The 144,179-nt window shown below is 38.3% G+C and overlaps 2 protein-coding genes and 9 non-coding genes across 14 annotated transcripts; 10 read left to right on the forward strand and 1 right to left on the reverse strand.

Annotated features, from left to right (window-relative positions):
* Nucleotides 1–37,328: 37,328 nt before the first annotated feature.
* trnat-agu lies at nucleotides 37,329–37,402 on the forward strand. The gene has a single exon. It is a non-coding gene; the product is annotated as a tRNA-Thr (tRNA).
* Nucleotides 37,403–37,515: 113 nt separating this feature from the next.
* On the forward strand, nucleotides 37,516–37,589 carry trnat-cgu. The gene has a single exon. It is a non-coding gene; the product is annotated as a tRNA-Thr (tRNA).
* Nucleotides 37,590–38,740: 1,151 nt separating this feature from the next.
* trnat-agu lies at nucleotides 38,741–38,814 on the forward strand. Its single transcript has one exon. It is a non-coding gene; the product is annotated as a tRNA-Thr (tRNA).
* A 113-nt stretch (nucleotides 38,815–38,927) lies between these two features.
* On the forward strand, nucleotides 38,928–39,001 carry trnat-ugu. Its single transcript has one exon. It is a non-coding gene; the product is annotated as a tRNA-Thr (tRNA).
* Nucleotides 39,002–40,152: 1,151 nt separating this feature from the next.
* trnat-agu lies at nucleotides 40,153–40,226 on the forward strand. The gene has a single exon. It is a non-coding gene; the product is annotated as a tRNA-Thr (tRNA).
* Nucleotides 40,227–40,339: 113 nt separating this feature from the next.
* trnat-ugu lies at nucleotides 40,340–40,413 on the forward strand. The gene has a single exon. It is a non-coding gene; the product is annotated as a tRNA-Thr (tRNA).
* Nucleotides 40,414–40,527: 114 nt separating this feature from the next.
* trnat-cgu lies at nucleotides 40,528–40,601 on the forward strand. Its single transcript has one exon. It is a non-coding gene; the product is annotated as a tRNA-Thr (tRNA).
* Nucleotides 40,602–41,752: 1,151 nt separating this feature from the next.
* On the forward strand, nucleotides 41,753–41,826 carry trnat-agu. The gene has a single exon. It is a non-coding gene; the product is annotated as a tRNA-Thr (tRNA).
* Nucleotides 41,827–41,939: 113 nt separating this feature from the next.
* Nucleotides 41,940–42,013, forward strand: trnat-ugu. The gene has a single exon. It is a non-coding gene; the product is annotated as a tRNA-Thr (tRNA).
* A 12,709-nt stretch (nucleotides 42,014–54,722) lies between these two features.
* Nucleotides 54,723–61,745, reverse strand: mettl27 (methyltransferase like 27). Of its 4 annotated transcripts, none has more exons than XM_038288468.1 (7): nucleotides 61,599–61,685; nucleotides 61,429–61,475; nucleotides 59,761–59,889; nucleotides 58,501–58,629; nucleotides 56,365–56,500; nucleotides 56,081–56,176; nucleotides 54,723–55,945 (listed from the first exon to the last, which is right to left on the reverse strand). In XM_038288468.1, exons 3-7 carry the CDS (start codon nucleotides 59,878–59,880, stop codon nucleotides 55,737–55,739), a joined length of 690 nt encoding a protein of 229 aa, XP_038144396.1. In that variant the 5' UTR covers nucleotides 59,881–59,889; nucleotides 61,429–61,475; nucleotides 61,599–61,685; the 3' UTR covers nucleotides 54,723–55,736. The 4 variants fall into 4 exon arrangements, with proteins under 4 accessions (XP_038144396.1, XP_038144397.1, XP_038144399.1 ...); XM_038288469.1 differs by having other exon boundaries at nucleotides 61,417–61,475; nucleotides 61,599–61,650; XM_038288471.1 differs by lacking the exon at nucleotides 61,429–61,475 and having other exon boundaries at nucleotides 56,081–56,173; nucleotides 61,599–61,745.
* Nucleotides 61,746–62,566: 821 nt separating this feature from the next.
* nf2b (neurofibromin 2b (merlin)) lies at nucleotides 62,567–85,619 on the forward strand. Its single transcript, XM_038288457.1, has 17 exons — nucleotides 62,567–62,905; nucleotides 63,103–63,217; nucleotides 65,407–65,532; nucleotides 65,662–65,784; nucleotides 65,914–65,997; nucleotides 66,141–66,209; nucleotides 66,304–66,386; nucleotides 66,474–66,549; nucleotides 66,647–66,784; nucleotides 69,776–69,850; nucleotides 69,937–70,050; nucleotides 74,382–74,504; nucleotides 75,159–75,376; nucleotides 77,760–77,862; nucleotides 78,474–78,604; nucleotides 78,689–78,863; nucleotides 82,553–85,619. Exons 2-17 carry the CDS (start codon nucleotides 63,128–63,130, stop codon nucleotides 82,598–82,600), a joined length of 1,776 nt encoding a protein of 591 aa, XP_038144385.1. The 5' UTR covers nucleotides 62,567–62,905; nucleotides 63,103–63,127; the 3' UTR covers nucleotides 82,601–85,619.
* The last annotated feature ends 58,560 nt before the right edge of the window (nucleotides 85,620–144,179 follow it).

Genomic DNA, 144,179 nt, shown 5'->3' on the forward strand with positions numbered 1-144,179 from the left:
TTATCGCATTTTAGGACAGAATATTAACAAAGTCACATAGCTTTCAGAGTTTAATGAACAATGATAAATTACAAAATTGTGAGACATACAATCAAAGCTAAGGGAAATAAGGGAAAGAACATAGAACTATGCATAAGTAAAATATTTTATTAGTAATTTCTTTCTGCAGGTCTATTTTGTTATAGGAAAGTATTACAATATTCAAACCTGCAATTTAGCCAAAGATGTAAATCAGAGCTGGACCAGCAGACATATTTTGTCTTTACAGAATTAAACTGTTGCATACAAGGGCACAATGCAACCTTTTAGTGTACTGTAATCTATAAAAAAGAATGTCTGCCTGGTTTGCTGTACTGACAGTGGAGATGGAGACGGTCCATTCAGAAAAGCAGAGCTGCTGCATCAAACTTTAACGTGGAACTGCAGAAAAAAAAGAACAAAACAAACATTTTATTAATGCATGTCACCATGAGAAAAGCCTACTCTGTTTGTGTCTTAGTGTATTTTGTAAGTACCTATATACATTTTCTTCAATCTTTCCTCTTCGTTTTTTCTTGTCAGTTTCTCTTTTCTTTTTTTCCTCATTGTCCAACCCAGTCTCATGGGAAAATGTGCATTGTCTCATCTTTTCTGTGTTGAGTGAAGGTCAATGTCTTATTTATTTCAGTCTCTTGCCTTTCTTTTTCCCCCAAACTAAATCCAAGATTATGATGCAAAAACTTATTTTCCGTCATGGTGATTTAACTGTTTAAAAACAAATTTCCAACTTTTAAGCATTTTTGCTATTTTTGTTCTCTTTTGTTCACAGCAGCAGTTTTCTGTTAGCCATGTCTTTAAAAATGTTAATAACCTCACTGTGAATGATTGGCACATCCTTCTCGATTGCCAACAAAAGAAGTTCTGACAACCAATCCTCCTTGCATAAGCTGCGCAGTTTTGTTTTCACCAGCTTCATACATTATATCTATCATATATCTATCATGGTAGTTCTGGATGAGTTCTTTTTCAAGATACATTTACCTAACGCTAGAATAAATGCAATGTACATCATGCAGCAAAGGAAATTAGAAAATCAGACATATATCCATTATGGAGATGATAGGTTTTTGATGGGCGATGTGCCCCTATTGCATAAGTAATACTGAAGAATGTCCTACTATCATTAACGACACAGGGAAGCTTTTTAGTTATCTTGCTTTGCTAGCAAAGTCATTAGCTAGCAGCTAGCTCATAGCACAAGAACAACAGCCTAATGTCTGTATGATAAAAATACTGAATCGATAGATAAGAACAGCTTTTCCTCACCTGGCTCTCTCCTCCCGCTCAGTAGTTCTTCAGAGAAAGGCGCGCCGCGTCCTATACTTTCCTCTGTGTAAACCGCTACTCTTTGCTAAAGTAGAGAAATTATACAACGTTCAAAGTTTTCCGTTGTCTGACAAGTAGGAAACCTGCTCCAGTATTTTCACCAAAAATTATGTTTTTTAATTCACAAAAAAACTGTTCTGTAATCATTACAGAACAGTTTTTTGTGAATTAAAAAACATAATTTTCAATGTAAAAGACTAAAAGCACAGAGTAAACAGTGTTTTAGATCAAACAATACTGCATCATCCATGGGGCTCATTTGGTTTCACTTACATGTCTATTCAGGTTGACATTGGAGAGGCGGTGCAGACTGAAGACATAGCCATCCGTCCGATCATGGTTGATCTTGCTTAGGGCCAAATGAGCAGCGGCCACAGTGTAATGTGGAATGTTCGCTACCTTTAGCTCCGCAGTTAGCCGCCTTATCTGACTGTGCGAGAGGCAAGTGCGTCGTCACTGGCAAAAGGTCAAAGGTAACAATGTGACTGGAGGGCTTATTGTATTGTTTTTCTTGCCAAAAAAAAAGATAATAATAATAATTTCAGTACATGTGTCAAATAAAAAAAAAAAAAAAAAAAGGGGCCAAAAGGGCAAATTGGGATCATGGAGCAAAAGGGGCAGGTGCTCAAGCCCCCTTAGCCCCCCCCCCCCCCTCTGCACGTGCCTGCTGGAGATACAGCAATGCTTTAGGATCAATAAAACATATTTGAATCGGTTAAAACTGATTGTTGTAATACATTGATCAATCTCTGTAACATCAGTGCTGTACCCACTATCCAATGCTACAGCCACATGCCACTGCAGTTTCACATTATTTAGGTTAGTGCCATTATCACAGCTTTTATTCTTCAACTTGCTCTAAGAGAAATACAATTGTAGCTCAGCTTTAAAACCAAAACCTTTTTTTTTTTTTTTTTTTTTTACAGTATTTTGTGCATGATAAAGACATATCAGTGTGTAATTTTAAACAGCATAAAGAAGCTACAGTTAAACATAAAGTGGAATTCTGCTACTGTTTAATATCTGTTAAATATACTGTATTTAATATCAATCCATCTATATACTATCATCTCAAAAAATAAACTGCGCATATTTCAACAACCCGGCATAGACCTTTTTTAACCATAGTTTTTAGGCATTAAAATATGCTATAATGTACAAAGACATATTGAGAATCACAAAAATATCAAACTATGAAAAAAAGCTGCAATAAAGAAAATTTAAGATAAATTAATTTCATCAATATATATGAACTATTTTTTGCTGGCTGCAGGGAGAGGGGAGCTGTATATATAAATAATGCTGAAAATAAATAAACTAGTTCAGCAGGTTTAGGGATTATAGTCTAATTATTTACTTTCTGTGATCTGTGAAGATTTATTTCAACAAACAGAACTATGAAAAAGAAATAATGGGGATGTTGATCAGGGAACATGATAGTTTCAGTTGCTTCAGACGGGATTGCCTCCACTGGACCTTCTGGAAATGTGGAGTTATAAATCAGCACAGACAGCGATGGGTTAATTCAAAACAATCAGTTTATTTTCAATAGTCACATTGGTCTGACAAATCCAAGTCTGAATGATAAGAGCTCCATCTGCAAAATGTTTTCATCTCAGAGCAACAAGTCATGATGTGTTTTCGTTCACATATAAGAGAAAGAGGCGCCACCTTGTGCTTCTCCCTGACCTTGCAGGACCCCAGGTATTACATATTACATTAAGGAACATCTCAAAACTAGAATATCTTCAAATAACTACAATCTTTTTTTTCTTACTATTTTCAGAAATTTACATTAACAACTTATTACGAAGAACTTAATATTTCAAGCTTTTATTTCTTGTCAGTCTTGATGATTTAAGCTTATAATGAAATCCATACAGTCAATGTCCTAGTAATATTGTGAAAAAAAATGTAAACTCATGACAGACCTTAAGCAAATTAACTCTAAAAACCTGCAAATGTTCCCTGAGCCCCTAAATTTTTGAAGTTGATGTTTTTTGTTTTATTTGGCCATTTTATGAGGATGTCTGTGTGTACAGGTGAATATTACTGTGCAGAATTATTATGCAACATAATAAAAAACAAATATATACCCATCTCACTTGTTTATTTTCACCAGGTAAACCAATATAACAACTCAAATTTCAGAAATAAACATTTGCGACATTCATAAACAAACAAAAACCAAATCAGTGACCAATATAGCCACCTTTCTTCACCATGATGCTCAAAAGTCTTCCATCCATAGATTCTGTCAGTGTCTTGATTTGTTTGTGATCCACATTGCGTGCAGCAGCCACCCCAGCCTCCCAGACACTGTTCGGAGAGGTGGACTGTTTTCTCTCCTTGTAGATCTCACATTTCATGAAGGACTACAGGTTCTCCATGAGGTTGAGATCAGGTGAACAAGGGGGCCATGTCATTTTTTTTTCTTCTTTTAGACTTCTTCTGGCCAGCCCTGCTGTGGTGTATTTTGATGCGTGTGATGGAGCATTGTCCTGCATGAATATCATGTTTTTCTTGAATGATGGGGAGTTCTTCTTGTACCACTGTTTGAAAAAGGTGTCTTCTAGAAACTGGCAGTAGGTCTGGGAGTTGATCTTGACTCCATCATCAACCCGAAAAGGTCCCACAAGCTCATCTTTAATGATACCAGCCCATACCAGTACCCCACCTCCACCTTGCTGGCGTCTGAGTTGATAAGGATCTTGCTGCCCTTTACTGATCCAGCCGGGTGCCCATCCATCTGAGTTATTTTGTGTCTTCTTTTTTCAACACGCGTCTTGCGCCCCTGATGGCTATTTGCCATTAACCGCTTGGTTGTTCGATGATCCCGCTTCAAAAGGTTGCCAATATCCAAACTGCTGCACCCATCTAAAAGACATCTGACAATTTTTGACTTTTTAGAGTCTGTCAAATCTCTTTTCTGACCCATTTTGCCAAAGGAAAGGATTTTGCCTAATAATTAATGACACCTTATATAGGGAATTTGATGTCATTAGGCCACACCCCTTCTCATTACAGAGATTCACACCACCCGATTTACTTAACTGGTAGTTGGCTTTCAAGCCTATACAGCTTGGAGTAGGACAACATGTATGAAAAGGATAATGTGGTCGAAATACTCATTTGCCTAATAAATCTGCACACAGTGTGTAGCAGAACGGATAAAACATGGATGAGTGCCCGCTTCCACAGAAACTCCTCTGTCTTTGGTCATGATGTTGTGACTGTGTTGCATTCACCAGAGAAGGGAAATTACAAAACCTCTTATCATTTGATATCAAAGGGCTGAGTGAATTTCCTGAGTGAAAAAAAAGATCCAGAGCTTGATGAGAATCATTCAGGGCTGGAAACAGGAGTGGCCAGGCGATGCCACTCACCTGAACCCTGCAGGAAATCTATGGACTTCTTGAACATCTCAGCAGAACTAAAGGCAGATCCCCTCCATGTCACAACACATGATGAAGTAGTTTATACAAAAAGGAGCCACACAGGTACTGGGAAACTACCCTGTTCAGGACGTGGAGATACTGTTAGAAATCAGTAACTAAAATCAGACTAATCTATTTTCCTACCATCATTTCATTTCAACCTTCAAATAAAATTAAAAATAAAAAAAACTCAGAAGGCCTGAGTCACTAAATAGCTAATTTGAGTTAAAACTTCTGTGAAACATAAAAGGCCATTTGATCTTATCTTCTTTGTTTGAATGGACAAAAGCACTGCTGTTCATTGAGATGCTGTGGTTGCTTTGTCACCTTCACCTTCAACCTGTTTCTCTAATTGACAGTGCCCACTGTGTTGTGCAGCCAAAAGCATCATTAATGCTGATGTAAACCAGGACAATGCTGTGATTTTTTATGAATGTTAGAAAAAAGAGGTAACACTGAAGTAGCTCTTCCTCAAATTGCTGAAACAAAGTGACTCTTTCATCACCAGCTTTCCAAAACTGCCTGAAGCACTGAAAGGTTTATTAAGCAGCTCAGGAATCTGCTCTAACTTAAAAAACATAATGTACAACAAAGAAAACACAATGAAATAACTATTCAAACTAGGTTAGTTGCCTAAAGACTCCTTACTGTACCTTTCATGTTCAACAGGACCAATGGAGAGGGAGACATGGGGAATACTTCGAGTCTAGCAGCTGTGTTGAGTTCTTATTGGGGAAGTGTAAGAAGCTGCAGTTTTAATAGTCTTCTTCAGGAAGTGGGGAAAATTGTTTCAATGTTATGATCAGAGACCGACCCATCTCTTATCAGAGAATCTATGATCAGATTTTCACCTGGGGTACAGCCTCATATGCAGGCAGCAGACCGGACTTCACTTTGAATCCAAGATTTGTTTTGGAAGATGCAGTCTTTCCCTCAGTGGGTTATATGATGCTCACATGCATTTTCTCAAATTTGTGTTTCAGAGCTCCCTCCTTTCTAGAAGCTGTGCACTCGAGGATTCAGAGTTCTTTAACGGTGTTTATCATCTTTGGCGTTTGATTGAATAAATGCTTTAAAGCAAATACCTTAATCTACTGAGGAAGATCTGAGAAACAGGGAGATGATGAGGGATATTTTTCCTAATGAGATGAGGAAAAAAAGATAAATAATATTATTAAACAGGAATGTAAAAATCTATCAGTTATTCAATATTACTAAAATCAATGTTGGATAGAAAAACAATTTCTCTAAGGTACAGCCCTTTTGTGTTTGGGTTTACATGTTTGTGAAAAAAATAGGGTAGGAAGGAAATTTAACCAACATTTACAGTGTTCAGGAACAGAAACTGTGATAAAATCATGAATTACAGCAGAAATGAACCACCAATTTATAAACAATTCAAACTGATTGGAGGATTTGTTTTCAGTCAGATTAAGAAACTCTAAGACACTCACACTTTAAGTTGCCTTAATCTTGTTGCTGCAAAGAAATAAAAAACATCAGAAACTACATTAAAGAAAAAACAAAAACGCTTAATTCATCATCAGGTAAGAAAGTACACTGAATGTCAGCTGGATAATCTTACCTCAAATTTATGTGTAAAACACAAATATGAGCACTAAATCTATAAATATCTATAAGCAAATAAATCCAAATGAGGATCCAAAAGTCTGTAGAATCACCTTAACCAGAAATAAGATCTCAGTAGCTGTTTTCATCTGATGGCCAAATGGTTTCACATTAGACTCTAGAACATGTTGATAAACAGCAGTGGTCATGGTCGACTCAATGACTGGAAAAGGCTCAGGTCCTGTAAATGGAGAACAACCCCATATCATCAATCCTCCACCTCCATACTTCACAGTTAAAATCGTTAAAAATAAAAGTGTCCAATTTGGTGAAACAGATTAACTTCAACAAAAATACAAAACCAAAGCATTAGAAAGAATGGATGATGACAAAAAAAAACATCTCAAAAGACAATTTAATCAGATAATGCAATCATATCGGTTAAAAGTTTCTAAAGGACACCAGCTGATTTCTTTTATCATCACCTCATTCATCAAATTGATAATTTCCAACAGCCTCTGAACAAACATTTTGGCTGCTGCTAAATCAGTCAGAGCAAACTCACCATAAATGTAGAATCCGGCTGCAGTGACCAGAGCCACTATGAAGAACAGAACACACGCCTGTGACTCCGACAGCATGCTGCCTACGTCCTTAAGCCACAAATAGAAACAGAAATTGTTGATCAACTCAGTTGATGGTCATCCATTTCAAAATTCTTTGAAGGAGGCTTTGACATGTTCATTGTGTTTTATATTCATCAGACATCCATCTTTGAACTTTAACTCTTTGCAAGTTTTACTTCAGATGAACATAAAATGAGACCTTTAAACAATCTATAGTTTGATTGTCTCATTTAATGTTCATCTAAGTAAGAAAAACAATCTAGGTCAGACAAAGCAGGGTCCACTGGTTATTCTAATAACTTCATAGTTTTCTCACCTTAGCTCTGATGCTGTTGGTGCTGTGATAAGTCAGGAGGGTGTCTGTGGTCATGAGATCTGCTGGATGAGGAAATGAGAGTGGACGATTTTAGAACAGCATCATTAACAGGATGATAACAGAAAGTAGCTAATGAGTGGTACATGCAAAAGTAAAAAAAAAAAAAAGGAACAATAGGGCAAAAATGACACCAATACTATGTTTTCTTCTCAGCATCAGCTGCTCATTTTTAAACCAATCAAAGATTTACATTTTTCACACTTTGATCAGACTGAGTCGTGCTGGCTGTTGGGTCTTCAAGTAGTTTTAGATGTTTGTTGTTTAGTAGATATTGGTGGTATTCATTGTTTTTTCTTTATTTTATTTTTTTACCTGTAGTCTTGGCAACATCTTGTCTCTCTGTGAGCATCTTTGTGTCTGATGGAGATGATGTGGTCAGATCTGGAGCTGAAGATAAACAAAGAACATTTTTAACCTCAGTGAATCATCTTGCCCCAGTTTCAACTAAAAACCGTCTTTCCACATGCTGTTCATGTAAATAGATTTCAAATTTTTAGTGAACAACCCCAGAGTTAATAAAATAAATGAACTTCTGGTTCCCAGAGAGTTGTTCACTATAAACATGGGAGGTATTTCTTTGTGGTTAAAGATCTAAATTATAACTCTGCACACCTTATATTATATTCCATATTTTTTGACTGATACATGCATCATTTTCTACTTACCTCTTGACAGAATGAAAGCCACTCTAATCTGGATCTGCCTGTGCTATCAATACTTTATTTATTTAATCACATTCTGGATCTATTAAATGTAAGGAAACCCTCTAACCTGAGGAAAGAGTAAAAATCCTACAATTAAAATAGTATCATTTACTTAGAAAAAGTAACTCTTCCCACATCACTGCATGAAAAGTGGGATTTTCGTCAATATGCGGCACTGTAGATTGTCGTGGAACTTCAGGTTAGCGGCAGTTTACGGCAATTTGCAGGCTTCGCCGAAAACTCCCGTAAATTGTCAGAAATTGACGTGGACTTTCTTAGGCAGTGTTCCCCCCATGCCTCCCCCCCATGGAATTCTAGGGGAGGCTTTAACATGTAAATGAACATGCTGTGAGCTATACAAATGCAAATCAGGGTTGCAGGGGGGGTTTTACTCCAAGTGACATTTTTCTAAAAGGTAAGAAAATCTCTGATACAAAGAGATCAGGCTCAGTATAGCCTCTTACATTTTAGCTTGAATTGATTTATTTAATTAAAGTATAGAGACCAAAACAGATCTTTAGCTGACAGAGCAATACATTTAGAGCAGTAATTATAAAAAAAAAAATTGCATTTAAAATAAAAAATAAAATGTTGTCTGTCAATATGCTCAATTCACAATTACTTAAGTGGAGAAGTTTCAAGAAATGAGTCTGAGATTATTCATTTTATATCATGGCGCATTTTCCTGTTGGAAGTAGCCATCAGAAGATTGGTACACTGTGGTCATAAGGTCCGGCCAGGTCAAGATCCGCAAATGCAATCGCACCAAACAGGAAACAGAACATCGACAAATTCCGGTTCGTCAAATTAAAATATAGCAGCAACAGATCGGTGACTAGAAATTATAGCACAATTCTTATATATATATAAAAAAAAAAATCTAACACCGTTTATTTAAATGATTGGATCCAAACTATTATTCACCAACGAGGAAGCAGATTTCTCATCTCCATCAAAATATTTATTTTATACCGAGGGACTTAAACTTTAATCAAATCCATTCAAAAGAAACGTCTTATTACAGGAATGAAAAGAGATGCTGAGTTTGGGAGTAGAGAACAAGTTCATTCAAAAAAAGCAGTTTTGAATTATCCTTATCCCCGTTACAAAAATCTACAAAAATATATATATATATATATATTTGGGCAGAATCTGAACATATGCTGGATGATGGTGGGATTTTTTTTAATATGTCATATTAAATTAAGCGCTCACAGGGTTCATACAGGAATGAGTGACTCTAATTTAATGCTATTTTAATGCTATTAGAAATGATTTTAATGCCATCAACAAGAACCATGTACACAAGTTATTAGTGTACATGAAATATGAAGGAGCTGTAAGCACAGTTCCATGACTCCTGTATGTATGTAAACACACACACACACATATATACGTATATATATATATCCTCTAGCTTCTTCTCCGCCTGGAGCGATATAATATATCTGACGAAATTGTTTTTATAAGCATTTTTTATTAAAGAATTATAAATACTTTGACAAACATATTTAAATAATTTTAGTGCCAATTAAGGCCTTGATTAAAAAAAAAAACGAATGATTTTTTAATTATTTTTATTGATCCGCGGAAACCCTGGTTCATCTCGCGCATGCTCTCTACGATCTCCAAGAAACTCCGAGCAGAGGGGTCTGGAGCCACAGTGGAGGATGTATGCTTTGCTTTGTGCAGGCGGTCTGGAGCGGAGTATGTGGGATTTCGGGGTAAAACTCCTCTTGGACGCGATGGCGACTCTGCATCGAACAAGACGAACTCAAAGAAGAAATGCTAGCGGTAAATATATGTTCGATTACTGCCTGCTAAGCTAAAAGCAGCCTAGCCCAAGCTACGGCTAATAGCAGCCTAGCCTAAAGCTACGGCTAATAGCAGCCTAGCCTAAAGCTACGGCTAATAGTAGCCTTGCAAGAACAAGCTTTATTAAAGTGTATTTTTTTGTGATTCACAAGAAGCAGTACGCTGTCTTCACAACTCGGAGACTAATTGCAGGCGCTATGAACCGGAGCAAGGGTAAGATTTAAAGAATATGCTTTCATTCTGCGGTAAAAGGAAATGGATACGGATGGATACCGATCATAGCTGTACATTTTGTTTTCACAGACCTCCTATTTGCTCGGAGCCATATCAGCAAGTCCAGATTTGCACGATGTTGATAAAGACGACATTGTGTGTAAGTGACTTGTTTTAATGTTTTATCCTTCCTTGTTACTGTGACTTGCGTTTGATTTTTTATTCATACCACTCTCATTTAATTGTTTTCCAGCTGCCTGTAAGACGTATTATGAGACGGTACGCAGGAGCTTCAGATATACGCAGCCAGCCAACACGTTGCGTGCGGAGGCTGCCAAGCAATCTGCTCGGAGTCGGGCCAGAAGAAAGAGGGTAAGACTTTATTTGGTGACTATTTTTCAGGTGCATTGATAGATGTGTTGTGTCCATAAGCAGTGCGCTGATAAATTGTTTTTTGCTGCTGAAAGCGAGGCAGAGTGTGCTAGCAGATGAGGAAGTGGAACTCTGGAAGTCCGCCACCGTCGGCCTCATGTCCGACGAAGAAGATGGCGTCGTTGGCGGTGTCTCTGGATGGATTGTACGGTCGCCGCCATTTCGTAGGCCGGATCTCACTGAACTCTGTGTTAAGCTGCAGTCCCGGTTAGAAGCGATGCCGAAGTACAGGGCCACGCACAGTAGGCGTCTGCACATCGGACCTGCCACGGAGGGAATGCTGCCAGTTACCTCCAACCCCGAGGAAGGAAACGGACCGTTCACGGAATTGTAATTTTTAGATACGCATGTGTTTGGATACGCGTTGTATATAGTTGTGTTTGTTTTAATAAAGCTCTTTCTTTGCATAAACAGCTTCCTGGCAAATCTTCATTTCCTGTATAAATTCATTCATGTCCTTGATGGTAGCATAATTGTGTAGTAGTGTAGGATAACATAAATACACAGCATATGAATGAATAAATATATGAATGAATAAATATATGAATGAATAAATATATATTCATAAAAATATATATATATGTAAATTTTTTTATGTAAATATATATATATGCCAACCAATCACGAGCGACTTTACTTGTTTAAAAAGAAGTGGTTCCGTCCAATACTCAGTAAGAAAATTAAAGCCTGGCGTGGCCACGTGTGGTTTTGCTGTCAATCACGAGCGATTTCACTTGTTTGAGAATAGTGGTTTCAGCCAATACTGAGTAGGTTATTCAGGCCAGACCTGGCCAGCCGTGCGGGTTTGCTGCATTCATATGCTAATTAGGGCCATTAGTACAGCTGATCGATCTCCACATACGTCAGAGTCCGTTCCACGACAAACGTGGACAAGCGCGGGTTGCAAATTGTCGGAAACTGACGAAAATCAGGGAGATCTGCGGGAGTTTACGGGGACGAAAATCTCACTTTTCATGCAGTGCATATTATAGAACTCAAGGAAAACGTGCAAAGTACAGCAGGCAGCGTATCATATATCAATTGAGAAATCATAGGAGTAAAACATTTGTAGTAAAGGTAACATTGTCATACTGAAAGTGGTAAATTGCTTATTTATAACCCACAAAAAAAGAAAAATATTTTGGATTGTTAAACCTGCTTCTGCTAAGTTTAACAGTGTCACAAGTACAAAGCAACAAAATTCACTCTCTTCATGTGACCCATCCCCTTGGGGAGCAGTGGGCTGCCACTGTGCGGCGCCCGGGGAGCAGTGTGGGGTTAGGGGTCTTTGCTCAGAGAGCCAGAGTGGCAGTCCCTTAGAGTAAGGCTTGATGTAAGAATCTTGTATCAAAGATCTATGCCCTAGCCCCCCCCCCCCATGAAAATTTATAGTTTAAGCTTTCGACAAAGGTTTTCTTAAAATACCTCTTTAAAGCCACAGCTATGTACTTTCCCTGTGTTTCTCTTACCTTTGTCTTGTTACCGAAACGAGCTATAAAGATAAATCTGCCTTGCTCACATTAAAACATTTGAATATTTATTTGGGCAATTTACGCCAATGCTTTTAGCAACTATCTTTTGAAAATAAAAATTGTTATAAATATCTATATTTTCTAACCTTTTTCAACAAACAACACAAACTGATTTTTCAGATCATTGAACCACCCAGGTATCTCCACTCTGCATCCATAAAGTCCAGCATCTTCCTCAGTGAGGTTCAGGATCATCAGAGAAACGTCTCCTTTATCCAGTCGTCCCAGTAGCTGATACCTGCTGGAAACTCTGGTTTCCTTTCTAACTTTATATCCATCTGTAGAGATCAGCTTATTGTTGCAGCCTCCCCAATTCGGTATCTGTCCTTTATTCCAGCAAGCATGCGACGCTCCTTCCTTTTTGATATCATATCTACAGTTCAGAGTCACATTCTGACCTGTTTGACCAACAACTCTGATGCTTTCACATCCTGACACTGAAAAACAAAAAATAAAGAGTTTAGTTTCACAGATGTCAGTTCTAGAAACTAAAATCTGAATATGATATCTGTTATGTATCAGTTATCTGCCACTCTATAAAAAACATAATTTGCTTATTAATACATTCTTAAAAAATGTTGGGATCTGGAGGTTTGTCCACTTTCTCCACCAGAGGGCGCACAAGATCTCCTGGAGCATGAGCCGACCGCACCACCTGTCTCTCTTCTGCTCATCAGGAGATCCGTACTTAAGGAGGCGGAGGGCTTCACTCCAGTGCCAGAGTGTTTGCCAGTAACGGTTAGCAAGCCTGAGCCAACCTGCCTGTCTGTGAAATCTGACTTTCTGTGAACCAAACCTGATCCCGTTTTTCTCTTCTCTGCCTCCCAGGTTGATCCTGTCTGAATACCTGAAACTCTGGAGAGTTTCTCTGCCGGTGATCTGTCTGCTCGTTCTCAGTAGGACTCTGGAGAGTAGCCTCAGTCAAGTACCTGCCTGCCCGCTCTCAGAAGATTACTGACGGAAAACTCAATCAGTGATCTGCCTGCACTCAGTAAGCTCTGCCTCCGCCTCTGCCCTCAGCCAGCCGATAACCTCTGGACCCTCAAGGTTCCCCCCCTCTGCAGTTCTGCTCCATTTCCGAACAGGTACAGACCTGAACACTCACAACCAGCAAAAGACCTGGACCTCCACTAATCTCTCTGTCCTCCTCACCAGTCAAGCCCCCTCTTGGATCTGAACATACTTTGTACATTTATAATTAATAAATCTTTGAACTTTTTCATCTGCCTCCGAGTGTTCTGCATGTGGGTTAGACACATTAATACGAACATGACAAAAAAGAAGGTTAATCATACTTAGTTACCTGTTTGATGTTGTTTTACAGTCACTGTTATTGAGATAATTGACCTCAGTAACAAATAAAGTCTCAAGTAAAAGATAAATACATCAAACTGAAGCATCTCAGTCTGACTGGTAGAGCTTCTCTGCTCAGGTCAGATATTTATGTCCTGCTTCAGCTGCTTTACTTCTATCAAAATGTTTAATGATTCAGATTTTACAGACAGATAGCATTACTTTATTGGAAACTAAATATAAATAAAATGAGCGAAGCACAAACATAAAACAAATCTGTAGAAACACATACGTCTAACTCTTACCTCTAAATACCCCTAACAGGCACCAGAATATTTAAAAGTTATGGTAATGAGCCAATTATTGTTTATCTTAGCTTAAAAAATAACAGAACATAAAAGTACCTGTGAGGAGGATGAGCAGCAGCACGACCTTCATGATGAACCAACCATCATCACCCAGCAACATGTTTTTATTCTCAGCGGCTGAAACTCTGACCGTCACCACAGCTGCAAACTCACTGCATTAAGAAAGGCGTTCACCAGAGCTACAGCCTGAGAGGAAGCACCAAACTGAGGACATAAAGAGGAAGCCTTCAACAGCGTCTCGGTCAGAGAGTCTGTTGCTGTTAAAACCACAGATAATGTTTCACATTCTTCACATCCTTTAAAAAAACCCTGAGGACAGAATCAGGTGGTCTTCTTAGTTTCTGTATTTCTCTACAGTTAGCAGTTTTATTATCAGATTTAATCTTTTACTGAAATGCTCAAGATTAACATAAACACAACTTCTAAAATATGGCACAAGTTGCAAATATTGATGAAAATGTTCCTAATAAAGACCCTTTTTTTTCTTTATGAGAATTACAAGCAGTTGTTGGTTATTAGATCAGGAAAAGTATTGTTTCAGGACCAGTTTTCCTTGTTTCTTTTTTTAGATCAAGTAAATTAATAGATGTGTCCTTATCGCATCTGTGAAACAGCATCTTTGGAGCCTCAAAAATTAAACGACAGAGTTCATATTAATGTATCTGATGAAATAGCTTAATTCAGAAATTAACAATGACGTTTTAACCCAGCAGAGTTCATAAATTAATGATCTTAATTAGGTCAGAGTGCCAAAGCCTCTGTTTCTGTGGGTTCATGGGTTGATGGAATCTGTCAGGATTTTCTGTTCTGATGCTTCCTGTATCTGAGCTTTACATCGTTTTAAATCTTTTTATTAATGTTAAAGCAGAACTCTTTTCTGCAAAAAACACCTGCTGAAACTGAAAGCAAACATTATGTGATCCAGTGGTGCAACTTTGTTATTGATAAATTATTCTGATTATCAACTGAGCAACTAAAATAAAGTGTTTGCTATTTGATTACAGTTTATTGAACTGATTAAGCCAATTCTATGAGTAATAGACACATGTGCAAAAGGTGACAATCTAATGAAGAGGTAGAAGTGATGTGGAGTATAAACCTCTTTGTCCACCTGACAAAAAGGACTAGAGTACAACTGTGGGGCCGGGAAAGAGCAGACTGTACTTCTTTACAAAACCTAGGTTCTTCTGTGCTTGTAGCAGTATGCTGCATATCTTCTATAAGTCTGTGGTTTAGAGTGTAATCTCTTCTGCAATCATCTGATGGGGTAACATCATCAGAGCAAATGACTGAAAGAAGCTCAACAAGATGATGAAGAAGGTGGGCTTTGTTCTATGACCTCATCTAGAACCTCTGGAGAGAATTTTATCTTTATCTAACTTCTTCAGAAAACTAAATATAAAAATATAAAATATACTATATAACATACCGGTATAAATATAAAATCACTTTTAACAATTATAAAAGAGAATTTAACACTATCTGATCTGTTTTGTAATAGTAACGAAAATAAACAGCCAGATTAAAGCATTGTTTACCAGACATTTATGTTTGTACTAATTTACTTATGGACCGTTTGGAAATCTAGAAAAAATAGAATCACTGTAAATAGTGTTTTTCTGTTTGTCTTTATCCTATGTCTAGAAGTAGAAGTTAATTAAATAGAACTATTTTTACGTGGAAAACAAAGAATTGCAGATATTTAGCATCCATGTAGTTATGTTCTACAAAATAAATAAATCCTGTTATTAATACCTGAACTGTGGTCAAAAATGAAAACAGTAATAGCAAAGAAATATTGGTGAAAGGGAATCGGAAATCTTGATAGCTTACAGTCTTTGTTCATTTTAACAACAGTTTTCAGTTTACTTGCATTTAAGTTCATCAAATCCAAACCCTCTCCTGCTTCTTTACAGAACTGCAATCAGAAGCTTTTGCCTGTTTTAGCATAAATAATATTTAGTTTTTTAACTGGGACTAGTTTCGTAGCCTAATATTAATTTTGGTATCCGCTGTATTCTAGCGTCATTCTTTTTTTTCGCGCTCCATGCACGCACGCACACACATACAGACTAGAAAACAAGCAATCAAAGAGAGAGAAGATGGAACTTAAGGCAGAAAAAGCAGAGAGTTAAACAGTGCAGCACAGTTGATGCGCTGCTACATGAAAGATACAGGAAAGATCAGGCAGCTGCAGCTACCAGGTAGAGGAGCTACGAGAGGAAAAGACGCCAATGCTGCAACAATGCTGTATAGTAAATTATAAACATGTTGTTCACATCCGATTATTGGTAGGGACAAATGAGTCGGTCCAAATTTTTGGTAGGGACATGTCCCTATGGTCCCTATGCAAACCTACGCCCATGGTGCCCGCTTCCACACAAACTCCTCTTTCATTGGTCATGGTGACTTGACTATGTTGCATTCAGCAGAGCTGGGAAATTACAAACTTCTTATTTGATATCAAAGGGCAACTCAGTTAATTTTTGAATGTGAAAAAAAAAAAAAAAAGATCCAGAGCTTGATGAGAATCATTCAGGGCTAGAAACAGGAATGGCCAGGCGATGCCACTCACCTGAACCCTGTAGGAAATCTATGGACTTCTTCACCATCTCAGCAGAACCAACAGCAGATCACCTCCATGTCACACCACATGATGCAATAATTTATACAAAAGGAGCCACACAGGGACTGAGGAACATGTGGTATTCAGAACGTGGAGATATTGTTAAATAGAAAAGCTCTTTAAATCCAGTATTATTTATTTTTTGATGAATCCTGTGCTTGAGCTACACTTTAAAACTTTATCTAAAGTAAATCAGTATTTAAATATACAGAGATAATTCTGATACTAAGTTTGGCTATCTGAACATTGCTTTAGGACACATTTTTTGTGCTTTTACAACAAACACAATGTGACTAATCTATTTTCCTACCATCATTTCATTTCAACCTTCAAATAAAAATGAAAACAAAAACAAAACACTCAGAAGGTCTGAGTCACTAAATAGCTGATTTCAGTTAAATCATCAGTGAAACATTTAAGGTCATCTGATCTTATCTTTGTTTGAAAAGACAAACACTGCTCTTCATTGAGATGCTATGGTTACTTTGTTACCTCATGGTCTGCACAAAAAAAAAAAAAAAGAGAGAGAGATACTAGTTTAGAACTAAAAATAAATGAATTTTTAATATTCAATGAAATATATATTATTACTGTTTAGAATGTTTAAGATGATAAAACATTTAAAAACTACATCAGAGACATAATTCTAAAGAAAACGTTGGAGTGCTTTATCAATTAAGCCATATTTTGATAAACCAATCAGATATTATTTCTTTACGCAGCCACCTTCTCCCCTAAAAATAATTGTTTTAATTAACTTTGCATCAAATAAAGGAATTTATTACACTTTACTTGTTTTAGTCCTCAATTTTCAGACATTACTGCTCTCTGAGCTACAGACAAAGCACCATCAGGTCCTGTTGTTCACTGAGGGAGTGACACAATACTGCCCTCTGTAGTCAACTTAGAGAACTGCGTGTGACTTAAACTGCACCACTGATAAATATTCAGAAAGGCAGGAATGTTTTGGTTTATTTAAACGTTGCTTAAATGCATCAAATTTGTGCATCAACCTATTTCTCTAACCGACAGTGCCCACTGTGTTGCAGAGCTAAAAGCACCATAAATGCTGATGTAAACCAGGACTATGCAGTAACACTGGAGTAGCCCTTGTTTAAACAAAGTGACTCTTTCATCACCAGCTTTCCGAAACTGCCTGAAGCACTGAAAGGTTTATTAAGCAGCTCAGGAATCTGCTATGGCTTTAAAAACTTAATGTACAACAAAGAAAAACACAATGGAATAAGCATTATTTAAACTAGGTTATTTGCCTAAACACTCCTTACTGTACCTTTCATGTTCAACAGGACCAATGGAGAGGGAGACATGGGGAATACTTCGAGTCTAGCAGCTGGGGTGAGTTCTTATTGGGGAAGTGTAAGGAGCTGCAGTTTTAATAGTCTTCTTCAGGAAGTGGGTAAAATTGTTTCAGTGATCAAATCAGAGCCCGACCCATCTCTTATCAGAGAATCTATGATCAGATATTCACCTGGGGTACAGCCTCATATGCAGGCAGCAGACAAGATTTTGGCTCATTTGTTTTGGAAAATGCAGTCTTTCCCTCAGTGGGTTACATGATACTCACATGCATCTTCTCAAAGTTTCGTTTTTATACCTCTATGATATCACAAAGGATCTCTTGTGTTGCAGAGCTCCGTCCTTTGTAAAAACATATCACACAGAGTAGATGACACCACAACATGATAAAATCAAATCAAGATTATTCAGTGTCACTAAAATCTATGTTGGACAGAAAAAGTATTGTACAGAGTGCAGCCCTTCTGTGTTTTGGTTTACAAGTTATTGGGAAAAAATAAGGTAGGAAAGAAATTTAACCAACATGTATAGTGTCCAGGAACAAAAACTGTGATAAAATCAATTACAGTAGAAATGAACCACCAATTTATAAACGCCTCAAACTGATTGGAGAATTTTTTTTTCAGAGAGATGAAGAAACTCTAAGACACTCACACTTTATGTTTGCTTAATCTTGTTGCTGCAAATTCATAAAAAACATCAGTAACTAGATTAAAGAAAAAAAAAATAATGCCTCATTCATCATCAGGTAAGAATGTACACTGAATGTTAGTTGGATAATCTTACCCCAAATTGAATGGGTCAAATTTATGTATAAAACACAAATAAGAGCACTAAATCTATAAACAGCTATAAGAAAATCCTGTAGAATCACCTTAACCAGAAATAAGATCTCAGTAGCTGTTTTCATCTGATGGCCAAATGGTTTCACATTAGACTCTAGAACATGTTGATAAACAGCGGTGGTCATGGTTGACTGGAAAAGGCTCAGGTCCTGTAAATGCAGAACAAAGCCAAATCATCAATTCTCCACCTCCATACTTCACAGTTAAAGTCTTGTCTTTGTGTGGATATGAAGGTTTGGGTTTCTTTAAACCTGGTTCTGTCTTGCTCAATTATTAACCCTGAAGACTTTTAACAAGTGTCGTTTTTGAGATACACAGATAAACTCCAACAAAAATACAAAAAGGAAAGCATTAGAAAGGCTGGATGATGACAAAAAACCCATCTCAAGAGACAATTTAATCAGATAATACAATCATATTGGTTTAAAGTTTATAAAGGAAACCAGCTGATTTCTTTTATCATCACATCATTCATCAAAGAGATAATTTCTAACAGCCTCTGAACAAACATTTTGGCTGCTGCTAAATCAGTCAGAGCAAAATCACCATAAATGAAGAATCCGGCTGCAGTGACCAGAGCCACAACGAAGAACAGAACAGACGCCTGTAACTCCGACAGCATGCTGCCTACGTCCTGAAGCCACAAACAGAAACAGAAAGCTTTGATCAACTCAGTTGATGGTCATCAAGGTCATCCATTTCAAAATCCTTTGAAGGAGGCTTTCATGCTTCTAACCAAGTTGCTAATTTTGTTATCTTCAGAAATACTTCTGGTTTTACAGGTCTTTATACACAGAAGATGCAAATCAAGGGTCTAACCAAATATGACAGACGGTTACGGAAAATTGCTTTTGGACACATATTGCTCTTCCCCTCATGGCTGGTGTCCTGGGGAACTAGAGAGTCATACCTTTCCAACAACCTCTTGTGCTTTTTTGAGACATTTTCGGGTGTAATTTCTGTGAGTAACCTAGTTATACGGTGATAGTCACTTTTATAACCTCGCTGTTTTACTTACTGCTTTAAAGACAGTTTTTATACTTTATTGAGAGCAAAGGCTCTGTTATACACAGATGCTTTGAAAAGGAAAATCAATACTTATATTCGACCAGATTCGCTATTGTGAGGTTAAAAAAAAAAAAGAAAACGCATTGAGCCCATATTTAGTCTACAATGGTCCAATAAAACCATTGTGGATCAGATAAGCTTCAAAAGATTTTGTCATGATTTGCTGCAGTTTTAGTAAAGATGTTAAAATACAATCCCAAGCCTCTCTAAAATGTTTATGGTTGTTTTTCACTCTTTAATTTTAAGTATGCCTTGTTTTGTTCTGTTTTTCTTTAGATTAACATATTTTTTTTTCTTTCTCAGTATTGCTGCCCCTCAGTGTCCTTTGCTTTCCCTATAGCTTCTTCTAGTTACTTCTGTCTACATCTGCTCCCTATCAGCTAATTAGTCCTCTCATTGTTTCTGTCTCCCATATATACACCTCCTGTTCAGTTACTCTTTGCTAGATCCCTGTCATTCTTTAGGTTTATTTTTCCCTAGAGTCTTGGTTCTTAAGTTTCTTGTCAATCGGTTCTGGAATATGGATTCTCTATTTTTACTTCTTCATTAAATTTCGCAAGCAATTGCAAAAAAAAAAAAAAAAAAAAAAAATGGTTTTGAAAGTCAGCATTTATTGCCCAAATTTAACAAAGTGATTTATATGATTTTTAATAAATGTATATTTTTACACTAATAAAAGAGAAAAACTGGAACCTGATGAACCTTTTTGTTTGTGACGATTTTAACTAGGCAGCCATAATTGTATTAAGGTTGTCACCTAGAACTGGCTGAGTGTTTAACATACTGATCTAAAGTTTTTAAGATGCAGATGACATCTTTTCATTTGATCCTTAAAATAAATGTATTTTATTTAATGAATTTCTGATTTAAAAAAGCTTCATTATTTAAGTAAAAAACTGCAGAATGTGACATTTGAAAAAATCTAAATACTGACTTGTCACAATATTCAGCAGATCGTTAGCTATAGCCCTAAAACCTCATTGCATGAAGCAACAGATCACTGTCACCACACACTGAACAGGTCAGGAGAGCAATGGATTATGACCATTGTGTGTGTTTTATATTCATCTGTCATCCATCAACTCTAACTGTTGGCAAGTTTTACTTCAGACGAACATTAAATGAGACCTTTAAACAATCTATAGCTTGAATGTCTCATTTAATGTTCATCTAAGTAAGATAAACAATCTAGGTCAGATAAACCAGGGTCAACGGGTTATTCTAATAACTTCATAGTTTTCTCACCTTTGCTCTGATGCTGTTGGTGCTGTGATTAGTCAGGAGGGTGTCTGTGGTCATGAGATCTGCTGGATGAGGAAATGATAGTGGATGATTTTAGAACAGCTTCGTCAACAGGATGATAACAGAAAGGAGCCAATTTTTTTACATGCAAAAGTAAAAAGATAGGGAACAATAGGTCAAAAATTACACCAATATGATGTTTTCTTCTCAGCATCAGCTTCTGCTTATAAAACCAATCAAAAATTTAAATTTTTCACACTTTGATATGACTGAGTCTTGCTGGCTGTTGAGTCTTCAAGTAGTTTTAGATGTTTCTTGTTTAGTAGATGTTTGAGGTCTTCATTGTTTTTTTTTTTTGTTTTTTTTAAACCTACAGTCTTTGCAACATCTTGTCTCTGTGAGCGTCTTTGTGTCTGATGGAGGTGATGTGGTCAGATCTCGAGCTGAAGATAAAATGATCTTGCCCCAGTTTCAACTAAAGACTGTCTTTCCAAATGCTGCTCATGTGAACAGTTTTCATATTTTCACTGAACAACCCCAAAGTTAATAAAAGAAATGAACTTCTGGTTCTCAGAGAGGTGTTGACTATAAAAATGGGAGGTATTTCTTTGTGATTACTTTTATTACATTCCTTATTTTTTGACTGATACATGCAAAGTTATCTACTTACCTCTTGACAGAATTAAAACCACTCTAATCTGGAGCTGCCTGTGCTATCAATACATTATTTGATCACATCCTGGATCTATTACATGTGATGAACCTCCCTAACTTGTAGAAAAAGTAACTAGTATCTAACGAGAGTATTTGGAGTATCATTTACTTAGAAAAGGCTCGGTAACTTTTTCCACATATTAAAGAACTTGAGAGAATGATGTGCAAAGTACAGAAGGCAGTGTATCATATATCAATTGAGAAATCAAAGGAGTAAAAAAATTTGTAGAAAAGGAAAAATTATCAAACTGGCTGTGGTAGAGAGCTTATTTATAACCCACAAAAAAAGAAAAACAAGAAATACATTTTGGATTGTTAAAACTGTTGCTGTTAAGTGTAACCTAATGCATCAATAATATATTTCAACTTTATTGTCATTACAGTGTCACAAGTAGAAAGCAACAAAATTAACTTTCTGCATTTGACCCATCCCCTTGGGGAACAGTGGGCTGGCATTGCACGGGCCCTGGGGAGCAGTGTGGGGTTAGGGGTCTTGCTCAGATACCCAGAGTGGAAGTGATGCTCAGCATTACAAGCTCTATGCCCTAACCACTAGGCCACCACCCCTCCTATGAAAAATTATAGTTTAAGTTTTTGGCACAAGTTTTCCTAATATACCTCTTTGATGCCACTGCTATGTGCTTTCTTCTGTGTTTTTCTTACTTTTGTCTTGTTACCGAAACGAGCTATAAAAATTAATCTGCCTTGCTCACATTAAAACATTTGAATATTTATTTTGACAGTTTATGCCAGTGTTCTTAGCAAACTATCTTTGGAAAATAACAATTGTTATAAATATCTGTATTTTCTCACCTTTTTCAACAAACAACACAAAGTGATGTTTCTGATCATTGAACCCCCAGGGTATCTCCACTCTGCATCCATAAAGTCCAGCATCTTCCTCCGTGAGGTTCAGGATCATCAGAAAAACGTCTCCTTCATCCAGTCGTCCCAGTAGCTGATACCTGCTGGAAACTCTGGTTTCCTTTATAACTTTATATCTATCAGTAGAGGTCAGCTTCTTGTTGCAGCCTCCCGCTGGTGGTATCTGTCCTTTATTCCAGCACGCATGTAACGCTCCTTCCTTTATGATATCATATCTACAGTTCAGAGTCACATTCTGACCTGTTTGACCAACAACTCTGATGCTTTCACATCCTGACACTGAAAAACAAAATATAAAGTTTTTTTTTTCCAGATTTCAGTTCTAGAAACTAAAATCTGAATATAAAATCTGCTATGTATCAGTTATCTACCACTTTATAACACCAACTTTGGCTCGGTGATGATTGACCCAAGCCAACTTATGGGGTCTCAAGCAAAAGATAAATACATCAAACTAAAGCATCTCACTGATTGGTAGAGCTTCTCTGCTCATGTCAGATATTTATGTCCTGCTTCAGCTGCTTTACTTCTATCAAAATGTTTCATGATTCAGATTTTACAGACAGATAGCATTTCTTTATTGGAAACTACATATAAATAAAATGAGGGAACCACACCAATAAAAAAATCTGTAGAAACACATACGTCTAACTCTTACGTCTAAATACCCCTAACAGGCAGCAGAATATATAAAAGTTATGGCAATGAGCCAATTGTTGTTTATCTTAGCTTAAAAAATAACAGAACATAAAAGTACCTGTGAGGAGGATGAGCAGCAGCAGGACCTTCATGATGAACCAACCATCATCACCCAGCAACATGTTTTTATTCACAGCTGCTGAAACTCTGACCGTTACCACAGCTGCAAACTCACTGCATTAAGAAAGGCGTTCACCAGAGCTACAGCCTGAGAGGAAGCACCAAACTGAGGAAATAAAGAGGAAGCCTTCAACAGCGTCTCTGTCAGAGAGTCTGTTGCTGTTAAAACCACAGATAATGTTTAACATTCTTCACATCCTTTAATAAAACCCTGAGGACAGAATCAGGTGGTCTTCTTAGTTTCTGTATTTCTCTACAGTTAGAGGTTTTAATATCAGCTTTAATCTTTTACTGAAATGCTCAAGATGAACATAAACACAGCTTCTAAAATATGGCACAAGTTGCAAATATTGATGAAAATGTTCCCAATAAAGACGCTTTTTTTCTTTGAGAATTAATACAACAAGCAGTTGTTGGTTATTAGATCAGGAAAAGTATTGTTTCAGAACCAGTTTTCCTTGTTTCTTTTTTAGATCAAATAAATTAATAGATGTGTCCTTATCGCATCTGTGAAACAGCATCTTTGGAGCCTTTAAAATGAAACGACAGAGTTCATATTTAAGTATCTGATAAAATAGCTTCATTCAGAAATTAACAATGACGTTTGAACCCAGCAGAGTTCAAAATATAAAGTTTTTTTTTTTTTTCCAGATTTCAGTTCTAGAAACTAAAATCCGAATATAAAATCTGCTATGTATCAGTTATCTACCACTTTATAACACCAACTTTGGCTCGGTGATGATTGACCCAAGCCAACTTATGGGGTCTCAAGCAAAAGATAAATACATCAAACTGAAGTATCTCACTGATTGGTAGAGCTTCCGAACTCAGGTCAGATATTTATGTCCTGCTTCTCTTAAAACAATTCATGATTAAGATCTTACAGACAGAGAGCATTACTTGATTAGATAATACATGTGTCATGATTTTATCTAAGGCACACACTTTTGCACCGCGCAGCCAGAGCAGCAAAGCTGCTTCAGCCGCGCGTCAGAACTAACTGGTACAATCTAAACTGCAGGCACCAGGATAATAAAAGCGAACATATTCTGCCGGCAGATTTCTGCATTTTAAGTTAATTTATGCGTCAATAAACTATTTCAGAGGAGTGATCACAGCGATGTATCTCACGGCCAGCTCCCAGGTTTGATTAATACTTTGTATTAAATACACCTTGCAGCTATATTTGCTGTGATAAGTGGAAATCAAGTAGTTTTAATATGTTTTAAAGTGAAAAAATCCACCTGAAAACTTAATCATTGCAGTCAGTTCATCCAGATTATCATCCTGCCTTCTAATAGTATTTCTGTCGGAGGCGCTCAGACCCCCACATACCAGTGGTGCGCCGATAGTAGGAATCCCTTCAACAGCAGCCTCTGGCCCGGTCGCCTACTCGCGGTTCACCACGGCGGCTGGTAGGTGTTTTTCATCTAAATAATCTAAACGGCAGGCACCAGGATAATAAAAGCGAATATATTCTGTCGGCAGGTTTCAGGATTTAAAGTTAATTTATGCGTCAATAAACTGTTTCAGAGGAGTGATCACAGCGCTCTGTCATCAGCGATGTGTCTGTCTCACGGCCAGCTCCCAGGTTTGATTAATACTTTGTAATAAATACATGAATGAAGCACAGTCATACACAGTTTTGCTCCCGCTCTATTTTTAAATACGTAGTATTTAAACGTAGTAGAGGGCATGTACCTGTATGTAAAAAAACGCGCCCTATAGTCCAGTCCAGTGCGCCTTATGTGAGTGTTAAATACAGAAATGACACACATAACTGAGACTGCGCCTTTTAGTCTGGTGCGCCTTATGGTCGTGGAAATACGGTGGCGATTTCTTATATCTATGGATAGATCTAGCGCTCTGGGTTCTATTTATTTAATGTTACCCACAAAGAAATTGGTTTCACAAACTGAACTCCCTGTCATGTTTGGCTTCAGGTGCCTAACCCACATGCAGAACACTCCGAGACAGGATGAAAGTTCAGAGGTTTATTTAGAAGATGGAATACAATAAATAAACAGATAGCAAGGGGAACTCGTCTGGTCACGAGTGGATTCTGAAATGCACACAGAGTTAACAGGTCCAGGACTGGTCACGAGTGGGTTCACTGCAGAGGGGGACAGAGGAGTTAGTGGAGGTCCAGGTAATTAGCAGGATGAGAGTGTGCAGGGCTGTACCTGTACAGGAGTTGAGCTGAGCGGCTGAGGGGGGAACCTTGAGGGTCCAGAGGCTGTTGGCAGGCTGAGGGCTAGACGGAGGCAGAGCTTGGTTTGAGTGTTGGCAGATTACCAATTAGAGTTTCCCTTCCGGTTTCTTCAGAGAGCGGGCAGGCAGGTCTTTGACAGGAATAGTCAAGGGGCTGGTCAGGACAGGCTTAATCTGCGAGACGTGGAATGTTGGATGGATCCGGAGAGGGGATGGCAGATGCAGGCGGACGGCAGACGGGTTGATGACAGACTCGATTTTGTACGGACCGATTAACCTGGGCGAGAGTTTGCGGGACATGGATTTGAGAGGGATGTAACGTTTGGAGAGCCAAACCTTTTTTCCGGGTGTATAGGTGGGAGCAGGACGTCGTTTGCGGTCAGCGTATTTTTTGTTTTGAGCAGATGTCCGGTTCAGAGCGGCAATGGTGTCTTTCCAGATCTTATGACAATGGCGGATGTGGTGCTGAACTGATGGAACGGAAATTTCCTTTTCGTCGGCGGGGAACAGGGGTGGCTGATAACCTAGAGAGATTTCAAAAGGGGACAGACCGGTTGCAGAAGATGTGTGAGAATTATGTGCGTTTTCTACCCAGTGTAGATATTGGCTCCAGTGGATCAGGTTGGTTGAAGTGAAGCATCGGAGGGTTGATTCAAGTTCCTGATTTAGACGTTCCGTTTGACCGTTGGATTGTGGATGATAACCTGATGTCAGAGAGATATTTGTGTCAAGAGCAGAACAGAAGTGTTTCCAGACCTGTGCGGTGAATTGAGGCCCTCTGTCCGACAAAATCTCCTGGGGAATTCCATGGAGCTTGAAAACATGTTTGACCAGGAGCTGAGCAGTTTGGAAGGCAGTCGGAAGTTTCCTGAGGGGAACAAGATGGCAGGCTTTTGAGAATCGATCTATTATGGTGAGGATGGTGGTCATACCTCTGCATGCGGGCAAACCGGTCACAAAATCCACGGCGATGTGGGACCAGGGGTTAGATGGAACAGGTAGCGGATGAAGAAGACCAGAGGGAGGTTGGTGTGAAGGTTTTTTTCGAGCGCAGATGGAACAGGCTAGGACATACACTTTCGTATCCTTGTGAAGGGATGGCCACCAGAAACGGCTAGAGATCAGGGCAATGGTTCTGCTTACACCGGGGTGAGCAGAAAACTTGGCTGAATGCATCCAGTGGATGAGATGGGACCTGACACTGCATGAAAAGTGAGATTTTCGTACCCGTAAACTCCCGCAGATCTCCCTGATTTTCGTCAGTTTCCGACAATTTGCAACCCGCGCTTGTCCGCGTTTGTCGTGCCACAAATTGTCGGAAATGGACTCTGACGTATGTGGAGAGCGATCAGCCGTACTAATGGCCCTAATTAGCATATGAATGCAGCAAACCCGCGCGGCTGGCCAGGTCTGACTTGAATAACCTACTCAGTATTGGCTGAAACCACTATTCTCAAACAAGTGAAATCGCTCGTGATTGGCAGCAAAACCACATGTGGCCACACCAGGCTTTAATTTCTTACTGAGTATTGGACGGAACTTCTTTTTAAACAAGTAAAGTCGCTCGTGATTGGTTGGCATATATATATATTTACATATAAATTTACACATATACACTCACCGGCCACTTTATTAGGTACCCCATGCTAGTAACGGGTTGGACCCCCTTTTTTCCTTCAGAACTGCCTCAATTCTTCGTGTCATAGATTCAACAAGGTGCTGGAAGCATTCCTCAGGGAGTTTGGTCCATATTGACATGATGGCATCACACAGTTGCCGCAGATTTGTCGGCTGCACATCCATGATGCGAATCTACCATTCCACCACATCCCAAAGATGCTCTATTGGATTGAGATCTGGTGACTGTGGAGGCCATTTGAGTACAGTGAACTCATTGTCATGTTCAAGAAACCAGTCTGAGATGATTGCAGCTTTATGACATGGCGCATTATCCTGCTGAAAGTAGCCATCAGAAGTTGGGTACATTGTGGTCATAAAGGGATGGACATGGTCAGCAACAATACTCAGGTAGGCTGTGGCGTTGCAACGATGCTCAATTGGTACCAAGGGGCCCAAAGAGTGCCAAGAAAATATTCCCCACACCATGACACCACCACCACCAGCCTGAACCGTTGATGCAAGGCAGGATGGATCCATGCTTTCATGTTGTAGACGCCAAATTTTGACCCTACCATCCGAATGTTGCAGCAGAAATCGAGACTCATCAGACTAGGCAACGTTTTTCCAATCTTCTATTGTCCAATTTCACAATCTCCGGCTCCAGGAGATCTAGTACGCCCTCTGGTGGAGAAAGTGGACAGACCTCCAGATCCCAAAACCCCCAGGTGATGATTTGTCATAAAGAATTAAACTGTAACGAACTGCCTACGTCTGACCCAAGTATTTATTGACCAACTTCAGAATGCAAATTACAGCAGACCACATGTGAACTTTTAGAATTTCCCCTTGTCTAACTGATTAATTATAAATGAAAACAGATATTGTCTGCTTGCTTTTTTTTTTCTTCAGCAAGCTAGAAAAATAAAACAAAATACAAATAAAATACCACAGGCTTTGTCAAACACCTGGTTTATAAACAGGGACTTTCCCTTCTGTTAAATGCTTTTGGAGTTCTAAATAAAATAATTCTTAACAGTCCTGACCACAGATGAGTCCTTGAATACTAACTTCATTCAATAAAAAATAAATGACAGTTTTTAATTAGTGGGCCCACCCAAAAAAAATATAACAAATGAAAGCCGGCACTATAGTCAATAACCCCGTTGCAGACCTGCTACTGACGCCACTCACCACTGGTCCTCAATCCACAGTGACGAATTTATATTAACTCCTGATGCCTCGTCTTTTCAGATGGTCAGTTAATCCACGCCTTTCTCGGTAAAGGCGGAGGGAAACGCAGCCAAATCCAACCAGCCATCTCAGCGCAGGTGCAGCTCGTCTATCCCTCTCTCCATCAACCCCGGTGCAGACCTTCAGCATCCAGCTCACCGCGGCTCCTTTCTCGGCCCGTCAGTTGTTGCTTGGTGTTAGTGCAACAGCTCAGTGTTTGCACAGTTTTAACCGATTTTCCAACAAAAACAGCTCATAAAAGTTCCAGCACAACTTCACCAAGTCTCTTCTCTCTCCGTTCTCCTCTTCGTCCCGCCCCCCAGTCAATCAGAATTCAGGAAAAGTGTAATCACCCAATAGCAACTGACCTTAGGCAGAACCAAAAAAACACATATACACAGCAATCTAGTCTTTCGCACCTTGTGTTTAACTGTACTTTGCATAAAAACTATATAATATTTTCCCTTCTTAAAGTGAAAGAACACAATATTTTTATAGATTATGTTCTATTCATTGAACTCTTGCTCATTTCAAGCTGTTACTAAAATACCTGGAAATTATTATATCTTATTTTAAGATATTAACTTGCATAAATTAAATTTGTTAATTTTTAAAACAACAACATATACATATATTCCAGGGCGTTACACAAAAAACTCAGATTAGACTCAGTATAAACAAAGCTTGGCTAGAGCACCCCAAACTGGCAAACACTGTGGCGTAGTGGCAACCAGCAGCTTAACCCCCAGATTCCCGTACTCCGTCAGCGCTCAGCTCCGCCCCGCCGACGTATGTTGTGCGGCGTTCTTGTCTTTCACGTCTCCGCACGTCTCCGTCCATGTACGTCTTCTCCGTCCTTCACCGACAAAATATGGAGCCGAGCTATATTTTGCTCCACTCCGTTCCGGCCAGGTTAAGATCGGCAATTGCAATCACACCAAACAGGAAAAAGAACATCGAGAAATTCCGGTTCGTCAAATTAAAATATAGTAGCAACAGATCGGTAACTAGAAATTATAGCATTATTTTTATATATTCAAAAAATACTAACACTGTTTATTTAAATGATACAATGCAAACTATTGATTATTCACCAACGAGGAAGCAGATTTCTCATCTCCATCAAAATATTAATTTTATACCGAGGGACTTAAAGTTTAATCAAATCCATTCAAAAGATACTTCTTATTACAGGAAGGGATGAAGAGATGCTGACTTTGGGAGTAGAGAACAAACAAAGTTCTTTTAAAAAAAGCAGTTTTGAATTATCCTAGTTATCCCAAAAAATCTACAAATCTACAAAAAAATATATACATATTTGGGCAGAAACTGAACATATGTTGAAAGCTGATGGGGAATTTTTTAATATGCCATATTAAATTAAGCGCTCACAGGGTTCATACTGGAATGAGTGACTCTAATTTAATGCTATTAAAAATTATTTTAATGCCATCAACAAGAACCATGTACACAAGTTATTAGTGTACATGAAATATGAAGGAGCTGTAAGCACAGTTCCATGACTCCTGTATGTATGTAAACACACACACACACACACACACACACACACACACATACGTATATATATATTCTCTAGCTTTTTCTCCGCCTCGAGCTTCCTTTCCGAACATACGGCTTTATGATCAGTTTCACGCAAATTAATAGCGATATAATATATCTGACGAAATTGTTTTTATAAACATTTTTATTAAAGAATTCTACATGCCACGATAAACATATTTAATTAATTTTAGTGCCAATTGATTTAGAAAAAAATGTATGAATTGTAATTATTTTTAATGATCCGTGGAAACCCTGGTTCATCTCATGCATGCCCTCTACGATCTCCAAGGAACTCGGAGGGGAGCGTACGGGAGCCACAGCAGAGGCCGTAGGTTTTGCTTTGCGCTAGGGCTGCAACTAACGATTATTTTAAAAATCGATGAATCGGCTGATTATTTTTTCGATTAATCGATGAATCGGACAAAAAAATGCTTTTATATTAACCTCTTTATTCCAAAATAAACATTTTAGACAGAACAAACAAGCACACAAGTACAGGTTGCTCATTAACTGTACTGGTGCAATATGAAAAATAAATGTTTTTGTTAAAACTGCGCAAACTTACATGAGAAATGTAGCTGTACATCCACAAAATATAGGGTACTTTGTTTCATAAAGTGCAAAAAAAGACAGGCATTTTTGTTTTTAAAAGCCCCTAAGGGGTTCAAACAATAGGTCCCCCATTTCAACAAATGAGGTCTTTTTTAGACTAGAAGAGTTCTGCCTTTTAAGACAGGAAAGTATAGCAGTTAAAGTTGCTACTTGAGAAAATACTTAACCATAGAGATAAAAGTAACCTACTAACAAGGTAAGGAAAGCATCAGACGAGCTACCTGAGAAACTAAAGTTACGTTTCCCCACGTTAAAATGAAACAAACATGGTCGCTCATCCTGCTGATCAGCTCTCTTCACTGCCATCGAAGGCTCCAACGTGTTTTCTTTTCAGGTGCTGCATCATAACAGTGGTGCTTCCGTGCCATGTTAATTTGTTTTTACAAAAGTTGCATGTTACGACTTTTTTCGCTTTACAAAGCGCAGGCTGTCTGCGAATTGAGATGCAGCTTGCGTTTGCCGTATCGGTCATTAGAACAGTTGACATTACTGCCTTTTGCCAACGCTTTTAAAAGTCAATTTTTATCGATTTTATTGATTCGTTGTTGCAGCCCTACTTTGCGCAGGAGCGCTGACGGAGTATGTGGGATTTCGGGGTAAGAGCAGTCCAGTAATGAGGTAACAGTCCGCAGGTGTGTGAGGAGGCGGACCGGAACCAGGCGTCTCCTGGTGGTGGAAGGGACAATGACACAAAGACAAAACAAACAGACAAACACAAAGACTGGAGTCCTGACAACATGTAAGTAAAATAAGGCAGCTACAAACATAAAAAATCTGTTCAAACACTAAGACCTGTAATATACCTCTAACTGGCAGCAGAGTCTATGAAAGATATGTTAATGAGCCAATTATTGTGCATTTTTGCTTAAAAAATAACAGAAAATAAAAGTACCTGTGACGAGGATGAGCAGCAGCACGACCTTCATGATGAACCAATCATCATTACCGAGCAACATGTTTTTATTCTCAGCTGCTGAACCTCTGACCATCACCACAGCTGCAAACTCACTGCATTAAGAAAGGCATTCACCAGAGCTACAGCCTGAGAGGAAGCACCAAACTGAGGACATAAAGAGGAAGCCTTCAACAGCGAGTCTGTCAGAGAGTCTGTTGCTGTTAAAACTACAGATAATGTTTCACACTCTTCACATCCTTTAATAAAACCCTGAGGACAGAATCAGGTGGTCTTCTTAGTTTCTGTATTTCTCTACAGTTAGCAGTTTTATTATCAAATTCAATCTTTTAACAAAATGCTCAATATTATAATAAACACAGATTTTAAAATTTGGTACAATTTTAAAATATTGATTAAAATTTTACTAATATAGACCCTTTTTATTCTTTATAAGAATCAAAAGCAGTTGTTGGCATTTGATCAGGAAAAGTATTGTTTCAGGACCAGTTTTCATTGTTTTTCTTGTTTTTGTTTTTTAACTAAAGCAGTAGCTGTATCTTTATCGCATCTGTAAAACAACAGCTTTCCATCCAGCTATCCATCTATTTTTTAACACGCTTATCCCAAGTGGGGTTACGAGGGGTGCTGGTCCCTATTTCCAGCTATCTATGGGCGAGAGGCGGGGTACAACAGCTTTCAAAATTTAAAAGTAAACTACAGAGTTCACATGGAAGCGTCTGATAAAGCAGCTTCATTCAGAAAAGAACACTGAAGTTACAACATATAAGAGTTCATAAATTAGTGATCTGTTTGGAATAAGGTTCAGCTGCATAATTAGGTCAGAGTGCCAAAGCCTCTGTTTCTGTGGGTTCATGGGTTGATGGAATCTGTCAGGTTCTTCTGTTCTGATGCTTCCTGTATCTGAGCTTTACTGTACATAATTTTAAATATTTGTATTAATGTTAAAGCAGATCTCTTTCCTGCAGAAAACACCTGCTGGGTAGACTGGTATAAAAAGACAAATATGGAGACCACAGAAAAATATCTGTGGTTATTATTTCCTTTTCTTCTGCAGTTCTGGCATCAAGCAAATTCCAGGGGTGCAGCTTTCTTACATCAATCAGTTCTGATTATCAACTGACCAACTGAATGAAATTTGTGCAAGTTGATGACAGTTCACGGACCCGATCCAGCTTATTCTTTAAGAGATACAAATATATGCAAAAGGTGATGATCTAATAATGAAGCGAAAGTTATGGTGGAGTTTAAATACTTTGGTGTCCACCTGGAAAACAGACTGGAGATACAACAATGGAGTTGTCTATAAGAAGGGACAGAGCAGAATGTACTTCTTGACAAAGCCTAGATTCTTCAGTGTTTGTAGCAATATGCTGCATATCTTCTATAAGTCTGTTGTGGAGAGTGTAATCTCTTCTGCAATCAACTGATGGGGTAACATCATCAGAGCAAATGACTGAAATAAGCTCAACAAGCTGACGAAGAAGGTGGGCTTTGTTCTATGAATTCATTTAGAACCTCTGGAGATAATTTTATCATGACTTCTTCAGAAAACTAAAGATCATTATGAACAACTCTGAACATCTTTACATGCTTGTTGAAGAACAACAGAGAGTCTTCAGTCAAAGGCTTTTCAACATTTGCTGCAAGACAGACCACTACAGAAGATCCTTCCTGTCTGCAGCTACCACCATCTACAGCAACTGTTGATAAAAACATGGGTTATAACAGTTTATTTCACTTTAGGATCAATAAAGCATCTTTGAATTGGTTATAATTGATTTTGGAAATCCATTGATCAGTCTCTGTCACAAAAGTGCTGTACCCACTCTCCACCTGAGTGGCAGACTGCTGTGGCCTCTTTGGTTATTCTCATTAAGATTATTTCTGCTATGAGACCACATACCACTGCAGTTTCACATTATTTAGATTAGGGTAATTACCACAGTTTTTTTTTCTTGAACTCGCTTAAAGAAAATGCAATTGCAGCTTACCTTTGAAACCAAAGCCTTTTTTATTTTTACCGTATTTTGTCTGTGATAAACAACACATATCGGTGCTTAATTTTGAACAGCACAAAGAAGTTACAGTTAAAAATAAGGAGGAATTTTGCTACTGTGTCATGATCTGCCCTGATAGCTCACCTTAATTACTCATGCCTTTCACGTGCTTAAATCTGTCCAGGTCCTAATCATCATTCATGTCATCCACCGGGTAGTTTCCCTTATATTGGGCTAAGTTCCAGCTATCATGGCCAGATCATTAATGGACTTCTGTTAGGTCACTGATTGACTTCTGTCAGTACTGTGTCTGTCAATTATAGTGATTTTTAGGGTTCATGTGCCCATTTCCAGTAGGAGATCATTTTTCAGCCCATGTCTTCAGGTTAGTTTTAATCTTTAAGAACCTCATGGAGAAATATCATCTAGCCATCATGTTTCTGAGTTGGTCCATCTCAGCCATCTACAACTAACCAACTAACAACTAACTACAACTGTTTGTTCATATTGCAACACAACACAACTTATCAACGCTAATTTATTTGCCCTGCTTTTTACCAAATGCGACAGAGCCACAAAATGTCATGTGTAAAGTGCACTGTACTTTAACTCTTGAGTACAGCTGGTAGCAATTTATTTTTGTCTCATATTGCTGAGCTAACTTTTCATAGGTAAACAAGTAAAGACATCTAATTTTTTGATGCTTTGGCTCGGTATCGACCTGAGATGTGGCTGGATCATTAAAGTACATCTCTTTAAGGGAATGACAAGTCAAAATGGTCGCTATATCCAGACATGTTCACAAGTCATTTTTTGCAAGTCCAAGTCAAGTCTCAAGTCTTGAGAGCTCAAGTCCAAGTCAAGTCTCAAGTCTTGAGAGCTCAAGTCCAAGTCAAGTCTCAAGTCTTGAGAAGGCCTGTTGCAATAATCAATTCATCGCAGAAAAAATTCTAATCACTTGATTAATTAAAAAAAATGCAATAATTTTCGTGCTTGCTTGTTTCTCCTTGTGTTTTCATCTCTGTCACTGAGACAGTATAGCTTAAAGGTTGCTATTATATCTATGGAATTATCATTATGAACTGCTAAATGAAAAATGCAATTAAAAAAAGCACACACGCAAAAAATTTCCAGATAAATTTTGCATTTTTAGTTTTTTTTCTTTAAAAAAAATATTTTCTTACAGTATTTACCTGACATTTGTGGTTACAACTTTTTCTAGTTTTAGCAGTTGTCATGATGGGTTTCAGAAAAGCCCAGTATGCAGAACACCACGGAAACAGATGAAAAGTTTAACAAGTTTATTTGAACACAAGCACATGGAAATCATACAGGAACTGGTTCAGGCCTGGGGGCAGGTTCACTGGAGTCTGTGAGGATGACAGTTCAGTTAGCTTGGGAGCAGATGAGTTTGAATATGAGAGTTTCAGATTTATACCTTGAGGAGTCCGGGTTTGGCTTTGAGAGAGGAACTGTTGGGTCCAGAGACTGTTTAGTTCAGCAGAGTTCTGTAACCGCTTCAGCATCTTGCATCTAGCGTGAGGGCAGACCTTGACTTTGGGTTTCCAGCTCTTAGTCCAGAGCAGCATGTGAATCCAGAGAAGAGTCTTCGAGTTTGGCTCAGAGGGCAGGCTCGGCAGGTTAAGCTCATCCAGAGCTTACAAGGGAAACTGGATTCCTGTAAGCAGAGACAAAGAGGGATTAGAAACCAACCAGGGAACAGAAGCAACAAAGGTTCTCAGAAGATGCTAGGCTCAGGTGCTAACCAAACTGGATAAACACTGCGGCGTTGAGGCAAGGTCTGAAGGCCGGTTATATACTGGAGGATCCTCCTGATGATGAGATGCGCCTCAGGTGTGTCGAAGGCTCAGCTCAGGAGGATCCACGGCGAACTCTGCTGGAGAAAGGTGGAACTTCTCCAGATCCCAACAGCAGTAAATGTCTGCTCTTTTATTTTTAAGTGAAAATGAGGACTGTGGGAAAAAAAAAACAATCACAATCCTGCCTTTTATTAATACATATGAGGTTAGCAACTACAAGAGATAAAGAAAAACCCTAAACAAATAGCAGGACAATAACAATACTTTTATAAAAGAAAGATTGTGGCAATAACTTTTTGTAACTTAATGACTTGGCGGGCAGTATTTTCAATTCAATTCAGTTTATTTATTTAGTGCCAATTTACAACATTATTCAAAACATATTTCTCCTCTACCACTGCCATGAAGCTTTTAAAGATGGGCTTGTCAATCAAAGACAAGGGGAGGTTGCATGAAATAATAAGGTCCTGAATTATTGCCTTATGTCTGTGATGTCCCTGGCTGTACACCTGCACTGCACTGTGGCTGATAAAATTAGATGTGGTGGACCAAGCATTGTGTATTTTTTTCTAAAGAAGCTGCAGTTTGCTGCTCTTTTATTCCCGGCTTATGTAAAGTTTTTGTAGCCAAAGGTTATTATGAACGGTGGCACCGAAACAAGGGGGGTAATCATCGCTTCCATATCTGTATGGGTTGCATGCATGCATGCGCACGGGCATATATGTCACGTACTGTTGCGTCAGTGACGTCAGTGTGTTGCACAGGGAAAAATATGATTTATGTTTTTCTTTAATTTAAATGTTAGTTTTATGCTTTGCATGTTTGGAGAGGAAGATATGATTTGTTTTTCTTTGTATTTTCTTCTTGAGCTTTGCATGTTTTGATGTTTCTTTTTAAATGATTGTTTTCCTTTATTTTAGACTTTTGAATTTTTCCTGCATGTTGGGTTGTTTTGGTTTGTTTTTCCCTTGTGACAATCCATGCGCACTGGACTGAAGTAGTTGTCTGAGGAGGCAGAGTGCATTAATTGCGCTGCGTAATTGTTGCGCTCAGGTGTGAGCAAGAGCTGATTAAAGCCGACATAAAAGGCGTCTGAAGGAAAGGAGAAGGAGAACGGAATCTGCAGGTGACAGAGACGGACGCGCTGCCGGGGGAGATGCAGGCGGGATCCGTGCGCCAGGAGGGTGCACAGATGGCCCAGTAAGGAGTATTTGGGCAGAGGAGGAACCTCGCCTGTAAGTAGCGCTCCCCCTCGCTTAAAGCATAAACAGGAATATATCTTCCGACCGGGTTTTGGCGCGTGGATGCTGGCATTCTCCTTGCTTCTCTTTTTAGCTGGATCGGTCTGGAAAGGGGTGTGGCACGCCAGGAAGTGGAACAGTGCCGGAGGGCCGCTGAGTCAGCTGTGGATCAGTCAGTGGGTGCTGCAGGCCGATCACTCGCACCAGAAGCAGCATAACAAGCGGAGCCCAACTTCCAGCCCTTTGATTTTTAAGGAAAACTCTTGAATTTTAGGTTTTATCAGGAGAAGAAAATGACTGTTTTATTATGCCACTTTTGCTGTGGCTTTTTGTATAAATAAAACACTTGAACTTGAGTGCTTCCTGGTTTGGGTCTTTGAGTTGTTTGCTCCCCCTTGTGTCAACGACTGAGTGTGGGGCCATACTGGCCACAAGTGCTACTTTTTTTTTTACCTCTTCTGTGTGCGGGTAAGGCAAGTGGCGATCAGTCAAGTTAGTAAAACAAAAAACACTTGAATAAGTGTTTTTACACTGGAATAAAATATTGTTAACAAGTCGGAAATCACGAGTCTCAGTCGAGTCTGAAGTCCTTCAAATGCAAGTCTAAGTCGAGTCTGAAGTCATTAAATATGCGACTTAAGTGCGACTGGAGTACGAGTCACAAACTCGAGTCCCCGTCTCTGGCTATATTACACAGTTATGTCAGGATGTATAAGCATCTGACTGTTCAAGGGAAAAGATCGTATCTAAAAATTCATCTGTGCCTCGTAGCGGAAAATATGAATTTGACCGCTAGCATTGTTACTATACAAGACATTTCCAAGTGTCTTGTATGAATTTTTTGAGGGGTCAGCACATTCATTGCAAGTTTAGGCGCTGTGGCTTAGTTGGTCAAAGTGCCTGTCTAGTAAACAGGAGATCCTGGGTTCAAATCCCAGCAGTGCCTGCCATTTTGTCATGTAAATCTGGCTGACAAATTTACTAGCAATCTAATTTTTGGCATCTTTTATTGCTATGCAATTTTTTGGTCCTAAAACATTTTGGTTTCTATATGCAAATGGCGCTGTTGCTTAGTTGGTCAAAGTGTCTGTCTCGTAAACAGGAGATCCTGGGTTCAAATCCCAGCAGTGCCTCACCTTTTGTCATGTAAATCTGGCTGACAAGTTTACTAAGCATCTAATTTGTTTGCATCTTTTTTCGCTAAACGATTTTTTTGATTCAAAAACACTTCTGCTTCTATATGCAAATGGCGCTTTTGCTTAGTTGGTAAAAGTGCCTTTCATGTAAACAGCAGATCCATCGTTAAAATCCCAGCAGTCCCTTTTAACTAAGCATCCACACTTAGCTTTTCATGATGTTCAGTCTTCTTGTGAAACATCTTTAAGAACCTCATGGAGAAATATCATCTAGCCTTCATGTTTCTGAGTTGGTCCATCTCAGCCATCTACAACTAACCAACTAACAACTAACTACAACTGTTTGTTCATATTGCAGCAAAACACAACTTATCAACGCTAATTTATTTGCCCTGCTTTTTACCAAATGCGACAGAGCCACAAAATGTCATGTGTAAAGTGCACTGTACTTTGGGAACTCAAACACTTGAATTGTAGCTGATATCTCATCTGCGGAGCTGTGCTTGTTCTCTGGATCATGGCTCTAAAGCAGCTGCTATTGTTACTTACCTTGAGTTTTTCTCTCATTTCCAGTGTAGTTCTGGACCAGTGCTTGTGTATCCATTTCTATGTAAGTGCTGTGTCTGTTCCAACACTGAGTCGGTTGTGGCAGAATGTTATTAACCCTGGTCGTCGCAGAATCTCTGGCTCAAATCATGCAAAAACACCACCATCAAATGATTTTGGCTTTACAGTTTCTTTAAAGATGAATACCTTATGAAATTCTTTGAAATTTGATTCAACTAACTCTTGAGTACAGCTGGTAGCAATTTATTTTTGTCTCATATTGCTGAGCTAACTTTTCATAGGTAAACAAGTAAAGACATCTAATTTTTTGATGCTTTGGCTCGGTATCGACCTGAGCTGTGGCTGGATCATTAAAGTACATTTCTTTAAGAGAATGACAAGTCAAAATGGTCGCTATATTACACAGTTATGTCAGGATGTATAAGCATCTGACTGTTCAAGGGAAAAGATCGTATCTAAAAATTCATCTGTGCCTCGTAGCGGAAAATATGAATTTGACCGCTAGCATTGTTACTATACAAGACATTTCCAAGTGTCTTGTATGAATTTTTTGAGGGGTCAGCACATTCATTGCAAGTTTAGGCGCTGTGGCTTAGTTGGTCAAAGTGCCTGTCTAGTAAACAGGAGATCCTGGGTTCAAATCCCAGCAGTGCCTGCCATTTTGTCATGTAAATCTGGCTGACAAATTTACTAGCAATCTAATTTTTGGCATCTTTTATTGCTATGCAATTTTTTGGTCCTAAAACATTTTGGTTTCTATATGCAAATGGCGCTGTTGCTTAGTTGGTCAAAGTGCCTGTCTTGTAAACAGGAGATCCTGGGTTCAAATCCCAGCAGTGCCTCACCTTTTGTCATGTAAATCTGGCTGACAAGTTTACTAAGCATCTAATTTGTTTGCATCTTTTTTCGCTAAACGATTTTTTTGATTCAAAAACATTTCTGCTTCTATATGCAAATGGCGCTTTTGCTTAGTTGGTAAAAGTGCCTTTCATGTAAACAGCAGATCCATCGTTAAAATCCCAGCAGTCCCTTTTAACTAAGCATCCACACTTAGCTTTTCATGATGTTCAGTCTTCTTGTGAAACATCTTTAAGAACCTCATGGAGAAATATCATCTAGCCTTCATGTTTCTGAGTTGGTCCATCTCAGCCATCTACAACTAACCAACTAACAACTAACTACAACTGTTTGTTCATATTGCAGCAAAACACAACTTATCAACGCTAATTTATTTGCCCTGCTTTTTACCAAATGCGACAGAGCCACAAAATGTCATGTGTAAAGTGCACTGTACTTTGTGAACTCAAACACTTGAATTGTAGCTGATATCTCATCTGCGGAGCTGTGCTTGTTCTCTGGATCATGGCTCTAAAGCAGCTGCTATTGTTACTTACCTTGAGTTTTTCTCTCATTTCCAGTGTAGTTCTGGACCAGTGCTTGTGTATCCATTTCTATGTAAGTGCTGTGTCTGTTCCAACACTGAGTCGGTTGTGGCAGAATGTTATTAACCCTGGTCGTCGCAGAATCTCTGGCTCAAATCATGCAAAAACACCACCATCAAATGATTTTGGCTTTACAGTTTCTTTAAAGATGAATACCTTATGAAATTCTTTGAAATTTGATTCAACTAACTCTTGAGTACAGCTGGTAGCAATTTATTTTTGTCTCATATTGCTGAGCTAACTTTTCATAGGTAAACAAGTAAAGACATCTAATTTTTTGATGCTTTGGCTCGGTATCGACCTGAGCTGTGGCTGGATCATTAAAGTACATTTCTTTAAGAGAATGACAAGTCAAAATGGTCGCTATATTACACAGTTATGTCAGGATGTATAAGCATCTGACTGTTCAAGGGAAAAGATCGTATCTAAAAATTCATCTGTGCCTCGTAGCGGAAAATATGAATTTGACCGCTAGCATTGTTACTATACAAGACATTTCCAAGTGTCTTGTATGAATTTTTTGAGGGGTCAGCACATTCATTGCAAGTTTAGGCGCTGTGGCTTAGTTGGTCAAAGTGCCTGTCTAGTAAACAGGAGATCCTGGGTTCAAATCCCAGCAGTGCCTGCCATTTTGTCATGTAAATCTGGCTGACAAATTTACTAGCAATCTAATTTTTGGCATCTTTTATTGCTATGCAATTTTTTGCTCCTAAAACATTTTGGTTTCTATATGCAAATGGCGCTGTTGCTTAGTTGGTCAAAGTGCCTGTCTTGTAAACAGGAGATCCTGGGTTCAAATCCCAGCAGTGCCTGCTATTTTGTCATGTACGTCTGGCTGATAACTTTAATAATCATTGATTATTTTCTCATCTTTTTTTGCTACACGATTTTTCGGTTTGAAAACATTTCAATTTCTCAATGCGAAAGGCACTGTTGCTTAGTTGGTCAAAGTGTCTGTCTCGTAAACAGGAGATCCTGGGTTCAAATCCCAGCAATGCCTCACCTTTTCTCATGTAAATCTGGCTGACAAGTTTACTAAGCATCTAATTTGTTTGCATCTTTTTTTGCTAAACGATTTTTTTGATTCAAAAACACTTCTGCTTCTATATGCAAATGGCGCTTTTGCTTAGTTGGTAAAAGTGCCTTTCATGTAAACAGCAGATCCATCGTTAAAATCCCAGCAGTCCCTTTTAACTAAGCATCCACACTTAGCTTTTCATGATGTTCAGTCTTCTTGTGAAACATCTTTAAGAACCTCATGGAGAAATATCATCTAGCCTTCATGTTTCTGAGTTGGTCCATCTCAGCCATCTACAACTAACCAACTAACAACTAACTACAACTGTTTGTTCATATTGCAGCAAAACACAACTTATCAACGCTAATTTATTTGCCCTGCTTTTTACCAAATGCGACAGAGCCACAAAATGTCATGTGTAAAGTGCACTGTACTTTGGGAACTCAAACACTTGAATTGTAGCTGATATCTCATCTGCGGAGCTGTGCTTGTTCTCTGGATCATGGCTCTAAAGCAGCTGCTATTGTTACTTACCTTGAGTTTTTCTCTCATTTCCAGTGTAGTTCTGGACCAGTGCTTGTGTATCCATTTCTATGTAAGTGCTGTGTCTGTTCCAACACTGAGTCGGTTGTGGCAGAATGTTATTAACCCTGGTCGTCGCAGAATCTCTGGCTCAAATCATGCAAAAACACCACCATCAAATGATTTTGGCTTTACAGTTTCTTTAAAGATGAATACCTTATGAAATTCTTTGAAATTTGATTCAACTAACTCTTGAGTACAGCTGGTAGCAATTTATTTTTGTCTCATATTGCTGAGCTAACTTTTCATAGGTAAACAAGTAAAGACATCTAATTTTTTGATGCTTTGGCTCGGTATCGACCTGAGCTGTGGCTGGATCATTAAAGTACATTTCTTTAAGAGAATGACAAGTCAAAATGGTCGCTATATTACACAGTTATGTCAGGATGTATAAGCATCTGACTGTTCAAGGGAAAAGATCGTATCTAAAAATTCATCTGTGCCTCGTAGCGGAAAATATGAATTTGACCGCTAGCATTGTTACTATACAAGACATTTCCAAGTGTCTTGTATGAATTTTTTGAGGGGTCAGCACATTCATTGCAAGTTTAGGCGCTGTGGCTTAGTTGGTCAAAGTGCCTGTCTAGTAAACAGGAGATCCTGGGTTCAAATCCCAGCAGTGCCTGCCATTTTGTCATGTAAATCTGGCTGACAAATTTACTAGCAATCTAATTTTTGGCATCTTTTATTGCTATGCAATTTTTTGCTCCTAAAACATTTTGGTTTCTATATGCAAATGGCGCTGTTGCTTAGTTGGTCAAAGTGCCTGTCTTGTAAACAGGAGATCCTGGGTTCAAATCCCAGCAGTGCCTCACCTTTTGTCATGTAAATCTGGCTGACAAGTTTACTAAGCATCTAATTTGTTTGCATCTTTTTTCGCTAAACGATTTTTTTGATTCAAAAACATTTCTGCTTCTATATGCAAATGGCGCTTTTGCTTAGTTGGTAAAAGTGCCTTTCATGTAAACAGCAGATCCATCGTTAAAATCCCAGCAGTCCCTTTTAACTAAGCATCCACACTTAGCTTTTCATGATGTTCAGTCTTCTTGTGAAACATCTTTAAGAACCTCATGGAGAAATATCATCTAGCCTTCATGTTTCTGAGTTGGTCCATCTCAGCCATCTACAACTAACCAACTAACAACTAACTACAACTGTTTGTTCATATTGCAGCAAAACACAACTTATCAACGCTAATTTATTTGCCCTGCTTTTTACCAAATGCGACAGAGCCACAAAATGTCATGTGTAAAGTGCACTGTACTTTGTGAACTCAAACACTTGAATTGTAGCTGATATCTCATCTGCGGAGCTGTGCTTGTTCTCTGGATCATGGCTCTAAAGCAGCTGCTATTGTTACTTACCTTGAGTTTTTCTCTCATTTCCAGTGTAGTTCTGGACCAGTGCTTGTGTATCCATTTCTATGTAAGTGCTGTGTCTGTTCCAACACTGAGTCGGTTGTGGCAGAATGTTATTAACCCTGGTCGTCGCAGAATCTCTGGCTCAAATCATGCAAAAACACCACCATCAAATGATTTTGGCTTTACAGTTTCTTTAAAGATGAATACCTTATGAAATTCTTTGAAATTTGATTCAACTGCAGGATATTCAGTTGTACAACTGACCAGCACCAACAACTGTTGGTGGAATATTTCGGTGGATTATCCAACCTATGTGATGAAATGGCAAATCTGACCAATAATTGACAATCCTTTTATCTTTAATCAACCATTCCTAAGACATGGAAAGTTATCCACAGACTGATGGCTGGATAGCATCAGAAAACACATTATAGTCCCAAAAGGGTAATATGTATTTGTTTTCAACAACAAGTAATAAGCTAGCTTACAACAGTAGCAGCCTGTACTGTACACATTCAAAGTGGCATAGTCAATTCCAGTGCAATGTGCAGGTGAGCATCATAAAATAAAAAGTACAGTTAAATGGCATTGATCAAGTGGCATTTCAAAGTATGGTTGAAAATTGGCTTGTCGTCCCAGCTTGATTTATCATTGTTAACATTTCATCCATCACAAAAATTTAACCAGAGCTGGAATAAACCATCCTTTGTCTAACCATTATAATTTCAGGTCCAATGTCCACACACTGAAGAAGGCCCAAATACCATCAACCAAGATAAAGCTCCTGTTTTAAAGATATTTTCTCCAAAGTGTTTTCCACCATCCGTCGATTCAGCTGCTAATATGCCTAAAAATTGTGGAATCTCTTGGCTAGTTTTTTCGCTAAAAGTGGCCATAGTTCAATCTGTTGCATTTCATGTAATATAACTTGTTGGGAGCTGGAGAAGTACCACCTTCCTCCAGCAGAGTCCGCTGAGCCGAGCCTTCGACGTACCTGTGGCTCGTTTCATCATCAGAGGATCCACAGTCTGTCTTCAGACCTTGCCTCGATGCCGCAGTGTTGAATCTAGTTGGTTAGCACCTGGGCCTAAGAACCTTCTGAGAAATCTTTTATTGCCCTCTAAGTCCTGCTAGGATTCTAATCCTTTTGTGTCTCTGTTTCCAGGAAACCTGTTTTTCTCTGTGAGCTCTGGATGAGCTTAGACTGCCGAGCCTGCCCTCTGAGCCAAACCCGAAGACTCTTCTCTGGATTTCCCATGCAGCTCTGGATTAAGAGCTGGAAACCCAAAGCCAAGGTCTGCGCCCTCATCAGAAGTAAGACGCTGAAGCAGTTACTGGACTCTGCTGAAACAAACCTTCTCTGGACCCAACAGCTCCTCTCTCTGAGCTCAAACCGGAACCCTCAAGGTATTAATCTGAACATCACAAACCCAAACCCAATTGCTCTCAAAGCTAACTGCTCTGGAAAGAAATAAAAATATCTTGCATACTTGCATATTAGCTTTTCATGTTTACATGACAATGCCTTGCAAGGTCATACTTTTTGTACAAGAAATCCCAAGTGTGAATCCTCTGTCTGATTTTTCATCAAACCATGGCCATACTCGTGCTAACATTCATCACTTGTTGAAAAGTGAACTTGCGAAAGAATAAAACCAGGTTGTCATGATGGGTCTAATACTTCTTGCCCACATACAGAAACCCTCACAGATAGATAGTAAAAGTTTGAAAGTTTATTTTTCACTTAAAAAAAAACAGAAACAGGGTTATCTCAGCTTGATGGGTCCTGCAGCCAGGAATCCAGGTGCGACTGCACGTAAGGAGAGTAAGGTGAGATCATAGTTGGTGGGGAAAAATGCAGAAGACTGGTGCACTGTTCTTACTTGAACTAGCAGCCTTAGTTGGAGGGTGGTCAGAGGTTCCAGTTTGTGGAGGCCTTGGCCGGTAGAGGTGGAAGAGTCATTGGAGGGTGGAAAGGTTATTATAAAGGGGAACATACTTATTACATAGGCGCCTTGATTTTACATTATTACATCATGTTCTACTCAACCATATTAGTTTTGTCATTTGGAGCTCTTCCGAAGATATTCGGTTTTGTATTATCCAAGTAATGTCTTCCTAGTCTTCCTATGGGCAACGAGTTGAAGGCACAAATTAAACTGTTCATAATTTATTCTTTACAGTACCCCGGCATTCATAACATGTAGGTCAGGGGTGCCAAACCAGTCGATCTACCAGTCGATTGTGGGCTGACTTTCAGTTGATCGCACAATGTAGTTGTATAGTTTCACAATGTAGATCTATTTATGGCTATGACAAAAAAAGTTTTAAAAAACACTAATCAAATCATTGATCACGAGAGGCCAATGTGTATTTTCATAATAATAAAATGAAAAGTAAAAAGTATGCAGGGAACCTTTTTTTATGCATGGTGATTGCTGGGCATTTTTTGCCACAGTTGCTAGGTCGTTACCAGGGACTCTAAAGTGCAAAGAGGAATCTGCAGAGATGATGAGATAATGACATCTATCACAACTGATGGGGCTCCGTCTATGGTTGGGCGCACTGCTGGATTCGTTGCTCTGTTCAAGCTGTCTGAAACTTTCCTGGATTTTTGGAGCTATCACTGCATCATTCATCAACCACAGCTGTGTGGCAATATTTTAAATATGAAGCACATCATGGACGTTGTGATGAAGATCGCTTGCTCTGTTCGGGCCAGGAGTTTTCAGAGGCGTTTATTCCATGCACAGCTCGAGGAGACAGGTGCAGACCACACTAATCTGCTACTGCACACCGACGACATGTGGCTGAGCCTTGGCAGATTCTTTGAAAGATTTTTGGAACTTTTGCCCGAAAATAAAGAGTTCCTGAAACAGTCAACAACCCATTCTGCATAAATAGTTTGTACTTAGTATTTTCCTATTTTTATCTGTTTTCCTGGTGAATTTTAATCCATCTGCCAGTTTCTCTGCCAATGCCAATACCCAGTGAAGTTTATCATTCTGAAATAGTGGACTTCCCTAAATATATATATATATATATATATATATATATATATATATATATATATATATATATATATATATATATATAAAAATATATAAATATATATAAATATGTATATTTTCAGGACTCCAGTTTTTGTGTTTGTCTGTTTGTCTTGTCTTCGTGTTGTTCTCCCTTCCACCACCAGGAAGCGCCTGGTTCTGGTCCGCCTCCTCACACACCTGCGGACGGTTACCTCATCACCGGACTGCTCTTAAGCTGCTGGTTGCCACTACCTCGACGCCAGAGTGTTTGCCAGTTTGGGGTACTCTAGCCAAGCTTTGTTTATACCGAGTCTAATCTGGGTTTTTGTATTGCGAGTTTTTGTACTCTAGCCAAGCTGAGATCTCATTGAGTTTGACTGACAGCTTGTCTCCCTGAGATTTAACTTTGTTTTTTCTTTGCCTTTTGGCAGGAAGCCTTCTGGCAAACTGAACCTTTTCGGACCGCCTCTCCCAGGAGGGATCAACTGAGGTTTAGATTCAGCCAACTTTGAGATCGTTGATATCACTCACTGAGTAAGGACATCATCTTCACCACAAACCGTTCAAGTACCACAGGAAAACTGAGTGGCAACCAGCGTCTGCATCAATCTTCACCGTCCGAGTTCTGGGTGAACCCTGCTCTGCCCTCCACCGAATCAGACAAACTCTGGATGACCAACACACAGATTGGAGTCAAGGATTCTCCACTTCTCTGGAAACGTGAGTCGCAACACAATCTAATAGTCTGTCTTCCCCCCGTCTTCCAGTTCCGGCTGACCAGAGTTCGGAGAAACTCTGCACCGAGCTCAAAGATTGATTCAAATATATGACTGTAATTTTACAGTTCTAACGTTTTTTTTTTTTTCATCTCTACTGGACTGTGTGTGTGTATCAATTGGTTTATTTAGATTTTTTGACTGCACAGCCTTTGTCAGGAGATCTTGACTGCTCTTTTCTGTAGTTTTGTTGTGTCTGATGAGTGTGTGAGAGAGAGATATGGTGTGAAGTTCTTATCAGAGTGTTAGGTTCTGTTTTTGCAACCTATTTTATGACACAATTGATAATTTCCTCGTTTGTTGGACTTACTGTTTATTCTCCACCTGTGCAAATAAAAAACATGCTGCCCATCCCTTGTGTTTGGCTTGGTAGATCTCGGCATGCCATCAACTTCAACAGTAGATCTTGGTTTAAAGGTACACTATGCAACCGGTGTTGATTTTCCAGCGAGGCTCCCCCCAGAGGGCGAAAGTAAAAGTGCACTGTCGTAAATATGCACAGCTGTTCTCCTGGTTTCTCCGTCAAGCCAGGCGCGGTTGTTTTGAGTTTAGCAGACATGCGAACGCAACAAATGACTAATGCTGCGTTCACACTTGACGTAGCTGGCGCGACAGAAGCAGCGAGTTTACATGCAAAGTCAATGGTTGACGCGCGTCAAGGCGCAGCAAAAGGTCCCGCGGCGCGTTTTGAGCAGCAGGCGCAGCACGTCTGAGCAGCTGAAGCAGCGCATCGGGCGCGTTTAAGCATCTGACGCAGGGGCTGCTGCACACCGACGACATGTGGCTGAGCCTTGGCAGATTCTTTGAAAGATTTTTGGAACTTTTGCCCGAAAATAAAGAGTTCCTGAAACAGTCAACAACCCATTCTGTATACATAGTTTGTACTTAGTATTTTCCTATTTTTATCTGTTTTCCTGGTGATGCCAATGCCAATACCCAGTGAAGTTTATCATTCTGAAATAGTGGACTTCCCTAAATATATATATATATATATATATATATCTATATTTATATAGATATATATATATATATCTGACGCAGGGAGAGAGACACAGCGCTGATGATCACTCCTCTTAAACAGTTTATTGACGCCTAAATTAACTTAAAATGCAGAAATCTGCCGGCAGAATATGCAGCTTGGATTATTTAGATGAAAAACACCTACCAGCTGCCACGGTGAACCGTGAGGAGGCGACCCGGCCAGAGGCTGCTGATGAAGGGATCCCTACTGTCGGCGCACCGCTGGTATGTGGGGGTCTGAGCGGCTCCGACAGAAAAATATTGAAGGCAGGATAATAATCTGAATGAACTGACGGCACTGATTACGTTTTCAGGTGTATTTTCTCACTTAAACACATATTAAAACTACTTTATTCCCACTGATCACAGCAAATATAGCTGCAAGGCAGAGAAAGGATAGTGAAGCTCCGCCCAACGCGCGTCAGACACACTTTTGCACCGCGCAGCCAGAGCAGCAAAGCTGCTTCAGCCGCGCGTCAGAACTAACTGGTACAAGCAGCAAAAATGAAGCAGCAGACGCGATTTTGCTGCGTCCGATGTGAACGTAGCATAACTGCACAAAGATCGCCACTGTGCTAGCAACGAGAATGCTTTTAACTGGGGGGCGTGTAGCAGTTCTCGCCTTAAAGCAAGACTGACTCTCGCGAGACTTCTGAGCCTGTGGGTGCGGGTCGGTGCTCCTGCAATTGCAAGTGCGGTATTTCCCCCACAGACCACCAGGGCGGCCGAGAATACCTTTGTTCAACCTGAAATGAATCATTTAATCATCCATAACGTTATGGAACACATTAATTAACTGAAAAATGTTGCATAGTGTGCCTTTAAAAAAGGTTGGGCCCCCCTGATGAATGTGAATCACTGTCCCCCAGACGTCCACGTTTATTTTTTTTATATTTCTATATTTTGTAAACAAAGCGCAGTGTGTATAACGTCATCCGCACGCGCTACCATTTATTTATCCTGTCCGCTGAAATGCTGCGACTACATCCCCGGATGTTTCCCCAAGAGGCACGGATCTTGTTTCTGAGCTAATCTGAGTAAAATATGCCATACTGGAATTAACCACATAGTGGCAGCATCGGCAGGAAAGCAGCCTGTAGCATTCACGTACAGAAGAGGAAGTTGTCACCACTAGCTGTTGCTAAACAGAAAACTGATGTCCGAGGGATGTGAAGCTCTGACTGACTTCCAGACGTTCTTTGTCCTGGTGTTGTATTAAATTCTGTTCCCCTTGGGTCGGCCTAGCGCATTTGAAGCCAGAGAGGCGGACATGGCGGATGGGACCATTTTCACAGCGGTTCTGATTGTTTTCTCACCAAAAACAACTCCTATAATCATGTCACGGTTTAACATCCAGTTTAATCAGCAGCTGTTGTTTACAAAATTGTAAAATAAATAAATAGACAATGGTCCTTTTAAGCCGTTTACGCCAAGAGAATTACTCTTTTTCCAACTTTTGTCAGTTAAGCCTGAATAAAAATAAAATAAAAGTCAGTCACTAAACACAGTTTTCCAAAACGTAGAGTGTATTTATAATTTTGCATTGCTGATATAAGATAATGGAAACTGGCTGATAGCAGGGCACCAAATATTAAGAGTTCCTGCAACGATGGGAGTGTAGACTTTCTGGTAAATCCCGTTCTAATGTAAAATATTATATTATATATATTAAGGACATGTATAGTATATTACATGCTATCACACATATACAGTTTTTGAGATTCTGGAAAAACTTGCTCTTTATTTCCCAAAGATATGGGAGGAGGAGAGGAGACAATGGATATTTTAGCTGCCTGGAATAATCAGTTCCCCCTCCATCACATGGGAAGAAATTAATTCACCTGCAAGTCTTTAGCTGTGTTTATTCCTCTCTTCATTAACAACAAATCCTGTGGATTTGGTGACATTTGATCATTTGCCAGAGTTATGAGAGGCGAATCATATATTTTAGCCGCCTGATACAATCTGTTCCCCCTTTGATGATCGTAATGAAATATATTTTCTGTTTAAATTTTTATCTAACAATTCAGAAATATTAAGAAAAAAAAATCAAAATAAAACCACTGGAATTTGTTTTCCAACTTTGAAAATGTTTTGATTTCCTTCCAGAAAGATTTCTTAATTCCAAATGTCTGGAGCAATGCTACTGCAGACATTTTGAATTGAGAATTGAAAATACATTAAATAGAGATCATCAAACCAACAGTCATATTTATTTTAACTATTTTGAATTTCAAAATATAAATGAAAAAATGTTTAAAACATAATATAGATAAATAATGACAGTTTCAAAATTCACAGGATTTATTTTTTCCCATGTTTATAGGGGGCATCCACTTATGAGAGACTTTATCTCCATGACCTCAGAGCGCATCTGAACATTTCAGCACCTGTTAGGCAGGGCACCCTGCCTGTAGCTGAAAGTAAGAGCGTGATGCTACCGCGCACTTTCATATCTATTTGTACAGTTTAATGCAACCATAGTATTTCAGAGTGTTATTTGATCTTGTATTCTTTGTTTAATGGATGTGGAGAACTGTTCAATAACATTTAAATAGTATAATAATACTATTTCTTTGTGGTTTGCGTAAAAGGATTTTAAAACTAACAGAGTCACGTGTGACATAAACAGAGCGAGTCAGGTTCAGGCAAGCTGACCAAATATACGTTGTTATAGTGTTATTGTGAAGTTTAGTTAATAGTACATATATTCAACTGAGATGTCTGTGTGATACGGACTCTGGTTGCGTGCACTGAAGTGTATATGACTGTTATGTATGTGATAAAACAATATATTCAATGGTACTATTTTGTGTTCTATGTGGAAGAACACGGAATATGGTACCAGCGCATTGATCTCACTATGTTCTGGGAAATATGTTGAATAAAAACAAAGTCACGTTCCACTGAGGTTCTGTTAATTCTATATAGTTACGTTTTGGAAAGAAAAAACTGGCAACGAGGTTTAAACGGATCCCCGATGTGCATGTAACGACAGAGAGGGGGAAAGCCTATTGGAAGTGACAGAAAGATAAGAAAAGGAGAAAAAAAATCATCCTTCTGGACACTAATGTGGCTTGCTAACTAACGACCTACAGAGAGAAAATGAGTAACGAGCACCACACGAAAAATGTTGTGATGCGTTGGACAAATGAACAGTTGTGAAAACGGCACAGAGGACTGGACAACATACGTGAAGCGAGTTAAACAGTACTGCCTGGCTAACAAAGTAGAGGATGAGAGGAAAGTTGTTGTGTTACTGAGCGTAATGGGGGCGAAAACGTATAACTTGCTGCGCTGCCTCATTACACCAGACAAAGCAGCAGGCAAAAGTTTTAAGGAGATCACAGAGGTTCACCAAAAACACTTCCAACCAAAGCCCCTTGTCATAGCCGAACGATTCAGGTTTTATAAACGGAATCAGTTAAAAACCAAGTCCACTTTGGAGTACATCGCGGAGCTTCTGCGGCTGTCGGAGCACTGTCAGTTCGGGGAGGGGCTGTCAGATTCGCTGAGAGACCGTTTTGTCTGCGGGCTGCATAATGAAAGCACACAGAAACGATTCCTCTATATCAATGGAAACTGCAGCAAAAGATGCAGGAGAGCTTCAGGGAAAATTCACGGAGCCGTGTTCTGTCAAAAAAATGCGTGCACAGCCTAAGGATAAATTACAGACCTGTTAAAGATGCGGCAAAAAATCACATAATGCTGCTAATTGCTGGTTTAAGGATAAAGAATGTCTCCAGTGCAACAAAAAGGGGCATATACAGAAAATGTGCAGATCAAAACAATTTAAGAAAAACAAAACATGGAACAAAGACAGGAAGCTGCATAAATTAAATGAGACAGAATCAGCTTCTTCTCAGGAGCATTTGGCATGCCTTGAGCTTTATACAATACAAGCAAGGAGAAATATAAAGATGCTATATCGCTCACTACTAAAGTACAAGGGGTTATTTTACAGATGGAACTGGATACTGGGTCAGCCCTTTCACTGATCTCATATGATGATTACAGAGAGAAGTTCCCAAATCTGAAATTAAAGCACACCTCAGTGAAACTAAAAACATACACAGGTGAAAGAATAAGTCCCTTGGGAAAAATAAAATTGAAAGTGGAATATGAGAAAAACAAATGCAACCTTGAACTTTATGTTCTGAAAAATGGAGGTGTCCCATTATTTGGACGAGACTGGTGGAAGCACTTCCAACTCAACTGGAAAGAAATAAAATCCATGAGAGTTCTGTGGAGGAAAGACTGAAACAAATAATTGAGGAACATGCTCCTGTGTTCAAAGAAGGAATTTGCAATCTGAAAAATATTAGAGCACAGATTATACTGGCTGATGATGCAAAAGCCAGATTTCACAAGGCTCGTCCTGTACCATATGCTATATGGCTTAAAGTTGAAGCAGAGCTGCAACACTTGGAAGAGCAAGGAATACTCACGAAGGTGGAATGGTCAGACTGGGCAATAGTGTCAGTGAGCAAGAAAACAGGTGACAGCGTGAGAATCTGTGGTGATTTTAAGGTTTCAATGAACCCAGTACTCTGCGTAGATCAGTACCCACTTCCGTGGACAGAAGACATATTCACTGCAGTGGCGGGTGGCAAACACTTTTCAAAAATCGACCTTGCCCAAGCTTACCTACAGATGGAAGTGGAAGAGGCAACCAAGAAATATCTAGTGATAAATACTCACAAAGGCCTATTTCAATACAACGGACTGGTATTTGGTATCGCCAGTGCTCCTGCAGTGTGGCATCAGGCCATGGATCAGGTTATAGAGGGCGTTCCAGGAACACAATGTTTTCTGGATGACATTATTGTCACAGGTGTTGATGAAGAAACACATTTAGCTAACCTAGCAGCTGTCCTGGCAAGGTTAGAAAAATATGGACTGAGAGCAAACAGGAAAAAGTGTGAGTTCTTTAAAGATGCCATTGAGTATGGTGGACATCGCATTGACAAGTATGGACTCCACAAAACCAAAGACAAAGTTGAAGCAGTCTTGAAGGCACCAGAGCCTAAAACTGTCAGTGAATTGTGCTCATTTTTAGGCTTAATTAATTATTATCACAAGTTTCTACCGAACCTGTCAACAGCTCTGTACCCGCTATATGCACTGTTGCAACAAAATGTCAAGTGGAACTGGACAAAAGACTGAAAAATAATTTAATAGTGCTAAGCAGCTCATTACATCAGATGAGGTGCTAACACACTTTGACTCAAATATTTCTCTTCGCCTTGCATGTGATGCATCTCCATGCGGCATCTATGCTGTGCTATCTCATGGAATGCCTGATGGAGTGGAACGACAAATTGCTTTTGCCTCAAGGTCCCTGAATGCAGCAGAGCGTAATTATGCTCAAATAGACAGAGAAGCACTAAATCTAGTGTGTGGAGTGAAGAAGTTCAATTAATATTTATACAGAAGACACTTCACCCTGGTCACAGACCACCGACCACTGGTGTCCATCTTTAACCCTCAGAGAGGTGTGCCAACCATGGCTGCAGTACGGTTACAGCGATGGGCTTTGTTCCTTGGCTCACACACCTACAACATTGAATTTAAAGGGACAAAACTGCACAGAAACGCAGATGGACTTTCACGCCTTCCACAAACTTTAAACCACTAAAGAAACTACTGATCCAGAAACTGTGTTTCACATTTCACAAATGGAACCTGTGACAAGTGCTTAGGTAAAAAGAGAAACAAGTCGGGACACAATCTTGTCCAAAGTGTACGATTTTACTGTGAATGGCTGGCCATGTTCCATTGACACTCAGTTCTCTGCATACTTCAGCCGCAAAGACCAGCTATCAGTTTGCCAATGATGTGTAATATGGGGAACCTGTGTCTTAATACCGCCCCTACTACGTAAAAGGGTGCTGAATTCACTTCATGATGGACATTTGGGGGTGGTTAAGATGAAAGGTCTTGCTAGGAGCTATGTTTGGTGGCCAGGCATTGACTGTGAAATAGAGGACATGGCTAAGTCCTGCATTGGTTGCCCGCAGACACTGCGCCAGCCCCAACCAGCACTTGTGCACAGGTGGGAGGGCCATCCACCCCCTGGCAACGCATCCACATAGACTATGCTGGACCATTTATGGACCAAATGTTCTTGATTGTGGTGGATGCTCACTAAAAGTGGCAAGAATTTTTTTCCTGTAAAGCATGAAACAACAGCCAGCACAATCAATGCCCTTAGGTCACTTTTGCCCGCACAGGCCTGCTTCATCAGCTTTTCAGTGACAATGGTCGTCAGTTCACTAGAGAAGAGTTCCAGTGTTTTCTTAAGAACAACGGTGTACGACATATCACTTCAGCCCTGTATCACCCTGCAACGCATGGACAAGCTGAACAGTTCATTCAGTCATTCAAGAGGTCCATTAAAGCCAGCCGGACAGAGGGGAGACCTCTGCAACTGAAATCGACAACTTTTTATTGGCTTACAGAAACACTGTTCATGCAACAACTGGACAAACGCCTGCAATGCTTTTCATGGGAAGAAATCGGAGATCTCGTTTGGATCTGTTGAAACCTGACATTCGGAAGAATGTTGAGGACCAACAGCCTTTTCCGGTGGAAACAAGAGGGAACAAAACCAGATCTTTTAACATTGGACAAAAAGTTCTCACCATGGCAGTCTGGCACAATTCTGTCACAGACAGGACCTCTGACATACAATCTAAATGTTGGAGATAACTCAATCTGGCATAGCTCAGATCCTAGATGAGGAGACTCACAAAAATCTGGAGCAACCTGAGGACACATCTACATTTCGAGATTCAGAAGAGTTTACTTTTGCCACATCTCCTGGGGTTCAGGGTTCGGGTCAATCCACCAGTGTGACAACAGCTGAACCTTCCACACAGAACACCATAGACTCTGGTCGAACAAGTAGACGTTATCCTGAGGGAAATCGCAGAGCACCTCAGAGACTGAATTTGTAGATCATCTGTTCCTTTATAACAGAAGCAATTTAAATGTTAAGAGTAGATAACTGTTTTTGTGCTGCAAATATCTAAAGAGATGTTATGTTTCTGTTTGAGCCAGGTTATTGGATTACCACATTTTGCTAAGTATATTTTTGGTTCGTCAAAGCTGGATGGGAGGAACTGTTATGTATGGGATAAAACAATATATTATTCAATGGTACTATTTTATGTGGAAACACCAAATATGGTATCAGCACATTGATCTTATTGTGTTCTGGGAAATATGTTGAATAAAAACAAAGTCATGTTCCACTGAGGTTCTGTTAATTCTATATAGTTAAGTTATGGAAAGAAACATAACAATGACAACAAAGTAGTGAATCTCTACCTATTTACTTATTTAATTTGATTGTATTTTAAATAGGCCAATGGGCTCATAGGTCTTTTGTCCCAAAAAAAAAAACAACCAAAAAATAAAACAGATTGTCACAGCACCCCCTGTTCAACAGTACTTTGGGCGCCACTGGTAGTGGATGTTCGTTTTCCGGGTGCATCATAAAATTAAGTGGTCCTCCTAATTGTCAATTATTCTGGTGATATTTTTACTTAAGGCCATCCTACATGCTCGTCCCCATTCTCACCTAACCCTCTGAGAAAACGGATTGAAATTAATTCTTAATGTTTAAATTTTTCTCATGCACGGATGCCCTAATATTTAGTTTTGGTGAATGGATAAAGTCAAATTAAAATGATTTTTATTAGATGTGCTACAGTCAGTATTCAATGAATATACTCTGTGCTCAGTGATAGCAGTTGCTGCTTCAGATATCAACAACATTCTATATAATTTCTGGCAAAACATTTAGAAAAGTTTGAAAGTTCCCCTTTTCATCTACGGTATATTTCAATCTGATTTCTCATCAGTGTGTAAGAGTTTAGGGTGATGCACTCTCCTGCAACAGGGGAGGTAATTCTCGACAGGCAGGAATCTCTTGGCATTTATCTGTCCACCAAAAACAATTCTAGGGCATCCATGCATAAGAAATATAAAAATATTAAGAATATGTTTAAAAGTTCCCTTTTCATTCTTATTTAAATCCATTTTCTCATCAGTTTGCGAGAAGGGAGGTAATTCTCGACAGGCAGGTAATTCTCTGCATAACACTGTGGTGAGTCTGACATAGTGGAAAAATTGCAATTGGAAAGTAAGCTTGAATGAGTGATGCAAACAGCAACTTTTAAACAGAGCTTTTACAAGGAGAAATGAGCTCGTACATGCTCTTGCACACGTTTAATAGGCGTTCCCTCTTGGGAGTGGGTCCAGGGTTGTGCATATGCATTTTTTTTCTAAGTGGAGAGGGCTGGTCTTTCCAAAAATTTGTGAAAATCCTCCACTATACCTTTAATGTTCTAGTTTTTTATAGAGGTACACAGCTCCAGATATGTAGCCCTCCTCTTGCTCAGATACAGCTCTCTCCCAGTTGTCGACATCCGTGATCTCTACACAAGTCCAGAGCTCTTCTTCCTCCATCTGCCTCATCTCTCTCTCCAGGGAAGCTTTGTATTTCAGGTTATGATGGTTACTTCTTGTTGTCATGCAAATACAGCCACCTAGTGGAAGAATGAAACGGTGCAGTAAAGTGCAGCATGGTTTGTCTTACCTAATGTAAACTGAGCAATAGCATGTTAACATTGGTATTTATATATAACCACTTGAATAAGAAAGAAAGAAAACAAAGCTCTGACCTGGTCTGGTTACATTGCAGAGGTCTCTTATGACATCAAAGGGGACCTGACCAACACTTAATGCTCCGACAATCACAACCACATCAAATCTATCTGCTGGAGGTGAGAAAAGAGACGGTTTTAGCTTAAAAGGACATTGTCCCTGTTTCAGACTTTCATGCTTACATTTAAGTGTTTTTAAACATCGGAAAATAATTAACATATAAATCAGCTGAAAGCAGTGGAAGTAGGGATCCTTCTATAGGTCACAGAGATTAACGATATGACCGGATTTAGGTTTATACCCCACTGTTTGGGTAGAGGCTCCTCTCCAAGCAGGCAACTCTTCAAGTCCTGGTACAACCCACTCTCTCTCGCCTTGTCCAGCATGGCCTTGCTTCCATCCACCCCCACAAAATTTCCAAAACCAAGATTTTTCATCTGATTAACAAAGACATATTTGTGTATTGGTCATACTGGTATAAGTAACTGTCCTAAAAAAGGAAAAATCTTCATTCTAAATGTTTTGATATTTGCTGAAAATATGTTCAAATAAAGGGATCTCCAACAAATAACTTCCTATCAAGAAGAACATTAATAAACAAATAATAAAATTGGATATACTTACTACATTTCAAAAGTGGTGGAGACACTTATGGAATTCATTGTATGAAAACTTGATAAACTACTGTTTACAAGGCAGGTTTTAAAGCTGTCATAAACGTTCATAAAATTAGTTATTCTCATTTATTTGGCATTATACCCCTGAAAAATAAAATAAAAAAATAAAAAGAGGAGAAAAAAAGAGGAAAATTTACTGGAGTGAAGAATGTAACCAAAAAGAGAAAGGTGTAATTATCCATTAACACCCAAATTATAGTGTATCCTTCTCTGTTCCGCTGCAAACTCCTCACGAAATGTAAAAAAAAAAAAAAAAAAAAAAAGAGCATTTTCAAAGGCTCTGCACAGTCTGCTAGTAAGGCATATGGTCAGCTAGTGCAATTGAACATAACAAAGCCTTCTACAGATATCAAGCCACACCAACAGAAGTCTATGCAATCACATTTTAATTTTTTAAACAAATCACTTAAGATTAACTATATCCAGTAGTCTAGTTGTTAAAAAGGGGGGCTGGTGGATTTCTTTCTTTTTTGAAAGCAAACAGCCTAATTAATATAGTCTCTTAACCTAAAGACATATGCATGGTGCGGTTGTTACATGTCAGGTACGCCGGTCATTGACCTTGTCCAAGGCATCTTACAGTAGAACTGCAGTCAGTCCCTGGACTGACATGGCTATAACTGCCCCTACATAGTTAGGGACAAATGCAGAGGACTAATTTCCCACTGGGATCAGCTTCATAGTCATGGTACGACACTTCTTTGATTTTATTTATTTTGCTCAGGCTACTCCTTAGCCAACACATTGCCAAATGTTGAAAAGGCAATATTATTGCTTTTACTGTTAAAATATGGTGGAAATATTACACATTCAGTAATATAATGTCACAGGGGATGGTATGGGGGATGGCTATTTAAGAAGGAGGACGATATTTAAGATTTTTTTTAAGAAGGGGGATGACATCCCCGCTCATTCCCCCTCAACTCGAGTACTTTCTAAATTATCTTACGGATTTCAACATATTTCTTAAGTTACAAATAAAATTCTGTGTATATTAGAAACACATTAGAATAATTTGCATATGTTGACCGAGGTAATCAAAACATGATAAAAAAGAAAACAAACTTAAATGCATTAAAATCAGAAACAACTAAAGCTTATCTGCACTCGCCGTGATTATCCATTGCAGAATATAACTCCTGAAGTGGTTTTTATACTAAAAAAGTTAAAGTGAAGCAGTTTCAATTGTTTTAAAATCTCCCATAATCAGTTGCTTTGGTTTAACTCCCAAATATATAGATAATCTATTTATTGTAATTGCTCTTTCCTTTTTCCAGCATGTTTGGTCTGCGTCCGCTGTTATAAAGAGTGCATCATAAATAAAGTCGATTTGGCTTTTATGGAGCTATCTGCACAGGATTGTTCGAGCACTGTTGAGCTTTGCACCAGAGGGGAGATAGACGCAATGTAAATTCAGTGTTACACACTTTAATCTAAAAGCTTTTGATTTAATTCAACATTCAGTGCTGTCGAAGGTGTTTCCCTTTAATGAGTTGATAAAATGGGCTATTTTTATCTTGCAAAAGATGAGAGCGTTCCTCTAACCTGCAGCTCTTTCCCTATCAACAGTTATTTAATGCAGATTTAATTTTGGTCTCCAAATAAGCAAATATTAATGTTCAGGTTGAGCTGATAATTGCCTCAACAACCAAGATACTCTAGTCTTTTTTTCAAACTTTTCCTTCTAACAAAATAGTTTACTAAAGTCTACTTAATTTCTTTATATCTCATTCTAACAGATCAGTGTTGCAACTACTTACTTGTTTGGCCACCAGTCCTGTACCACATGCCACATCCAACACAACTGCTGCTTCTCTTACACCGCTGAAATGGGTTGCAATGCACTTTGCTGCCACACTTGGTGCACTGTACTCCAAAACAGCCACATCCTTAAAAAAAAAAAAAAAAGATAGTAGCAACTAGTGTTGTGCTGATGCCATTTTTTGCCCCCGATACTGATACCCGATACCTGGCTGTGCAGTATTGGCCGATACCATCTGTTTGAAATTGATGTGTGTGTATATGAAGAACTGCATACTACTTGGATGTAAAATAATTGCCATCATGGCTTTGTCAAGCTGCCAAGCTGTCACCTTTGTGAAGCAGGAAAAAGACTAATACAAAGTGAATCCAGTAGAACTTTTTATTGCCTACCTGGAATGGATGGCAATAGCTGAATAAACTTTTGGCTCTCAAAATGGTATAGGTGCCCTATTTGTTGGTACTTGCCAATACCGATACAACCATTTTAGTGCAGTATCGGGGTCCTGCCTGATTCTGATATCATTGCAACATTGGTAGAAACACATAAAGCTTAGCGGAGAACAAAGTTCATTAACATGTCAGATTGTTGTCTAACTCCTAGTGGTAAACACTCTCAGGCCTTTTGTCCGCTCACGTCTAGTTTTGACTAAGCCAAGTTGGTTCCCTCTCCTAAACCTGCCTGTTCTCTCCCCCCCAGCTTCTCGTCTGATTATCTGGACCCTCACCCTCGTCTGTTGTCTTGGACTCCCTGGTGCCAACCTCCTGCCTGCCCGACCAGCAGTGTGTATAAATGATGAACACTGCTTGACATTGTAAAGCACTTTTGAAAAACTTTTAAAAAACTTGTTTTGAAAACAGACTATTCAGCAAATCTTACATAAATTACAATTTTCCTGAGTCATTTATGTTGTAAAGGTCTTCTCCTTTTAAAAGTCAAAAATAAAAAATACAGAATGCATCAGCAGACATTCCAAAAAAAGATTAAACAAAGGAGTATAGCTACAAATATAAAACATCTGCTTACAGAAATAAATTATAGCTTTCATTTATAACGGCCTGCAGAAAAATAACAAGACTACCACCAAGGGAAATTTGAAAAACAGTATGCATGACAATGTTTGGATGATTTGTTAACACTTGACATTTTGCATTGAATGTAGAATTTTAAAGAAGCTACAGATTTATTTAAGGAGTGCTGTTATTCTTGGAACATAAAAGAGAGAGAAAAAGCACCCGTCCAATGTCTGTTTTCTCACCCGATCATAGTTTTCTGCCCAGCAGTTGTAGAAGCTGACCTTCTCATCTGATGTGGTGCTTTTATGAGCTGACAAAAGGACAGATTTTACTCTTTCAAATGCTTCACTGTCGGCAGACATTATAAAGACCTGTTGAAGAAATTAATAATTAAAAAAGGAAACAAAGAAAATTTAGAAACTATATCAATTAAATTAGGATTATTTACAAAACATCAGATCAAACATAGCAAAGTTTTCCGGATAGTGAGAACTCTATAGTTTTAGTTGGCTATGGTTAGTTATCACTATTATGACATACCAAGTGTAAGTAAGTAAGTAATGTTTATTTATATAGCATCTTTCACAGACATAGACGTCACAAAGTACTTTACAAAATTACAATAAAAATAAAAATACATTTAAACTCACAAAAGACATGGTCATAAAACTAGGATGGAGAATTAGGACCAACTAGATTTTTTTTTTCTATTTCAAGAATAAAGTCGTAACATTATGAGAATTAATTCTTAAAATTATTAGAATAAAGTCGCAATATTACGAGAAAAAAGTCAAAACGACAATAGTCATAAAATTACGAGAATAAAGTCTTAATACTAAGAGAATAAAGTCGTAAAATTACTAGAATAAAGTCGTAAAATTAAGTTAATAAATTTGCAATGAGAATAAATCCAAAATTACAAGAATAAAGTCATAAAATGAAGAGAATAAAGTTGCAACGAGAATAAATTCATAAAATTACAAGAATAAAGTCGTAAAATTAAGAGAATAAAGTTGCAACGAGAATAAAGTAATACAATTACAAGAATAAGTCATAAAAATAAGAGAATAAAGTCATAAAATTAAGAGAAAAATGTCCTAAAATTACTAGAAACAAGTAGTATTTTATAAAAACTCCTATAAGAAACACTTTCTTGCCTAAAATGAGGAATGTCGAACATTATGTTAAGTTATAATTTTGCTCTTACTTTATTTTACAACTTTATTCTCAAAATAAAAGAAAAAATCTATAGCCTTGCCCTAATACTCCGTGTTATAAAAAACAGCTGTAATCTAGTAGAATTAAAATGCGTTCTTAAACAAATGGTTTTCATTTTGCTCTTAAAAACATAAACAGAATCAAGTAAACACAGTAATTGTAATGAAGTTTTACAGCTTCTGAACTAATATGTTCTGCTATAATAACATGAGAGAACTTGGTGAGTTTGCTTAACAACAAATGAGCAGTTTCATCAGTATTAATAATGAAGGAGTGTCTTCTTTAAATGGTATTATAAGCGATAAAGTGACACGTGTGCGACAGCAGATTGTTATGCTCCTATTGTGATGCTATGGAGAGTAAAACATGTGGTCTAATCTCCGGAAGTAAAAGTGGCAATACTTTGACTATAATGCCTTTCTGCATTCAATTTATGATCAGTACATCTGCAGTGTATAATGCATTAGCAAATAGATGCTTGATTATTTTGTTTGTTTTATTTTATTCTGGTTCATGCCATGCTGCAGGAAAATTGTGTAACCTCTCCTGTCTATTGCACCATAATAGATTTAGTGTGAAGTTAAAAGTAAGTCCGCTTTAGTAGAGTGAGGTTGGTGTGAATACATGCTTAGATATACATCAACACATGCTTTCTAAATTTTGCTTATTCATAAGATTTCCTTTTATTTTACTTGTCTCGTCGCAAATCTTCCTTTTGTTATTCTTTTTTTTTTAATGGCTGTTGAGAAAGAGCATACAGGTATATTACCGCCACCTTCTGTAATGGAGTATGAATCGGAAATCTTATTTTAGAAAGACATTTTGTTTAATTTTTTAATGGTATTTGAAGTAATTCTCTTACCCTTAAGTTTTCTTGACCTTTTACTGACAAAAATATTTTCTCTCGTAGCCGCACAAGCTATATGGGATTATGGGCTATTCCCTCAGTAAAAACTGTCAGGGTGAACGGCGTTCCAATACAACTTTTATTCATATGAGCAAACAGACCTCAGGTGTAAACTCTAGTATTAACTTCCATATACATCTTTGTGTTTTTAATAGATTATTAACCAGTTAGTTCTGCTTCGGAAAAATATCATTATTTAGCGTCGGTGTTTAACGCTACATCTATTGACACTTATATTTCCGACAGCCTTGAAGCAGACACTTTAGTAGAGGGAGGCTGGGGGGAACACACTTGCTTACACACACACCAACGCATGCTTTTTAAGAGCTTTATTTTCTTATCTCGTCGCAGATCTTCCTCTTCTTATTTATTTATTTATTTATTTATTTATTTATTTATTTATTTATTTATTTATTTATGTCGGTTGTTATGGAGTATTAATCAGAATTATGTCATTGTAAAAATTTCATTATATATATATATATATATATATATATATATATATATATATATATATATATATATATATATATATATATATATATATATATATATTTAAATTGTATTTGAAGTAGTTATCTTATCCTTTGGTTTTCTTGATCTTTTGAAGATTTCTGAAAAAATTACTTCCTCTCATAGCCGCACAAACTATATAGGATTTTGATTTTTCCCTCAGTAAAAACTGTCAGGTTGAGCGACGTTCCAATATTTGTCACTCACATTACCAAACAGCCTCCACTTGTCAACACTACTTTAAACTTCCTTATACATCTTTATGTTTTTAATAGATCATTAACCAGTTAGGTCCGCTTCGGAAAATACTATATTTCGCTTCAGTGTTTAACGCTACATTTATTGAGACTGATATTTCCGACAGCCTTGAAGCAGACACAGGCGCCATGGCGTTATTCCTGACTCTTCCTGCCCCCGCCTTTAGAGTAACTGGGAGTCAAAACAAAAATCTTCTGGAAAGTCCTTCTGATTTTGAATAGCCTGCTAACTAGCTAAAACACGACAGTTTGAAACTTTCCCCCAAACTTTATCAAAACTTCGGGTACATAATCATTATGGAGGCCTTTCTAAGGCTCCAATGCTGCTATAACTTGTTGTGGACTGTTTTCGTGTCTTAACCGTTGGGAGGGGGGAAAACGCAGTTTAGTGAGAAAAGTTAGCTTAGCATCGGAAGCTCCAACCAACACAAACACAAAAGCCCAGCCTCCTCTGATCCTTTTTGGACGGCAGAAGCTGAACTCTACTCCCCGGTAATAGGGCCTCCTCTTCTTTTATATCCTCACCTTTAAGCTGCTCTTTCTATTGATGTGTAAAACTAACTGAAACTTTGAATTCAGGATGCTTTATATGAAGAAAGTTAACACAATTAATTGTTTTCTTGATGCTGTTACTCTTCAGATGTGGTTTTTATGATGTCCCTCTTAGGAAACCTCTTTTATTTCCACAGCTGTCCAATCTAGAATCACATCAAAATGTCCATCCTGGGGTTGAAGAAGAAACAGCCAAAGACTTTTAAAGTTAAAGTCATCACTATGGATGCTGAGATGGAGTTCAGCTGTGAGGTTAGCTCTAAATATCTAATCATATATGTACTGGTTTATTCAAAACATAAAATAGCATGTTTATATTTATCACACAGTAGACAGATGAGCTGCAGTTCTGGAGGATAATATTAGCTTTAGGCATATGCTAACATTCATTAACTTTATTAAAACTTTATTTGATAGAAAAGCACAAAATAGCCTTGAAATTGTTTTTTCTTGTATTTATTACCCAGTAATTATCTCTATTCATTTCCCAAATAATTCTGATTAGTGTTCCTTTCTTCGCTAAAGTAAACCATCCCCCATCATGACTCCATTATGGTTCATCTTTCTACCTCTTACACATAAAGATCAGGGTTGTTGAGTGCAGAAGTAATATTTGTTCTGTCTTTGTTCTGGCGTAACTATCAGTAAGTAGAGACTGCAGTGGCTTAGGGGCCCCCAACCTCTTAGGGGCCCCGTCACTGACACCTGGTAGGCCCCCAACGCAATTGTGGACTAGGACGTCCCTTTGCAGATGTAATGGTGTGAAAAATTCCTCTAAAACCCACCTGATATTAAATTGACTGACTGAACCGTATTTATACCGCAGCACATGGCAGATTTCACCATGATGGTGAGCCGAAGCAGACAGTGGTACTTTTAATTACTATGTTAATAACTGTGTATAGTTCATTAGACGGCTGGTAAAAAAATACACTAATATAATATGTTTCAAATCGCAATAAAGTTCTTAAAAGAACAACGTATTTGAGTATTTTATTTTGTACAATACGTCTTGGAATTATGGGTAATCCAGAGCGTAGATTAAAACCATAACCGTTACGTACAATGTGTTAGCGACGATGGATACCAAAAAGAGGTACTTAAGCAGATTCTAGACCTTTTAGCTGACCCTGCTCTCCTCTAGTTTAAGGCATGACAGAGCTGCTTAATTCACAGCCAAACTAAAACAAACATGCAATTTCTACTACAAAATATTAAACAACAAAAATAAGGAAAATTGTTTCCTCTAGTGAAGCTGTGCACTTTTCATGAAAAAATAAATCTCTGTCCCGTTTTCAGTTAGTTTGATTTTGCGTATTTAGATAAAGAAATAATCAGAAAATTATAATGTCTAATAACATAGTCAGAACAACTTTAGTGCAGAACTAAACCTGAGAATCTAGCTCGCTATGTTACCTTTAAGCTGCTTCTCTGATCGATCATCTCCTTTGCAAGCCTGTCAGAGTAGCTATATTGACTTTGTTGATGTGCATGTTTCATTTGGGGGTGTTTGATAAATATGTTTAGTTTAACTGATCGTGATTTAATATAAAACTATACAAGCAATAAATTACAAACAGATGGAATCTATGTCCTGTATATGTGACTGCTGCAGGCAGTTGGATAAAACTACAAAAAGAAGTTAAATATAAATTGTACAACCTTAGAAACTATGTTTCATTTTCCTTCAGCTTCAGAGAGATCCATTATTTTGTGTCAGTCTGTTGTATAATATCCTAAATTATTACATTCAGGAACATTGTGGATGGCAGAGTTGAAGGTTGTGTAAATAGTTTTATGTTGCACAGAGGCGCTCATGATGTGCACAAGTTTTCTTAGTTATGACAACCAGTGAAACAAAATAACTCATACCTCCTAAAACATGACAGATTAGTCAGCTTTGCCCCCAGGGAAGTATTTAGCAGACTGGTGTCTACACAGGTTCTGACTCATTTAGCTTTATGATCAGTTAAAGGTGGAATTTTACAGTCTGAATAGCATTTAGAGTCATTAGTCTCTGTGGTTAAAGATACAATCCTCAGTCTGTCTATCCATCATAACCTTAAAATGTGAGAATTATTAGGAGTTGGTTAAAAAAATTGGATCTCCTTTAGTGTGCTGTCATCAGTTTAAAATAATTTTGCACAGGATAGATAGATTTTCCTTTTCTGTGTCTCTGATCAATCAAACTTGTACCAGCTTTTTGTTAAGGTTTATTTGACTTCATATACTTTTTTCTGTCCTTGTAAAGTTCTTAAGTTAAGTGCAAGATAGGTGTTTAAAACAAAAAGATCAGTGTTGCACCTAATCTTTCCTGCAGAGGGCAGGAGCGCCCCTGGTCGTAGGATACATGTATTTGCTGCTTAGTGTTGAGAATGTTGTCAGAAATGCTTTGTTCTTCAGATCTTTGCATGTTTATCCCCTTGCTCTGGTTGTCTCAGGTCAAATGGAAGGGTAAAGACCTGTTTGACCTGGTGTGTCGCACAGTTGGTTTGAGGGAGACCTGGTTCTTCGGACTCCGGTACACGGTGAAGGACACCTACGCCTGGCTCAAACCTGAGAAACGGGTGAGCAATGGGCATCCTCTGTTTGAATAAAGTCTCACCGATTGGGATTTTCCTCTAACTCTTCACTCCAATATATGAATGAACATTTTGTTTGTTTCTTTTTTTTTTTCATTTCTTTTTTCCTCCAAGGTGCTGGACCATGAGGTTCCTAAGGACTCCCCCATAACGTTCCACTTTTTAGCGAAATTCTTCCCTGAAAAAGTCGAAGAGGAACTGGTCCAAGAAATTACACAACACCTGTTTTTCTTACAGGTAGCAACACTTAACAATTTAGTTGAACATGTTTTGTCAGTGAAGTGATTACAATTTTTTTTTTACGTTTATTAAAATATGGTGATCTTTATGTGTAATTGAAAAAACTTTTTCAAACTTTTATTTTAGGTAAAGAAACAGATATTAGATGAAGAGATTTTCTGTTCCCCTGAGGCCTCAGTCCTTTTGGCATCATATGCTGTCCAGGCAAAGGTAGGACAAAGCTAAACTGCTTTCTGTTTTCTTTTGTTATCACACATTTAATCTTAATATATGTTTAATAACCATATATCTATATTGGTTAACAATAAAGCATATCTACATCAACATTAAAACATCATGTCTCTTCCTCCAAGTATGGAGACTATGACCCAAACTTTCACAAGCCCGGCTTTCTTGCACAAGATGAACTGTTGCCAAAAAGGGTAAGCAAACAAACTAGATCCAAGTTTTAGTGAAATTGGGCTAATTTGTAGGCCTGGCTTTGAGATTAGTCATTGTTTTCCTGCTTTATATCAGGTTCTAATGCAGTACCAAATGACAGCAGACATGTGGGAGGAGAAGATCACAGCTTGGTACGCCGAACACAGAGGAATCGCCAGGTAGGACCAACCGAACACAAACAACTTTGTAAGTCTTAGTTCCATTTGTCAGGCTTTGGTTGATTGACATCCTCTTCTTTTGTTCAGAGATGAAGCTGAGATGGAATACCTAAAGATTGCTCAGGACCTAGAAATGTACGGTGTTAGCTACTTTGCCATTACTGTGAGTGTTGGGGACTGTAACGTAATATCAATATTCCCAGCTGGTATAAAAAGCATTAAGCCTTTAATGTTTCTGTCATGACGATTCACATCAACAGCAAAATAAGAGGGACACAGACCTTTTACTGGGTGTTGACGCTCAGGGTCTTCATATCTATAACCCCAACAACAAACTCAACCCAAATAAGTCCTTCCCATGGAGCGGGATCCGGAATATCTCCTATAGTGAAAAGGAGGTAAGTCCAACAGGAATTATTAAACAACCTATATTTTCAAAATTTTACAGAATTTTGCAATTTTTTTAGAAGTTGGGCCCATGACTTTAATGCGTTCATTTAGCTCAGGCATCCCCAAAGTCGGTCCTCAAGGGCCGCTGTCCTGCAGGTTTTAGAGGTTTCCCTGCTTTAGCACAGCTGATTAAGATGATTGCAGTTGAGCAAAAGCCTGTTGATCAGCTTTCAATTAAAATCAGCTGCGCTGGAGTAGAGAAACCTCTAAAACCTGCAGGACAGCGGCCCTCAAGGACCGACTGGGGATGCCTGATTTAGCTTAAACCGGGCTTACACTGTGTAATTTTTTTTTTTTTTTTTTTTGCCCTTTCCAGGCTGACTTTCCAGTCATGCGAGGATTTTTTGATCGGGCTGACTTTCAGCCTGATTGTGGGTACATCGTGTAGTGTACAGGGGGTAAGGAGGGGCGATCAGCCTCTCATAACCACCTCCCGATCAGGAATAGTGAGGTCGGGAGAAAATCAAAAATGTTTGATTTTCAGTCGCCGGTCATGGGCAAATCGCTCAGTGGGCAAACAAGGGATTCTTCTTCTTCCTCTCAGATGAAAACACAGAAGCATGGTGGGGCTGCAATGAGTGAAATGGAGTTCTTCCTGTAAAAATGACAGACAATAGTAGCCACGTTTGCAAAGCCATGTCTTTGTCCAAATATGTCGTCGCCTTATGTTTTTTAGGGCTTTCGCACAAATTGCCAGGGCAGCGTTTTTCACTCTAGGGAGCTTCATATTCCTCTTCTTCTTGTTTGGCTTCCTGATAGACGAGTCCGAGTAGCGTCATCTCACTGCAGAGCTGAGTCCGACCTGTTTTTTAGACATAAAGTGTGAGCAGGTAGATCGCATCAAACGTTGGGCCGCACAGTGAGAGAACATACATCGTGAGCTGTGAACTCCCACTGTACGACGAAACCGCAGGGTGTCGTTGTACAGTGTGAGCTGTAGCTGCGTGCAGCAATTGAAAAAAATCGTAGTGTATGCCCGGCTTTAATTATCTAGATTTTGACGTGTTAGAATTTACATTATTGCCTTTTTTTTTTTTTTTTTTATTAATACATAAGTCCAGAGCAGGAACCGTTGTATTTGCATTTGCTTTATCACCCATAAATCTGGCTCACAAGCAGAATCAAAATTGTGGGTATTCAAGCTTTAAAACCCTTTCAGTGCTGTTCACGTTGCAGCATATGCTATGCTTATCTTAGCATCCAGAACTGCAGCACAATTTCTACAGCCAGGCTGCATCAAATCTGATGATGAACTTCAGAGCAATAAGTTAATCCACATCTAAATAAACCACCAACTCCCTGGTAAAACAGGGTACAGCATGGATTATTAGTCATACTGGCTTTAAGATAAAAAAAAGTAGCTTCAATGCATTAATTTTGCATGTCGAATAGAAAATGTTAAGCTCTTCTTAAAGGCAGTGCTTTCTGCATGATTCTACCATCATACTCATCTTGTCAGTTTTAGAAGTGGAACTTTAACTCCCGTTTACAGCACATTTTAATGGTAGTATTAGTTGCTCCTAAATTTTTTAACATTATCAATGGAAGAAATTTTGCTATAATAAATGTTCTTTACAGTTCTCACTTCTAAAGAAGTAGGTTTTCAAAGAAGTTGTATAAAATATTAAGGGTTTCTAAAACTAAACAAAAAAAATCTACACAATTAAAACATTTAACCCAATCTGACGGTTAAATAATTTAAATAAAGAATTAAAAACTATACATATTTGTATATCTGTGCTCATATGTGTATTTATTCAATCATTTAAGAGCAAAACGTTTTTTTTTTTTTATTGATAATGTTGTTTGATCTGTATATTATGTTAGATTAATTTCAATTAACTGATTAAAGACCCTATAAATAACTAAAATATTTTGATCAGGTCCCACCACTAGTTTTTTCCAACTGTAATGTCTTGATTCCCTTCAGTTTTTCTAACTTTTGTTACTTTGCCACCAAAAATGGACACAAATTGGTAGGAAAATGAAAGGTGGCTTTCAATTCAATTCACTTTATTTATATAAGGCCAATTCACAACACACATCACCTCAAGGCAGTTTACAATTCAACCAATTTCCTGACTAAGGAAAACCAGTTGATTGCATCGATTCGAAGGCAATCCCTTTCCTCATTTATTTCTTTTGTACCTTTTTTATTTACTTCTTCAGAGTATTTTTTTTAAAAACACATTTTTTTGCAACTACTGCTGCACGTCTTTTAAATCTATGTCACATTCTGTTTCAACCTCTAGTGGATTTGTATTCAAATTGACCTCAAATTTTTCTCAGATTTGATTGACAGCACATGCAAGCAGCAGTTCTGAAATTCTTCTTTACATAAAAGGTTTGCTTTTGCCATCTGCTCCACAATTACGTGCCACTTGCTGTTTTATTTATCACATCATATCCTAATGTAAGAAATAAAGGGGTAGAATCATTATGCATGGCATTTTAATTCTTTTATTGATAGTTGTTTTTTTTTCCTAAATTCAGTTTAAAAGTTCAAAGTATTTGTTAAATGTGCCAAGATTATTATGGGGCAGCAGTATATGACTCATGAAATGTCTGACTAATACTTGAATGAAGTCAGCTCTTCATAACCTCCTCTTATCCTCCCAAAGGGGAGGATTAGTCTCCTTAAACCATTTATGAGCTGGTCAAATTCTACTGGTGTAAACATCCACAGTTAGGAGTTTCTTTGCTTGAAATAGGGAAAAAAGACCTGAAGAAAATCTATACTTCAGGACATAACGTTAAAACATCTGGGTGGGAAATGTCGATTAGAAATGTGTTCAGAAAAGCGCTGCTAAACACTACTAAAGAAATAAAAATACTAGAAGGTAGGATCAGTTCATGTTTGTCATTTTGGCGACTTTAACAAAAACACACAAAAAAAATTATTACTCATGTAAAATAACCGACTGAACATTTTCTTACAGTTCACAATTAAACCGCTGGATAAGAAGAAAGATGTTTTCAAGTTCTACTCATCACAGCTGCGTGTGAACAAACTGGTAGGCTTTAACTTCTTTGGCTGAATCGGTTATCTGCTGTGCAGGATGTGTCGGAAGTAGCTGACTTTGCTGCTGTTGGGTTCTAGATCCTGCAGCTGTGCATCGGGAACCATGATCTGTTCATGAGGAGGAGGAAAGTTGACTCAATCGAAGTGCAGCAGATGAAGGCTCAAGCTAAAGAGGAGAAGGCCCGCAAGAAGGTTGGTGCTCAGTATGCTGGCATCTTCTGCTGTGAGGGAAGGATGGGATTCTATTAAAACACTTTCAAGGTCTGAATTGAAGAACACAGAATAAACTGGAAACCTTATTTATAATTAATATATTTGTTTTTTTCCCTTCATTTGTTAATTCAGTCCTTCCTCACATCTTCCCTTTTTTTTATCCTTCAATTCCTTTGTATCCTTTCTCTCCTTTTTCATTATATCTCCTCTTCTTTTCCTGCTTTCTTTCCTCCCTTGTTTCTTTTAGTTATTCCTGTTGTCCTTCATTAATTTTGTCTTCCTCCCTTTTATCTCCCCTTCCTTCCTTTGACCTTCCTGTCCTCAATCATGTTTATATGGTTCTTTCTCTTTGCCTTATTTTCTTTCCTTCTGTCATTATTGATCTTTTGCTTTTTCCTTTATTTCCATCTTGCTTGCCTTCTCTTTTTTCCTTGACCTTTACTGCCTTTGATTTAAAAACTTGATCTTGACCCAAATATCTCCAGTAAATTTAATGCAAACGTTTGGATTCATATTTAAAAAGTGGTCCTAAGAGGACTTGAGGGAAAGCCATTGCATTTTGATACACCATACCATAACAACTGTATTTTTAAAGCACTTTAAACACCCAACAGAACCAAAGAGCTTTACACAACCCTAAGATACAAACTTTCAACATAAAGCAATAAATAAAGTTGTGTATAAATATAGTACTATATTTTCGCGACCATAAGGCGCACCGTACTAAAAGGTGCAGTCTTAGTTATGTGTGCCATTACTGTATTTAACACACACATAAGGCGCACCGGACTATAGGGCGCGTTTTTTATATACAGGTACATGTCCTCTACTACCTTTAAATACCTTTACTGCGCATTTAAAAATACAGCGGGGGCAAAACTGAGTATTTTTGTGCTTTATTCATGTATTTATTACAAAGTATTAATCAAACCTGGGAGCTGGCCGTGAGACAGACACATCGCTGATGACACAGAGCGCTGTGATCACTCCTCTGAAACAGTTGATTGACGCATAAATTAACTTAAAATGCAGAAATCTGCCGGCAGAATATGTTGGCTTTTATTATCCTGGTGCCTGCAGTTTAGATTGTACCAGTTAGTTCTGACGCGCGTTGGGCGGAGCTACTCTATCCTTTCTTTGCCTTGCAGCTGTATTTGCTGTGATCAGTGGGAATAAAGTAGTTTTAATATGTTTTTAAGTGGGAAAATCCACCTGAAAACTTAATTCAACAGCAGCCTCTGGCCGGGTCGCCTCCTCGCGGTCACCGCGGCGGCTGGTAGGTGTTTTTCATCAAAATAATCCAAACTGCAGGCACCAGGATAATAAAAGCGAACATATTCTGTCAGCAGGTTTCAGCATTTTAAGTTATTTTAGGCGTTAATAAACTGTTTCAGAGGAGTGATCACAGCGCTCTGTATCATCAGCTATGTGTCTGTCTGTCATTGGTTGATGCGGTGCGTCGGGCAGCAAAAGTTTAATTTTTCCATCTCGAGCTGCTTCAGCTATGGCCTGCTGCTCAATACGCGCTGCGGGACCTTTTGCAGCGCCTTGACGCGCGTCAACCATTGACTTTGCATGTAAACTCCTGCTGCGTCTGGTGTGAAAGCAGCATTACTTTGAATGGCCGGTTCACACCGATGTCGAGCGGTTGAAGTTCCTTTGTCAGACCTCCCGCAATAACAGCAAGCACTGCGTTCATTTGTTTCACCATGTTTTTCACATCAGCTGTGAGATGGGCACGCATGGAGTCACAGATCAACAGCGATGGTGATGCATGGAAAAAGCCACCTGGTCTCCTTACATTCACCTCCCTCAGCCACTCTTTCATCATCTCCTCGATGAGGAGTTCTGCATAAAGCACATACCTGTTCTTTTATACACAATCCACACCCACACTTCCCCCTTTAACGTTCTCATGGTGGTCTCAAACGTCCGCAGTAACAACACACATAGGGCGCACCACACATTTTGAGGGGAAAAAAAGACGTTTATATGCGCCTTATTGTCTTGAAAATACGGAATTAAATAATAGCCGTAATAAAAGAAACACAGTAAGACTAAATCAACATCTCAGATTTTGTCAAAAGCCACAGAAAAGAAAGGGATCTTAAAAAGAGAGAATAGAATCAGAGAGTGAAGAGGCCTGTCTAACGGCCGAAGGAAGGTCATTCCACAGCTTTGGGGCTACAACAGAAAAAAACAAGATCACTTCTGAGCTTTCATTTTGTCTTTGACACCTTCAGTAACAACTATCAGCTGATCTAAGGGAACGAGAGGGTGTGTAGGGATGTACAGCAGCAGCTCTGACAGGTAGGGCGGCAGCTATAAAAGCAAATAAAAGGATTTTAAAACGAATCCTAAAATGCACTGACAGCCAATGCAAACAAGCTAACAGGAGAAATATGATCTCATTTACTTGTACCTGTTAAGAGACGTGCAGCAGCATTCTGTAGCTTCTGAACCTGGAAAAATGTAATAATCACTGATACCTTTATATAGTGCATTGTAGTAACCCAGCTGAGTGGTTGCAAAAAACATGATGTGAAAGGATAGGTTCAACCTTAGCTAGCTGCCTCAAGTGGAAAAAAGATGGATTTTACAACATCTCTAATGTGAGTTTTTGAACTTAAGACTGGCGTCTATTTTAACCCCTGAATTTTTTAAATAATAGTCCTGACATATTCGGCCATAGAGCCAGTATCAGTCATTGAGTCTTCCCTTGAACTACAAAAAAACACCACCTCTGTCTTTTCGTCATTTAGTTTTAATAAATGTAGGGATCTCCAGGCTTTCAAGGCTTCCATACATAAAAGCAGAGACCAAAGAGAATTGGAGTCAGTTTTTTTTTAGGGGACATACATTTGTGCGTCATTGGCTTGACAATGATAAGAAATCCCAATATTTCCTAAAAATAGACCCAATAGGGGGGAGCTACTACATGAAGAGGAAAGTCCAAAACTGAGCCCTGCTGGACAGCACAAGATAAGGAAGTAGAGGAGGACATGTGGCCATCCAGACAGACACAGAATGTAAGTTTGGCCAAATAAGATTTAAACCAATCTAAAGCAATGCCCCCGAAATACCCACCCACTGCTCTAAGCCAGAAAGTAAGATATGTGGTCAACTGTGTCAAAAGCAGCTGATAGATTTGACAGCACAAGAATAGAGGGATCCTAGGGGACTTTCTTAATTAGAAGTTGGAGGACTCCATGTTTTAGATTTTCAGGAACTAAACCTGAAGACAGTTATTCACAAGAGAAACGCATCTTTCAATAATCAAGGTGGAATAGCATCATCCGCAGAACCTGTTGGCCTTAAATGACTGTCTCCTGCAAAGGCAGCAAGGTCACGGCTTCAAAGCTGTGGAAAACAGAAGCAAAAGGTATAAAAACTAAATGGGTCCTGAGCGGAGGGATGATTTGGGCCCTAAGAGAAGTGACTTGGTCAACAGAAGAGTGTAAGAAGCTTTCACATACAGCAGGTGATGTCTCTGTACAGCTATGTGGAGCATTTAGAACAAAGGCAATGATTTTAGATAAAACAGACTGATTGTGACTGATACAACTTCATTTGATAGGTGTCGTCTTTTACAGTCTTTTGGTAACAGTACTAGCATTCCTTTAATATCAGGAGCGACTCCTGTAATTTGTCTGTTTTCCATTTACGCTTAGCACTGTGACAGTCTCTCCTGGCAGCTCGAGAGTCATCATCTATCCAGGGTTAATCCCTGGTTTTAGAGTGTCTTTATTTTTAATGCTACGACTGAATCTAGAACAACTTTTCTTGTAGAATAAAACCATTTGCTGAGATCCTAGTTTTTAATTGTTACAGTCTCGGGGATGGTACAGTTCTGATTAAAAGCAGATGAGAACTGACCAGCAGTAGAAGGGTTGAGAACAAGACTGAGCCGAGTTGAGCCGTTTTGCTTTGTTACAGGACAAGTCTATCCTAAATAAAACTGGCATGTGATCTAAAAATAATGGGCCACTGATCACCAAGATAGAAACCGGTCGATCATAAGATAAAACCAGATCAAGAGTGTGTCCATGCACATGTGTAGGACCAGTCACAGACTGCACACCATTAAAAGAATCAATAACATTGAGAAAAGACTGAGCCATATGTAAAGCAGGGCAACCGACATGAATATCTTAGTGACTTTTCCTCCTCCTCGATCCAACTTCCATGGAAAATAAAAATAGCTGTTCTCCTGACAGATGATATGAACTGTGCAAAAACATCTGTATTTTGGAGGAACTCTCCATTTTTAGAAGTTATTTACTATAAATGTTTTCACTCCTCCCATTAAGATGGAGCGTCAGATCCTGGCACGGGAAAAGCAGATGAGAGAGGAAGCAGAACGGGCAAAAGAGGAGATGGAGCGAAGACTTTTCCAACTGCAGGATGAGGCGCGACTTGCCAATGAGGCTCTGGTGAGATGTTTATCCTTCTGCCAAATTAAAAAAACATGTTTTAGACAACTGGTGGCTCTTCTTTGGGAACAGCAAGCTTTGCATGACCCGTGCAATTAATTGCATTTTCAATATAATCGCATTTTAATAAAACACATTCATTTTTGTTATCATAGAGGCCTTCACTTTTTTGTCACACCGCATCACATCACGTTTAACAGCAGTAAGCTTTTTAGTTGCAGCCACTGTGTGGGTTTGCAACCACATAGAAAGAAAAGTGAGTTGCATGCAGCACGTTTTGAGGAGTAGTCCCTGTGTCCTTCAGCAGCATAAACCTATAGCAGCATAAAAATATATAAATAGCTCAGGATAATCTGTTTTCCACACAGTAAGAGTAAAGTCCTGTAACAATGGACTCATGAAGATGATGAAAAACTATAAATCCCTGCTGTAAATACTTTTAGTAACTGCAAACAAAATTAAAATAGCAATTATGAGTTTTGGCAAAATTGTCCAGCCCTTATGTAACAATGCAATTAAACAGTAAAATTAAAAGAATTTTACAGAAAAGATTTCTGCATCATCACAAGTTTCCCGTTTTTTCATTTGAATCTGTTGTTTATTTTTTGTTTGTTTTCTTGTTTAAATAAAATGATCCTGACCTTCTCTATCCAGCTTCGATCGGAGGAGACGGCAGACCTGCTGGCGGAGAAGGCTCAGATCGCTGAGGAGGAGGCCAAGCTTTTGGCTCACAAAGCTGCAGAAGCTGAGCAGGAACGGCAGAGATTAGAGGTCACAGCCATGAAGACCAAGGAGGAGAAACGGTTGATGGAGCAGAAGATGAGGGAGGCAGAGCAGCTGGCTGTAAAGCTGGTGGAGCAGTCGGAGAGGAGGTGTGAATTTATCCTCACTGTTGCTAGTTTGAATTTCTGCTTAAATTAATTCCTGCTTGCTTTATGGCTGTTCTGCCAATCGATCATCAATATTATGCTTTACGTATTTATTTATGAAAGATAAAGAGGCAGCGAAGAGTACAAAAAAAAAATCATGAATAAAAAGCTCCTAATTAAAGCCTAACGACCCAATGAAAGCATAATCACCCATGTTACGGCCTGTTGTCTCTTTAAAAGCTTTGGTTTTAAACTCAGGAAAGTGCTACAGCTTTTAGTTGTGCTGTGTTCGTAGTTCTTTGGTTTATTAGAGGGGAAATTAATATCTGGATTATAACAAATCGGACACAAATTGTATGGATGCATTCTTAAACACAATACCTTAAATCAAAAAAGGAGTTTTACTTAATCTTGAAAATGAGTTAAATTCTTAATATTTGTATGCCAGTAGTATGAAGTGTGCCAATCCTGATAGGTGGCATCTGAGCTGGTTCCTCATATTCGCTTTAATATTCCTTGATGCGTCACAAACTCCAATGATTTGACATAGTCTATTTCCGTATGATTTTATATCTGTTTATGGCCTCATATAGGCTGGATTTAGTTACATCTAGGGGAAGTTTATGCATAATAACTACCAAAATTATATATTATTAAGTTATATAGAAAAATTAATTAACATTATATAAATTAAGTTGAAATAGCTCCACTGTAATTTCTGAATTTATATGTAATTATCCATACTGCAAAAAACATAGACGCAAAACATGTAGAGAAGATGTTAGTTTGCAACTAGAGCTTTTACAGTAATCGGCCAGTTTATTAGGTACACCTGTTTAGCCATGACTCGATGTATTTAGGTATCTAGATGTGAAAATGAAATCCTAAAGACCAAAATGAGCATCATAATCGGGGGGAGAAAGAGATTTTAAGCGACTTCAAGAGTTGCAAGGTTGGTAGTGCCAGGTTTTTGGGGTCTGGGTTTTTTAAGTTCATGATCTTATAGGATTTTCACACAGAAGCTATCAAAGAAAAATCCCGTGGAGAGCAATGGACGATCTAAAGGCCAGTTTGTACTTAGAAACTGCATGTCTGCAGTTAACGCAGACATGCCCCGCCCCTTCTGCAGACACTGTGGTGCACCTCTCCAGAATTGTAGGTGACCGCAGACAGTGCTGCAGACAGGAGGCCTCTGATTGGTCAAATCTACATCCGCTCTACACTATGCGTATTTCGTGTTTGGTACCTTACCTGCTTGTTTTGTTTGTATGACCGCTATTGTGGGAAACGACTCGTGAAGATGGACCAGCTATAAGAGCGAGGTGCATGAGAACACCAAGACCCTTTTTCCACCTGGATCCCCGCTCTTTTTAACCCTCATGTCCCTCCGTTGTCGTACAAACTTGCCCCCACTTCCTCACTGCCTCGGCCGTATCTAGACCCGCAGCTAGTTCCTGACTGTCCCTTTTTGCATGTGGCATGGAATAACAGAGCACAGACCATGCTTCAATATTGGGTATAAATCAAAAATATCTGCGACAAGCTCACTGCTGCGGGAGGATAACCAGATTTTTCTTTTCTGAAGCATCATAAAAATGGATGGACTAATTTTAGATGGGAAAAAATACAGGAGTATCTTAAAATAAACTTATTCTAACCAAAGCGTGAGGATCTAAATATAAAAATTATAAAACTGGAAAGCGGTGGTTCTGCACTACCAGAAGTCCACATCATTGAAAATGTTTTTTTTTTTATTCCACCTCCATAAAATGTTTGTTTTTTTGTTGAAAGCTCCACAAACATCATGTTCCAACCAGTTGATTTGGAGAAAAAATGTTTCAGCCATTCTGTCATAAGCTAAAACGTTGAGTTTGCTTAAATTTACAATGGGAAATGTGTGATTTTATCCCTTGAGATAAAAACTGAGCTTTTCTCCAACCAACCCTTCTGTTTTCCTGCCAAAGGGCCTGTGGTCCTTGTTTGTCTATCATGAAATCTAACACATAAAATAGGGAATATTAATGAAGTTTTGTTGTACTTTGCCAGAAAACTAGCTCCTAATTCATTGAGCAGCTTAATGATGTAGAACCATTGGCTGAAATCAGCAATCTAAGTCCCCAGACGGAGATCGTGTAGAAAAAGCTGCAGGCTGACCTGAAAATAACATTTTTCCCTTCTGAGTAAATATACTAAAGTTGATACTGGGGTTGTCATAAAAAGTTAAATGTGAAACTTTTCTCCTCTAATAAAAATAACTGTATTTTAGGGCTCTATTTCCATCTCTACCAAGGACCAGATAAATATAGAGAATGTTAGCTGTGTTGTTTTGTAAATTAATATTGTTTGGGATCTGTCAATATAACACAAAGTAATCCTGTTTTTCCAGGTTGAAAGAAGCAGATCACCTAAAGCAGGACCTGACAGAAGCCAAGGATGCTGAACGAAGAGCCAAGCAGAAACTCCTTGAAATTACCAAAACAACATACCCTGTACTGTGCTAATGATTCATTCTGCTTTTTTTCATGCATTTTGTGGATAAATGCACATCCCTTTGTTGTCGTTTTTTTATTATTTTTTTCCTTCAGAAGGTTATTACTTAGCATTTCTTACATTTCAGAGTGCACTTACTTTAAAAGCTCAAGCCACAGATTAGCTGTTTTGCTTTTAAGGTTATTATGAAACAAGAAAATGAAGACAGTCTGATTTATCAGAGCTGACTCATAAACTTCAGAAGCCCCAGATGGCAAATGGCAGGAAGAAAGGGGGGGTGGGATTCTTCCTCTCTTGAAGCTATTACTTTAAGATAAACAAATACTGTGTCATTAAGATATTAATAATTTCTAAAGGAGTGATAAATTACTTTTTTAAAGATGGAAGTGATAAATCAATGCAGAGAGGAGAAATATGACTGACGACAAGTTGTGTTTAATAAAAAAGGTTTTCTTACTCTGACCTTGAGCTGCAACACGGTTATAACAGAACTCCAACTGTCACATCTTTTAATTTGCATTCAGTGATGTTACAGCATATATAAAATGCTTGCAAACATGATAGTTTTTTATATAAAGAAAGCATATTGACATATGTTTTTGTCCTTCAGCTCATAGCAGCCTATTCTACTCCCCCTGCTCCTCCTGAGCCGGCCGACTTCAGCTATGATTCAGCATCGTCACGCCTCGACTTCAAGGACTCGGACATGAAGAGGCTGTCCATGGAGATTGAGAGAGAGAGGTGAGGCGGTGATTAAAACACCTGCTTTAACCTTTTAGTTCTGATCTCGGCCCTGTTTGATGACATAGCGGTGCGTTTCAACAGGCTGGAGTACATGGAGAAGAGCAAGCACCTGCAGGACCAGCTGAAGGAGCTGAAGTCGGAGATCGAGTCTCTGAAGCTGGAGGAGCAGCAGCAGCAGCAACAGGCCAGCATGTACAGCCTCCCCAGTGAGGCAAGAGGATACGTCCAAGAACCTGTATACTTACCTCACAGCAACGTGAGTATGCAGACGGATTTTAGAGCTATGCAAGGTAGAAGGATGACGTGTTGGGGAACGTCTTTTGAAGTGAATATCCAAATTTTATTACCATTTTATCCCGGGGGGAAAAAAATCCAATATTTTTCCTCTTATACCATTTTAAATGCAGCATTTTTATTTACTCCGTTCTTCCATCTGTCTATTTTTAAATACTTAAATACCTCTTAAAGGCTGAAAAATTATATTAAAGCTATACAGGGGCCCTAAATGCTTACATGTAAGCCATACCAGATAATGCTAACATAGAATCTTAAATATATATATTTATGGATGGATGGATGGATGGATGGATGGATGGATGGATGGATGGATGGATGGATGGATGGATGGATGGATGGATGGATGGATGGATGGATGGATATAATGTTTACTCATAATGGTAGCAAGCAGAATGGTGTTGTGTTGAACAAATGTACTTCGCGTACAGGGCTTTATAAATACAAGGCTCTTCTAATAATCTGAATTTATTTGTTTCCTTTCATTTATTGAATTCTTTTTTTATCTGAATATTACAGGATATTGTTGGCCTTGACAAGAGGGGATAAATGGTGGGGGGAAAAGAACTGGAGAAAATAAACAGAGTGAATAGAAGAAGCAAAATAACAAAGAAAAAAGACAACAAAACACCAACAATAAATTGAAACATCTACACAGAAACCCATCAGGGTACACTAGTAATGATGTAAAAAAAAAATTAAAGCCTCCCTGTTTATTTTGTTCCTGTTGTTAGCTGTTTTGTTGCCATGATTTTGCAACAAAAGGTAACTAAAATGTACTTTTAGGGGAAAATACACAAAACTTACTAAATGGGATGAGCTTTTCTTTAACCACTTTTACTTTTAAGTGAATGAATAGGTTTTGCCATTCACTGCAGAGGATTTAATGTTCCTTTTTTTTGTAAATAATAAAATATTGCACGCATTCAAAGAGTAAAAAAAATTGTAGAATAGTAGACCTGGTGTTTTGTAAAGAAGCTTCATTTTGCACATGTAATGCTGGAATCTATGCTATTATTTGACCTTCCATTGTTTTGACATAGAGCATACCTTTTACTGCAGCCTGTTATGCTAACACATCCTCATTATTGACCTAACAGCATAAACAGGAAGCATTCATTAAATTTATTCTTTGGTTGCAGCAGTTCTCACCACAGGTCAGTTATATTATTATGAAGCCTTTACAGCAACTGAAATGCATGATGATACAATACGAATATAGATGATGAGGATGAGGTGCAACAAGAGCAAGCATCTGTATTAAATAGATCCATAAATAGTAGTATTCTCATTTGTTTTTTAATTGCTTTCATACTTTTTTTCACATTTAGCAGCCATTAAAAGTAATGCATTTTATACTACAAATCACAATAAATGCAATTTGTTTATTTCTGCCCTGATTGTGTAAATTTAGGGAAAGATATCTTAATTCTGACCAATAAATATGTTAACAGGCGTCATGAAAATCTGACGCCTTATGCTAGAGTAGAGTAGAGATGAATACAAATACATGCTCTATGACTATAATGGGAAAAAAAATGTAAAGGAGTTCTGAAAAATCAGCATAAGGTGCAAATAGATTTTACTGTAAATTAGTATGACTTATAGTTTAATGTCTGGAGTGTATTAGTCAGATAAATGAATGCACCTGCAGTTCTGTTGGCATTCTCAGGTGCTACACTGGTCACATCTGAGGAAAGCAGATGGGAAAAATTGATTGGAAACAGAAGAAGCCATGTATATGATTTCTTCTTAATACCGATCTACTTTTTCAATTTGAGGAAGTTTAATCATTTGCTGCAGACACATATACAGTGGGGAGAACAAGTATTGGATTTGCTGCCGATTTAAACAGGTTTTACCTCTTGGAAAGCATGTAGAAGTCCTAAATTTCTATCATTGATACTCCGCCACTGTGAGTAATGGGATCTAAAACGAATTAAGAAAATCACACTGTTTGGATTTTTTTTACAGTGAGTCATTAGCATTTTATGGCATCACATGAGTATTGGATCACCTACCAACCAGTAATTATTCCAGCTCTTCACTGCAAAAACAATCTAGAAATAAGTAAAAAATTTGTCAATTAAGTGTATTTACCCTTCATTTGTGTAGGGAAATATGATAATATTTTGCCAATGGAATGGGTATTTTTACTGTTAAAATAAGATAATTAGATAAGTTGAACTTGAAATAAGACAATGTGATTGTTTTTTCTTATTTTAAATGTAAATTGTGTTGTTCTATTGGCAAAATGTTTCTCTTACCTCCTCAATTCAAGACAAAATGCACTTATTTTAAGAAAAAAAATGACTTATTTAGATTTCCATTTTTTGCAGCGTTATAGGTCTGTTAGTTTTTCTTTAAGAAGTCCTCCTGTTTCCACTTTCTTTGAGCCTCCTATCTGTAAAAGCAGCACCCATTCACAAGCTTAATCAAACTCCAACTTCTTTTCAGTGGCCGGATAGCTGTTTAAGAACATCAGGGATAAAATAATAGAGCTGCATAAGGCTGGGATGGGCCAGTGGAAAATAGGCAAGCAGCTTAGTCAGAGGGCAACTATTGTTGGTGCAGCTGGTAAAAAAATGGAAGCATTGGGAGATGACGGTCCGTCTGTTTTAGTCTGGTCAGTCTGCACAGGCCATTTTGCCGCACGAGCAAGAACCCCCTACCTAGAGCATGAATAGAAGGTCATGTCGGATTAGACCAAAATAGAGCTTTTTGGTCTAAACTCCACTCGTCGTGTTTGAAAGATGATGATTACAACCTCAGGAACACCAACCTAACCACAAGCATTGAGGTGGAAACAGCATTCTTTTGGGAGGGTTTCTGCAAATGGGACACAATGCCTGCATGGATGGACCATGTATTCGAAGATCTTAGCCAACTACTTCCTACCCTCAGAAAGGGCATTGAAGATCGGTGATGGCTGGGTTTTCCAGCAAAATAAAGACCCATAGCACACACCAGCAGGAGTGGCTCCATAAAGTGAGTTTAAAGGTCCTGCATTGGCCTCGCTACTATCCTGACTAGAACCAATCGAAGCTCTTTGGAGGGAGCTGAAATTTAAAATGATCCAGAAACAGCCTGAAGAATCTGGAGGTCTGTTTGGAGGACTGGTCCAAAGTCCCTGCTGCACTGTGTGCTAGGGCATTGCTGAATTTTTGGTGAATGTCTTAGTGTGTGCAAACCTCATAAGAATTACATGGAACGCCTGATATCTTTAATTGAAAGCAAAGTTTTCTGTTACAAAGATTAAGATTTTTTTTTTCTAAAGCATCAAATACTTACGCAACAAAATGTGAAACAGTTACTTAGATATCAAGCAATCTTTGTTTTTGTTTTAGATTCCATCACTAACATCCAAATATGACTTATTAAATAGATTTCTACATGCAAAGCATGTAGAGAAACCTGAACAATCTGTCAAATACTACTTCTCCCCACTGTATTACTGTAATGTGTGACCAGATCCTCAAACATCTTAAAAGTATTTCCTGCAAAAAGGCTAGTTTAGCACTTTAACACGACTCTATGAGAGATGTAAGAAAGAAGCCTGTATTTAAATGAAATTACCTCAGATTTGGTGAAGTCTTGTTGAATGGATGTTTCTCCAGTTTTCTCACATAATGCCTTTGTCTTGATTTGCAGCGGAACTCTGCATACATGTCTCAGATGGCCTTCTTTGAAGAAGTGTGATCGCTGTCTCTTCAGAAGAGAAAACAAGGGCATATGGAGCCGTGAATTTTGCCTTTTTTTTGTTACATTTTACCCGACTGAGTACAGCAACACACTGAGACCTGCCATGATTTTTCTTGCCTTTGGAAAGACTGAGAATCTGTCCTCCACAAACACTCCTTACTATGCTGCAGCAACAAAGAACAAAACAGTGTGACAGATTGATCCAGGATGTGGTGCTGAAGAGCAATGGATAGACAGACGTTTCTTTGTGCTTTGCAACAGCTTTAGAGGATCAAATGTTGAAAGATAAGCCTTAACATTATGTCGATTTTCCTGAAATCTACGTGCCTGATTAGGGTTGCAACTAGCAGCTTGGATCTAACAAGAAAGTGTGAAAGGGCTTCTAAGGGCTCACTTATGGTGTACGGAACCATGACCATAACCCAACCTCTGATTGGACAGTTGGGTCTCGATGGATGAGGTTTGCTTCTGAATCTCAACAGATATCTATGCAGTTTTGAGGCATTGTGTGCACTTCAGTGTCCCATATGAGCGCGCTGCTGTTAAAAGGGGATGCTTTAGAACTATAGGTATACTTGGTATTTTTACAGTTTTTGCTAAATTAGATACTTTCAGAAGCCACATAAATTTCATAAACTGTTCCCTTTTTAGATTGGAAAGATCGTGCAACAAACATCTTTAACAATAGAAACAGCAATACTGTCGGGTTTGCAGGTTTTTGCTGTAGGATTTTCTGTAATCCACAAAGGGCCAAATATATACAGTCACTAACAAAATATGGAAAAAATTTTACTTGTTGCAGAGAAAGCACACTTTATGTAGGCATTAGCATGTTTTTTTGTTTGTTTTTTTTTACAAGTCTGACTGGATATTAAACCTATTTTTGGTAGATTTCTTTTGATTTGGTTGATTTGGAGTCAAAGCTTAATACAGCTAGGGTCACGTCCATCCTAAAACTACTTTAGACTGGACCACTAGCAGAAAAAGAGCCTCTCTGCATGATACTGTTACCACTGTCAAAATTTTTTTTTACTGGCTTTTTCTAAACATCCTTGTTAGAGTTTTTTGGGTTTTAACATTGAGGATTTTTGGTCGGTTCCTAAACCCAAACTGATACTTTTTGTCTGATGGTTGAAGCATGAGACACAGTTGGGTCTTCCAACAACACAAAAATATTGAACACATCAAAACTGGTATTTGGATGAATAAATTAAGTTAGCATTAAAACTTTAGCTCTTTAAAAAAAAATGTGGACTATACTATAAAGTCAGACCTGCACCAAGAAGCCAATCACTGAACTCTGTCTGCTTAGAAGATTGGTCAAATATCAAGTCAGGATTTCAAGTGCCTATGATGATTTTATTTATATTTTTTATTGTGTTTATTTTTTAATAAAGCAAGTAACTAAGGTACATTTTGCAGCCAAGGGTTAGGGTCTATGTCTGTTTTTTTAGAATATTGGTTTCAAGTATTTCTTTGGATCAGAGAAAATCAAAAGATTGAAACTTTTGCAGCATTTCTTCATTTCAAGCATGATTGACATGTTATATAATCATTAACTCTGACCTTAAGGCGAGTGTATTTTCACATCTGATCAGAACCATCAACTAACTTCCATAAAAATGCCAACATTTATTTTTGTCTCCCTTATAGGCGTAAAATGATCATAATGTTCTGGCTTATATTCGCAATTCTTCTTCCATTTTAGAGCGTATGAATTAAATCCAAATAAAAATAATAGCATTTGTATAAAACAAACAAACATAGCTTTTGCAAGCTGATTGGTTTAAAAAAAAAATAGTGCAGTATGGTGTATAGTGAATGTTAAACATCCACATTACAGGAGTGATATCAGGAAGTGATGATGTTTAGTAGTTGATATCAGTGTTGGGCCTTCCTTTTTTATTTATATTGCTGTTTTACCTTCTAAACTGCCTTTACTGATGCCACCCAGGTGCCTTTTGTGTTTATAGTAGAGTCAGGCAGTTTCAGGTGTATGGGTTTAGATTTTTTTACTGCTGACGTGCCTTGAATTTTGCCTTTTGCCACAATTTCTGACACTAATGCATTACTGTGTTGTACTTTTGGAATAAACACTGCAAACGTGGCTGAGTGGTATGGATCCTGGGTTTAATATCTTCACATGCATTAGGAGACTGATTTCCTTTTTTTTCTTCCTCATTTTATACATTTCTCAAGATGAATGTTGAAGACAATCACTGCTGGTAGAGCCCAACCCACAGACACACTCAGCACCCCCGGGTTATACTGTGCAGGATTGGGTTTAATCTACCACTCGGATACTGAAATGTAGGTAGTAAAAACTGTTATGCTATGAAATGTCATAAAGTATTTACATTTTTAAACACTTCCCAGCTGTGGATAAAGTGTAGTTCAAAAATAAAAGAAAGTTTTTGACATTTTAGGTTATTAATCACATTCTGCAGGGGGGAAGGAGGATGGATGCAGCACATCCAACCTCCTGCATTTTTCTTTATTAGGACCAGCCTGTCTAACTTATTTATATAGCGAACAGTGACAAATGATGGTTCTTTGGAGTTGTATTAGAGAGCAATGCTAACCTGGGTCCTGTCTAAATTGACTGTGTTCAGATGTGCTTCTGCTCAAAGGTTTATCAGATGTATCTGGGCTGAAAATCACCGTCACATTTCTTGAAGTTTACAGTTTAAAAGATAAATGTGTATTGTATTGATGCTTTGTTTTTTTTTTCTGGTTTGAAACCATCGTTTTTTGGAGTAATAAAAACGTTAACCTTTCACTTTGTAACCTCAAGGCATTTTGTCTTACTATTTAATGTCAGTTGTATGTGTTTTGCTTTGCTCAGTGCTTGTGCTCTCATTAGGTTTTGCTGGTTGCCGGTAAGAGGATGATTCCCGTCACCTAAATTGTCTGTAAGATGCTTGAGGGATTTCATCAAGACCGGTTGTTATCAAACGTTTTTAAACATTTCTTGTAATCAGCATTTTAATATCATTAAAAAAATGCTGCTTGGCAATCTTGTGTTTTGATTTCGGTCATTTGAGGGAAAAACAGATGAGTTAAACAAAACTTCACTGACCAGAACTTGTGGTAACTTTTCAAGGATTTAATTTTTCCAAAGGAAAAAAAAAACAATCCTAACTAATCTGACTCTATGAAAATGGTAATTGCTCCCTTTTGTGATGAAACATGAAGAATGTCCAACCAGATTTAAGCAAACTGAGTGCCATTTCAGCTGTCACAGCCTGCCTCGGCATGTCGGTAATTAACAAGTCACGTTTGATGATGGAAGAAGAATTGCATATATCTGTCTTGAAAAGGATTTATGAAACAATTTCTTAAGCTTTAGGGCTCCTGTAATCTCCACAAATGGAGATTATTAGAATAAATGGAACAGGAGTGCCAATCACAATTACTCCAAAAGAAGATCTCAGCATCATGTTTGAAGACCTGAAAGATTTAAGGTTAAAAAAACAAAAGCTATTGAAGTCATCTTTAAATAGGCAAATACATTTGACACTAAACTGAATAGCAGCAACAGAAGCTGCACATTATATGGAGACCTTTCATCCTGTATTTTATTGTATTTCTGTTGAAGTCAGTGAATTGTAATCCTGAGTTTCTAACGTCAGCATTTAGGCTATTCTTTGTCTTCTATGCTTTCTTGGAAAGGGTCCAACATCTGGGTTAAGTGTTTGGATCCTCTACTGCTCTGAGTAAAAAGTTACACTGGAGCGATTAAAAAATCCTCCAGAGCAACAAAAGTCATACACTTAAAACTGAAATGGGAGAAATAAAACTTAAGTACTCAGTTTATGCTGAATGATAAATATTGATATTACTGTGCCTTGGAAAGATGGTCATGCCCATTAAATGTTTTTACATTTTCTCATATTAAAACCACAAACCTCATCGTATTTTATTGAGATTTTCTATTATCCACAAGTTCAGTCATCACTATGAAATAGAAGAATAATCATACATGTTTGTTTTGTTTGGTATTTGTTTGGTAAGATCTGTGCATTTTTATCAGCCTCCCCTTAGGGAGCCATTACAGCATTTTTTGTTAAAAAATCAAAAGCTCCAACCCAGTCCAATCAGAGGCCCTGCCACAGTTTGTTAACTAGTTTAAGGTTTAAATTACTGTACCTGTGGCTGTAAGTTTACAGCTGTGGTCACACTGGAAGCTGAATGTCCTTCACACTCAGCTACCTTATTAATTCTAATGGGTAGTTTTTCAGGATTGCTGTTTGTTTGGCTTCATCCATCTTCCAATCAACTCTCACCCGCTTCTATGTCCTATTTGAAGAACTGAACTCCTACAGGATGACGCTTCCAGCTATGTTTTTCTTTTTCTTTCTGTATTTAATTAAAGCTCAAAATGATTACATTTTGGATTCATCTGACTAGAGCATCCATTCCACATTTTTGCTGTGTCTCCTATGTACTGTAGCTTATCTCCAACTGCACACAGCAGTTCTTGTCTTACTTTCAAAGATGCTTTTCCTATTCCAAAGAAGGCAGGATTGTCAAGTGCTTGATTAATAGTCATACCGGGCACTGAGCTCTGGATATTGTTTTATAATCTAACTATGTAAATTTCTCTAAATCTTTCTCTCTGGTATGTCTGCTGTACGTCTTGATAAAGCTCTCTACAGAGCTGTTTTATATGTATTTATGCTTCGATTAAATGACACCCACAGGGGTCTATTTTTACCAGTTCAGCCCCTTGAGAGCGGAGGTGGTTGCTATAGATGTTATTTATGGGTATAAGAGTCAAAATAAACATCTCAAATTTATCGGTTTTTGGTACTAAAGCAATTGGAAAGCCATGCATCACTCTGAACTTTACAGTTAAAGGCTGCTTATGTTTTATCAGCTTAAATTAAAATAAAATGCATGTAAATTACTGAGTTTAAATTGAGATGTAATAAAGTTTGAATACTTTTGCATAACTCTGCTGTAAAGTTGTAATAGTATAAGATAAATCCAGCCAGAGTTAGACTTTGAGTGAATGTAGCTTAGTTGAACATTTTCATATTACACGTTTTTACTGTTTAAATATTTAAGCTTTACTGGCTGCTAAACGGCTGATTTACTCTGTTTTGCCTTTGGGGGTTTTTCACTTTTGTTTTCTTAATGTAATGTGAGAACAAAGAAATATAGACAATATTGGGTTGGGGGATTTTCCTTTCAAAAAAAAAAGAAAGTTTCCATGACTCTTGGGCATGCTGCTGCACAGATTTAAAAGCAAAGATGGATCAGTTTGAATGGGATTATAGGAACACACGAGAAAAGGATTTTCAAAGGACTGAAGAGGGCAGACGCAGATAAGTGGATGAAGCATCCTGCGCCGCATGATGTCCAGCAGCCAGGCAGTTATTAGCTATGGGAGAGTGAATATCATTCAGTGAGCTCAATTTGCTAGCAGATGGGTTTGCTAACTCTAAGTCTGGACACCCTGACACGGCTTCTTCCATCTGTTGTACCTGTCCCACAGCATTTGGGCACTGCGATTAGAGTAATTGGCAGCAAGAAGCAGGGGCATTATATGACTGTGAATTGCATTCTAAGCAGCGCAGAGGGGAATGGGCGGACCATGGAGATGTAAAAGAGTGAAATCACGTCCTACACTGAGAGAAAGCTGCAAATGGGGCCTTTGAAGTAGTTTTGCTGCGGAGGCATTTAAAGAAGTGAAATAATTGGATGCTAGAGGCCTGGTATCAGCAAAAGCAAGAATGCAGACCTCATTCTTTCCTATAAGCATGATGCTTTTCGAGGAGGTAAAGTGGGCTGACAGCTTTGTCATCTAGTGCAATTACAGCCAAGAAATTATAATACCTGTTCTGTTTCCCTGCATTATTCCTGCAGGATAAACAAATTTTGCACTTTTTTTTTTTTTTTTTTTGCTTCTTTTTTGACCGTTGAAAATAGTGCAGTTTACTCGTAGGTACCGACGGGATCTACTGTATGCTCACATATATTGATCCTTTCATTGTTAGTCTACTCCACTGTAGAGGAAAGGAGACTTATCACCCTGATGGACTGATGAGGAGTGAATAAATGCCTGAGAAGAAAATGGAGGTAGAGCAACTCAATGTGATCTCATGACCTTTTCAGTACCCAGGCTATTGATAGAAAACAGAAGTCTCACTTTATCATTACCTGCTTTTATCCAAAACTATTACTTTACACAAAATACTTTATATAATTTAAAGCTTACAGCTTCTAGTTAAATGTGCAGTAAGGGCTGCAGATGTTTGTACTTTCTAGAAAATTTCATTTAAAACACTGGACAAAAATCTAAATCTAGATACCGGTAAGTCATTTTTTCTTAAAATAAGTGCATTTGTTTTTTGATTGAGGAGTTAAAAGAGACATTTTGCCAATTAACACTTAAAATAAGAAAAAACAATTGCATTGTCTTATTTCAAGTGCATATTATCTAATTATCTTATGTTAAGAGTAAAAATCATCATTCCATTGGCAAACTATCTCATTTACCTGCTGAAATTAAGGGTAAATACACTTGATTTAAGAAATTTTGACTTATGTTTAGATCGTTTTTGCAGTGAACTCCTTATAGTCCGCTGTGATCTAGAATAGATAAAAGTGTAAAATGTTTAAAAGTCTCTTGAAAAAAGTTTCTCATTCAAATAAAGTTATGCATCCCAAGAAAAAATGTCTTATTGCTCACCTCACTGATATCGTGGTTCAGCGCATACTATAATCTTTGTTATTGTGGTTTCGGTTTTCCAGTACCGAGGTTACTTTAAATTTTCTAATAGCATACAATAAATTGTTCTTAATATCAAAGAAAACATGTCATAAAATTGCGACGTTTGACTGAAAAAAACTGAGATGTCCATTTACTTTCAAAAACTCTGCTGAGCAGAGTTTGAATAGATTCTTATTTAAAAACCTTTAACGAAATAATCAAATTAGAGTTTGAATGTTGTAATTAATGTATTATCATTGAAAATCATAGGCTGTTGAATGTCCACATAGCTTTTAAGGCTGTAATAGTGACGTGTTTGCTCAATAATGATCAAACAAAGCTGCCTTTGACTTCTGTAGTTGGAGTAATTTTGAAAATGTTCCAACTTTGAACAAAGTTAGTATAGACTGCCACTTACCTGAACCAGAAAACAAGAATCCCTCTCAACAATTGAACCATGAGAAAGCTGTAACATCCAAAGTCTCAAATGTAGAAAAAATTTCACAGGGCAAAATTAAAAAGTGAGGCTTCTCTGTAAGTGTGGTTTTGTGAAGATTTGCAAAATGTTTTGGAAGGGAACATTTTGAACTTTTTCCAGTGCCATTTAATAGCTAAATTCCTCCTTGTTCTCAGGCTCACAGAGACGTGGCTTTTTTGTTAAACAAGGAAAGTTATGTGTGATAAATTTTGCTGTATTTACAGACGCAGGACTGAAGTGTCTTTAAGTCCTTGACTGAACCTTTAACTCATCACGCAAACATATTTTTATGTAATCCATTTCTCTGATAGCTTGTTTGGCACTATACTCTAAAGAAAGTCATGAAGCAGGTCAATAAAGAGAATACAAAAACAATTACATAACAGAAAATCCAAAGCGCAACTTGAATCTAATTCAAGGTAATAGCAAAGCAAAAAACAAAACAAAAAATCTATAGATATTTATTTAGTTTTTCGTTGAATTGAAGGCTCATTCAGGTTTGCAGTGATAGCTCTACATCTTGCAGAAGATTTGCAAAGTTTTCTCTTTGTGCTACAGGATTATAATCTTTTCTGGATGAACCCCAGAAACTATCGCTGCAGAAAAAAAAGTGAAGAGTATATTTTTCAGGATTTGATAATCAAACAGGGTGTGGCTGCTATGAGAGTCCAGGTATGAGCTAAACACTGGACTTAGTTTTTAACACCTTAAGAGTTCTCCTAACAGCAACTCTGAGTCATTCATGGAATCATTCAAGGTTGCAACATGGTGCATCAGCTTGTTACATCATTCATAAAGGTAAACCGTCTTAATGATGCAAAGCTGTGTAGAAAAGTGACTTATAGTTCCCTCACAATGATGCAAGACACTAACAAGGTAAAAAAGAATATTTTTAGACAAATAATATGGATTATGGCTCTATGAAGCACTTTATTTATTTATTTAGCCTTAATTTAATCAGTTTAATCCCATTGAGATCTAAAATCTCTTTTGCAAGAGAGACCTGGCCAAAAGGACAGCAGCATATAAGTTATAACGTAAAAAGCACATAAAACAGAAAAACAGAGAAAACAAAAAACGTATGGAACAGTTTAGAAACATTAAAACTCTGCAGAAATTCTCACCTAAACCATTTCGAACAGACATAATAGTTTGCAAGGATTTAGAAAGGATTTTAAATTCATTCAGCATCCCAAGAGCTTAAATGTGAAGTTCAGACTAACTTGTTCCAGGAAGCTGGTGATGAAAAGCTAAAACCTTTCCAGCCTGTTTTAGTTTGTACGCTGGGGACAGGAAATTGTAGAACATCCATAGATCAGAGGTTGTAACTTCCTTGCTTTCTTGTTAAAAGACTTGTTAATATGATGTATGAGCACTGATAATAGTTTTATAGATAAAAACATACCAGTGAGTGAGGCATCATGCTGTGGAAGGTGCTCAGGTTTTTACTTCTAATGCTTTTTATTTCTAGCGGTTTCCTCCATATATGAATGGTTTAATGTTTTGAAATACGATCTCAATCATATATAGCGCCAGAGATTGAGAAGCCCAATCCGAAATCTTTTTATTTGTTTGAAGTTTATTTTTGAGTTATCGTTGCAGTTACTCTGTCCAAACAAGACAGAAAGCAACGCAGTCTGCTGCTAAGTAATGAAATAGCAAAGTTAGACAGAATCTTCAACTTAATGCCCACATATGTGGAGTTGCTGTGTGCTTCAGATCACACTGCTGCAAAACTCAAATGTGCATAACCTCTATGTCACAAATTGTTTATCAGACATTATCAGGAGAGAGCAGAATCCATGATTTTTATGCATCACCACACCTCCCAGTTATCAAAGTAATAAAGCAACCTAAGAATGTTACACTAAAACCACCCTGCTTAGCTGGCTGAATGGTGAACTTTCTAAATTAATTTGTTTTACACCATATGAACCTTGATAAACACCTTTGGCAGGTTTTCTCTTTTATCTTTTAGTACATAGAATATTTTCTGAAACTTCTTGGGGATCATTAAAACTTTTTGGGGGGATAAAATGTGAGATGCATCTTTGATCAGCAGTGGTTTTCATCCCGGAAGGCACTCATAGAACCCATATCTGTCCACTCTCCTTCTATTCTGATCTCCTGCATGAGCTGCTGATGTTGTCTTTGGGATGGTTCTGCACTATTTTGTATTTTTTCAGTGAAGTTTGAAGCCCAAACTGGTTTTGTAAACACAAACCATCCTACCAGGGGTAGGATGGTTTGTGTTTGGGGTTATTTACCCTACTTCATGCTGTTAGACAGGTTCTATTTAAGTGAATTCAGTTCAAGGAGTAATCCTGCCTGGGTTTGGTAGAGTAACTCTGTAAAGGGTAAGTACTATTACCACATCACTCTACACTAAAAACTGAAAAAGATGGACTCATCGTTCATCATGGTGCTGTACTTCAGTATGCACATACCTGTTCTGCATGGGTGTGTATGTAGGTGTGTGTATGCCATTTGTCCATGCCTTGCAAGGTTAATGCCTCTCATCAATCTGGCAGAGCGACGGGAACCACTGATCTGTCAAACTATGGTAACAGTACCCTGCACAGGCAGATGGGCCGCCTTGGATCTATAGAACACCTTTCAGTGTCATTTGTTTTACTCTCGCAGCTACTTTGTCCAGAATAATCAGAAAACAATGCAGTCAATAAGCAATACAGTAACAAAAAAACAGATTTCACTCAGAGTTAATGTCCACATAGAATCATTTGGTAAATTGATGCTCTGATTTTGTTTGTAATGGGCCGTTATAGTTAGGAAATCTTTATTAACACAACTTAGGAAGGAAAGTATTTTTTTCAGCTGATAAACTTTGTCAATGAGATGCAAATCCATGCAGCATTGAGAGGAGAGATAAAAGCCAAGAGAAAACACACACACACACATACATTATTACACAGGCACAACATTAAAGCCAAGCTCTCTTCCCCAAACGCTTCCAACATGCATGGATTTTTGGAGACACTGGGCAGCAGTGAATTTACTTCTTTTGATCAGTCACTTAGTTGCTCATAAACCACTGGCATAAGCTGCTGCACACAGAGCTGTTGGGGCAATCCTGTGCATAAATTGAATCAAGCCAATCATCCCCACACAATTCAATCATTCTGCAACACAAATATTCCATGAGGGCCTTCATCCAATTAGAGAGAAATTGCATTCCTGAGCATCATATATCCATTGCAGCTGCTGAGTTCATCACAGTCGAAAGTTTTCAGCTGAGCCGCTACAAACCCGGAGATTTGCTTTGTAAATAAAATTATCAAATCAATTGTAGCTGAACAACTCAGGCAGCAGTAAGGTGAGTGAAGCAATTCTTATAAATTAACTCAGATTTGCTGAAAAATAAACTTTGTTTACTCTGTTTCATGATTAAATTTATGATTTTTTTCCACCCTTTACAAACACGTGAGTTTTGCTATTACTGTGAACTGAACTGAATAATCAGTAAGTATGAGCCCCGTGTGCTTATTTTGGACACAGATTGTTTTCAAATGTGAGTGAAAAATCAATATCCGAAAACACGCTGATGTTCAACATTGTCATTGTGCCAGAAAAGAGTGTAGAAGACATGCTTTTTTTAGTCTCGGCTATAAATCCCAGATACCCTCCTCACTACATTTACATGAAATAAAATCCAGATTTTACTCATGAGACACAAATACTGGGTCATGAATAACACTGTAAAAATGTGAATCACATCCTAAACCTTATGCTCTTCTTTAAGCAAGCAGAAAACGCTTTTAATGGCTCATTAAGAGGTTTTCAGTTTGCTCTTTTTTTTTTTGGTTCACTGCAGAAATGTGGACTGAACAGGCAATTAAATTTATAATTAATGATAAAACAAAGTTGGAGCAAAAGGAATTAAAATAAAATATTTTTATCCAAATATTATTAGTGATATGATCAATATATTAATTAGTATTATGTTTCTTTATAATCACCTGAGTAGATGACTATCTTCTTTTGTAAGTAAAGCATAGATTAAGTTTTATAAATGTACCCGGATAAATATTCAGTTCTGTATTATGAAAAAACAAGGAAGGATTTCTAATCTTGTAATCTCTGGAAAAAATACAGCAGCAACAAAATCCTTTCCAAACGAGTTTTTAAGCAGAGGAAAATATTAGTCAGGTTTCCTTTTTTTTTTTTTTTTTTTTTTTTTTTTTTTTTTTTTTTTACACACCTCCCAATAAAATTAAACTTGCACAATTTCCAGGAGCAAAAGCTGTAAGCCTGCTGCAGGTCCAATGATAGCTCAAACTTGTTGTTTTTGTTTTTTTGTTTTTAGCATGCTGCATTCAGTTTTCAGGTCCAACCTGCTAAAACAGGGAAAACACATTTGAAATGTTAGTTGCAAACAATTTGCCAATAATAAATCATTACAATTTATCATATTCTTATTGAGGCACATGAACACACTCAACTATAATCTTTCCAAAGGCCTAAGAAAGCTTTTCTTTATTTAATACTGCTACCTCTGTCCTCAACCTTCAAAAGCACACCATAATAAATGGCTACATCTGAAAACCTCATATTGCAGCTCCTAAATCCTGTTCCTAGCTCACCTTTTGTGGGATCAACAATTCTTCAGATTTATCAGGGAATCCTGGCTAGTGTTTTTTTTTATGTGGTGCTGTCCTGGGGGAGCAGCATCTGCAGAGATGTGGTTGTAAGTCCTATAACTCAATGGACTATGGGAATGGACTATGCATATCCTTAGCAGTGGTTTGGAAATATCAGGAGGTGCCTACCTTAAACGAATCAGTGCTAGGAAGCATCATCACGAGAAGCACTTATGCTGTGGCTTACATGTCTTTACCGATTTGAGGTATTCAGATCGAGCCAACTTGTAAGGATTAAAGCACTACAAATAGTAAAAAAAACAAGAAAAAAAATGTTGTTTTTTGTTATTTTTCTTCTGCACATGATCTTGACTCACTGTTCTTTATTTTCTATATTTTTGATTCCACCCTTTGAATGGGAGTCCTGCATGGAATGGCAAGGAGGAAACCTGCGGAGAGTCTTGATAGTCGATTAACAGGAAAAGCAGATACATTTACAACACTCAGGCAATGCAGGCTGGTGAACCATACAGAGAGGTTCACGTTGAATAAGGTCATGCAGCATCTCCTCCTCAACAAGATGTCTGACTAACTTCCATACATCATTCAAGGCTGCCCTTAACTCCACAGAAAACAAAAAAAGAAGTGTACTACAAGCAGAAAACGTATATCAAAACTTACACATACTTTACCTCTCTTAGGCAACAGACATAAATTATAACACATGGAGAATTAGTCCCAGAAGTTAAAGTACAGATCTTATTCCAAATGTCACAAACCTTAATAGGCTCCATGAATTTAAAGGCTGTCGCTGGTCTTGCTCTAAAAAAGGTAAATTGATGCAAATTTGAAACCTTATAAATATAAAAGATAAATGAGTCGTTTAACCTTGCTCAAGCAGTCTGTTACCTTTGGAGGTTAGGAATTTAATCACTGCCTGAAAATAAAACTTTCTTTGCAAAGCAAGAGCTGATTAAGGAAGGTGGGGTGGGTCTGAAATGCATTTACCACATTAGGCAAAGAGATGAAGTTTTGATTAAAAAGAGAAAAGGATATGTCGTCATGCATGTGAAGGAAAACAAAGGCTTTGGTCCACTGAAAAGGATCTGGTTTAGAGAAAATCTAATTTATAAACCCCACCACAAATATGAACTTTGTGGAAGAATTGCCACAAGAAAACCTTTAGTTAATAAATCTTGTGCTCCAACATCGCTCAGGGTTATGCAGGGTTAAATACTTAATGAGTATTCACAAAGTTAAAGACACGAGGCTCAGTCCACCAAAGGAGCAGATTAGATAAACAATCACAATCCTCAGAGTCTTTCCTAATGACAGTTCTTACACGTTTGAATTTACCCCAAAATCTTTTCCTGCATATTTTACAAAACTAAGATATGAAAAGAGCTGTAAGGTGATAGTGCTGACTGCAAAATTAGAGGAACATGAGAGGAACAAATCTGGTCAAATTTAGAAAAACTGTACCAGCAAATTATTTCATATGTGCCAGAAATCAGAATAGAAATATCATATAATTTATTAATGAAAAAAAAAAATTAAGCAGTTATATGAATTGATTATTAATTCAGCTCAGATGCTTTTCTTCCCTCTGGCCACACTTTATGAAATGTATTTTAGCTTTGCAAACTTCTGTTTACCTCTCCTGCACTTTGTCGTCTCTTTGCTAAGTTCCGGTTTTAGTGACATTTAAGCTCCATCATATATTTTCATATATTTAGCCATAAATTCCACCTGTACTCGATAACAATAACACAGCACTAGTAGATTGCTTTTTTGCCCATTTATTCCTCCCTTTAAAAGGAGGTGCATTGATCAGAGACAATAGGGCTCAGGCTTTGTGGATGAAGGTCACGCTGTGTTTCGCTTTGCTCCGCAGATCCTGTGAAGGTGACGGTTGTTTCAGATTAGATATTGATCTTGCTTGTGAGTGTGAGCTTATGTGCAGGCACTGATGTTTTTTTTTTTTTCTGTAATTGATTTAGTGAAACATTTGATCAGATCCATAAACTGTAGGTCATTCGTTGTTTTTAGATTATTTCAAGGAAAAGTTTGTACTTAGGCAGAAACCTGATCCACATTTATGAACTTTTCTCTTTAAATGCCTCTTTGCAGGCCATGGATTCCGCAAATATTTGCAGATCGATTTTCTATGTTTAAATATACCCTGAACTAACCTCTCATTTATTTTTATTTATTTGCATCAGCAGCAATTGATGTTTGCAGAGGAATTGGTACAAAAACAACCATGAGGCATCAATAATATCTCTGCTTTCTATGATTTTAGATTCTTATTAACAAATAAAATAACTTTATTTGTGGCTTTTATTCTATGGTCACTCTATACATTTCATTTATATCTCTAGCCATTATTGGGCTCACCAAAGAAATAACTTTAATGATTTATATATCCCTTTAAAAGGATGTTAATGTTATACTAAAACATGATAAATTGTACCTAAAATGTACCTAAGATGTAAAATACATCCTTGTGTTTAGCTATATAATAACATTTTACACCTTAAACTTATAGTAAACAGATTTTACAGTTTAATTTCATTTTATTACAGGGAAACTTTTATCTTTAAAAAAAAATCTTTACCTCATATTTAAAGCTATTTTTGTGTTTGGTAGAAAAAAGATAAAATTTGAAAAATGCAGGAAGTGAACATTTACAGCAACGTCAATGGTGAGAAGCTTTCATAAGAATTGCCAAAACATTAGAATCAAGTAGGAAAGATTAAAAGGAGAAATTGTTCAACGACTTAAGGAAGCTGTAAATTATATGTAAATTTAAAAAAGGAATCTCATTATTGATGCATGTAATAAAAAGAAATGCTTTGGATGATTTTCCTTATGACCAAATAGCAGGAAATTTTAAGTCTGATTAGAAAACCGATGTAAAAAAAGATTATTTTTTGTTTTGTTTTTTCTATATTGTGTATGCTGTAAATACCCGGTTAATGTTTTTTGGAAATAAATTTCAAAAAAAGAGGTTCATGGTGGTGCAGTTTGCAAAACCACTGCCTTGCAGCAAGAAGGTCTTAAGTCTGAACCCTGACCTATGGCTTTTTGAATGTTTTAAAGTTTTATGTGTGGGTTCTTTCTGGGTACATTGGCTTCCTCCTACAGTTTAATGGTAGTTTATTGGTCATACTAAACCACCCTTAGGTGTGGGTGTGTTTACATGGCTCTGTTGCCCTTTAACTAATGATCTGTCTGGGGTGTACCCTGCAATTTGCATTATATCAGCCCCCTGTTACCTAGATGAAAAGTTGGTAGAAGATGGTTGAAAAAAAAAGGAATCAATGCATATTTTAAAAACTTTATATTGAATATCTTTCACTTCCTCTGGAGAATTTAAAAACATGATATGAAGTGAAAATATGTTGCATCAGCAGTGGTGAGCTTCAAATTGAAGGGTTTTTACTGAAGCAATCTCCAATAATTAATGTTTATTGTTGTGCCTCATTATCATACAAAGTGTAACTCATTGTACAGTCTGTTCTCTCTCTTATTAAAATTTCACCGAGGTGTAAACACTTTCATTACATTGAGTAAGCTCTGAAGCAGAACTGTCTTGAATATTTTGCTTGGACATAATTACCCAGCTTTACGGCTTCTTCACAGAGCCTGTGATGATGCACTGTTCTTTCATTAAAATGAGAGATAACTTTTATATAAATTGATATGCAGCCTTAATGCATTCTGCCCTCAGGTCTGGGATTTCTTGTTTTAAATTAATGAAAATATTCATTCACCATATAGCCTCACTGTTGGGTAAAGTGAATACGTCACATTATTCAGATGTCAGGGTTTTCTTCTTCATTCATGTTTTCAGCCTTCTTGTTTATTTGTTTGAAAGGGACTTTTCTGTGTTATTTTAAGAATGTTACATTAACATTTTTTCATATTCGTTTATGCTTTTGTCTTTTACTACTTAATTAAAAACTGGGATCATGGAGGAGGGCACAATTCCAGAGACTGGAGAGAGCTCTAGCTTTTTCTTCTGCAATCTTTTGCATTGCACATGTGCTTAACATTTTTTTTAAATGTAATTTGTATGATTAACTATAATTATACATTTTCAAAAGCCCAATTTTCCTGGTGCCTTAGGGTAAGTGCATGGTGTTTGGTCAGAGCGGCGGCCCTGGATAAAATGATATAGCTAAAGGGGCAGGGGATTGTTGAGGCCAGGGCTAATAGACATTTATTATTCAAAAGGAATCCATCCATCTTCTCCCTCTTATTCCATCAGGGTTGTGGTGCAACCGTTGCCTATCATTGACAGTCTATGGGCAAGAGGCAGGGAACACCCTGGACAGGTTGCCAGTCTGTCTCAGGGCTGAAGAAATCCATAATGAGCTTATCAAAATCTTAAAGTCAGAGTTATCACTCTCTTTTATTTAAGGTCTTAATTTTTTCATGTTACTTAGTTAAAAGGGGATTCATGATAAATATTTTATTTAAAAACTGGCTTTGTTCTTTTTAATTATTAATAAAATTTTAGGTTCAATAAAATTAATGATCCATAGATCTCTATAAAAACATTACCCATGTTTTCGTTTCAAATTTGCAATGTATTAAGAGGAATCCACATAAACCACTTGCCTTTTGTTATTACTCAGAACAGAGGGACCCAGTATTCAGGCAAGACAGACAGTGGCATAACTTAAAAAGTGTTTAAGCAACAGGGCTGCAGATCTGCGGTAGCAGGGGCTAGGGCCTCTAAGGCAGGAACCTCTGCTCATTAGTCCTCTCTTTGTTCAGTCTACCATAAATACTCTCCTTGTGCAGTTCCTCATTGCTGGTTCCTTGTCTAACTTCGTCTTTCTTCACCTTACCTTATCTCACCTCGTCTTACCCTGGCTCCTCGTGATTGTTTCCCCTTGATGTCTCCATTGTTCTGGTTTGTTTTACATTTATAATTTGGATTTTTGGATTTCTGCCTCTGTAACCTGTTTTTTATTCATCAAAAAACTGCAAGAACTCACCCCTGCCTCTCAGCCTCTGCATTTGGGTCCACTAACCACAACCAAACCTTGACACACAATTCAAGTAGTGAACATCTTTTTTTGGTTTTGTTTTACAAATGCTATTTTTGGGAGGGAAAGGCTATATGCAATATTTATAGCTTAAATTTATTCCAAAGCTCCAATTCAAACACACATTTCTTTGATTCTTTTCTTAGATTAGACCGCCCAACTCCCTAAATCTATGTAAGAAGATTTTTTTATTTTGAATAGTTACAGTTTCCATTTAACTTTGAGCATATTGTTAATTTTTCTGGTTTGGTTGATCAAATAGCTGCTTATGTATAATGTGAGGGGAGTTTTTATTGATGAAAACATATTGAATTCTAAAGTCTCATATTGAATTCCCTGAGCTCAATGAACACATTTCACAGTTTCTCATGTCAACTTAATCAAATGTGTTTATTTTCTCTCTTTCAGTGCTATATCAGCATTATTCAAAACTGCTGCAAGCAGCTGCGTCTTACTTCACCAGAACTGTTCAGTGCTAAACAGGTGGTGGACTTCAGACGCCGTCCCACCGTCCCTCCCCCAGTGAACATCCAGAGAAAGGACATTGAGAGGGTGGACACTTACAAGTACCTGGGTGTTCATCTCAACAATAAACTGGACTGGACTCACAACATGGAGGCTCTGTACAGGAAGGGCCAGAGCCGGCTCTACCTCTTGAGGAAGCTCAGGTCTTTTGGGGTGAGAGGGCCACTCCTGAAGACCTTCTACGACTCTGTGGTGGCATCAGCCATTCTGTACAGTGTGGCCTGCTGGGGCAACAGCATCACGGAAAGGGACAGGAAAAAACTAGACAAGATCATCAGGAGGTCCAGCTCAGTCCTGGTGGGTCCTCTGAACTCTGTACAGCAGGATGGGGACAGGAGGGCCCTGTCCAAACTCATGTCTATGCTGGACCATGAGGACCACCCCCTGAAGGACACTCTCTCTGCTCTGGAGAGCAGCTTCAGTGAAAGACTGATACACCCTCGCTGTATAAAGGAGAGATTCCGCAGATACTTTCTTCCTGCTGCTGTCAGACTGTACAACCAACAATGCTAGCTCCGTATCAACCATATGTCCACCGTCACTTTACCTGTTATTATTGCATATCTATTGTATACTTCACTCATACCTATTTAAATCTGCAATACTTTTTTATACAATCAATCATTTGAACAGAACTTTACTGTTGTCACTTTATACCAGTGTTGCCTTGTCTGTCTGTATATACTTAATGTATATATATATTTTTTTTATATATTTTTAAATATTTTTTATACTTTGTATTCTTCTTTTTTCCTACTGTACTGTGATGCAACGCTGCAATTTCCCCACTGTGGGACAAATAAAGGATTATCTTATCTTAAAGTGCAAAAACACTCAATGAATATTGCTAGCGTCTTATTATATCACCCTTATCTGGCCCTTAACAGTTTTGTGAAACTATAAAAAAAAAATGTTCAAAGGCTTTCATGCAAACTGAAAGGAGAGAACAACTTCAGTATACCTGAAAGGCTTAATGACCAAAGCAAACAGAAGTAGTATCACCTTCAAGCTGGCAGCTCTTCATACATACCACTCCAGTGTAATTCATTTTGTTTTATAACATAAACAATACTGACAGTGATGCCAAATTCTATAGTGCAAAGAATAGAGAAGAATAGAATAGAAAACCTTTATTGTGCCACAGTGAATATGTAATAAAAGCTATCTATCTATCTATCTATCTATCTATCTATCTATCTATCTATCTATCTATCTATCTATCTATCTATCTATCTATCTATCTATCTATCTATCTATCTATCTATCTATCTATCTATCTATCTATCTATCTATCTATCTATCTATCTATCTATCTATCATGTGTATAAACCCCCAATTTTGCAAGGTGTATATCTTACCTTTGGTGGGAAAGAGTGTTAATTTTGTTGATCACAATATTTTTTTAATCCACGCGAGATTTTTGCTCACTAAAATCGGACTAAATCTTAATTAAAACCAGTTTGGTTGTAAAACTATGACCAAGATCAGCAGACGTTGATGTCTGGTGAAGATTCTCAGTCATCCAGGTCATAGTCATTCCATTTGTTTTTTGGAATGAAGTTAGTGACATTAAGAAAGGAAAGCAAGGGTTGACCCACTAATTTACGTGATACCATTGAGCACAACATTGTACTTGTTGCGTCTGATCTAACTAGCCAAAGAACTCTGATAAGATTTTATAAACATGGAGCAGCACAGGTTAGGATGGATTCTTGTGGACCAAAGAGCCAAAAATTAAAGCATCTTTTCTTTGCCCTGCTGTCCTTCCATGTTGCTCTGCATTGTTTAGATTTTTTTTTTACCAGTCGGAAGGGAACCAACTCCAGAGTGTCAGTGAATCAACCTGTATTTGAATAAACTCATGTTTTTCTGCTTATTTCAGTGGAAAAGAGGCTTTCTTGTGTTGGCTTAGCCTCTACAATACTTACTGGTGGTAGTATCATGCTTTGGGAGGGTGTAATTTTCCGACACTGAAAAGTAAGTTGTGACAAATGTTAAAATAGAATAGATACCTAGATATGCAAATGATATGGAATGCTTTAAGATAAAATATTTTGTAGGATAGTCTAATCAAATGGTACCATCAACTCCACACACTACTCTTAAACCACTCTTTCTTAATTGCACCCTTAAACAAATGCATACAGATGTGTACATCCTTAGGACAATTGAGTTATAGGACTTGCTCTGGGGCACAATGACAGAAAGATGGAATTTAACTCACAGCATTACGTTTATTTTACAGGCAAACTTCTGAGGAGCACACACACACACAGTATCAAGCTATAAACATATTCATACATTTGTTTTTTAGATTCTTATTTGAAAAATATGGTACTTTGTGATTTTAGTACAACAAAATGTTCAAGGGAGAAGCATAACAGTGCAAAGCACTATATTTTCTCCATATTCTTCTACAGTGTGTTTTCTCTCCGCCATAACTCCTTCACTAGTATTACAACCCTCCCTTGCACAGCCTCTCATCACTTATGCCCTAGTTTTTTTTCTGATTATGTGACTTATCTGATGCAGCAGTAAGAAGGAAGAAAAACTGCAGGCCCAAATATGCTACAGGAACCACATTGTACAGGGGCACCTCTCTTTCAATTTTCCCTCGAGATTTTGCAAATTGGTAATTAGCCAACATTGCCTGTGGTGTGCCTCTGTGTGTGTGCTGGCATATCTTTAGTGGAAGACTTAGTGACATGCTGTTCAACCCTCTCAGTCGAAATCTTTAGTTGTTCAAAATTTACATGTTAAAAGCTTAATACTTGTCACCTTGGATTTACTGCTGCAGCTCTATCTATCTCCATTTTAAAGATCTCAGATACAATCATTTAAACTAAAGAGATTGAATTTTTCACTCAGTTGAAAATATTTATGATTTCCAATGAGGTGAGTTATTTTGTGTGACTTCTGTATCGCGGGGAGGTTTTATGACCTTTAATCATAACTATCCTTCAAGAGACCACCTGCCAATGGACTGAACAGTATTCAGCAGCAGCTCCCCTGCCTTAACAATACAACCAAAGAAAATCTATCTAACCTCACTGGCCATTAGCCCCCATTGTTACATGCTCTGAACTTTTACTTCCAACCGAGTATGGAAGTGATTTCCTTTAGTGCTTGTAGATTTTATTGCCGTTCTTCTTGTGCATTTTAGTCAGTGTTTTCACTCAAAGGTTGTTTTCAAATTGGTCTCTTGTTCACCACTCCACGACAAAGGTTTTGCTACATTGGCTCTGGAGGTTGAACCCTTTATCTTATCCAGGGCTGATGCTGTGAAACTAGTCCATGCATTTGTCATTTCAAGGTTGCACTATTGCAATTTTTTACTATAAGAAAGCTTATAAAATGCAGTCAAAAACCTCCAGCTGATCCAAAATGCTCCATTCTTATGAAAATTTAAAAGAGATATCCTATTTCTACAACTCTTCAGTGGCATCCTATTAAATCTGGAATAGAATTTAAAATTACTCCTTCTGGACAATTTTTTTAAAAGCCCTAAAAAGCCAAGCTCCATCTTATATTAGATATCTGATTGTTCCTCGTGTTCCTAACAGAGCACTTTGCTCCTAATTTGCAGGTTTACTAGCTGGTACCAATACTACTAAAAGTGGAACAAAAGGCAGATCTTTCGGTGTAAAGCTCCTCTTAAGAAGAAAAAAACTATCAGTTTAATCTGTAAGGCACACACCCTTTTATCATGCAGGCAAGATTAACTTTATTGTGAGATTTTTTAATTCACAAACTCCTGAAAATACATCTTGCCAAAGGCCAACAGATGCATTAACTTTGATACAGAAATGTTTTGGACCACTGAAACGCAGTGAAGTGCATGATGTCAATATGTAAACCAGAGCGGAAGGCTTAAGCAAGGAAAAGGAAAAGGCTCTAGCTGGGAAAAAAAACAGCAAAAGGACCTTATTGTGGCCATTATTGATGGGAAAGATCTTCGCTTTCCCCCTGACTGGATTTGATAAGAGTTTGATTTATTAGATAACCGCGCTAGTTGTGAAACAAATCAAGAATGTATATGGTACAGTTGCTAATGCTGCTGTGATTGGCTAAAAGCTTGACACAGGAGGCATGTGCCACTTGGTTTATAAATCAGCTTGAAGAACTGTACTGAATGTCCATCCCTTTTTGGAAAACAGGCTTCCCAGATGGATATGTGTAGTTCAATTTGAATTCTACACAGTATCCATCTGGCATATGCAAGGTTACACACCCAATCTCCCCTTAATAAGGCTTATAGTTATGCTTCTATAGGCTTAGACTTAGACTATAGTCTTAGATTTTCATCCTTCTACCTTCTACTTGTATTTTCTTATTCTATATTACTAGCTTGTTAAATCACTGACTTTATACATCAACTGGGCTGCTGCTCAGCTCTGCCCCGCTCTCGTTACCACTCATCTAAACCACCTGCACCTATCAGTATATAACCAGCCTTCAGACCAGCCATCAGTGTCAGATTATTTCGAGCCATTGGTGAGATTTATTTTAGCGTTCTGTTCCTGACTTCCTGCCTGCCTGACCGCTTCTGTCTTTTGATACCCAAGTCTGTCTGACCCCTGCCTGATCTGATTGGCTGCCTGTTTGCCTGACCTGTTCTGCCTTTCAATTATCTGAGCCAGCCAGAGCCTAATCTGATCTGTAAGCCTGCAAGTTACTGGACCTGGACATTATTTGAAGTTATAAATATTGCATATAGCCTTTCCCTCCCTTGATTATGGTTAGTGGACCCTAATACAGAGGCTGGGAGGCAGGGGTGCCCTGAATCTGCCTCGGATTTCCCTAAGGATTCTCTCTGGACATGGGATCACCTGAGTGTAACCGCTGCCTTTTAGAAACTTCAATAAAAGATTATAGTCAAGCCTGTTTTTTCAGTGTTTAGCCCTATTTCTCTCCCAGAAATATCTATGGCCTCAGCTTTTACCATCACTGACTAAATGTGCTCTCTTTCATCCTTTCTGACATGAAAAGCTGCTCAGAACTCCTCTGCCTAAAGCTAAAGTGTAAGATGTTCTTTCTCCCAGTGGATCATCAAAATAAGTGGTCTTCCTTGTTGTCAATCATTCTGGTGATATGTTTACGTAACGCCGTCCTACGTGCTTGTCTCCATTTTCACTTACCGGTGGTGTGTGTGACATAGTGGAGAAATTGCAAATCTATTTTTGAAAAGTAAGCTTGTATGAGCAATGCAAACAGCAGCTTTTAAACAGGTAGTGGGTACAGGGTTGTGAATGGGCTTTTTTTTTTAAATGGAGAGGGTGGGTCTTTTCAAAAATTCACGAAGTTCCTCCACAGTACCTTGTTTCTTTCCTAGACAGAGCCACCTCTGGAGATAATTTACTGTTAATTTTTCTAACATAGAAAGTATTTATGAAACAGTGCTTCTTTATTTTCCAGTTGAATGTCTGCTTCTGTCAACCTTTGCAGAATGCATCTCACACGAAGCCTGTTTCTTCTGAAGTTTTATCGCTGTTAAATGGAAGTTTTTCCTCTCCACTGTCACTGCACACATGCTCTGAGTGAAGGATTGCTGTAGAGTCAAGGACAGTATCCGAAATACAATAAATGTCTACTGTCACTTATTGAGGCTACGCCAATCCTGTAAAGTCAATGAGTTGATGCAATCAGCTGTTTCCTCAAATAGAAAAAAGTTGACCAATTCTGTCTAAATTAATTAATTACATAATCTCTGGAAAGAGCCTAAGTGCCTAAGAGAAAGAGCTAAATAAATAAACTGAATTGAACAAAACTGTTGAACCACCTTAGGCAAAATGTGATGATAGGACTACTAAGTGCTTTTTGGTCATAGTTACATCTGCCAAACAAATAAATAGCTAAAACAAGCTTTAAATTCTTGAACATGTTTTGATAATTTCTCAATAATAACACTAAAGAACATATAGAAAGCAATCTGACTAATTTCACCTGCTTTTAATGCATAGTAGCAATTTCTTAAGGGTGATTCACTTCCTTAAATTTTTAATACAGCGGGATCACATTTGTTTTTAACCTCTATTCAGATTGAGCCAAATGTCTGTTAAATAATTATGGTCCTCTGCAAACTGTAGAGGCATCAACATTGTCTCTGACTTTGATATATCCCTGAAGAGTATCCAGTCACTCCAAAAACACCTTGAGCAAAAAAGATAAAGAGGTGCAAGATGGTTTTTGATCAGGATAAGGATGCTGTAGCCAACTTTCACACCACATCAGCAGAAGACAGAAGAGGCTGTTCATGGAAAACGGCCATTGTTCAAGATCTTAAAATCACTCAGGCTCTTGGTCAAGTCATCCTGTAAAGAACGGTAGAAAATGTCCTATAAAATAATGTCAAGGTTTAGGAAGTCATGTCTGGATACAAAGTGACCTCTATGAAAAATATGTCATAAAGATGGCTGTTGGCCAAAAAGATGCAGGTTCCCCTTTACTGTCCAAAGTTGTCATCAACACCATCATTCATGCGGTTATCCCAGTCTAAAGAAGGCTAGAATTTGATTCAAGCTAGTTTACTGGAATACATTTAAAGACCTGTTTAGATAATCTTATAATTATTAAAAATGTTAAAAAGCTGAAATTTAATAAAACCAAAATTACTAAAATGCGCATGAAAATATAATCTTTTGGTTGAAATAACATTAGAGAAATGCTTCCAGCAGTCATCGACGAGTCACCAGTTAAAAGTAAATTTGCCTCCCTTTTCACTTCCAGATGAGAGACATTTGGGATGTTTGAACATCATTTTAGTATCAAAAAGATTTAGGCTTTGACTTGGGACTTTTAATTTCTTAATTTTTGAAGCATACACTGTAATATTTTTGCTCATTGTGATTTTCCTGGGTCAGTTTGCTTATTTTCTTTTGCTTATTTTAAGCGATGTTATCACACTCTCTTTAAAAACCTTCTGATACACCATATAGTTAAAGGTGGATTCTTTAAAAGTGAGCTGGTCAGGTCCTGCTGGCTGCTACAGTAGATGTTTTTTCCTGTCACGGTGCTCATAGTACTCTGGTCCAAGCTTGACTCTTTAACCTATCTGCTTCACTCTTGGTAAAGTATCTCCCTGATCTGCTAATAGGTTGAATGTTCTAATTAATTTCTTATTAAAAGTTTGTTTTTCTTATAACCAAACAATCTGTGTCTCTGAGCAACACCCTTAACTCCATGCTGCTCCCCGGGCACCCCATGATGGCAGCCCACTGCTGCCCAAGGGGAGGGGTTAAATACAGAGGTAAATTTCTCCAATGTGAGATCAATAAGGTAAAATCTTTTTTTTTTCATTTATGTCTACAAATATTGGATTTAAACTTTGATTACATTGGAAAGGCTTTCATAGGGTGTTCTATTCATGTTTGAGTGTAGTTTCCAGTATAGTGCTGTTTCCCTGACTGTGACTGGCTGGATGTTCTCTCTTCATCCTCTGACATGGGAGCTGGCTCGGAGCTCGTCTGCCTGGCTGTGTATTTCCTGGACCAGGCCGCCTTTTACAACTGCTTTCTATATCTCTGCTTCTGTCTCCTTGAACCCTAGTTGGCCTCTGCAGATGGCCGCTCACACTGAGCCTGGTTATGCTGCAGGTTTCTTCCTGTTAAAAGGGAGTTTTTCCTCTCCACTATCACTGCAAGCATGCTTTGTGTGAGGGATTGCATTTGAGTCAAAGAGTCGATGCAATCAACTGGTTTTCCTTAGATAGAAAACTTTGGATCAATTGGACTGTATGACCTGGTGAACTGTAAGGTGCCTTGAGATGAAGTGTGTTGTGAACTGGCACTATATAAATAAACTAAATTGAATTGAACTGAATATCTGAATAGAACACACTATGTTCTATTCCTAGAACACCCTATGAAGTTTTTTCACCTTTTAAATTAGAAAAAGGTTAAAGTGTGACTTAACTTTGATTGATTTGACAAATCATCTAGTGTGTGATCTCTAGATAACCATGGACTTTATTCATGAATCTGCTTAAGCCAGTTTTTTTCATGTCTGCTAAAAGCACTTTAAATCTAGAAAGACTGGGAACTTACTGTTTTAAGTTGCTGGCTTAAGAAATAATATTTTTTCATGTTGCTTAAGTTTAAGCTCAGCTACATTTTCAAATGTACAGATTTTGAGAATTTGAAGAAGGAATCACAAGAAAAACAGCTATGTCAGTATTTATAAATCAATGGTCACTCTCTAGCTTAATGTGACCATAAAAAAGTTGAAAAAAAACAAAAGAATACCCCAATTTCTGCAGTAATATATATGACAAGAAGGAGAGAATATTTCCTTCTATCTTCTTTTCTTGCTCTCTAACTTGCTGTCATGCTGATGGGAACCACCTCTCATACAAAGTATGTCCTTGATCTTCTTGTCCTTCCACTTGTGTTGTTCTAAATCAGCAAAAAAGTGTGCCAAACACTCCCATGTGCACATATGTGCATGCAAAGCACTATGCAAAAGCTGAAGTAAAAAACGTCTGAAATTTCTCAGTTTCCAATTACCTCATTCTCTGCAACTCCATCATTTCTGCACTCTTATCATCTTCCACTTCTTTCCCCATTATGTTGCTGACTCGTGCTCTCACTTCAAGACTCAACTAATAAGCAGGCAAAGACAGAGGAAATGGAGAAAGAAAAAACAGGATCGACATCTTTCATTATACCCATTCATGGCACCGGCGGCATTGTAGCAGCAGAAAAGCTTTACTGTATCTTCCTTCCTTCACACATCATCTAAGTGAAAACCCCTAAAAAGAGCCAGTGATGGAGGTCTTTCTCTGCACTCTTTTAGCCCTTTTTATGTTGCTGCATGTCCCTTCGCATATATTAGTTGAACTCTAAAATGGACAAATGACTCTCAATCCTAGAGAGAAATTAGAGAGTCAAAGGGGAGCTACATGTACATTTCTAAGTGCCAAAAACTAACCTTAAGTATTAACTAGGAAACTTGTTTTCTCAACTCTAGTAGTTGAATCGATGCTGTAAAAGCTGTCACACATCAATGCTGCCAAACACATACATTCAGTCACAAATGAGGACATAGAGACACAACAAAAAAGATACACAGATCGTTGTACCAAATCTCTGTGTTTCGACTTCTTCCTCCACTGAACAAGTAAAAAATCAATCCCCTCGTTTTGCAGGGAACATATATCAGAGGGACATCAGCTCTGCAATGTGTCACTGGGTTCGATGTGTGTGGAGAGGCATAAAAAAGTGTCTCCTTACTTGTTTAGATTATTATTTTCAAGCTCTCCCTCCAGGATGGTAAAAGGCCTTTCTAAGAACCAGGAACAAATAAAACACACTGACTTTGTGGCTCCATGTCTAGAGAATAAAGATGAGTTTGTCCTTGAGAACTCCCCTCACACTGTAAAACCTTCAGTCTCCATCACTAACTACAATGTTGGGCTGTCAATTATATATCAACAGCACAAAAAACAGGTCATTGGAGTCAATTAGATTTTTTATTGTTGTCACTAAATCCTCTCTGCCAGTGGAAAAGTTTTCCTTCTGTAAATGGTTCCTATCCGGTGTCATCTATTGAAATTAATGACACCACTGTTGCTACAAGCATGATTGGTGTGAAGGATTCCTGTCGAGTCAATGAATTGATGCAATCAAGTGGTTTTCCTTAGATAGAAAACTTTGAATCAATCTGACTGAATGATCTGGTTGAATTTTCTCCGTGCGCATAGATGACGTATACGGAAGAGGATTAGGGCCACTGACAAAAAAAAAAAAAGAAAAGTTAACTGATTTTTAAATATTATTTCAGTTTATTATGGGGGGAAAAGTCAGTATTCTGACTTTAATCTCAGAATTCTGACTTTAATCTCTTAATTCTAACATTTTTCTCAAAATTCTTGCATTAATCTCTGAATTCTGATTTTTTTTTTAGAATTCTGACTTTAATCTCAGAATTCTGAATGAATTCTTACAGCTAACAAACATGTTAGCATCAAGCCGTAGCCATGTCTGTTTTAGAGACTAAACCAGCTCTCTTTTTTTAATAACCTTCTGCTCTTCTATTAATGAAATAGCATCACCGGGGACCCCTCTGGCATGTAAAAGGTCGCCTAATTCCATCATTTTCCACCAATATGTTACTGGCCCTCCCAAACAACTCGCATCTTGGTCAGTGAAGCTGAGTGCTCCCACATCTCTTCCTTCATGGTGCCCATCTTAGATTAAATTCTAAGATTAAAGTCGGAATTCTGAGATTAATGTCAGAATTATAAAAAAAAATTGAATTCTGAGATTAAAGTTAAAATACTGAGGAAAAAGTCAGAATTCTGAGATTAAATTCACTATTGTGAGATTAAAGTCAGAATTCTGACATTTTCCCCATTTAAACCTGAAATAAAATGTATAAATTAGTTAACTTTTTTTAAGTCTTTGTGTCCCTAATCCTCTCCTGTAGACATATGTTGTGAATTGCTATATTAATAAACTGAATTTAAATTTAATTAAGGTTCAGTTGTTTTCTATTTTAATGTTGTAACATCTGCAGAGGGACAACAGGTGAGAATTAACTTTTTATAAAACTAATACTTTTTATTTTATGCTAACCAATAATTGTTCTCTTTATTAGGTAGTAAAATTAAATTATATGAATAAGATAAAACCTATCATGTACCTATTGTTCACAACATGGTAAGGTTGTGGAATACTCTTTCCCTATCTGATATAATTATTTTTATTATTATTTTTTATTTTTTTTACAGTGTCCTGTCTGGCAACGTGGCAATAAGAATAATTGTCTTGATGCCAAAAAGAGCCCAACAGATTTTACTTTCACAAGTGGAGCAGAACGGCTATCGTCACAGTGTTCCGCTTGTTTTATGCATATAAATACCTTTATTTTAATTATGCAGGGAGTTTTACAGATTATATGGACACTGCAATGTAGGTAGAACAGGAAAGGAAAAATAGAGAAAAAAGGAGAAAAGATGAAAAAAAGAGGAGATAAATGGAGATAACGACAAAGCATTTTCAGTCTGCTTCATCACCTGCAAAGAGATGTAAAAAGAACAGCACAACCAACGGACATGGTACAAGATATACAATAAAGTAACACCTAGATACTATCGCTGAAGTATAAGTAGTATTATTTAATCTGACATGTACTCTGTGTTACCTGAAGATAAGAATATGGGCTTTATGTGTGTCTGATATTATTAATACAGATAGGCATTGGTTACTAAAGAGATAACTTAATGGTAGAAAATTACCTGATGAAGAGATTATAACGTATTATTTTACACTATTACTGTAACTGGACAGCAATAGGAGCATTTGCCCTGTGTTTCCCATTCATAAATATCGCTGTGCTTTCATTTTTCCCATCATTTCCCTCTTTCCATGTTCCCAAATGAATCTATAATGCTTCTGTCCATCTGTGAGCAAACATCTGTCCTGTTGAAGATCTGCTCGTTATCCATTAGTATCAATGAGTCACATACTCATTGCATCTAATTAATTATCTCTCCTCATTTCAAAGAAACATGAAACAACATATGAAACAAAGCACATGAAAGAAACCCCTCAATATTTATGAAATGCAATCAATCTAACAGTACACAGACTACAGAAATAGTCCGTGCAATTTGTTTTTATTGAGAGGATCTAAAGAAAGTTAAATCTTTTATTTACATAAATGCCAGGAAAATGAAAAAAAAATGTAATTAACTGTTATAAAACTGACCAGGAATAGTCAAGGTGCAATTCACAATAGTGTTTCATCACTCACAGGAAATATAGAGTTAATATTTTTATTTTTTATTTGGACTCTTTCTGAAAGCATGAAATTGAAATTGTTGCATCTAATTACTTTTTTTAAACACACTGAAGCAGTCTGTAGTATATTTATTTAACAAATGTAAAAGTATAATTCAAATAAAACAATTATAACTTAAAGATTTATAATATATTCGTGGTCATGGCCTACAGCGGTGTGGACAGTAAGCATTGAAAGCAGCATTAGAAAGAAAACAAACACTGGCTTTTCATTTTATCAGGAAAGATTATAAATTAATATCCAAACTGTGAATGTGTCATCATTTAACAAACCCTAAAACTCCATGTGAACTTTATGATTAATGTTTTCTGTGTCTCCTTATTAACAAGGGTATCTGTTGCTTCCTTTGAACTAACATTGTTAAAATTAATTTTGTCTGCTCTGGTTTTGGTCCGTAAAAAAAAAAAAAATACTCCATCAATTTCCCACAAGCTGGCAGCTCTGTTGCTGTTGCCACAAAATGTAAAACCTGTGTTTTATGACAGAGCTGACCTCCTTTCCTGCATCTCTGGGGGGTATCAGGAGGCGAGATGAGAGAACTGGGGGGGGGAACTAGCAGTAGATACGCATGGTAGGAAACAGCAACTGCTGATGACAAAATTGGGTTGGTGGAGGAGGATGTGATGAAACAGAGGGAAGAGACAGTGTGTGTATGTGGCTTGGGGGAGAGGGGGGATAAGAAAGTTAAAAGGGAAAAGTATTGGGATAAGAGTGATGGGTTAGAGCCTATAGAAGGAGCTCAATCTAAATGGCTTTAGCCTCAGCTTCAGCTGATTTATTGCCCGCAACATAAAGAAAGAGTCCTTCTACAGACATGTACTGCAATATTCAGTTTTCTAAAACCTTACCAAGGGGGATATTAATATCTTACAAAGCAGCTTTTTTCTCTCTTTTACTCTTTGACACCATAGCTGCATAGGATCGTGCTGAAAACAATACATGGAGTTATTATAATTTGAAAATTGGCTATGCTTTGCATTGGTAGCTTTCCACAGAGCTGTTAAAGTTAGTGTTTACAGAAGTACATAAATATTGCAAAAATAATTTTCTTATGGTTTCTTATGGACTACCACAACGTAAAATTTGTTGTCTGATTATCATTTACTATAAAAGAGTGACTAAGGCTGCAGATAAATCTTATTCATACATTAGTTAACGAAATAAATACATTTCTCAGAAAGTTATCATGTCATCATAAGAGCATGAGTTTATTATCCTTGATGTGTAAGGTGGAAACAAATGCTTGATGTACTGGTGAAACAGCAATGACAGGCAACGCATCATAAAAACGTATTAGTCACTTTAGTTTAATTGTATAAACTTGCAACAAACTGTGTGAAACAGTTCAATTTTTCAGGATAATTACTGGTGAAATTTCTCTGTGATGTTTATTATATTAGTTTTATTCATTTAATTTTTATTTATTTAATTTATTTCATTCATTGTGTTTAAAAAAAACAAATAAAATTAAAAACAAACATGCTGAACTCTTAAATAAAAGGGAGCAGAAATGAAAAATATATTCTTATGTCCTCTGCCTTCCTTTAGCTAACGCTGTAAAAAAAAATTTATCTTAGTCTGCATGATTCATAACACACCAATCTCAAGTTTAGATTTTTGCCTTTTGGGTGGGATCATATCTCTTGGCTGAATGCAGGAACCTGGTAACAATACTAATACTTTATCTTTCATGTGTGGCCTGTCCCCTCTTGTCTGGCTGTGTTGGAGTCTGCATCTTCATTACAAACACACCAGCTGACAACACTTTCAGTAGTCCATGGCTCAGTCTGCAGAAAAATAGCTCATTAAACAGCTCTCCGAGGTCTTAATGCATAGAAACCAGTTTGCACCTTTGTCCTCATGGAATAGGACACGCAGCCTATGAGAACCACACAAACTGCCAAATTATAGCTTAGTATTTAAAGACTGTATATTTTTAAGCTGACAAAATGATGAATTGTCTATAATATTTAGCTCTAAAGAGGAAGACGGAACAAGTGTAGGAGTGCTTACAGGTCTTATGTTGTAATTTTACATTATGACTGATGAAAGAATTTAAGGTTCAATTTTTCATATGAATATGCTCAGAGTGATCAATAAGAATTAAAAAACAAGTACATTTTGAATTTCATTGTGGCCTCTGAAATTTCTTAAAATATGTTGACAGAAGGTACTCTAGTTTAAAAGTGAAACGATATCCTCATTGGTGTGCTGTATCCTGTGCAAAAAGCTTATCCGCATATTTTTATGCAACTGAAAAAAGATAAGGAAAATAATGACAATTGTTAATTTTGTTTTGTTTTTCACAGCTGGTGTAAAACTAATGAAGCAAAAAAATGCAAAAACCTTTCTTGAAAGGATAATATCCAGAAGCATCAGTGATAAAAAAAAAAAAAAAAAAAAAAAAAAAAAACACTGTGTAAACTACTGTGGGGGACCCTGGGTCACTGCTTTTCATCACGCTACAATACCCATCCATCCATCCATCCATCCATCCATCCATCTATCCATCCATCCATCCATCCATTTTCTGTCATGTTGGGTCATGAGGGGTGCTGGTGCCTATCCACACTACAATAAGGTTTTTTCAAATTTTAAGTTAAATTAGAGCTGTCATTGGGGTCTTCAAACTGTCCTCATTCAGTATAAAGAAAGCCAACATTCACTCAAATATATTTTCATAGAATGTGAGAGTTTTTTCCATTTATATACATCTAAATATGCCCTATTGCATTTCCACAATGCCCAGAATTACCTTTTTTTAGGTACCTAAAGAGGTAAAATTTTACCTGAATTAGTTGCATTTTTCCTAACATATAACTTAAAACGTTTTTATTTTTTGAGAGAATTTTATTTTAATCAAGTGGAAATTGGAGCCTTTTGTTTAAAGCTTAACTGCTCATAACAACACAACATGAATATTCATTGATCAAGTCTGAAGTATTTCTCGTTTGACAACAAAAATCCAGGACCAGATAAAACATTGAAAAAGTAAGTCAGCATTTGTTGAAATAAATGTATTTCCCTCAATTTTAGCAGGTAGGGAAAATTATTTGCAATGGAATAAGAAAATTTGCAGTTGAAAATAGCTTAAAACAACTATTTTTCTTTTCTTTCAAACATATATCTACTGTCCTTATTTTAATAGCAAAAATTATAATTCCATTGTTGTAATATTTTATTTGCTTAAACTAATACAAATACAAATTGTTAGACCAGTTTTCGAAGTGAGATGATTGATACTAAAAGTCTAGCAGCTCCAGGACCTGGATAATAAAATGTTATACATAGTTGTTCTTCTAATTGTATGGCGTTCCCCTATGGCCAGTATGACAGGGATTTTTTGTTTTATTATACTAAAGTTTTTATTCGTTGCTTAAAAATGAGGTCTAAAGACAGTGAAATACAGATAACTGTCTCAGTCATCCTTATAACACTTCATCCTTTTTCCTGCGCTGCATTTGCCACAAGGCTATAATGGTGTTTCTTAGATGGGGAATTGTGATTCGCGATCGAAGCAAATTCCCTCCTTAGCCTTTCTGCCCAGGTTAGATAGGTTGAGAGTATTTTTTATCTTTTTTTCTGTTTCCACAACTGCTTACTGTATCAATGTTTGGTATGGAGCCTGAAGTGCCTCACTTCAGTCACCTCACTAGTGACTGGAAGAAGTTGAGGAGAGTAGTGAGAACAGCAGAGAAGATCATCGGGGCTCCTCTTCCCTCCATTAAAGACATTTCATCCCAGCGCTGTGTGTCCCGAGTCCGTAACATCATCAGTGACCCCTCACACCCCCAACATGGACTGTTCTCCCTGCTGCCCTCTGGGGAGAGACTTCGAAGCATCCGATGCAGGTCCAGCAGATTCCTGAACAGCTTCTTCCCTACTGCTATTTGACTGCTGAATGTTGTATAAATAGGGTTTTAAAAAAAGGGGGGGGCTGAATTTTGGAAACTGTAAATCATATAACTGTCTTATCTTTATATTTGATCACCGAGTTTACATTTTATCACTGCTGCACTTTAAAAATGGTAATGTCTTAAAGCTACAGTGTGTAATAATTACAGGGATATACAGTCAGAAAGGTAATATATTATACATAACTATGTTATTTATCATCATCTACGAGCTCAGCCTCTTAACCTTAATATTTGCGTTGCCTTAGAATTCGTTATTTATAATTACATAGGAGCGGGTCTCGCAGCCATGGAGGCAGACATCTTTGCGCTACGGCAGCGCAGAGCCAACAAACTAGCGATTGCGAGATCGCCCATTACGCTCGAAAGTAACTACGGCAAGTTGAGAGAGATGAACTGAGACGGTACTGAACAATAGATGGCAGTATTAAAATTATCTATGTAAACAAACCTCATCACTTGAGAAGGTAGGTGATGCGGACGTCGTGGAAGACATTTTGTCCCGTAACGCTCGCCTTACTGCGTTGCTGCGGTCTGCAGTCTGCGGTCTGCAGTCTGGATGTTAGATGTCGCTAAAAATTAAACACTGTAGCTTTAAGAGCTCTCCTGAATTAAATTTCTTTTTGTATATACTGTGTGCGCAAAATGACAATAAAGTCTGTCTAAGTCAATAATATAATGTCTAAATATCATCTTTACTGCATAGTTTTAGAGTATGGTTTGGTATGACTTTGTATTTGGCTTTGCATTCGCTTTTGTTTTTCTGTCAATGATAAATAATTGAACTCCAAGCTGAGCTACATGTGTCCCTGCTGATCTGAATTAATCATTATTTATTTTTCTTCAATCTACTGTACCATGATTTTAAAGGTATATGATTCTCAGGTTTACAGTTATTTCTTTCCTTTGCTTCACTCGTGAATTTCACAAATGGAAAAGTGATGTTTGACATGTTGTAGGCGTTGAGAGTTTATTTTAAGTAGAGCCATGGTGTTTTTTGACCTAACCACCTACTTATAAAGGCCTACAGGCCAGTAGGAGAGGTGCCTAAAACCTAACCAAACACTATGACTGTTTAAAAAGAATTAATATCAGGAGAAATAAAATGTATCATGAATATATGAAGACAAAAAAAATTATAAGTGGAAGAATGGGACACCTCAGTTACACCTAAAGCAAGGAAAGTCGAAGTACCAGGTCACTGAACGGTACATGTGTTTTCTCTTTACAAACAGTAAAAATCATATATCACTTTAAATGAATCAATTGATTTATAGCTCTTGAAACACATTATAAAAGACTTTGCTGACTTACAAATTTATTATCTATCTAATCAATGCCGGAGAAAAGATAAGTATTTTTTTCCAACCCCCTACAAGTCAGAAGTTTACATAACTTTACTTGTATTTGTTAGATTTCTTTTTAACCTGTGAAATTTTTGGTCAATGCCAAACACTGTTTTGACCCACTGGTTTAGCTGAATCAGGGTTGTAAGCCTCCTACTTAAAACATCTATTTCATTTCTGCCCATATATTTGCTCAGAAGGTGAAATCAGGCATGATATCTAATTCAAGATTTGGGGCCTGATCTTCAAAGATTAAAGATAAGAAACACTAAATTGTATGAGCATTTTTTTAGTACATGCAATAGTTGGGCGTGTTGTAGGTGAGCTACAAAGATTGCTACATAAATGTTATAAGACATGCCCTGCAACAGCCTGGAAACCTGTCCAGGGTGCACCCTACCGTTGCCCATAGATGAATGAGGATAAGCACCATGTCCACTATAACCCTACCAAGCAGGAAAATATATGTTTCAACCTGGAGAGGCTCACCCAGAGAGGAAATGCAATTAGAAAGGTTTTATTGACCTGAATTAAATAAGTTCTTTGGCGCTCAGACCCCAGCAGAATACTTTGATGCTGTGAATTGACATTAGCTTGGATAAGTAATTTAGGAAAAGGATTAGAGTAGTTTTCCCACAAGAACCTGGACACTGGCGGTGAAATAATCCAGAATGAGTGGGACTAAGAATAGCCAAAGAATAAGGGAGGAGAATGGGACAGAGGTGGGGGAAAGTTTGGTTAATGTAGATCTAGAGAGATGATTGGTTTGGCAGGAGGTGCAGTCCTGACATTGACTGGCCGGAGTTTAAACAAATCACATTAGCAGGTGGTCCTGGTGAGCCCAATATGAGTTTTTTCAGATTAAATTTCTGCAAGTCTCTTGACTCTTAGGAGGACTAAAAAAGAAGCAAAACTCCAGCAGCAGTTGAATTCACAACTGGAAAATCGATTTGCTTTTTCACATTTGCATATCCTTCACCCATGAATTTGTGTGGATTTCTTATTAGAATATGATTTGCATATCGATAACAGCACAAACACAGAAAAAAGGTTTGCATACGCTGTCTACTGAAGTGATAAAGCAAATCAGTTTGCACATTCATTAAAGATCAACTCTGCGCATACAAACACATTTGTGCCTCTTTTAAGATGTAAACATAGTGCTGGTCATAAAGTAGGCAATTCAAGTTTTAGTTTAATCAGATCACAACATTCTTCAAAAAATTACTATTTTCATCCATAATACATTTGGAAGTTGTAATAATTTTTTGGTGTAATGTGTTTTTTCTTAAGGCGACACTATTAAGCTTTTAGCCACTAGGGGCACCCTGTAAATTCCAGGATTAGCACTCCTGATAGAAAACTGGCAACAAGAACTATCTCTCTGTGTTCAGTTATTAGTTATGGAGTTATTTGTATAGACAAGGTTACATTCATTCTTGGTTAATAAATTCTACATCAGAGACACAAAATATGTCTGGTCAGGGCAATCTGATATATTTTTTAAGCTTAATTAACTCTCATGTTTAAGGGGAGCTCAGACTGCCATTAAGTGTCACTCTGGGTCACATGACTCATTCAGCAATGGAGCTGATCCTCTTATATAGGTGAGTTTTTAGGTACTAGATCTGCTCGGGCGCTCAGATCTGCTCAGGGCCCAGCCCTTTCTAATGACATCATATGGCAACTCCACTCAGACTACATGTATTGCAGCCGTTTCTTAAGAATCAGAATCAGAGTGTTAACATATTATTACCTTTATTTCCAATAATTTTACATTTAATTGGTGATCTAAAGCAGCTGAACGTAAAAAAAATAATAATTCTCAGTCTTGTAGGGAAAGTACCCTACTGCTTTCTAAGACTGAGTCTCAGCTGATATTTATTGTTTTTATTAAGATCTGAGGGCAGGGAGGACATCTTAAAAAATTAGTTACGTAGAGATTTTAGACGAACAAAACAGTTATTCTATTTGTAGAAAACAAACGGTTGTTGTTGACATGAATTTAAAAGTAGGGACCTTTTAAGCCACTATTTGGATGGATGGATGGATGGATGGATGGATGGATGGATGGATGGATGGATGGATGGATGGATGGATGGATGGATGGATGGATGGATGGATGGATGGATGGATGGATGGATGGATGGATGGATGGATTTTATAATTTTCTTGTGTCTTTGTCTGTTTAATGTATTTTCAGCGCTAAATTTCCAAAACCACTTCAACCAAGAGTCTGTTTTTCCTCCTGTGAATCTACTGATTGTGTATTTTTAGCCACATGCGTGCTCTACCTTCTTCTCCCTCTACAGTGTTTATCCTAACACTTCTGCCCATTTTTCTCTTAATTTACTTTCCCATTTTCTCTTCCTGACCTTCTCGTTTCTGTTCTGTCTCCATTTCCTCTTCTCTCCCACTCCACGACCTCTCTCTCACCTTAAATCCACAGAAACCGCAACCTGCCATCCCTCTTCCCCACATTCAACATCCCTTCACTGTATTTGCAAAAGCTGTCCTTTTCCTCATCCCCCTGCTCATCAGAGATGTTTCATTTACTTTAATCTAATTGGGTGTTATTTAATTTAGAGAGCCGTGACTTGCGATGGCCCTGCAGGGATTCGGGAGTTTAGCCGTACTCTGCTGTCTCTCTCCCTCTCTGTGTGCGCAGAAAGGCATGTGTGTACACTTACAGATCTTTGCTGTGCACGCACAGATGTGCCCACTCAGCTGAGGAGAAGGGGGATTTTCTTTACTCTGGGTTGCCTCTAAAAAAATAATAAACTAACTTAAAATCATTGCCAAGACGGTCATCACTTATTTACATTGCTGAGGAAGAGGTGGAAGAGAGCAGGAAAGTCTGCAATGAAAGGATAACCAGGGTTAATGTTTAGACAGCCATAGCTGGGAAGAAATGAGGGGTGCAGGATGGGAAAAGAATGACAGGAGTAGAAAGAGGAAGACAATGACTAACCTTGGAGAGGCTGCATAAACAGACATACTGTGATTTATAAGACTTTATGCATTATTGACAACCAAACTATAAGCTTCAGGCGATTCTCTCCACTTGCAATCATCTCCAGTCTGCTTTGACACGCTGCTATGAGGACGAGCGCTCCACTCAGAGCTTGAGGGCTGACACCAACTGTGGAGGAAAAAGATTTTGCTCTGGAGATCAGGAATAATACTGTCTTTAAATTGCACCGCTCAAATAACCTGTTGACCATTAAACCTGTAGATCCTGAAAACCCCATTCTTGATATGTCCACTGTCTGCTCCAGTGAGTTCCCTACTGGATGCTGATCCATTTATATGCAGATAGATAAAAAAAAATTCATTTAGTATTTGATCTTTTTTTATCCCAGTGTTGAGCATTTTTGTGAGCTTCTGTAACAAATTGGTGTTTGTCTTGAGCATCACATTTTGAGCTCAGGAGATATTGTGTAAATTGAATCCCTCAGACTCTCAGACAGCCATCAGGATGCCTGCAGCAGCATTACCATGCCATGAATTAAAAGTAGTTTTAATTTGTTTTAATTAGACTTCATCTAGGTCTCTTAGCAGTATGCATGTGTGAGTGTGAAGTAGATGCAGCAAATGACTATCATAGAAACATACCCTTGGTCAAATGGCAGGTTTTTGTGATTATGACATTAGCTGTTCATTAATCATCTGAAAATGTGATTTATTCTCACATTTGTTATAGGTTAATCGAAAAATATGTTTTTTTTTATGGAAAAAAATCTACAAAAAACAAAGCCTACAGTAATTAACATGAGTGTGCACTCACTAACTTATATAGGGCAAGTTACTGTTTTTTATTACTTGCATACCCCTTGCAAATGGAGTCCCCCATCCCTCAGTGAGGTAAAGAAGCACAAGAATTATATGTAGCCATTCACCAAAGATTATACTACATGGCTGTACATGTTACGTCTGACTAATTAGAGGATTCCTTGAATAATGTTTGAATAAAGTTGAAAAAAGTTAACAATTTTAGAAATAAAAGGTAAAAATTTAAACAAAAAAGTTAAAAAGCTAATTGAAAAGTTAAAAAATTGAGTTAAAAAGTTAATAAGCTAAGTTTAAAAAGTAAAAACTGTGTCTATATCAGCATTAATGCCTCTAACAAATGTCTTTCTTTTACTCTGTGTTTTTCATTAATTTCTTCTAGAAGCATGTTTGTTATTTTTAATTTTTCTATTTCTTGTTATTACATTGACATTTGTTTTCGCCATCAACATATACATATATTACATATAACATTTTTGAATGTTATAATAATATCATATCTAATTTAATGTTAGTATTTCACTGTGTGCCCTATAAAGAGTTACGCATGTATGTAGTTCCAGGATTCAACCCTCTTCAGTTCACACCTGTGATAATATACAGAGGAACTAATTGAGCTGAAATAAAGTTCAACAAACCTTAAAGGATTTTCTTGATGTTTTGTCATTTGCATACTTAATGATAACCCTTAGTTTGCAGAGTTACATAATATTGTCATGGTCTTACTTTCTGTTTTACTTTGATCTGTTTGTTTCATTGGTTTATTTCCTACTTTGTGTTTCTAGATTTATTTTAGTTCTCAGGTTTTTCTGTTGTTTTCCTCTGTTGCCCTCTTGTGTGTGTTCTTTTCCCCTTGGCTCCCTCGTTGTCTCCACTCACACCTGCTCCTTATCAGCTCGTTAGCCCTGCCTTTGTCTCAGTCAGCTACATACTCTCCCTCTGCTGTCACTCCTTGTTGGTTCCTCTGTTATTGCTGCTTCTGTTGTCACTGATTCTGTCGTCGCTAGTTCACCGTCACTGTTGCTGATTGTTTTCCCCTAATGTCTCCATGTTTCTGGTTTGTGTTACATTTTTAGTTGGATTTTGGATTCCTGCTTTTGTTACTGTTTTTACCAATTAAACTGCAGAAATCACCTCAGCCTCTCTGCCTCTGCTAAACCACAACCAAACGTGACAAATATGAAAACGTATAGGAATATCTCAAGTACTTTACATAGCTCAATCCCCTTCTCCACCTACCATTTCACATGTTTTCATTAAAGCATTTTGACCTTTTACACGTGCAATAGCAAATTGCAGTTGAGCTAAAAAAGTTAAGATATTATTATTATGTTTGTGCAGGACTCAAAGACCACCGCGTGTTGCTTTGTTTAAGGCGTTTTATTGAACTGCCGCACACACAACACTTTACGGCCTTGCCGTACCTAGATGCTGCAAACCTTAAAGTCACAGTAACTTGTCAGTTTCAGTGCATCGCTTCACACAGTCCAACCGGACAGATGAGAACAGTCAACCGCATGTTTCCGAACATAACATTTCCCCCCCCCCATCCCCAGAGAACAGAGGGGTGGCATAGGGGTAACTTCCAAAATGTCAATGTTACCCTGTCACATAATCCCCATGCCAGACAGGTGGGACCCTCAACCTCTGAGGGCGAACTGGTCCCTGAGCTGCATCAAGTTGTGCAGGAGGGTCACCCGCCGCCCGATTACCTCCTGCCCTGGGCTGCCAGCCTAGAGCCACCGGGGACAGAGGCGATACTGGTGCAGTGGGACTTGAAACTCTGTGCAGGCGATTTGAGTGCCAACGAGTCCCATTTTCCAATCTGTAAGTGGCTGGCCCAAGCTGCTTGGTCACCCGCAAGGGCTCTGACCAGTATGACTGCAACTTATTTGGACGGTGGAGATTTTTGATCCTGACCCAGTCCCCCGCTGAAAGGGAGGGAGTCTGCACTCTATGTGTTGCATCATACTTCACTTTCATCCGAACCTGTGACTCTTTCACCGGAACTCTGGCTTTCTGAAGTTCTGGGCTCTCACGTGCAGGGGCTGGCTCAGCTCTCAGGCAGTCCAGCGGTTGTTTCAGTTCACGACCGATCATGAGCAGTGCAGGTGACACTCCAGTGGTGGAATGTCTGGATGCTCGGATGGTCAGAAGAGTTTGGTTGAGAGCATCACCGAAGGTCTTCCCCTCCTCCAGACAGGCTCGGATACCGTTCTTCAGCGTTTTGTTCAGCCTTTCCACTCCCCCATTACTCTCTGGGTGGTACACTGCCGTCCTGATGTGCTTGATGGAGCGCCGCATAAGAAACTCCGTGAACTCTGCTGATACAAATTGGGGCCCGTTATCTGTCGTTACCACATCTGGGAGGCCCCAGCGTCCAAAAAGGCTGTCCAGGCGATCGATAACGGAGTGCGCAGAGATGGAACTCATCTGAAAAACCTCCGGCCATTTTGAATGAAGATCGTGCACCACCAGCAGGTAACGGGCATGAGCAGGCGCCCCATGAAGTTCTCCGCAGAGATCGACCTGAATATGTTCCCAGGGCGAAGACGGCCAGGGGGTTGGGGTAAGAGGGGCTGTGGCAGGCTGGCCCGTTTTCCCACTCAAAAGGCAGCAAGCGCAGTTACGCACCAGCTCTTCCACGTCAGAGTCTATGTGGGGCCACCACACGGTATCACGGCAGCGCTGCTTTACCTTGACCATCCCAAGGTGCCCCTCATGCGCCATGTGAAGTACTCTGGACCTAAGAGTCTCTGGGATTACAGCACGGTGGCCCCGAGCAAGACAAACTGCCCCCCAGCAGGAGAGCTCATTACGGAAGCGATAATATGGAAGCAGCATGTCATCCACTTTGGCGGGCCAGCCGTCCTGGACGTAGGTGCGGAGAGTTGTGAGGACCTCATCAGCTGCTGAGGCCTGCTGCAGTTCTGTCAGTGTGACAACTGAGCCAAGGGGCTCGTGCAGGATGTGGACCCAGTCCTCATCGTTCTCTGGGTCTGACGATACTCCACCCATCTCCTTTGTCACCGACACAGCCCTCGACAGTAGGTCGGCCACCATGTTGGCCCGCCCAGGCACAAACTCCAGACTGAAGTTGTACTGGTTCAGTCTGTCGGCCCACCTTAACAGTCTCATTGGTCTGTGCCCCGAGCCTTGGGTAGCCAGCAGTGCTGTCAGCGCTTGGTGGTCGGTGCGAATGGTGAAAGACCTACCGTATAAGTAAACGTGCCAACGTTCGCACGCCCACAGGCAGGCGATGGCCTCTCTCTCCCCCACTGAATACTTCTGCTCTGCAGGAGTCAGTGCTCGTGAGGCAAAAGCCACCGGGCGTTCCACCCCGTCCTGAATCTGGGAAAGCACAGCACCCAGCGCCACCCCAGACGCATCACAGGTGACCACCGTGGGTGCAGTGAGGTTGAAGTGGGTCAGTGTGGGTGGAGACGTAAGCTGCTGTTTGATGACACGCACAGCTTCGTGGCAGGCTGGGGTCCAGTCCCATGCGGCTTCCTTCCTGAGCAGCCGACGCAACGGGGCTGTCAGGTCTGAAAAGTGCGGCATGAACCTGAGATAATAGGCAGCCATTCCCAGGAAGGAGGAAAGTTGGGACGGTGACTGTGGATCTGGGAGTGACAGAATGGCTTCAGTGTGGGACATAATTGGAGTGATCCCCTCCTTCGAAAGCCTGAAGCCCAGAAACTCGACTTCCCCAACTCCAAACATGCACTTTTCAGCATTCAGCGTGACCCCGTGCTGTTCGAAACGTTGAAAAACTTGCGCCAGGCGAGCGTCATGCAGCGTGGCGGAGGGTGCATGCACAACCACATCATCCAGGTAGATGGAGACACCCTGGATACCAGCCAGAATGAGTGACATTATCTTCTGAAAGCAGCTCGGTGCTGACGAGAGTCCAAATGCCATGCGTTTGAACCTGAATACCCCCACGTGCGTAACAAACGCCGTAAGGTCCATGCTGGCTTGTGCTAGGGGGACCTGCAGATAGCCGTTTCGCAAGTCCATCTTACTGAAGACAGTGGAGCCATGGAAATGACTAGTGAGCTCCTCAGCTGTAGGCAGGGGGTACTTATCGGGAACGATGGCCTTGTTGACGTCTGTGAGGTCCACACAGAGTCGCAGTCCACCCACCCCCCTTCCTCTTAGCAATCACAAGATTCGACACCCATGGCGAGGCGTTGACGGGCTCGATGACATCTGCCTTCACCAGGCGCTGAAGTTCGGCCTCCACTGCATCACGGAGAGCCAGAGGGATGCGCCGTAGTGGCTGGATGACCGGGCGGACAGACTGGTCAACCATGGGTTGGTGTACAAATCCTTTCATGCAGCCCAGCCCGTTAAACAGCTGTGGGTAGCGGTCAGGCCAGGAGGCGGCGACCTGCAGGACATGCTGGCCTCTGGCATCCCTCACAGCAAAACCCAGGGCGAGGAACAGGTCTAGGCCCATAATATTCGCTCCTCTGTGGGTGATACAGAACTTGGTGTTAGGCGCATATTGGTGGTCATATCTAACGGGAAGGCAGGCCACACCCAAAGTGGAGATGGGGGAGTGGCCATAGCCCAGCAGGGGTTTAACTGCGGCTTCCAGGGGTACGTGGCTGAAGAAGCGGTCATATGTGGATTTGTTCAGGATTGAGACTTTGGCTCCTGTGTCCACGAGGATTAGGGCTGTGCAAACACGGCATGTGCAAAGCTTGAAAGCAGGCAGTAAGCTCTGAACTGTGTTTATGGGAACAGCAGCAGAGTCAAAGGAAGCGGGGGAGGAGCGACAACAGCGCGCAAAATGGTTTGACTTGTTGCAGTTGCGACGTTTTCCCCGAGCAGGGCATGATTGGTCTCTGGCTGCATGTGAAAAAGAGCCACAGTTACTACACCGCTTGGCCCCACTCCCCCTGGGCCTCCTGTCCAGTCTCAGCACGTCCAGACCATCACTTGCCCCGTCGCTGGGGTCCGCAGCCTCCGTATGATGGACTGATGGCGGCGATGACGTCACCGAGTCGTGCACTGCGCGGCCAAACTTGCGCGCCTCCATTAGGGCCGTTTCCAACTGTTTTCCAATCACTAGAGCCTCCGCTAAGGTCATGGAGTCTGGCTCTAATAAAAGTCTCTCCCTCAGTTGGCCGCATGACGTTTTCTCTATCAACTGATCAACTATAAGTCCATCCTCCAAAGCCCCAAAGTCACAAAGCCTAGCCAGCTCACATAAAGCCGACACGAAATGAGCAACGGTCTCACCCGGCTTCTGGGTCCTCTGACGAAACTCGAAGCGGTGCATCCGCCGGCTCCTCCCGGAGCTGAAGTGTTTCTTCAAGCGGCTGTAGCTGTGACGTATTTATCATCCACTAAAGTGAGCGTGGCGAAGTCGCGCTGTCCCTCCTGTCCAAGACAATGCCGCAAGAGCGCACACTTTCTAGCTTCGGCCAGGTCCGCGTGTCCCAACGCCAGCAAATAATCCTCAAACGACTGCAGCCACCGCTCCCAGGGAACCGCTGGATCGCCGGGAACCGGCAGGAAAGGCGGAGGAGGTGGCAAGGCGAGTTCAGACATCCTCGTTCGCCAAATATTATGTTTGTGCAGGACTCAAAGACCACCGCGTGTTGCTTCGTTTAAGGCGTTTTATTGAACTGCCGCACACACAACACTTTATGGCCTTGCCGTACCTAGATGCTGCAAACCTTAAAGTCACAGTAACTTGTCAGTTTCAGTGCATCGCTTCACACAGTCCAACCGGACAGATGAGAACGGTCAACCGCATGTTTCCGAACATAACAATTATTCCCTCTTAATCAATGCTGCCATATGAGTACCTTAACGGACAGTGGGCTGGTCTTAAACACATTCAACAGTTTCCTTTGATATCAGGATGACTGTTTCGACCAGACTGAAACTTTGTCAACACACACGTCACAATCTCTTTCTTCAGATTAAAGCATCAGGTCTTCCCAAAGTCTTATTATTGTGACCTTATTGAGTGGGATAAAAAAGTCAGGTCTCTCTCTCCACGAACTAACCAGTTCAGATAAACCTTACCAGTTCTGTCAGAAAAAAAAAGGATGATGGCAACAGAAAGCATGGGCTTTAAGTTTAATTTATTAAGGAGCACTGAACCAAATGTCTGTAGAGACGTACTGTATGTAAATATTTGAGCCTGAAGGTATCATCTCTTATTTTCAGTTATAAACTCCCCTTGCTTCATGTCTGTTACTGTTGCATGTTTACAGCAACAACTCAGCAAAACATTTTTATTAGCTTGCTGACATAGTCTGTGTTCTGTATGTCGGCATGTGTGCTTGTGTTGGAAATAAATTCTTGCTAAAGCAGACAGGATAAGAAGCAAAGGCTGCTGCTGAACTTACGTGTCTTCTGGGGGGATGATGGACTGGCAGCTGCCTGCTTCAGAGGAAAAAAAACAGACTCAAACAGCTTAAACCTACCAAGGTGTGAGATTTATTCAGGCAGCAGTGTGTGTGTGGGTGTGCGTATGTCTGCCAAGGGTGCAGCTGATACAAGACTCTTTTTCCACGCCTGCTTCAGATATTTTTTCCTATAGCTGATATTTTCTGCATTACATTTAATCATGCAGTGAGATTTATCATATGTGTCTATTTATATGCACATATAAATATATCCTTGTTTATTTAAATATGGTGGAAAAACCTTGTGTCATATCCAAACTCACAATATTGTGCCTCACTTGAAACACCAGCGAGATTAAATTCTTGCTAAATCTGTCCTCCTTTAACACTCTGAGAACAAATTTGCTTTTTATTTGAAAAAAAAATTAAATAATTAAACAAACAAGTGATCAAAAACTTCAGCAAAAAAAAAAACATAACAGATAGGTAAAGTGAGTGACTACCTCTGAAATCCATGTTTTTTTCACACTGTGCATTCAGAAAGACAACTATCTAAGGAAAACGATGAGTCATGAAGTTATCTCCAACTAATGGTAGTAAAAGACAGCAACTATCTAAGGAAAACGATGAGTCATGCAATCATCTCCAACTAATGGTAGTAAAAGACAGCGTTGTGAGACAATTGCAAATAATATTTCATTGATTTTTTTTCTGTCACTTTATAGAAGTGGGAAATATTTCTTAGTGTACCGTCTTTGGACAGATGAAGCAACAAACCATGGTAAACTTAGCAAGGTTGTCAAACATCGCCAAGTGAGGATGTGTGACTCACAGCTTACAAGGTACCTCTAGGTAGAGCTGCACTGAGTCTCACAGTTACATTGTTTCCCAGTTTCCTACTACAGTTCTAAAAGTTCCTTTGGCAAATATTGCACTGGTGTACAAGGAATATGCAGACAGGGTAGATACTAAATAATGCAAATATTTTAATGGCCGCTGGATGGGCACTATTACTGCATAATTAAGTTTGTTTGAGAGGCTTGATTGATAGGCTCTTTTAAAAGCGTAAAGGCTAAGTTGTAAACTTTGGATCTGTGTAAGATATTAGACAACAAAAAGTCAGAGCTGTAACTGAATGATGTGATTCAAGTTTTACATCAGAACTTTTAAAAAATATATTTAGAACTCTTTTATATTCAGAACCGAATGTTTTACCTTATAAATAAAATATTTCGGTCCCACTTTGGCTCAGATATGTGATATAATTTCTGGACAAAATTAAGTTCCTTGGAATAAATCTAAACTCATCCCAAACTAAGATAACTTTGATTAAAGCTTTATGATTTGCAAAAAAAACTTGTTTATTTAAATTTTTGGTGCTAAATTGCCATGGGGCTGTAGATGGAGTCTCAAAATATAAATTGAAGAAAAACACAAAAAGAGAACTAATCAATATTTAAATTAAAACAGACTTTCTTCAGCTAATCAAATGTGACCAGACCACAATTCTAAAAAGATAAACTGCCCTTCATATATGGTTGCATTTCAAGGCCTCACGCATTTCACCAACGTAGCTAGACAGCCATTTTAAATTTCTTACAGTGAGGGGCCTGAGGTAAAAATCAGGTGGCAGAGATAAAACATATTCATCTATTCTAAGATGGCGGATCTTATATCAGTGACCCAAAATAAACCCCTTCCTAATGAAAACTGCAATTCATCAATATTAAACATTTCATCTGCAGCAGAAATTTAGAAAAGGCTAAACTTAAATTTACCAGACCCTTCTGTATTTAATTCTTGATATTGTGTTGCAAGCCTTCCTTATTTTTCATCCAAATGTCTGTAACTGTTATTCTCTAGAATTGTAATTCTAATTTCGTCTGACCACTAGACACAAAATAATGTGGCTGTTGTCTCTGAGTGCATGCAAGCAGTATTCTGCCTTTTACTTTTACGTTTGCAGTAATGGCTTCTTCTTCTCTGAGTGGCCTCTCAGCCCATGTTGGTACAGAACTTGTGTTGCGGTTGAAATTCTTCCATCAACTTTAACTAGCATCTTTACATATTTAGCTATGAAAAGCAATCTCTGGAGTGCAGAACTCATCTCCTTCCTAAAATCTATAATGGCTGGGCATTTTCTACTTGGTTGCTTTAACATACAGTATGGGCGGGGCAACTTGTGGAATCTGTTAACTGTAACAACGGAGTTTTTATATTTTATGTCTCACAAAGTGGTGAGTTTTAGGTATTCCCTATTTGCCTTCATTTTTCTCAGAAATGTTCAAATAAACCGATCAGAAGCTTAGAAAGAAAACCATAATTTCCCAAATTGTTTAAAGGAACAGTCAGCCTTATCTACATCTGAAGAAAAAAAAAAATCCGTAATACTATTTCCTTAATGGGAAATAGTTATAATCGTAGGTATTCCTAATTTATCTGAAGGATAAAGTATTTCATCTGCTTTATTGTCAGAGTGTGTAAAAAAAATTATACTTACGTTGCAAATTTATTTGTGTGTGAGAGCAGTTTTCCACGACCTCATGACATTATCAGGCTGGCTGACCTTTTAACTGTGATACATTTTTGGCACGTTCGTTTCCGGGATTCACGTGCCAGCAATGTAATTCTCCTGATCCCTGTCTGTTTCACTCCCACTTCACACTTCAGTGCACAGACAGGTACACATGCACTGCATGGATGATTGTTTTACTATCCCTCCCTTCTCACAACCCTGAGCATGTTTCTGGGTTGTTTTTTTCCAAATGATGCCTATAGAGCGAAACTCTGGCTGACAGCCTATAGATTTCTCTCCATGGAAGGTCATCAAAGCCTTGGGACATGAAATGACCAAACTACGAGTTGTGGAGTGGTAGGAAAGATGACAAGATTTAAATGAAGATAAAAATGAGGTTGGAATGGTAGAGATGGTAGAGCAAGGTGATGATCTGAACCTTTAATCTGCTTTCTCAGGTTTTTACCTCAGGAGGGAAACAAGATCAAGGCTTTGACTGTTTACAGCTCTCTATTTTAGATATAAGTGGTTGAAGTAAAAAAAAAAAGGGTTTTCTACAATTTTACTGTTTCATTTCATCGAAGGAAACCTGTAGCTCATGTTATTCCATCTGAATAAGCTGGGTAAAAAATATTTTCTGTTACCTGTATGTTTAACATGCATTGCTGAATCTTAACATGAACCTTAAAATGCAAATATTTGTTTTAGGTATTCTCCTGTAAGATAAACTTTGGAAAGACTGCAATTTTCGTCGTGGATTATAGTCTGGTTGGGGAGCTGTGTATTTGTCCTGTGTGTGGGTGTGTGTGTGTGCGTGCGTGCGTGCGTGCGTGTGTGTGTGTGTGTGTTGGGGGGGGCAAGTATTATGGCACTTAATAATCTTTGCTGCACTTTAAGTGGGATGGAAGGGGGGGCTGTGGGGGTCAAGGACTGGTGTCACTTTTACCTCTTGTGCACTTTACTTGGAACGTGCTGCTACTAAGTATTGTACCCCAAACACAATTTCGTTGCCTTTTTTTGACAATGACAATAAATTCTTCTTGAATTTGAAATCTTTATTTTTCTATTCACAAATCAGTAAGAATTTGACCTCACTGAGAGATATTCTGATTTTGATCCAATTTAAGACAGAAACAGACACACAAAAATCACATTGAAGCACTGATCCATAAATACTTCCAAGGTCAGCTGGAAATGATAGAGCTCACTCATGCTATTTGGTATAAAACTTTGTTTTTATCTTCTTGCAATTTGCAGGTTTTCTATTGTATTTTATTTCTGCTTCTATTAAGACCATAAAAGAAGATTGAGTATGTATTATGTGACACATATCTGGTATTCTTCGATCAATATTCTGCTGAAAGACCCATTCATAGCTTTTTTTTTTTTTTGACAATTTTCCAACATAGATCAACAGACTTTTTGAGTTCTCTGAAACACCTGTTATTGCTCTCGGAGATCCAGATCAATCCAGCTTGGAGAATAAGCAGGATCTACACTGCAAAAACAATCCAGAAAGAAGTAAAAAATGGCTTAAATTAAGTATATTTAGCCTTAATTTGAGCAGGTAAATAAGATGATTTGCCAATGGAATGAGTATTTTCACTCTTAAAATAAGATAGTTAGATAATATTTACTTGAAATAAGACGATAAAATAGTTTTTTCTTATTTTAAAAGGAAATTGTCTTGTTCCATTGGCAAAGTGTCTTACTTATCTCCTCAAATCAAGGAAAAACACACTTATTTTAAGAAAAAATAACTTATTGAGATTTATATTTTTTGCAGTGTAAACAGATTGTCATACTAAACTAGGAACAAACCACTCATTTTAAACCCTGATTGCCATCTCATAAATATGTTTCCTATGTTTGAATGAAATTCAAAACACCCAAATATTTTAAAAACCTCCTTAACAGCTGCACCATTTGAAGAAAAACAAGCGAACAGCTGTTCAGATCCTTTACCTTGTTTTACCCAAGATCCACCAGGAACGCTTGTTGCTTAAAGGCTCAGACTTAGTCTCTCTGAGAAAAACACACAGTGAGTATCTAACTTCCAGAAATACACGTTTATATTTACTATGATCAAAATGTTCCAGGTTTGCCACTAAATCAACCAGCTGGCATGTCAATAAGATTGTATGGCTGTAATACAGGTTCGGTGACTCCATGATGTCAGTTATTAGAACTCATGTAATACAAGGAAACAGAAAAGTGATGCCAAGTGAGGAACCATAATGTATTATTAAGTATATTTGTTAGGAGTGCTATTAATTTTGGTTAAATATGATTTTGGCAAAAGAAAAATCTGTTGTCACATTAGGTTTTTGCAATAAAAAAGTTTGTATGAAATATTTATACAAATAGTGACCCATATTACAACGATTTTTAGATGCAGACACATTTATTACTCATGTTAATGACCACTACTGGGCAAGCTCTATATCTACCACTATTACAGAAAAAACTGATGAGTAACATTATAAAGCCTTCATACGTAAAAAAAAAAATCTGCAAGTGAAATGTGTGATTAGAAACCCATACAAAATGCTATTACTTCCTCTTTAAGCTGATTGAATGGAAACACATTTTACTTAAAAGCATTCATTGCATACGTTGTTGCTGTTGGTTGAATTTTCCTGCTTTTAAAAGTGTGTTGCTTAGTGCAGCTTATTGTGTAAGATTAGCAGCAGGAATGGCTTGTTAAAGACCCCTGGCCTTTCTTCTCACTATATTATTTCACAACTTTTATGACACTTTCATTTTTTTTTCCACGCTTGTCAAATTTGGGCAAGCCTCTTAAAATAAAGTGTTAATTTATTTTTATTGTACTACAATTCTTAGCACCAAACAGTGTGAAAGTCTTTACTCCTATGCAGAATGTTAACCTTGAACAGAGAAATGGAGCATTTTGGAGCATAAGCACCGAAATGCAACTTTTGCCTCAGATCTCGCTCTAATTTCTGATTTTCTTCTCCAGTGCTTCCATTTTGTCTTTATTCTGCATCATTACCAACAAAGCACCATAAACAACAACCCTGAGCTTCAAATTCAAGGATCCTTCAATAGCAAAAACATTTAGAGACTTATGCTTTCCTTATTAATACAGCCAGTGCCAGTATTACCCTAATAAGACCTTCCAGTCAGATTAGTCTGGGTTCCATTAAGCCTTTAAGTGGTTGTCATTCTGAAAAATGATCGGCAATTCTAGCTGTCAACAGTCTAATTAAATAAGGGAGAGAGCGTAGATTTTCTTACATAGTATGTTTTAGTCATTGTTTCATTTGTATAGTAATTAAAGCTTTGGAAACAGTATAAAACATTCTCTCGGGTTGTCACTTAAAACTGTTTGACAGGCCAAAACAAACAGAATCTATGTAATTCATTGCAGTTTTTATTGCACAAATTCACAACATATGTCCACTCAACAATCAAACCACACACTACATCATTGACTTTGCTCAATACACTCCTCCCTGATAAGCATGAGATAAAGGACAGTTACTTGCATTGTGTCATTGCCTGCAGCAGAACCTCTAACAGAACCAGTACAACAGACAGTGTAGACAGCTTTCCACCATGACCAACCTGGGATGTAAGCAGACAGAGCAAACTATTAAAAGGAACACAGAAGCACTGATTAGGCAGCTTCCTATGTGAAGGAAAACGTAAAGGATATTTGCAGTTGTAAGAGAGATCAAGCTCTGCACTGAAAAACAGGACCAGTGTTTCATAAACAGAAGCATGAATTAGCCATTAGCATTAGGAGCAGTGCCTCCAATGCCCCCAAGAAGAATGGTGCTACAATTAGGGGATAAAAAAATGTAATATACTGTATATATATATATATATATATATATATATATATATATATATATATATATATATATATATATATATATATATATATATATATAAATATTTTTACATTGTGTGTGTGTCTGCCTCCCAACAAAATATATAGAGATTCATTCCACAGGAGATAAGCCTAAAACTAAAATATGTGGCTCCCAGTAAAACCTGCAGTCAGCAGTAAAGTGCTGTGCTAAGAACCTAAGGAATAATCAGATTTGTTATATATGGCAGACCCTAAGGAATTTATATAAAAAAAAAAAATCATTTTTAAAAATCGTTTTGTGATTTATTCTCAAAATAAATAACAAAAACTAGATTCTCTGTATTGATTTGTTGTTAGCTTATAGTTAGTGTACCCTGCGGCTCCATTTTATGGTTCAGACATCCTCGTGCAGCATGTCTTTTCATAGCTACAAAGACCAGGGGTTCGACCAATTGGTAATTCTCTCGGGTCACCTGGCAGGTATCATTTGTGAAGGTAAAATCCATGTTGTGCTCAGGGGGAGGTGTTTTACTCTATCAGCAGGGAGGGACAGCTCTGTGAATCAAGATGCTGGAAATAAGTCCACTTTATGGATTTACTGCAAAGGTTCTTATTGAAGGAAGCCCACAATAGGAGTAGCTGACATTTTGTTGTGTAACAGAGTGAAATTTTATTGAGTGAAACACACCTAGAACCTAATACAGAAAAGAGAGTCTCTCAAGCAAAGGAAGAAATTAGACTTACCTAAATTGATAAAGTTATTGACAGGTTAGACTAAAATAAACAAATAAATAAATACACAAACCAATGCAGGATATCAGATTAGGTACCAACTTATTATTCTGTTGCACATTTTATTGTCTTACACTTATTAAAGTATTGACTCAATATTAAGTGACATCTAGTTTGATATTACTGGAAGAATTAATAAATTAATGAATAACTTTATTTCAGACATATTGGAAAAGGGGTATGAGGAATTGAGAGTTATTTGATCAAACCCCTTCACCCTGCTATACTCTTTAACACCAATCTTCTTGATTCATACTTAACTTATAAATCAATTCTAATTAAAATGTTAAGTGAGCAAATGTATTAGTTTATACAAATATAAGCATACATATACACATTAAAATGTGCCTACATAGATAGCCCACTCAACCACAAACATTGCAGAAATATCTATACACCCATCTGCAGAGACTAACAGTTCAATTGATGTTAACCGCCCAATCTTCCATCTCATATCTTTTTAAGAAAACCAGTTTAAGCCTTTTGTTTAACATTTTTATGCATTGCTTTAACACTGAGTCTGAAATGCACATTCTATTCATGTTTGTTGCAGCACATAAGGTTTTCAGATTTAGATTATCGATGTAATTATACAGGTCCTTTCTCTCAGCAAAGTTTTTGCATGTTTTCTGGTTGCTGTTTGTTTATAGCTTCATATATTAATTGTTTGGATTGAAATTCCACCAGATCAGAAAATTTAAGCAGGAAGGGATGAATAAATAATGGATTTGTTTGGTCATGATAGCCAGCCTTATGAAGGATACTCATGTCTGTTTTCTGCAGCATGCATAGCAGTTGGAGGGATGTTTTGTAGGTGTTATCACAGACTTCTAAACAACAGCACAGATATGGTAAAATCAGTGAATAGCAAAAATTGTAAAAAAAAAAAGAAAAAAATTGCTTTATATTTTATAAACTTTGTTTTCTAATAATTACTATTACTACATGTTTTATGTGAGACAGAACATGCAGTCTATACTCACACCTAGGAATTTTATTTTATTTACTTGTTTAAACTCTAATCCATCTATTTTGACAGTTGATACTCGTTCTCTTCACTTTCTGCTTATTCAGAACTGAGTCATAGGAGCAGCAGTCTCAGCAGAGACTCCCAGACTTCCCTCTCTGCAGACACTTTATCCAGCTCTGCTGTGGGAAGCCTGAGGTGTTTCCTGGCCAGCTAAGAGACATAGTCCCTCCAGTGTGTCCCGGGATGTCCCCTTGGCCCAAAAAAGATGTACATCAAGCAGTTTGAGTTGCCTTCTCCCAAAAGGAGGCAACTAAGAGGGAGAATCTGCTCTAACGAGAGGAAAAGCAGCTCTATTTCAAGCTCCTTACATTATCTATAAAGAAATGCTCGACAACCCTGTGTAGAAAGCCCATAACAGCCACTTGGAACTTGTTCTTTCGGTCATGGACCAGATTTCATGACTATAGGTGAGGGTGGGAATGTAGACACACTGGTAAATCAAGAGCTTCATTTTTTCACTCAGCTCTCTCTTTACCACAACAGACCTGTGCCTGTGCATTGTCTACATTATAGCAGCAGCTGTACAGATAATTTTGTCAAACCAGCTTTTCAGCCTTTTCATTTTTAATGTGACATCATCCAAGATATGCTGTAAGCGGTCTCAAACAAATATTTGTATCGTCTGCAAAAAAAAAAGCTTGAATATTTTTACAACCTTGCATATGTTGTTTGCATAGAAATAAAATAGTATTGATCCCAATACTGTCCTCTGGAAGACACAACAAGACATGTCCAAGCAGGATTATAATCACCCATTTTCAGAAATTGTCTTTTAGTGCTTAACTAGCTTTATTGGTGTTGCTTAGATGTCCCAAAACTTATGCCTAATTTTTTTTTTTTTTTTTACATCTTTTCAACCTGGTGAGACTCACATGGAGATAAAAAGGCAATTGAAGAGTTTACTGACATGACTTGATATGAACTTTTCATATTCAGACCCAAGCAGAAGACAGAGCTGAGCAATGCTGTTGGAGATAATAAAGTCAGATTAATAAAAAATTTCTCCAGGACCTGGAAACTGGTGGTGGACTGGAATATGAAGGCATAAAGTAACTGAATTGAGTAGGGGGTAGACCGGGGTAGTAAAGGGGCAGAGGTATGTTACAAATGGCTCGAGGCAAAAACCTGACCTTTGTTGGGATCTGGAGGTCTGTCCATTTTTCTCCACCAGAGGGCGTTCTAGGTCTCCTGGAGCTGGAGCTGACTTCACCACCTGCGGCTCATTTGCTCATCAGGAGACCAGTATATAAGGAGGCAGAGGACATCACTCCGACGCCAGAGTGTTTGCCAGTTATGGTTAGCAAGCCTGAGCCAACCTGCCTGTCTGAATCTCTGACTCCCAGAAAGCCTGAACCTGAACCAAATATGTCTTTGTCCTCTCTGCTTCCCAGGTTGAATCTGCCTGAAACCTGAAACCTGGAAGAGTTTTTCTGCTGGAAATCTGTCAGTCTGATCTCTGTAGAACCCTGGAGAATCAAACCTGTCAAAGACCTGCCTGCCCGCTCTCAGAAGAATCTGAAAGGGAAACTCAAACCTGTTACCTGCAATCTCCCAAACCAAGCTCTGTCTCCGCCAAGCCCTCAGCCTGCCGACAGCCTCTGGACCCTCCTGGTTCCCCCTCTCTGCCGCTCTGCTCAACTCCAGATCAGGTACAGAGCTGCACTTTCTAACTCTGCAAATTACCTGGACTTCAGCTAACCACTCTGTCCCCCTCTGCAGTGAACCCAGTCTTGACCAGTCCTGGATCTAATAACCCCTTGGATCAGTTCTTTATTCTCTGTGTTGATTCAATGAACCTTTGAACTTTTTCCCTTGAGTCTGTGTGTTCTGCATGTGGGTTAGAAACCTTAAACCAAACATGACAACCTTGATGAAGTGGCTTTTGATGAATAGACTTAGATATTATTGGCCATCAAGGATCACAGATTGGCACATGTAGATCTGGATGACTTGACAAATAAATCCAGATGATTTGAGAAATAAATGAAAATATATCTAGGCTTCTTTTTTATCAGTTTTCAGTCTCTACAATTCTATACTTAGAGAATTTTCTATATGGTATGTTCTTTTTTTTTTTGCCTAACCAGAAATTTGCCTGGCCAGTTAAAGCAATTCACACAGCCAGTGAACTGATTCCACTACAGGAACAGAGGGATGGTGAGATGGTGTTCTAGAGCACTGAGCTTCAGAACACCATCTCTTTCTGCGGTTGTCTGTAGTGGATCCTTCCACCAGCTGTTAATGAGCCTTTTTAATTCATTTGGTTCGCAGTAACCATCGTTTCTTACGTATGCGGTGGAGTAATAGTGACCAAAACATAGTCCTAATTAATATCAAGGTTTGATAAATCTTAAAATAGTCTAACAAAACCTATGCATAATTCTTCTAGTTTAAAAACCATAGAGTATTTGTGCCCCTGTACATTACGATTTAGCCCTAGAAAGACGGCTTTATATCCTAGTTCCTGCACAGACACGGACCAGCTGATGTCTTCTCTCATCCAGCTCTGCCACTCACTCCACCCACAGGCTCCTTTAAACCTCAGTGGTCCTCCGTCCATCCCCAGCAGTTAGCTTCTAGATCACAGGTGTCAAACTGGTTCCAGAAAGGGCCGTGTGGCTGCAGGTTTTCTTTCCAACCAAGCAATAGCATACCGGACTTCAGTCATCTCATCGAGTCATCATGTTCTGATTGGACTCCCTTGATGAGATGAATGGAGTCTGGTGTGCTATTGCTTGGTTGGAAAGAAAACCTGCAGCCACACGGCCCTTTCTGGAACCAGTTTGACACCCCTGCCCTAGATGCTTGATTTGGCCTGCCATCATCTCTTCCTGCTTGGTTGCCCTACCGTGCTGCTTCTATGTCATACCTTCCTCATCTTGGTAAGCTGAAGCCACTCTACTCGGCATTCAGACCTCTCTCCGCCCAGTGGACTAAAGGCTGGTTTATACTCAGAAACCATGTAGTCTGCACGTGTGTGTCACAGTGAACGCAAATACTCCCCCGCCCCTTCAGCAGACACTCTGGTGCACCTCTCCAAAATTGTAGGTGACTGCAGACTGGAGGCCTCTGATTGGTCAAATCTACATCCGCTCTACACTATGCATATTTCCTGTGTGGTACCCTACTGGCTTACTTTGTATGACCGCCATTGTGGAAAACAACTCGTGGAGACCCTTTTCGCTCTTTTTCACTATCATGTCCCTCCGTTGTTGCACAAACTTGCCCCTTGCGTTTTTCCACTTCCTCCTCGGCCGTATCTAGACCCACAGCTAGTTCATGATTGTCCCTCTTGTGTTGTGGCATGGAATTACATAGTGCAGACCACGCTTAAATATTGGGCATAAATCGAAACATAACTGCATCATACCTGCAACAAGCTCACTTTGACAAACTGCTGCGGCAGTATAACCAGCCATTAATCCAATCTTCAGCCATTCTGCATCAATCCTACGTTGTTTGCCTCTAGCTACCTCTGACCAGCAGTAGCCTCCTCTGGGTACTTCAGTGGTGTTTTTCCCAGCTTGGCTCTCCGAGCTATCGCGGTTTTCCTCAGCTCTCTTCCTGAGCTAGCAGTGGCAAGCTGCCCCCTCTGCCACTGTGGTTCCTTAGCCAAAGAGGGCAGCATAGCTGGCCGGCTTTTCCCAGTTATGGAGCTCTCTCTCCCGCTGTTCTAACACTGCAGTATAGTGTAAGCCAACATAATATGATAAACATTTTTCTTTTTGTTGTTTGCTGTTTATCCTTGCAATATGCTTTGAAAATCTTTTAACAGCTTTTAAAGGATCGCTTGCTTATTTAATCCGACATTTTATCAGTAAAAAATGGTACAGTTTGTTTGTCAATATAGTTTTCACAGTTATAATGTTTATCACTTTAGTTTACCTTATTTTTGTTTTCATTTTTCAAAAAAATATGTTTTTATTATTACTTTTAATATTACGTTTATGCCACTGTCTTGACCAAGTTTCTCTAAATAAATTAGACACAATTTCCCACCTGTCTTTGTCAAACGGCAAAAGGAATTGACTACTTACCTAAACATGTCCATACCTGCAAATAGTGCTACTAGAACCGTGACAAACAAGGATAAACATGGGGACAAGTTTATCTTGACTTAATTAGCAGCAAGGAGAATGAAAAAAGAGGTAAAAATTCATCTCCAAAGCTCATTTTTTAAGAGCTGCTGGAGATAGGAGACTGCTATTGCACTAATAAGGTTCACTTTAAGTGGTATCTACATGCTAACCTGTTCGTCATGAGTAATCCAGCAAAAAAGCTCTTTTCTACTGATCAGTAGTATACTACGTATGAGTATTTTTCCCTTTCCTCCCTTTTTCCAGCAATACAATCTCCAGGTAGGTGCTATAGATGAATAATCAGGCAGTAAGGCAGAGGTGCTCTGGTGCTTTGTGCCTATTTATTTTCCACCATCTCTTGAAAAAAAAAAAAAAAAAAGATACAATGTATGGCTTCAAAAACTGTTCAAATATTGGGAGAATATCAATGTGTTGTTTAAGCTGCATGGCATTTCAAAACCTCTGGCCAAAACATCACGGAAACAGGACACGAGACACAATATGAGCTTTCTTCAGTGGCCTTTCTTCGTCGTGAGACTCAGATCCTGTATAAAGCTGTGGGGTGAATTGAGGGGAAAAGAGAGAGATAATCTAGAGGCCAAAACAAAGAGGGAGGGAAAGAAATCCATCTGTCTGTGTCCTAAAAGTGTACGATGTTATAGGAGGAGACAAAGTAGTGTCTCACTGGAAAAGGTGAGCTGTAAAAATATATTAATTCTAACTGTAGGTAAAGTGGTACTGCACATGGTTAAGCTTAATGTAGATCTGGAAATTCATAATAACTAATTTGATGTAAACTCACACTAACTTTCACCACTGATAGTAATAGTTCTGATTTTTTCAGCAACATATCTACTGTAAAAGAAAAAGACCAACAGCCTTTTCAAATACATAGAGCTTATTTAAAGTTACGAAGATACACAAATATGAAAATGTTTTTGTTCTAAGGCACAGCTGTGAAAAATCACGCAGACCTTTCTGTGACTGAATCCCCACCGCCCTGAAAGTAGTAAACAATGGAGCTTTAATCTACATAAAGTCAAGGCAAGAAAAGTCTGATTATCTATACAGCCTATTTCAGCATTAGGACAAGTCAAAGCTCTTTGTGTGGAAAAAAGAAAAGCAAATTACAGGTTCATAAAGGTAGCAAAAGAAATTAAACAGAATAAACTTAATAAGTAGAACAAAATTATCATGTTAAAAACAAAAACACAAATGATCAAAGAAAAAAATTAACATCACTAATATTGTTTGAATAGCATAGTTAATGCCTACTCTTAACAAATATGTTTTTAATTTGAATCCAAAAGAACTATATTTTCTTGCTTTTACAGTTTTATTCCAGAGTGGAGCATAAGAACTAAAAGCTGTTTCTCCTTGTTTGGGTCTGGCTCTGGGTATGCAGATTTTATTTGAGCCAGAAGACCTTAGAGTTCTGGGCAGTTGATACACTGGCACCAAGTCTGTAATGTACTTTGTTACTAAGCCATTTTGTGATTTATGTTATAGCAAGAATGTTTCAAAAAGTACCAAAGTTGTGGGAATTGTCAAAAGTAAGATCCCTCTTTCTTTTCTGAGTTAAAAGCCACATCTATTATTCCAGTGAAAAACTTATCAATGAAAGATCAACTTTCCACCCATCGGGGCTTTTAGGTCACTGAAATTAATCTATTTCCAATGGGATTGTAAAATTATCACTTTATGTACTTTTTTGCCCTTTATCCTCTTTCATTTTCCTTAAAAGGTCATTTGTTGGTTCAAAGAGCATTCTAACAATACGGCTTTTGGATAAAAAGACAAGACAGAGATCACAAGATATTATTTTGAAGTATGAGAAACATAAATTTGTCGAAATATCAGTGGTTATTAATCCATTTCATTTATGTATTATTAGATGGGAGTGCAGAAAGGAAAAAAAAACATTGCTCCCTCTGTGTCCTCTTTGAGGACAATCATCTTGAAAGAGCTTAAATCTAATTTGAACAATGATGAATTGCAGTCTGTCTGTTTCTACAGGCTGACATAAGGGACATACTTCACCTTCATTTGTCCTGCTTCTGTCATGCTTGGAGAACACCTTCAGAACCACGGATAGCGCCACAATAAAGAGTAGCCTATTTTTAGAAAGTCTTCAACTTTTAGGCATGATTACAGTAAGAAATAATTTACTTTATTTATCAAAGTAGGTTAATTTGTAAATAATCTCTTGCCAAACAGTTTAAAGCTTTTAAATAGCTTGTTGGGTTTACCCTGAGTCCTCTCAGGCTCACTTGTGTTGTTTTAACTACCCGCTGTTGCCTCAGCTTCCAGTGAGAAACAGCAGCCTGGTGGCTCATCACACAGTTATAGCTCCCGGGTGCAAACACAGTGTGTTAACCCTTTGCATAAGAATAGCTGCTTGAATGCAGTGCAGCAAGTACTTTTAATTACAGCAACACAGCAGAGCTGGAAACATGGTTTTAAACCTCAAGGCAAGATCTCTAATAGAGCTACTGCAGTCCCACTGATGGGTATATTATGTAATTGGTATGCTGGCAGCAAATGAGATGCTGGTGGTATGTTAATGAGGAGAGAAGGCTAAAGACATCAGCAAGATAAGGAGGGCAGAAGATATTGGAGGTTGGAAAGAACTTTGAGCAGTGACTATACCAAGGAAACAATGGCCAGCTCTATAAACTGCTCCCTTTCCCCATTCCCCACCTCTCTGATCAGAGAGGCATGAGGAAAGGACTAGCTCTGATTTAGTCCTGTGACTCCTGTAAATAGGATTTTTTTTTTTATCTCAATTTGGGTATTCAGTTAAATAAATTAAATAATGAATGCATCCATTTTTATATTTAAATAATAAAATATATTTATTCTGTTTTTAACCTACTTTCTTCGTGGTTCACCGTGACCAATATATCACTATTCCTTTATTAGAATATAAGATTATGATAGAAATTGTGAATTTTTTAGATAGTAATACTGTCATGATCTTAGCGCTGATGCCTGGTCTGTTTATTCATTTCGCTCACCTTGTTATCTCCGTGCAGTTCTCATTACCGGTCATCTTGCTTCAGCCTCTATTTAACGTGCCTTAAAACCAGTCGTCAGTGCCAGATTATTTGAGCCTTTGGCGAGAGTTCTCTAGTGTACCCAAGTGTTTCTAATTGCCTGATCCTGACCCGCTCTGCCTTTTGACCTCTGAGCTTGCCTGTCCCTGTTCTGATCTGTTTTCCTGACCTGTCCTTGCTTGTCTGTGACCCGAACCTGGAACCATTTCTCGACACAGGCATCGGCTTCACCCTCTGGATTATCCTGCCTTCCTTTGTCTGCTCGGTTTCAATCTCCTGCCTGTTCTCTGTCTTCTGGGACATCAATGTCTGGGACTCTCTGCGTAGCACTCACCACGTTGGCAGCTGACCAGCTGCAACCTCATCCTCTGGACACGGACTGAACTAAAAGACCAGGTCAGTGACTCATACGTTCATTATCATCGTCCGCAAGATAGATGTGGTTACTAACCTGTGTCCTCTTCCTGCAGAGGTTCCTGCCTTAGACGCCCACGCTGTTCACTGCAGATACTTTTCCAATAAACGTTTTGAGAAATCTGTCCGGCTGCCTCGAATACGTGGTCCTACTGTTCTGATCATGACAAATACATAGCATTGTACCTTTTTTTTTTTTTACAAACCAAAATAGGTTTATTGTATAGTAGCATTAAACTCCCCTTAGTCACAGCAAGATTTTAGACGTATTTCTCTACCTGCTTTAAAAAATCTGGAGATCAACATTTCTGCCCATTTTTCTTGTAATACAACTGTCAGATTGGATAGAGACTACCTTTAAACATCAAGTTTCAAGTTTTGGAGCAGATTTTCATTTTCATTAAGGTCTGGACTTTGAGAAGCCCTTACTGGTTGAATATTTGCTATGATTGCTCTGTTGGTCTTCTGCTACGATCTTTTTGTCTCATTCTCCAACATAACGTCTTCTAGGACTGCCATGCATTTAAAACCATGCACTATTCATCAATTCTGACTAACTGTCCTGCATGTACTGAAGAAAAAGCACCCCTGCAGCATAATACAGCCAACACCATATAAAACATGGGTATGGGATGATGTTGATGTTAAATACAATTTGCCTGTTGTAAAAAAAAAACATTTCTGTATGCATGCAAAAATTTTCAATTTTGATCTCATCTTAGCAGAACACCTCATTTTATGAGCTTATATTCTATCACCTGCATGACTTTTCTTAAATTTTTTACCAGTGATTCATCGATGCCAGGCATTTGCAGTGAACAACTAATAGTTGTCCTGTGAACAGAATTATTAATCTGAGGTATGAATTTTTCCAGCTCCTCCCTGGAGTTTGTTATAGGGTATTGTTAAAGATTAATCAAATGAAGAGGCCAAATGAGCATCTACATGTGTTTGGTTTATCGGATTTATCGAGAGGTATAGGGGACTGAATACAATACATCTCTTTAAAGAGAACAGATAGTTGAAATGTTATTTTACTATTATGGACTGCACTGTGCTGTCTACTACTATATATAAGAGGTTTGTTTTATATAATTGATATTAAAATGGGCATAAAACTGAACTAAAATGTATTTTTAAAGTAACTCCAAGCATTTAAATTAACAAATCCTGAGTGAAAAATTTGTTTTGTTTTTTTATTGGTAAATTGTTAAATGATAAATGGCCGGTATTTCTATAGCGCTTTTTCAAGTC

This window comes from Cyprinodon tularosa, unplaced genomic scaffold (assembly GCF_016077235.1).
Source record: "Cyprinodon tularosa strain WSP-4 unplaced genomic scaffold, ASM1607723v1 ctg256, whole genome shotgun sequence".
NCBI classification, from domain to species: domain Eukaryota; kingdom Metazoa; phylum Chordata; class Actinopteri; order Cyprinodontiformes; family Cyprinodontidae; genus Cyprinodon; species Cyprinodon tularosa.

What these genes read in the sequence shown, in the direction of transcription:
- mettl27 (XM_038288467.1), bottom strand. Translation starts at nt 59,880, where the DNA reads ATGTCTGCCGACAGTGAAGCATTTGAAAGAGTAAAATCTGTCCTTTTG. An exon ending in GGGCAGAAAACTATGATCGG is followed by an intron (nt 58,630 to 59,760) that starts GTGAGAAAACAG and finishes TTTTTTTTTAAG; the next exon opens with GATGTGGCTGTTTTGGAGTA. An exon ending in GCCTCTACCCAAACAGTGGG is followed by an intron (nt 56,177 to 56,364) that starts GTATAAACCTAA and finishes TCTCACCTCCAG; the next exon opens with CAGATAGATTTGATGTGGTT.
- nf2b (XM_038288457.1), top strand. Translation starts at nt 63,128, where the DNA reads ATGTCCATCCTGGGGTTGAAGAAGAAACAGCCAAAGACTTTTAAAGTT. An exon ending in AGCTGCGTGTGAACAAACTG is followed by an intron (nt 69,851 to 69,936) that starts GTAGGCTTTAAC and finishes GTTGGGTTCTAG; the next exon opens with ATCCTGCAGCTGTGCATCGG. An exon ending in TATACTTACCTCACAGCAAC is followed by an intron (nt 78,864 to 82,552) that starts GTGAGTATGCAG and finishes CTTGATTTGCAG; the next exon opens with CGGAACTCTGCATACATGTC.